Raw genomic sequence first — 144,179 nt, 5'->3', positions numbered from 1 at the left:
GGAGACCTCCTGGAGGTTGTGCGGACAAGCGCCTGGCCAAAGCAGGGGAAGATTCAGTGGTCATGGTCCATGTTGGAGCCAATGACATAGGAAGGGGTAGGTCCGGGGTTCTGCAGGACAAATTTATTGAGCTAGCAGGGAAGATTAGGAGCAGAACCTCCATGGTAGTCTTCATTGGAATTCTACCGGTAGCCACTCAGAACAAGTGACCATAGTGCAATTACATTGAAGTTTTTTGGCAAGTTAAGTTTGCATTCTCCAATGCTAGAGTTTTCAACTTTAGACGAGCTGACTTTATTAAGATGCGTAACTATACAAGGAATATAAACTGGGTACCTCTTCTAGATGGCAAAACTGTAAAAGAAATGTGGTGCATATTTAAAACGATTATTCTGGATGTACAGCATAAATTGATTCTGCAAGTGAGAAAATGGAAGTTGAAAAAGAAGCATCCACAGTGGATGAATAAGTTGTTATGAGACAGTTTGAAAAAAAAGGGAAATTATTTAGAATATACAAGTTGGACAGCTCAGAGAGTAATAAGATTGAATACAGTAATATGCGAGCTCAAGTTAAGAAAAAAATAAGGGAAGCAAAAAGGATTATTACACAGAACCAGATCTAGAATTGTGTTCTCTCTTGTAGGTTAACTGCCTGTATCAAAAAGCAGCCATTTACAACATCTAAAAAATTGTCCTCACATTTACCTTGACCTGACACAGCTTCCCAATTAATTGAAGGGTAATTGAAGTCCCCCATTACTATTGTCTCACCCTCCTGACCTGCTAGTTTAATATTATCACAGAGCATACTGTTAACACTGTTGTCTGAGGCTGGTGGCCTATAACATACTCCAACATACAGACCCTTTTCATTTTCCCCCAATATTTTAATCCATATGTCTTCACTAACACCAAGGGGCTCCATTCTTGGAATTTCTTGAATATTATCCTTCATGTAGAGAGCTACGCACCCTCCTCTTCTATTGGTTCTGTCTTTTCTTACCAGCTTGTATCCCTCCCCATCCCCTGCACCAAGCCACGTCTTTGTGATCCCAACAACATCATAATTACTATTACTCAAAACAGTTTCTAGTTCCAAAATTTTATTTTTATGCTTCTAGCATTTCAACAGAGGAATTTCAGGGTACTGCATGTGTATTTCCTGTCTTTCCTTTCCACTCCCAGCTGCTCAAAACCACCTCTATTACAGTGCTGCTCTGACTAATTTGCAATCATGGTTCCCTCACTACTAGAAAAACACTTGATGTGTTCTATTCCAGCAGTCTGTCTATCCCTACCCATCTCACTGTGTAACCTCCCTGCCCCCCCCAGACCCTAGTTTAAATAACTCTCTGCTACCTTAAGCATCAATGGCGGCTGGTGAGCTGGAAACAGGGGAGGCTGAAACATTACCTTTAAATCTATCATTACTTTCAACCTGTTCCCCTTTATCTTCCTTGATTAACAATAAAACAAATAATTCACAGAATAATTGACACCAATGCATAAATAGAGTAAATGATTATGCTTGTGAAACAGCGCAGATTGTCTGTAGTTTGTGTGCTTGCGAAAACTACAATGTGAGATTGTTTAATTAACAAGGATGGCATTTATCAAATTAAATTACATTAAATGCTCATGACACATCACAGATTTGTGAGGTGTTCTAAATGTTATTGTTCATTGCACTCAACCTAACCTAAAAGTTTATTCTCAGTAATTTAAATCGATCTAACTAAATTTAGCTCCGTTTTGTAATTTGAATTTTGTAACACAAGAAAACTATAATGTGAAACATTTAAGAGAAAGCTTTGGGATTACTTGCCACTTAATTGTTCAAGTTGCTATCCTTGTTAAATTAAACAACCTCATGCTGTAGCTTTCACAGTAGCGGACAAACGACAGACAATCTGCGCTGTTTCACAAGCATAATCATTTACTCTATTTATGCATTGGTGTCAATTATTCTGTGAATTATTTGTTTTATTGTTAATCAAGGAGGATAAAGGGGAACAGGTTGAAAGTAATGATAGATTTAAAGGTCATGTTTCAGTCTCCCCTGTTTCCAGCTCACCAGCCGCCACTGCTAAGCATGCACTGGCCCAGTGCAGCTGTACCCCTCCGGCTCAGGTGTAACCCATCCCGCTTGTACAGATCACCCCTGTTCCAAATGAGTCCCAGTGCCCCAAAAACCTGTACCCCTCTTTCCTACACCAGGTTTGTAGCCACGTGTTAAATCTCCATATAAAGGCTTGCATCCCTTTGCTTACACGTGGTACCAGTAGAATTCCAGAGAAGACTACCATGGAGGTTCTGCTCCTAATCTTCCCTGCTAGCTCAATAAATTTGTCCTGCAGATCCCCGGACCTACCCCTTCCTATGTCATTGGCTCCAACATGGACCATGACCACTGGATCTTCCCCTGCTTTGGCCAGGCACTTGTTGTTACTGCTGAGCCAGAATTAACAGCTAAAAAAAGTGCTAAAAGCACCGAGGTGGCTCAGAACAGTCAAGGGCAGAAATTAAACACAAGAAATGCCACTTAGTCTAGATACAATAAACTATGCCTACAGTTCAGCAAAAGCAAATGCGCTGACACAACCAGAATCAGGATATCCTAAAAGCGAACACAGAAGAACAGTACACACAAGCAACCTGGCTGGCTAGCTAAACTACCCAACTAGCTAGCTAAAGTATGCTACCTAGAGATTTAAAGATTTGCTCCTGAGAGGGTGAAAAACCATAAAAAAACCTCTCGTCGGCTAGAATATGTCCCGAATTAGCTTTGGTTGCTAACAAGGTAACTCATTGGCCAAAAAGTGGAAAATTCCCTCTCTGTCCCCTAATGGCAACAAAAGATTCAGCTTTAGGAGCCTTATTTACCTTTATTTTTACCCTTATTTAATAGCTAGGTTTATAGCCCCAATTTTTATTTTTATCCGGTTGGATGTAGGAGCAGACAAACCACTCCAGAAACACAGCAGAAACTCGTCAGGCAAGCACAGTCGAGCAGTGCAATCGAGTTCAGGCGCAGTTAGAGCTATATACTAATGAACAGCTACAGAAAAAGCTAGGGAATAAACTGTCAGCTAAACCATCATCATTTTATACGCATTTTATACACATCAGTATAAAATGTGTATAAAATGTATCCAAACAAATACAATGTATTACATTATATGCTTAAAAAGTTGCACTTTTTGTCATCCTGTTTGTCCTGGTATTAAATAAAGATTACAGAAATGCTCATGGATGTGAAGGTGTTTGTAATTTTTAAAAATTTTGCTCAACTCATTTGAAAGACAGGCCTTGGAAGTGTTAGTAAATGTCCCAAATACCAAAATGTGTTTTGTTCCGACAAAGAGGCAGATACGATGTTCGTAGAAAAAGACAGGAAGGTTTATTTGCACAGCCGGCCGTTGGAACATCAGCATGGAGCAGAAGTTCGTCAGATACAATGTATGGTTCACATTTATACAGTTTTCAGGAGGTACATTTACATGTGATGGCCAGGAAACCCCCTGGAAGGGAAGTCCATATATGGTCATAAGGAACCCCGCGTTCCATGGACTGGAAGTAGCGGTAACTGTGAATTGGCACTTTTTGGCTCCAGTCAGATGTAGCGGCATTGCTTTGTATTCTAATACACATCGCTTGTCTCCGGTGTTTGTATTGTAATATACATCGCTTGCCTCCGGATCAAACGCCATGCCGTTCCACAGAACCGTCTCCTAACAGTAGCCAAGAGAACAGTAGAGTTCTTTTCTCATTGAATTTGCCCTGTCATCAGGAATGGGGGTTGGCTACCTCAGCATTCTGCTCGTGTACAAATGACTGCAGTTTTGCAGCTTCCTCCCTCACCTCTCCTCTCATCTTCCCTGTGGTATTAATTACCTTGTTGAGCTTGCGGCAGTTAGTCATTGACAGCGGGCTGCAGCTCACCGACCCCCAAAAGCAGAAGGTCAGAATGCTCAGAGCAGATATGATGTAGGAGAGGTCTAGAATCGCCTTTGTCAGTGTTGAAAACATTGAATGACATGATCCTAAACCTTATGGCAGATCCCTCACACCTGTGAAGGGTCCTAAGTGATAGCAAGTGAAGGACAGATCTAACAAAGCAAGGACACTAGCTCAATTAGCACTACCTGGTTGGCAATCAAAACAATTCATTGCCAGCAATCCACTGATCATTTGTGGTGTAAGGAAATAAAAAGCATACGTCAATAAATGACTAGAGCAACCAATATAGGCACAAATTAGGATTTCCCTAATCATAAACAGTACCATAAGTAGCCAGCTGGCTTAAATGTATGCTGTCTATGTTCCCAATTCTATAAAACTAATCCTAAAACCCACTGAGAATTATTATATTACTATTACCTTCCCATCATGCAACAATAATAAATTGGTCCTTCAAATTTCAAGGTTTTAGAAAAGTCATCAGAAGACTCAGACTCACTGGCTTGATATGGTGGAAGATCCATGGGAAAAGGAAAACAAATTACCAGGCAATTTATGGCGCATGTGGAGTGATCATCTTCATCTGTCATCATGACCAAATGGACACTGCACGCTCTTCCTAGTCTGCAGGAAACTGTGTCTGTGTGCGTTAGTCAGTCACAGAGTGGCAGCTGTGTCCGTTTCAGTGTACAGCTCTTCAGTGAAATCTCACAGCATATTATTATAGTGATTGGCTGGAAACTTGCTGTACAAAATGATAATAATGCCTTCCATCTATACTGCGAGCACCTTTTGAAGGTTGATATATATTGTCTCAAATGGCATATTTCCACAAATCATATAGACATCAAACCGAGTAACCAAACAGCTACGGACGTTGTGTGAATTAGTGGCAGTCTGCATTTACAAACATAAATAAACTCCTAGCCACCAGGTGGCTCTACAGAAGTCTTCATACAAGGATTGAAGTGCCGACAAAACTAGTTACTTAAGAACCACTAAAATGACTATTTCTGGAAAAGAATTACTACTGCGCAGTAAGTGTCATATTTGTAGGTTCTTAAGTGACCTGTTTTTGTCAGCCTAAAAACAAAATAAATATCAGATGGCTTTTCAATTCCACATGACCTCACCCCTCCCCCACCCCTTCAGTTCCCATGGAAACTCACATATTTTTCTGCTTCCTCTTACAAAATAGTCTCTAAACTCTGAGAAATAATGCTTATGTGAAACTGGCAATTGTACTACCATGTGGTCTGGTTTCAGTTTATAGACAACAAAAGAAGAAGAAAGATTGCTATTGCTATTTACAGCAGATAGAGGATGTAAAGGGAAGATCAAGGCCCATAGCAACAGTAACTGTTTACCTTCAGGTGACACAATATTGAAGCTGAACTAATACTTATTTTTCCTGTGAATATTTTGGGAACCCAAAGACAGATCAGTGCAAGGTACTGTGCAATCTGAAGGCATCTGGGGAAGGTTACAGGCTCTGCAGTGGTACTGCAACATCCTTCAATTTGTGCCCTACTAGAAGAAGGACACTGGATAGACCAGAGTCAATTCCCTGCCCCACCAGTCACACTGGATAGACCAGAGTCAATAACCTTGCTCCACCAGTCACACTGAATAGGCCACAGTTGATTCCCTGCTCCACCAGTCACACTGGATAGGCCACAGTTGATTCCCTGCCCCATCAGTTACACTGGATAGGCCACAGTCAATGCCCTGCCCTGCCATCCACATTGGATAGTAATTCAACAAGGCTTATTCTTTTCATCACAAGTTATTTTCCCTCAATTTGCTTCATGCAGTGCAGTCATACAGTGCAACAGTTTTACATTTTACAAAAATACACAGAGATAACAAGACAATTTGAAGTATATCTCCCATTCCCTACTCAGTTTGAATGTGCCATATTTAAATCTTCATTTCTATAGAAAACAATATGCTTTATATACTGGCTCAAATAATACAATTTAAGAGCTAAATACACTGCTGATGTGAAATCCATCATAACAACACAGTGCCCCTGTCATATGACTTCTTACACATCAAAAACTATAGTAGTGAGCATGTCATCATAGACAACCTATAGCAGTACCCCTCTGCAAACTGCTAATAAAGCCTACATACTCAGTTAAATATGATAATATGATAATACAGTGACAAACACAGTTGTACATGTAATATAAATGGGAAGCTTGCAGCAGCTGAAAGCATGTATACTTCGAGCTAGCTAACCTTAACCCTATATATAATTTTTTTATAGCTATGTGAAATTTATGTATTTTTAAAACAAATCATCTATTTCTCCCCAATACAAATTATTTGTGTATAAAACAGAGTGAAATGAATGAATGTCTGCCTTCCTTCTCCCCCATCACAATTTAAAAATTGATTAGCTGGCCCGCTAATCTCTGAAACAATAAAATTAAAGTTATTGAACAAAATAAGATTATTCATTGATATTTAACATAGAATTCAAATTGAGCTCTGCCAAGCTTGATTAGCCAAGCTAAAAGTACATAGAATATATAGGTTTATTTAAGTGTACAAAAGGTATACTTCATTGTTGTCAGTGACCATTTTCTGCTACTTTTGAGAATAAAAAGTACTTTCTCCTTTATGATGCCAGATAGGGGCAGTAAAAGAAAATTTGTATAAGCTTCCTTCATGCAAAACAGTTTCAGTATTCTCCTTGAAAAGCACTCCATCAAAGCACTCAGTCTTTCCTTCAACTGACTTAACTGCCACACAAGGTCTAGGAATAGATGTTAGGACAAATGGTGACATGGCCATCTTCACCATAACCATCTCATTGACGGGCTGCTATCAGAAGCACATTAATTTAAGATGGAGAGGGAATTGGCTTATCTTGACTGGTCCTCAATAGCTTGTGAAAGCAGCAGAGCAATTTTGATCCTCCCCATGATTGATGGAGTTTATGTGCTTGTGCCAAGTTTATCCAATCCAAGGCAGTGAATGAAAATTCTTTAGGGTCTTGTGACACACACACATGCCCACTCACACACACCCGTGGACACACACACACACACACACACACGCACATGCATTCGTGTCATTCACTACCACAGCTGAGAACAATATTGGGGTTACCCTTGCTGACCAGTGAATCAATCTGCAGCAACAGCTCCTCCATCTCAGCCACTGACAGCATGCCTGTGGACTGCTTTTATTTTCCTCCTCTTACACTTGCTTGCACAACCATCAGTTCTATTGCATTAACTGCAATGAGTCATGTGGAAAGAGTCTGGTGAGGGAAATGATTCCTCACCAGACTCTTTCCACATGACTCATTGGCTAGGTGTCCTAATTGTGCCATATGAAACACAAAAAATGAAGAGTTCAATGGTAACAAAAGCAGCCCCCTTGTGTGGCCGCCTTCAGTGACAGAGCTACACAGCTATAGGCAACTTACATGATAACCAGTGACGGGAACAGTACATTTATATTGTCGGGCATTGATATGAAACAAGATTAAATTACAGTGTTACTTGACCCTGCACCTCAGACAACAGTTCAGTCCTATTTCATATTTTAAGGTGACATGTGACATCAGTCCTAACATTTAGAACCCCCCCCCCCCCCCCCCCCCCCCCCCCCCCCCCCCCCCCCCCCCCGCCAACGACACCACCCCCAGAAACAAACCAGACAGAATCAATTTAGAGAGGTCTGCTGGACAGAGCGCCTGTTCATTGTGTATCATTAACTGAGGTTGTCTTTCTGGATCAATTTTTGCAAATGTGGTTTCTTGTTCCTGTGGCAATTTGCCTTAGGGAACATCTGTATCTGTTGGAGGGGATGTACTGAGAGCATAACCTCCCAAGTCCAGAGGCAAAACCCCTGCCCCCATCTCTCACCAGCCCCCTCTTCAATGCCACAAGGCTCCCTTGTTTGTCTGCCTTGTTAAATATCCTGGGACTCAAGTGGATTTCCTGTTGTGATCTGTGTGTACAGCAATTAATTCACCTCGGTGATATGAGCACAAACACAAACACTTGTGGCTATCTGGCTGGGGCCCTCCCTAGAATTTATTTTTCTCATTCATCATTTCTAATCTATCAGAGAAATGCTCAGATCTCCAGCCCCACCAAAATATTTCCTCCTTCACCACAGAGAGAGGTAGTCAAACATCTTCAGTACACCCCCTCCAAAAAACAGTGAAGGTTGATTTTGTATGGGTAATTTGCCCAAGGGTGTAGCGGCCTCCACCAGGAGGGAATGTACTGAGAGCATAATCTCCCAGTCCTAAGGTAAAACTCCTGCCCCATTCCTCACACGCAACCGCTTCATCACTACAAAGTTCCCCTTGTTTGTCTGCCTGAATTACCTGTTGTGTTTTTCCCGCACAATCCCAATATAAAATTAAAAAAACAGCAAACAACAAAAGAAAAACTGCATATACCTGCATATACCTACCTATAATCTGTCAAAGCAACCCAGGTGGGAGGAGCAACAATGGTGACGTTCATATACTGCATCCTGTTTATTGCATCCAGACAGGAGGGCAGGTCTGTCCTCCAGACAACTCAAGGATCAATAATCTCTCAGATCTGTCAACACTTAAAAAGCAGGATTTCATTACTATTGACCAATGAATACATTTTGCCTGAAATTTGGTTTCAGTGACTGTGGTCTGGGAGGCCGCAGGCTGATGCTGATATGAACAGAGAGGCTCCAGTTTAAAGAGAGGGGATGGGGGTGGGTTGTTACCCTGCTTAAACAAACAGAAACCACATGTCATGTGACAACCATGAAAACTCTTATCTGCTGTTATAAGCAAGGGCATTTAGAGGCACATAGCTAAAACTCAAAGATTAAAAAATTGGACAGGACACAAACAACAATTGTAGGTCAACCGAGAATCTGAATATCATTATGCTCTCTAAGCACCATTGTGTTCCTACCAGAATTACATTTGAAATAGATTCTCAACGGTTTCCTTTTTTGCCTTTCAAATGGCTGCGGCTACTAAAAGCTACTCCACAGACCAGCTGTCTTTTGAATTAGTCCATGTGCCAATTCTGTCTACATTCTCTATGCTGCCTTATGTCCTATCATATATTCAGAATGACTGCTGGGCAGGAAAAAAGTAGAAAATTAAAGAAGAGATGGTAATAAAAGTGTCATGTTCATTAAACTTAAAAGCAAGAGCGCTGCGGCTCTTTTTCCTTTTAAAAAACTTTTCTTCAAAGGCAAATGCTTTGGACTCTCAGTCACAGAAAGATAAGATTGAAGCCGCTGTAAAAATCAGTAATGAGAAGGAGCACGTCTCAGAAAGCCATTAGAAAGAGCCTCTTATTAAAATGTGCTGTATTTTTATTTTTCATGTTTTTCTACTTTCATATTATGAAATAATCATATTATTATTATTTATATTCATATTTAATAGATTCCTTCCATCACCAACAACAAAATACAATTCAAGGAGCCCAAAAAACTAAAATCCAAGTGTGAAACAGATTAATCCTCTCTGTGATGTACATTGCTTAAGAAACATTCCAAGGCCTTGAACTCAGAATTGGTGAGCAGATTACATCAGTGGATGTTTTAGGGCTATCTGGTGGTGGCCCTGTCTTGAGTTTATTTTTCTTACATATCATTTCTAATCTATGACAGTAACCTTCAAATCTCTGCACATCCCAGGCCACTTCCTCCTTCACCACAGGGAGATGCAGTCAAACAACAGCAGGTTGATTTGTGTGGTCTAGTCTAATCGAGGAAAATCATTTGAAAAAACACAGGCTGCATTAAATTACACAAACTGACTGATGGGATCATGTAAATCCCTGTGTTCAATAACCCAGAGTGCCTCTCCCAAATATGACTCTTCACTGTGTCCTACTGCTGATCCTAATCGTTTGTTGCCAACCAATGAAACATTTCCGCTTGCCCAATCTGATTTTGAAAATAATGTTGACTGAATGTCCCTGGGCTGGCGTAAAGTCATGCTAGAGGTCACCTCATTTCCAAAGCCGGTGCCCTGCACAGTGGCCACACTTCTCTAAAGAGAGGGGGTTTCAAATGTGCATGCCACATATGCATGTTCCTTGGGATCCTATGGGATATGGCATGGCCATATCCATCCCATAGCTTAATAATGATGATGATAATAATAATAATAATAATAATAATAATAAATATATTGATATTTAAATATAAGTATAATAATAAATATAGCCATAAGCGGTGAGTACGGGGTCCAAGCAGATCAGCCGAAAATTGAATGGCTGATGGCTGCCATTGTTTCTGAGTAATCAACTTGTCCTTGAAGACTTTATCAGGACCCTTGACCAAGATGGAGTATACAAATTTCTAACTTTAATAGGGAATTGATTTAGGAGATATGGCCATTTCTTTCCTATAGTGCTGCCCATTCATGGACTTACACCAAACTTGATCACCTTAAGCCTATTGTTCTAAATGTGACAGGTAATGTAAATGTTAAATAGGTCAATTTTTTACTATTGTGAAATACATATATTATATGCAAGAACGTTTGCCATTAGAAGAAAGTGAAGTGAAGTGAAAATTGACCTGAGTCTAGGTGTCTGGGTCAATGAACTTTGATCTGGGTGTAGCCGTCTGGAATGTTGCAAAGTGTTGTTTTTGACTGGGGGAGTGGTGGAAAGTGAGTTTGCCATGTATTTTCTTACAGATTGCTATTTGACACATCGAAAACAATCATGCAAAGTTTCATGATGATAGGCCATAGTTAAGTCAGTTTAAGGGCTCCTGACATTTGTTTTGACATTTGACAGTGTCACCCACTCTTACACTCACACCTATGGGCAATACAGCATGTCCAATTGACATTACCTGAATGTGTTTGGACTGTTGTAGAGAACCAGAATACTCAGAGGAAACCCACATGAACAGAGATACAAGGTACAAACTGAACGCAGACGCACCCCGAACTTGACACCTCCATATTGTTAGGGAGTAGTGCTACCCATTTGCACCATCGTACTGCCCCCACCACATATATGTCAAGCTTAAACATAAGCAGTGCCATAAATTGCAGTGTGCCTTCTTCGGCTGCTGGAGGAGTACAACGCTGCTGGAGGAGTACAATTTTTAGATATTTGAAAAAATCCAAAATCATGGGAAAAATGACAGAGAACATACCATATTAGCTGAACATAATAACATGTCCCTGATTAGAAAAGGACCCCCCATTTTTCAACACCTTTTTTTGGTAAAAGACTTTTTGAAGATCAAATCTTAATTTTTAAAGAAAATAATTTCATTTGACATGAATTTAATAAAACGCACTTAATAAAACAAGGTATGCTGATCTTTTAAATGAAATTGTCACATTTAAATAAAAATAAAATGTAATCACATTTTCAAATAAATTTCAAAAATTATTGAAATAAAAATAAAAATAAACTAGTCTACTGGGGTTTCTAATACCACTCAACAATCTCAGATAAATGGCGCCATCTGCTGTTGTTAATGTATAATGACATCAAAAAGTCTAGTCACCCCATGCAAGACAACCCCACTTTTCAGTACTTGAAGAAAAAAACCCTGTCTTTCATTCAGGCCAATATGGAAAGTTCAACACTATTTAGTGTATTAGTTGTGGCAGTAGGTCAAAAGGTGCAGGAGATGTGCCTATTTTAAGTGCTACAAACTGATTGTATCTTAGCAGTCGTGCAATATGGACATTGAACTATGTGTTCATTTCCCAGTTAGGACCTGACATGTAATGATCTACAAAAATTGGTCGCAGTGTCTGATTTTCTTTGTGTGGTCTGTGCCTTGTAATGTCCATTGGAACAAAATGTCATTAACATCTAAGTACACGGAAACATGGGTGTTTAAACCTGTTTTTCAGTATAGCACCCCAAACTGGCCAAATTTCACTAAACTTGGTGTGTTCCACCCAGGCCTCATGGTAAGCATGTGTACCGAATTTTATGCCAATGAACAAAATCATTGCAGAGATATGGCCACTCTTCCTTTATGGTGCCTTCACGGGCAAATTTGTGGGTACACTGTGGCCATATTGTTCAACCTGGCAACTATCCTTTAACAACTCTTAAAGAAAATGGTCCAAAGATGTAATACACAAAACCACATTGTGCTAAGCTATAAGAGGAGGTGGTTAAATGTGTTTTTGACAAAATCAAAGATGGATACAACACAAGGTTTCATAAGTTCCCAGTTAGGATCCTTAACTTTGATGAAGCACAAGAAATTTAGTTGAAATATCTGCTTTCGTGCCAGAGTAATGGGGATTTAAATGTTTTCTAAGAACCTACCTATTCAGTTTCATGATGATAGGCCATAGTTAAGTCAGTTTAAGGGCTGCTGAAATTTGATTGGCTGATGGTGGCCATCTTGTTTGAGCTATCAGCTTGTCCTTATAGACTTTATTAGGACCTTCGACTAAAACACAGCATGCAAATTTTGAACTTGATCGGGGAAGTGCTTTAGGAGTTAGGACCATCTGTTTGCTATAACGCCACCTATGGACAGATTTAGACCAAATTTGGTAGGCTTGAGTCTTGAGTTATAGCTCATTATATCAAAAGAGGCCACACCCACAAACTTCATTGGCTTACTGCGGCCACATCTTTTAATGTAGCAACTTTCTTTATACAATATTAAAGATCTTCGTCTGAAGGTGCTGTGTACCAAATTTCGTGCAAATCGTTGATTGGGCAAGTGTCTTAGGAATTATGACCATTTGTTTGCTATAGCGCCACCTCTGGACGGATTTACACCAAATTTGGTAGGCTTGGGTTTAATGGCCTGGAGATGAGGGATTGTAAGTTTGGTGATGATTGGACATTGCATTCAGGAGTTATAGCTCATTATATCAATAGAGGCCACGCCCACAGATTTCATTGGCTAACTGTGGCCACATCTTTTAATATAGAAACTTTCTTTATACAATATGTAAAGAGCTTGGTCTGAAGATGCTGTGTACTAAATTTCATGCAAATCGGTTGCACTGTAGGAGGAGATAGATTTTAAAGGTTTTTCAAAATCTCGGAAAATCCAATATGGCACATAATTTTGGTCCAATTGTCTTTTTGTTCATCTGGATCCAGGGAATCAGGGTTATAGCCCAAAACGCGTTGTGGCTTCCCATAGCGCTACCATGTGGCCAATCGGGGTAATTTTTTTTACCTGAGTGGTGAATGACCATAGGAACCTATATACCAAGTTTGGTAGCTCTAGCATCTAAGTTTCTGCTGTGCAGCACTTTTAGGGCAGAAAAAAATAAAAATCAGAACAAACATAATAGGGTTCCAGCACTACATGCTTGGACCCCTAATAAACTTTATTTATATAGCACCTTTCATACAAGAAATGCAGCTCAAAGTGCTTCTCAATAAAGAAATTACATGCACCAAGTGCTTCACATGGAATGAACATAAAAACAGGGATAGAATGCCATAATTAATGTAAAATAAGATGCAAAATAAAAATAATAACAACAAGTTAAAAAAGAATAAGAATACATAGCATGTATAAAATCAAGTGAAATACAACATTTTAAAAGAATTACAGCAGTAATGATTTCATTACACCTGTTTCAATCATATAGCAGCAATATGGACTCCTCTTTCTGTGCAGACAGTTGGGCCCTAAAAAGGCCATGTAATGTTTGAAGGAATTATCCTAAGACACCTAAGTATTTATTGGGAACAGGCTTAATAGGATAATGGCTTACTGCTGCCTGTCTGTCTCACAGTGAAACAAAGTTTAGTCTTAAGAAGCTAATTTTAGCCGCTACTCATCTCTTTTCCAATTTAAACATTTTTTTTTTTGTATTTAGAGGGAAGAAAAACATGGCACTTGCTCGGTTTCATCACCCAGATTATACAGCATACTTTTTCTGCACACTGAACGCAATGAAAGCACCTAGAAATGCAACAGTTGTTTAAAGTTCGTATTCAAAGGTAAACTAAGAGAACATAGTGCCTAGACTGAATAAGTGTTTGTTCTTTTATTTGTTACATTACAATTCCAAGCCAAATAACTGCCTTGCACATTGTGTCTACATGTTTATTTACATTACATATACATTACTTGCATTTAGCAGGCGCTCTTATCCAGAGCAGCTTATGTCAGTTACAGTTTTTTTTTCTACAATTTTTTCCACTTATATAGCTGGATATTTACTGAGGCAAGTGTGGGTCAAGTACCTTGCCTGAGGGTACAGCAGCAGTGTCCCAGTGGGGAATCGAACTGACAACCTTTCAGTTACAAGTACTACTCCTTAACCACCATGCTACACTGCCACCCAGCAGTTGTTATGTTACCCTCAAGCATATTCTATTTACTATGTCCAGCTATTCAACTCTGTTTCAGACTGAAAATGTCTGTCTCCACTATTATTGAGACTAGAGGTTTTCTATTTTACAGTTCAATTATGAATATTCTATACAGGGGCAAAGTCGAAACAGAACATATAACCAGCACAGTATGGCAGATGGTGTCAGAATATCCTGTTTCAAGCCAGAACCTCCTAGTTTAATATCTGTTCATGATAAATATAATATCTGGCACCAAGGAGAACACACAGCGATAAATATTTTTCACCCAGCAACATAAAGATAATCAAGCCAGGCCCCTGCTCTCTTATGTAGAGGAACATTACCTGACAAAGGGGGGGATTTTAAGAGTTGTCAGCCGGGGCAAGAGATAAATTAAACAAGGGGGGATTACAGTAATACCTTGGAGTCTGCCATCAGGTCATTAGCAGCCTTATTTGGGTCCCAGTCATATTTAATTTATTTTATTGCTGTTTCATCACTCAAAAGTCTAAGCTGCTTTCCTCTGCACCTCCCCCTCGAGAACAGGAATGCATTACACATTTTACTATGTTCTTTGGCCCCAGCATGAGGATCTCTCTCTCTCCTCTCTCTGTTCTTGGATCCCTCCCACCCCCCTTCCTCTGCAGCAACCCACTGGTACTTCTGATGACTGCCTCACAAGGGGACTCTCTGCTTAAAGGATGTGTTATGATCACTTCCATGTTTGTTTGAGAGATTTTGCCCAGCCGGGCTCCAAAAACAGCCTTACCCATGGGCTGCTAATGATCAGACCAGTTTCAGACAGAAGAATGAAAAAAAATTTGACACATTGCAGCCTTGATTCCTTCATTTTGAGTTTTCCCTGCCATGCAAAGGCCATGCAGTGAACTCAATCTCTGGCGAATAATAAATCAAAAGTGTGTCTTCAGTGAATGTTTGCCTAATTGATGGTAACTAAGTCCTTTTGGGAATAGCTTTTTATGTGTGACATCATCTTCAATTTAATATTAGGTATTCAAGACAAAAAAGGAAGCCATTCATTTTTTAAATTGTAACCAATTACAATTGCAATGGCAAAAATACAGAAGGGACGTAATGTCTCAACCAACCATAGAAAATATATAAGCGTGTTAAATGCACTATCCGAAAATGTGAGCAACTCATAACTTAGCTGGGCAGCAGCGAGAAGTAACGATTTGGGTAGGGGTTTCTGATCCTGGGGGTTTGCAGGTTTGAACCCGTGAGCAAGCAGCTTTATTTCAATTCACGACTTATAAATAGGTTAAAGAGAAAATACAATGCGTTTGCCCCCTAGTGAGGATGTCTGTGAAGAAAAAAAGCACCCATCGTCAATTTCTCAGATGCAATATTCTTGCTGGATGACAGGGATGAATCTTGAAAATCAATGCAAAAAAAGAAAATCCAGCTTCAGTTTATTGCATCGAAATATAGTGCTGGGTCAGTGTCATTTCATCTCAGCCATAAAGGGCAGATCTCTGTTGGCCAATTAAAGGCTGGTACAGTAATTTGCTGTGGTCTCCAGTGTATGGATTTTTTGTTCCTTTCAAAGTGCAAGTTATCTTAGCATGAAGCAAACACGTGACGACTTCTCCATTAATTGCAGGTCCTAAATCAAGGGCTACCCCATAAAATAGGGGCTTTAAGGCTTTGCTATGGCAATAAATGTTAAAATGCTTTAAGAAACACACAAAAGGTCCCTCCTCTTGCCGTTGTTCTTAGGATCTGTTGAACCATGGTGTTCACTGCCATAGATGCTGATTTTAACATGAGATACTTTATAAAATTACCTGTTTCCAACAGGTAACTCCCTCCATCATCTGCCTGTCATGTAGAGGGTGATTTGAGAAGATCTTTCAAACAAATGAAACAAGTGGAAGGTACAGGCATGTAAGCCAGAAGAAAAAGAAAATGTCCAGACTTGCAGCGATCAGATTGGAGGGCACAGTGTGAAAATGCCAGTACTCTATAAATCAGGTGACCTGCCCTTTAAGTCAACCAGAAAGGCCAACTCAATCGCACCAAGATCTGTGGAGGTGTTGAAGCAGTGCTTTTGTGTTTTGCGTTATGCCTTCTCTGCTCTCTGCTAGTGTTGGTGTATCCCATGTGCTAAGGACCTCAGCATTTTTTCTACTGTTTTGTGAGACACAATATAATAAAGAGACTTCTGACATTCATTTAAAATTGCATGGAGAAAGAATACCCTTCTTAACTGCATCCCTTGCAGGCTTGATGTTTGAAATTATGACCTTTTGGCACACAGGCGTGGAGTGGAGTGGCACACAAGTCAGGTGGAGAAAAATAACACAGTCAGACTTTGATTACGAATTTAATTATGAGTTAAAAGTACTGCCAAATAATGTGTTAGTTCCTTGCTTAGGTCTCCTCTAAACTGCATTCTGCACTAATGCGCACTCTAGCACTCTGCGACTGAGTGTTCTGGAATCAATTTGCAATCAGCTGCTTGTTGAGTTCGTCTCGCAGCCGCCCCTCCCAAGGTAAGCAATTATGCCCAAATTACCAGCTCACCGTCGCCCCACGTAGCTGTAATTTTCAGATCCACGTCCAGCTTTTGATACTGCCTCTGGCAGTGTGCAATTCCTGGGTTTCAACTGGACGCTGTGAACTTAAATCAAAGTGTATGTAAGGAAATGCTTCACTGCTACCTTTGCATAGTTACTGCAGGATTAAAGGACATGACCAGGGGGTCCACATATAGCAGTTTCAGCCTCTTGCCAAATGGCAGCAGATATACTGACAATTCCTTCTGGGAAAATACATGTGGCTGAGGTGGGTTTGCTGCTTCCCCACAGACTGCAAGCGGCAGTTATAAAATCTGTTAGTATGCCAGATGCAAAACATGTCTGATGCCTCAGCACAATTCAATGTTTCAGCAAATGTAAGTTTATTATTGGCTGTGGTATTTTTGTGTACCCACAGCGGTACCCCTATTAGAGGAAGGTAGAAAATTACAAAGGCAATGTCATGTGCTGCCGGTGAGTCTCAGCGCAGAACATTAATGGAAGACGTGCGTTGCCCGTGTGTGCACCTCAGTGAAAAATAAACATTTTATCTTTGATACTTCGCTGTGGCTTTTTTCGGTCATAGACAACTCCTTGTTGGCTGCGCTATAGTATCTCCCTTTAACCTTTGTCTATATATTTCCCTAAAATAATGAGTTGTGGAAATGACATGGCAATCTCACGGTCACTTTTGCATGTTACATTCCAGGTACTGTACCTTGACAATTGCTCATTGGCTTCTAAAGGTCCAAACCACCATATACAGTGATACAGCCTTGCATTGTGTTACAAACATTTGGATTACACTTGTTCGTAGACACTGAGGTGCACAAACATAACGGTAAAACTGGAAGTGCTGGGGCACTCCTTTTCTTAGATCAAGCATCTGGGTTTTTGTCAACACTTCGCCAGGTAGATTATAAATTGTACATTTAATCAGAAAGGCAGTTCTTCTAAGACATTAGCAGTAATTTCTTGAAATAATGGGATCAAGGACAAATTGCATTAAGGAAATTCAGAGAATTCAGTCAGGATCATTTTAGATCATGACCTTCTTTATTGTCATAGGCTACAACAAAGCGTAGCCTTATGCTAGCCTTAAGCATAAGCCTTAAGCTTATGCTTATGTAGGCCTACTTAATCTTAGCATTACTGTAACATACAAACACTTTAAATTAGCATAAATTAAGTATAAATTAGTTCTCGAAACTCATCTCATAAAAAATCATGTTAACTAGGCTACTTAATCTTGTTTATATTTGGTTGTTGGGAATGTGTAGGCCTGCTTTCGATTGAACAACGGTTGAACTTTCGGTAGGCAAACGGCACATTTTCCAGTGAAAGTAACGCTGCAGCCGAGCGCCGGAGGAGGTTCAGTTAGAATATTATCGCCAGCCTGTATTCTGCAATCACACAAACACACCTGTTTGGGCTCCTTTCATGGGTAATTAAATCAATCAAGAAGACGTTTCATGTTCACACAATCTCTTGGCGGAACTAGAGGGCTTTTAACATAAATTAGCAAGCTATGTTTAGCCCCAACACAGACGTCTCCCCTTAGCCTAATGAGGACCTTGAAAGTCATAGCCTAACTGTAGGTAGGTCTGACAATAGTCTGAAGAAACCATAGTCTTACCATGACTAACTTAAGAACTGTAGAGTTGTATGGGAATGGTTGTACTCCTAAACTAATTATTGTTGTATTTATTTAAAGTCTTAGAGGTAGGCGTAGGCTACAATTACATTACATTAAATAACAGATTACATTAAATTTAGCCATTTAGCGGATGCTCTTATACAGACCAACCTACAAAAGTGCATTCATTGATGGATAGTTCCTGTAAATTTCTTTCAAATTAGTTTACATACATTTACATACCTATGTAATTGTATATGTCTCTGTTACATTTAGGCCAGAACATTTTATGGAAGTTGTGGGTCCCATGCAACAGACTGTTCTAAATCAAGGGTTATCCTGCCATTCTGCTAAACCATAGACTGCGGTTCATAGACAAAGTTGTACTGATTTTAAGATGAAAGACTTTTAAAAATTCGTTTCCCGCACAACTCCCAGCCAAGTGCTGTCTGATAATTTTTGTGGAGGACAACTTGATAGAGCATCTTTCAAACAAATTAAAATACAGAAGCTAAATAGATACGCTACCGAATCAAAAAACAAGATAAATTGGTGAGAGGAAAGATGGCGGAACGATGAAATCGGAGGGTGAAGTGCGGAAATGTCAATGGCTACTCTATAAATAAGGTTATCAGCTCTTTAAGACAGAACAGAGTTTAAGAATACCTGTATAAATGTGTAGTTATGCCTTTATATCTACATGTTTATTTGTGTCATACAATGAAAATAATCAGACAAAAAAATCTGCAACAGACCTCATTGAATGTGTGTATAGTGTAAACAGCTTCACCCAATGGTTTTTGTCTAGATTATTCACTTTTGAACAGTGGAATCTATCGACATTTTAGTGTTTTTTGGCTCAGCTGACATGGCTCGTAAGCTGTGTCTGGGAAAGGTGATATTAAAGATGGACCTATAAAAGATGGCTTGGCGGTCAGATACATCCAAAGCACCATTACGGTGAATTTGCTACAGTACACTGAAAGGCAACCCTTTTACACAAGTGCACTCCTCTATCCCGCTGCGCTTCGTAAAATAAACCTGATTCTATTTCAGGGGCTTTCCGAAGCCTAGCGCTTGGTCGGTCAGAGAACACCTCGGTGACTCATCGGTGTCATGTTTATTTTATGCCAGCGTGTTTTACAGACAGCTAGTGGTGTTCAAAACGATTCTTTTTAGTGATTTGGTTCAGTTCAATAAAATGATTTGAATCTTTGACTCACTGATTCGTTCATTTCCATATCCAGTTGGGCAGCATACGCGAATCTGTAAATGGTTTTATTGCATTTTAAAAATTATTGTTCCAAACATCATGTCCATTATTAGCCTGCTCTGCAGCAAAACAGTACGTGTGAAACCAAATGTCAATGAAATTGTTGTAATTGTAATTGTAATAATTAAATCGTAATATTCATTACGTGAAACTGCACCATGCTATTCAAACAATCATGCAGCCGCAAATAGAACCCCACATTTTAACGCGTGTAATAGCCTACGTACAAGTCATTTGCTAAAACTAAAAAAAAGCACTGAGGAAAAAAGAGCCACGCTTATGTCCGAAGCGAAAAACTTTGTTTTACAAGTTTTGAACTAACCGAGCCCAAACATTTTAATATAGGCTACTTGTAGGCCTAGTCAGTTATGTGTTTTTATTTGTTGTTAATGTAGACGTAGGATTCTACAAATGTGATGAATAGGCCTATGCATCACATTTCTGTTTTGTTTTGAAGCCTACTATGTTCATTTGTCAGTATTTATTAATAAGGACTTTATTCACGTTAAAAGGAAATGTGATGTCAACATTAAATAAATTGTAGTTTAGGTAAAATTGCAGTTGTGATAAACAAGAACTGCGATACATTGTGCGCACTTAAAATATGCTACTGTTAAAAATGTAAATATACAATAATATTCCAGGTAGACGAGCAAAATAATATTTAATAATATTTTTAATTCCTATAATAATGTCACGGAAGCGCTCTGATTCCTTTTGCATCGTCACAGTCAATGGCGGATGTAGCCCAAGCCTGCTATACTGAGAACTATCAATTCTGGCAACACGTAGTCACCAGATCTTCATAGTCAGTGACTATTTTAAGAGGAACGGAACCGGTGTACTGGGAACTTGCCAACATAGTCAGTGAATCTTTGGAGTCTGAAGGAACTGTTGTATTGAGAACTTGTTAACAGTTCATCTGGTCAGTAGGTGGAGTTTACAGTCTTCGTAGTCACCGGATCTTTCGCATTGTCCCACATCGTCAGCTGCGCCGAGATGGCCAGTGGGAGGTGCTTCAAGTGTTTTAGCATTTCAGCCATTGGCTAGTTGTCGTCATGATCGTACTGCTGATACAGTTTTGTGATAGGCTGATTCATGGACAGACCGCATAGCTAATATCCACTGGAGGGAGAGTTATAGCTGCTACACAAGCTAATAAGGGCGCATGTTTGCGAAGAGGAAGGAACGAATCTTTTAGACTAGTGATTCACTACACTCAGTTCACATTCAGATTTGTTCAAAAAGATTTGTTCGTTCACAAACGACACATCACTACAGACAGCGCTGCAAGCATTATTTAGGAAAGAAGGTAACATATTGTAAAGCTCAAAACGGAAACGCTGTCAGCCTCCATCTGTTAATTAGTTGACAGTTTTACACACTGCAAATGAAAAAAAGAAACCATTTTCTCTGGCTTATATTTAAATAAATGATTTAAAGTCATCCTGGTGCTCTTGATGTTGATGGATGCGTTAACGTTAGCGCCACGGCGGAAGTCAATCACTAACTTTTCCTTGCGATAAAAGTAATCATTGGACTCATCACCAGTCGTGTATTAAGCTTAAGTAAAACGCGTCTGTCGTTTTTGTCCATGTTACTTTTCAAAAGTAAAGGCACAACATGCCTGTCAAAGGGTCTTTAAACGGGACGCAAATAACGTCGCAGTGGTTTTGGATTTCCATTTTGTAACCGGAAGCGCTTACGAGGGAAGAGGGAGCATAGTCTGGCACCCTGACAAATCTCTACCAATATATTCCACAGCGACTCGGCTCCTGCGTTCTTTCCATGATGTTCTTCCTCACCAAGGGGATTCCGGTGCTGTCTGAAATCATCTGATGATTATGGATGTTGTTTTAGACAACGCCCTGTCAGGGATGTTAATAACGACTTAGCAAATCTCAACACTCGCGGCCTCAACAGTAGCAGAGACAGAACTTTCACTTCAGGTCAATTAATGGCTACACCTCTCAATGCATTGCTACATTGAACTGAATTCTTTAGCCTGCCCTGCAAGGCATGTCCAGTTGCATTTTCAGTCCCAACATACCCTGTAATTCTCTCCTATACTTTCTCCAAGCTTTAACATGCATAAATCAATTGATTTGTCTCTGTGTATTGTACATGACTTTTATGTAGACAAGCATACCTTCAATGCTGGTATAATTTCTCATTGCAGAGCATTCTACATTTAGGTGGTCCCTGAGTCATAACGGTTTGGGGACTGATGATCTGACCATGAGATTATGAGTTCAAATCCAAACTGTACTCTTGAGAAAGATTCTAGGACTGACTGACCTTGAATAACAATAATGCTGTATCAACTTTGGCAGGAAGTAATGTGTAGTTGCATCGGCTAAGCCAATAAACAGCATTAGTTATTCCCATTTTTACAAGCAATGCAGTATTGATGATCCAGGGACAGTATTCGGAGCAGAGCTCACACTGCCTGGCTGGGGAAGAAATACTGAAAACATTGGCGTGCTACAGATCCTACCCAACTTTCTTAACTGCACATTGTGCTTGAGGGGATCACTGCATATCAGACCAACACAACCACACGACAGTGCAGAGACTAAGCCCCACCCCCCTTCCCCAAACCTTGGCTCTGTAACTAGGCAACCAAGATGCAAAGTGCCTTCTGAACAGCCTGCATGTAAGGAGATCAATATCTCTGCACTGCCTAAAATGGACAGGCTCTGAGGCACCGACCTGCTTTGTGCTTCTGGAGGCTGGTGAGTGGCCCACATCTTTAATTGCATGTACACTCTGTTGTAGTGTACCGAGGATGGGGGGTGCGGGTAAGGGGGGGTTGGGAGTGGCAAGCGCTAACCGTCTTCTTACACCGACAGAAACGACCAGCCACATTCTGCATGTGGAGTAGGGGCCGTTTGTCCCTACAGGTCTTTACTGTGTTAATGAATATGTTAGCTTAAATAGCTAGCTGTCTGCTGATTTGCTTTCCAGGTGCAAACCAGCAGCTTCTCGGGAGATAACGCAGATTGGCATCGGACACACAATTGGACCCACAGGTGTGGCAGCTCTCTCATTTTATTCTCATTTTATGATTAAAAGGTCCTGTGGAGATGCAGGAGATACCAGATGAAGTTATGGCCCTACAGCAAGAGGGGTTCCCCACCCCTCGTGTGAATGAGGAGTACAGAGCTCTTGACTTGCAGTTGCCGGAGGATGATTCTGTTTGGTTCTGAACATTTAATTGCTTAATTGGATCAATTAACCAATCATGAATGTTGGTGGAATGAATGTAAGGTTCGCAGTATTTCTCAGTAAAACTATTTTGAAATTTTGACAATCTGCAGTGTTGAAGGGCTCCAGGAACCCACCCGTGCTTCACACCAGCCAGTGAAACCCTATTCCTGGTGGGTGGAGTATTGCAGTTCCAATGCCAATATCCAAAAAATTGCTGCTTGTGAATGTTTCTGTGAACACAAGACATGAGCATGGTCAACAATAGCATTTTATCATGTGTGAAACATACCAAAGAATAAAATGCTGTGCGTGCCAGGTAAAGGGGTAGGCAGGCTTCCTGGCAGAGTTGCAAATGATCCGATTTGCCATTTAGAATTATTGACTCGTTGGTTCCCAGAATAACAAGGATTTTGATGCATTCTGCAGAGTGCATTTTTATGAAGCAAATCTTCCTTGCAGTATTGCATGTTCAGTAATGTCTCTCTCCCTTAACACAAAGCATTGACAAAGGTGTGTTCATGTAAAAATATGCTGTGCACTATTTCTTTGTGTCATGTTACTGTATGTTCATATGACATCTCCTAAACTAAATTAAATTACTTTCTGAGGACAGTATGAGGTTACTAAACCAGTTGTGTATACTGGATATTGACCTTAGTATATAACACTATAACAGTATATAACAGCTACTACTGTTATATATACTTAAATCTTGTTATGGTCACAGTTTGAATCTTCACAGCAAATGGTCCATGTATGCTGAAAATGACTATTTTGTGTAGTTTTCTAGTATTCTCTTGCTTATTTTTTGGCCAACCTGATCATGAGCCCCAAATTCCCAAATCATTTTGCCTCTTTTGAATCTTTTTTATCCCAAAACCAAAGAGGCCTATTCTACAGACTGCGTACCTGAAAACAATCAAATTTGTTTTGATATTGGATAGTACTCTTTGTAATTGCACTACCTTAAAGCTTTGTGAAAAAAACACAATCTAAGGTCCAATTATCTTTAAAATTGCATTTGAGGTTCAAATAAAATGACATGCATAGTACAATTTCCAAAGCTATTTCGATGTCAGATTCAGCGTCAGACAGTTCAATTAGTTAAATTGGCTGAATTATTCAAATTACAAATTACTTGGGAGGGTGATGTGGAACAGCAGTTTGAAGACCTATGCTCCCCAGTGTGGACTGGATCAGGACTTTGTAGGTTGTGGGTTTGACTAAATGGTGACACCATTATTGTGCTCATGTTGTTCTTAGTAGGCCCAACCCTGGTCCAGCTGCGAGATCTAAACCCAGAAACCAGACAAACGGTTTGAATCCAGGGTGGGACACTAACATGTTGTGTTTAGGAATATTTTGTATGAATGGCTAATATGCTCATCCCTCTAGACACCAGTAGCCTTGAAGCAAGTGGTATTTACAGCAATTAGGCTAATGGGATCCAAAATGAAGCACTAGATTACAAGCGCTTTAGCATTAGCCAATCAAACTGGCACATTTTGCACGGACTACATTAGATTCCTTCCTTTCTGCACCACACCCCTGTGGATAAGCAAGTGCGGAAATGTTCATCTCGCTGCAGTCAGACAGCAGAGCAGCATGTCCCGCATTTTATTTTTACTCATTTTTTACCACAGCGAAAAATGGCTTTCATGTCATTCATGCTGAAGATTAACCTCCAACCCCCTTGCAAGGAAATGTTCCACACAGATCAAACGACTTTATCAAGTGGTGCATTAAATCAAGGGGCCGGCTTTGGAAAATTAAAAAAGCAGGTTGAGGGGAGGGGGGAAGCTTCAGCTTGTGAGAGGGACTTCTCCCAACAACGGAACCAGAGCAGCAGCCTGGGCGTTTCCAGGGAGAGATGAGCTGTGCACATTTGTCACAAGTGGAAAAATCCCCACTTACTGCTAGCCTAACCTACAGACCACTGCAACAGACCATTAAAACAGCCCTGTATTAGAAGGCACTGTAACATATACAATGTGTATGCATGCATGTGCTTTAGCACACACACTCACACATGACACAGAGGACGATGACCCCAAAGATATATGATATATACCTCGACATAAAGAAAGCACATTTAAATTTGATTTTAACTTAAATTTAAGGGCAAGCGCACTAACTGTGGATGGTTTCATTCTGACCTGTCCTACTCTGACAAGTCGGAGTAATGATCCAAAGGGCATCCGTGAAACAAGCTCTCTTTTCAGAAACAAAAGCACAATGCAGAAGCAAGATGAACACATCAGCATTTCTGAGGTTCGAACAGCGGAGTGTAATTGCAGGTGATCTTTTGAAGTGGTCACATTTCAGGCTTGTATTAACCACATACTTTCCTTACGAAATCACATGTGCTCTTTGCTTTCTGATATCACGCTAAAACAAAACTCTCTTGCTACTGTCCATACGAGTCAAGCACTGGCCTATGACAATTGAAACGCAAACAGGATCCATTAATCTGAAGGTATGTTCGATAAAGCAGTGGCACCTAGCATGGTTTGTGTTTGGCAAATCTCTGATTCTGAAAGAACAGAGAGGGGCAGTGAGATTTCCCAAAACAACAAAACAGCAAAATAAATGCAGGGCCATTTGAAAGCGCTTATTGAGTCTGCAATAAAAACCTGGGGCTGCAAATTGGCACTCTGCTAGTGATATATTCTGCTTGAGTCAGCAGTCATGATGTGAGGGGGGCTTTCAATTGTTTTTTACTCTGAATGAGTTGGCGAGAAGGGTGATCACTGCTTAAGAGGATGTGCGCAACTAAGCCTGATAATCATTACCTATAGGATCCAATCTGTGTAGGTGGGGGCCAGGTGAGTCGTGTGGCTTTATTTGGGCTTCAGTGGGTTGTAGGGTTTAAGGACTGGGGATCACAGCCCAAAAGTTGCAAGTTTGATACCAAGATGGGACACTTCTCTGAGAAAGGTGCATACCCTTCCTTACCTCAGTAAATAGCCATTGTGTAAATAGAAAATGCATACTCTCTAGTCAACAACTATAGGCCAGTCTCCCTACTCCCATACATCTCTAAAGCTATAGAACGTGCTGTGTCTAACCAAATCTCCCTCTTCCTCACCATTAACAACTTATTGGATCCTAACCAATTTGGTTTCAAAGCCAATCACTCCACTGAAACTGCCCTCATTGCTGTAACTAACACACTGCAAGCTGCAAAAGCTGCCTCACTCTTCTGTCCTTATCCTCCTAGATCTGTCAGCTGCCTTCGACACAGTCAACCACCAGATCCTCCTGTCTGAGCTGCTGGCCCTGGGAATCACTGGAATGGCCCTGGAATGGTTCTCCTCCTACGTCAGCAGCCGCTCCTACCAGATCTCCTGGCAGGGCTCCACCTGTCTCACAGATAACTTGGGCTGGAGGAACAAACATCAGCTCAAGCTGAACATTGATAAGACTGAGATAGTCCATGTCCCAGCATTCATGGCCCCTCTGAGGAACCTCTCAGTTTGCGTGGACAACGCAAAGGTAATGGCAACCACAGCTGCCAAAAACCTAGGGGTAACTTTATGCAGCAACTTATCCTTCAAAGAGCATATTGCAGCCACAACCAGGATCTGCGGATTCCTGCTATTCACCATAAGGAAGATCAGGCTTTATCTCTCCGAATATTCAGCCCAAGTGGTGATCCAGACCCTCATCTTGTCATGTCTGGACTACTGCAACTCACTGCTTGCCGGCCTCCCGGCATACGTCATTCGACCGCTGCAGCTCATCCAGAACGCAGCAGCCCGATTGACGTTCAGTCTCCCCAAGCAGGCCCATGTGACACCTCTCTTTGAGTCCCTCCACTGGCTACCAGTTGCAGCAAGGATCAAGTTCAAGACCTTGCTACTAATCTTTAAGGGACTTAACAGATCAGCCCCCCAATACATACAGGAGATGATAAAATCTTACAAGCCTGCAAGAGTGCTGTGCTCTGCTACCTCAGGTCGCCTCCATGTCCCGAAATACAAGGGCAGCATCTCTCAAACCCACCTCTTCCCAGTACTGGCTCCACACTGGTGGAATGAGCTTCCTGTCAAGATTCGGACAGCTGACTCCCTGGATGCCTTCAAGAAAAACCTTAAAACTCTGTTCAAGCTGTAGCCTACCTTCACCCCTATGTATGTGTCTTTCCATCCTACCGATTGTTATGTATTATGTTTGTTATGTATTATTGTTAAAAAAAAAAATTCCACACTAGCCTAGCACTTAACTTTGTATCTTACTGACCTCTTGCAATACCTTATGATGTCTACTCTTAGCATGGTTATGTACTTATTTGTAAGCCACTCTGGGTAGGAGTGTCTGCTAAATGATGTAATGTAATACAAATACAAGCTATGGGGCGGCAGTTCAGCATAGTGGTAGGGAGCAGGATTTGTAACTGAAAGTTTGCCAGTTTGATTCCCCGCTGGGACATTGTGTACCCTGCTGCTGTACCCTTGGGCAAGGTACTTAATCCAGAGTTGCCTCTAAATATTCAGCTGTTTGAATGGATAACATGTAAAATTGTAACCTATGCAAGTCGCTCTGGATAAGAGAGTCTGTTAAATGCCAGCAATGTAAATCAAGATGCCTTCAGTAGATCCTCTGGAAAAAAAAATCTATGTAAGTCACACAGTGTAAGGGTGTCTGATAAGAACAAATGTTCTTGTTCTGGTGTAATGTTTAATGAGTTAAAATGGCTCCAAGCTCAAGTGCTCGAATGATCCACCAGACCAGAGGGCCAGTGCAATGGATGGAATCTTTAATTTTGTTAGAAGGTGCATTGATTGGCCCTTGAAAAATCAATTGGAGGTAACATGGCAAGGGGGAGAAGATGGCCTCTTAGTTCTAGGCTGGGCTGCCCCTACAGCAGCTCAAAACCTTGTCAGTGTGCACAGGCCAGTGGGGGGAGCTCTGTGGCGTCCAGGCTGAGTCCAAAACCAATCCCCCTGTGTGGAGATGAGGACACTGTGCTGTATGACGCACCGGTTCACCAGGACGGTTGTTGAAAATCGTCCAAACAGCAGGTCGCCTCTGCCAGAGATGTTAATGAGCTCTTAGTTGACCTTCCTAGCTAAATGAAGGTTAAATGAATGAATCATTTTACTTTCAAAGCATTTATTTTTTTAATATTACCAGAAAAATCAGATAACACCTACTAATAGTGCACAAATTTTAATAACATTCAGAGGTTTTTGGGGAGAGTCAATACAACATGAACAGTGACCAAAAAAGGAGCATGCGGAGTGGTACACAGCTGTCCACTGCAGGGAGCCATGAACAGCAATTCGCTCAGTAAGTTTTGTTCAAGCAGACATCCAGCCACTCACGAGTTCATATGTCCTGTAAAAAATAAACCAAACGAAAACCCAAAGCTTTATTCGTACTTAAAAAGTAATGTTCACTGCCTCCATACAAGCAAAGCTGTGACATCTTGCCACATGTGGCTTTACAGCAGTGATGGCAGTCAGTAAGCATGTTTGTTTTGAAGAAACGGACAGTAACTCCTAATTCCCAAAGGCTGCAAGCTCAAACACCTTAACAATCCATTTTCCCAGAGGTCCAGCGTGCCCCTGGTGAGCAAGAAGAATAAACATTGGTGCTCTAAAACCAAAGGTCTGAGAATGGATCCTCCCATCTCTGGATTCTACACTCATATACATTTCCATGGTTATCCCCATTCAAAACAGACACTTACAGATGATACTGCTGAACAAGTTCACTCTTTAAAAAAAAAAAAGTAGAAGGGTTCATCATTGTAACAGTGTGTGGCCATAAACTAATTACTTGGAATAAGTTGAGTATACAATGAGAAATGAATTATTTATACAAAAGGGCACATATTCTTTCATCATTGAAAATAATACAAAAGATACAACCGTGTTTAATCTCTCTCCTGAATTTGAAAACAGCTCTCTGAGGGTGAGTTTTTTTTTCCATAGATATGTTCAACAAGAAACATATCCGCACATCTTTAAACCTTTACGGTCCTCTGCAAGACCTTGATCAAGTTTGGTTTCCAATCACAATTCCTCACTGTGAGTCACTACTCCCACTACAGCTACGGTTAAACTCAGGTCTGAGATTTTTATGGCTATAATATCGCAAGCTACCATCATACATTTATAATGAAAGAAAAGGAAAAAAAACAAAACAAATAAGATCAAGGAAATAAAATACAGTCAGCAGTTATTTTATTTGCCTCTTTAATATCATTCTTGATCTTTTGTGTGTCGGGTTTTTTTTTTTTTTTATTTTATTCCACCCATTTTCCATGTACAATAGCGAAAACTCCATCTAGGAATGGAAATAAAATGTGTTTTATTTAAAAAGTTTTTTTTTTTTTTTTTTTTTTTAAACATTTCAACATAAAGATACTATACTATTGAAAAATATAGTTTTGGTATGTTTACTACATAACGTGGAAAAAAGCATGGAACACTCCATAGATGTCCTTGCCACATTCTCGCTCGCTTAAACTACCGGACCCCTAGCTAAGGCTTATGATTGCTATTCCAAACTGGAGAATTTTCCCAAAGGACCCAACAGAGTGTAGGGAAGCTGCTCCTGGCTGATGCAGCTCTGGAAGGGCCATGGTGAGTGATGGGAGGAGTGGGGAAGTGGGGTGGGATAGAGGGGTTGGGTTGGGCTCTGACAGACAGGAAACACGAGCTACCCCCCCCCCCCAAGGAAGTTCTCTCATGTTTCTTGATCCAACCTTGGAGAAGCCAAAGTGGTGAGTCCAGGCTCAGAACCTCAGGTGGGATTTGTGTTTCACCATGTACCTGCATGTCGAAAATACAGGGGCAAATCAGTTCACTGAGACAGCAAGCAGGACATGAAAAACGCCAAAAAGCCCTCTTTTGGTTGACGAGGGACAACAGTTTACCCTAAGAATCAGAAAGCCCTCATCTGCTGTCTTGCCTTAAGAATACCAGGAGCATACAGAGATTTCACAGCATAGCACATCCAGCATGCATACTGATAAGGCCTAGACTGTGCAGTGTGGACACTGTATGGCTGTATTGAATCTGGTGATTTGCTCTTTACCAGTGGAAAAATACTACTGCTAGCACAATAGCTAAACATCCACACACGAACACACAGGGGTATAGAGAGAGAGAAGGAGAGGGAAAGCGAGAAAGAGATAAAGAAAAAGAGAATGAGGGAGGGAGACAGGGGGAGAGAGAGGGAGAGAAAGCAGGAAAGCTCTAAAACTGTGCAGTTTTTATGTCTTATCTGTGCCTGTGCGCTCATCTTCATAATTTGTGATTAGATTTGCAATCTAATTTGTGATTTCCAGTAACAGCCCAGGCTGTGGGCGTCCCTGTCCTCAGGCTCACCTGTCCAGCGTCTCCCAGAAGCGCAGGAAGACGGGCCGGTCCAGGTGACGCTTGTGGTGGCTCAGCTCCAGCACAGTGACGTCCCACTTCTGCACATTGGGGTCTGTCTTGGCCTCGTCATACTTCAGGTGGAAGGCTCGGACTGCGGGGAGGAGAAAGAGCGAAACACAAATCCAGGTCAAGCCCACGCCCAGACTGTCTGTAGAGGGCTGCTAGCCACGGAACAAAAGGCTTCCTGGCCCGCTGAACAGCGCAACTCATTCTGCATAATGAATTTCCCCAATGCATAATGTTTTCCACAAACAGCATTACGTACAGCTATCCTTTCTCTTTGCTTTACTAACATGTTTTGACCAACAACTGATATAACGTTGGTGTAATCAAAGACCTTTGAAGAAGTTCAAAAGGTCAGAATGGAAAACTACCTCTCATTACCAAAGAAAAAAAAAGAAAAAAATACCCAACAAAAGTAAAATTGCTCCAGTGTTGCATAAGCTTTTCTGCAAGACATCAGCATGCATGCATGTCACAGTTGCCAGTAGGGTGGCTTGGCTGACTATGACACTGACACAAAGAAAACAGGCTTCAATGTTCCCACATGCTTTGTCTGGAAAACCAATACTCTGAATTAGGGCTGTGCGATATGACCAAAATCTCATATCCCGATATAGGTCATTTCATATCCCGATAACAATACAGATCACGATACAGCACATTTTCTGTAAATTCAATGAATAAATAGTTTATATAAAATGACCACATGGAAAGGCCTATTTCTTACTACATTTTTAATTATATACTTGACAAATAAAAGGTACTTACTCATATTTGATTATTTTTCTCCTTTTATTTAGAACCTTTGTGCAAATTTTCAATTAACCCTTTTGCACATACGGTCACACCGGTGTGATTAGCCGTTTAGCGCGAATGCTAAAACCGGTGCAATTAAAACACTAGATAGGAAAAATTCTAGATAATTTTAGCTTTGAAGAAACAGTGATTCAATGTTAAAATATAGCAAATGCTACCTGAAAACTATGAGAAGCTTAATAACAGTAATGAAAACACAACGAACCATGTAATGTAACACGCGCGCTACATAGCATAAAAATAAGTGTGAAAGGGTTAAGCATGTAACAAAATATAAAATATTAATGTATAAAATATAAAAAGGTAAACAGAAAACACTTTTCAACTATAGTTCTGTGTCACGTTCACTCTCCTTCATGCTTGTTTGTGTTGCCTTCATGCAAAATTCCTGCCTGCATCCCTGCCGTGTGGAAGAACGCAAAGCGTCGTCCAAATGAGGAAAAATATTGCTGTAAAGTGTGTGATTTGCGACACTACGAAATAAACGATAGAGCGTAATATAAAACAATAGACGTTTTTCTATCATCACACAATAGATATTGTCATATCGCACAGCCCTACTCTGAATATGCTCTGGCCAAACTGCCCCTGTGTCTAAGTGCACTTTTCAAGCACATCAAACACACAGGAACATTTTTCGGTCAAATTAAATTCCTCATGAGAGTTTGTTTACTTTTGCAAGGAACACTCCAACGGATGACTGAGGTGATCAGTTCTGTCGAGCTGGACCTTACTAGACTCACTTTTTGCAAAAATGTCCACAGGTGATCCATCAGGCAATAACCACGGCCAGCCCTTGAACTGCCAGGCAGGACCCTGCACGAACACCGCCACTACGCGATCCCTGTGGAAAAAAACAGCACAAATTTTCCAGGACTCAGAAAACACTGCATTGCATGTTTTCATATCAGACACCCTTATCCAGAGTGACTTTGCATATGTAACATTTTTACATAATCTAATGATACAGCTGGGTCTTTGCTCAAGTAATTCAGGTTAAGTGCCTTGTGCAAAGGTACAACAGGGGTGCCCCACTTGAGAACTGAACCTACAACTTTTGGTTTATGAGCCCTGCTCCTCCACTTCTGCACCACACTTAAATATTGCCATTTAATCCTTTCACATGTAAGTTCTAAAATATTTTCAGCTAAATACAATTTAAACACAGCGGAGGGATGAAGACAAATCGGTTTGTCTTCTTGTGTTAGCAAGACAGGCCTCCTCTACAACATCTGTGTACCACCAATGCGTCGAGGCCCAGCTTTGATCCGATTGGGCACAGGCGACAAATGAGCACAAATGCCATTTCAGCAAGTGCGTGCAGACTGACCATCCGCGAAGATGGACATTAAAGAATGCAAACTGTGTGACAGGTCAGACACCTACAATGCATTACATATACACTGAGCAGAACACAAGATATGAAGGGATATGCTTTTCTCCCCCTCCACAAAAGGTGCAGAGGCACTACAGCCCCTGACAGAGTCTGCACTGCAACACACATCAAACATAAATGCCTCTTCCAAACCTCCAACACAGCATTACCTCTTAACAGCATTTTTTTTACATTACATCTACTGGAATGTATCTAATTACATACTTACAATTTTCAAATATACTACACATAAAACTACTGTACAAAAATTGTTTTATTCAGCTTGACTGTGCCTGGGTGTAGAGTTTTATCTCTGTAAATATTGTTTCAGTGCCAGCATTGTGTGAATCATGCATTCCCACAGATTCCAGCACACTGCTCCGTCGTCTCAAGGAGAGCCATGATTATAATGATGATAATTCTAAATGCATCCACTCTAACTCCTGTGTTTCTGAGGGTGCTGCATTGCTTTTTCCTCTGAACGCTATCAATGTTCTGATGCTGAGGTGCCACGCAACTGAGAAAATCGGCACTTTCACTTTAAAGTGTCATGAGAACAGTGTGAAACAACAGCAGAAGACAGCAGTTCCACCTGGGCATTTAAGCGTTTTCCCCTCCATTTTTCATGGGCGTACTTGGAAATACTACCCAAAGAACACTTTTTCTGGGCAGACACATGCAGGTGGGAGGTGTGAAAATGGAATGGGCAGTGAGCGGTGTTAAGCCCCAGAGGGCACATCTGCACCCCGTTAATACGTGAGCAGTGAGGGTGTTACGGCTTCTTTAATTATCATCAAGGGAAAAGCTCCATGTGCTTTTCAGCATGAGGACTCAGATACAAGGCTTTTTATTTATTTATGACCCCGCACACTCCTGCATTCTTATCACTTCTGTCCTCCAGACTAATGAATGAGCACAAATGTGGATAATATTATGTACTGCACAGAATTTTACTGATAAATTTAGTCAAAAAAAGTGAGATGGGGGAAAATAAAACATCGGGAATACAACAGCACAACATGAACACAAACATCTGGCCACTCACAAGGAGACATGCAAGTGCATTACAGTAGAACAATGGTAGTAAACGCAACCATCTCCAAACACACAAAGACATGGTCCCTCAGCGCAGGGGAGAGGGGCTGATGGGACAGGAGGTGGGGCCTGGTACGCAAAGGGATTGGTAAGGCAAGGAGCAGGGCTGGTAGGGTAATGGACGGGGCTAACCAGACGGAGGGGCTTGCATGCCAGTTTCACTTACCAATCCTGTGGGGCCAGCTTGAGGGGCTGGTCAATGACTCTGTAAGGCACCGTCACACTCAGCGTTGTCCCGCCTGGCTGGATCTGGTCCTTCCGCCTCTGGAGCAGGACCTCATTGTCCCTCTGGATCCCCTGTTTCTTCTTCTCCTCTGATGTCACAAACCTTTAAGGGGTGGAAGAGGGTTTCAGTGAGTGCCTTCGGAAATGGAGACAAAAGCCAACCCCCCAGACACCACCATGGCGATGACACCCAGGAGATACACATACAACACTTCATCAAAGGCTTCAATTCCATGCCGCATGTTAAAGAAGCCCTCTGTTCAGGAAAATCAACATCTGTCTCTCCTTAAGAGCGTAACTGGTGCACTCGGCACTCAGCATTATGCGTAGTGGCTAGGGGGCTGGTTTCCATCCCACTCTGTGCAGCCTGTCATGTGACTTTGTGAGACTGTCTGGGGGGGAAAAAATTGATTTCTCAAAGGCTCTGTCATGCAACACCTGCTGCACCAAACAATAAATGCCACACTGAAAGATGTAACATGAGCATATTTTCCCACCTGCTCAAGACCAGACCTGACCATTTGCGTAAAACTTGAACACCTTGGTGGTGCCCTGTTGTGCACCTCCTTAATGGCATGAACATTAGGAACAACAGTGGTACAGTATCACTGTAATGGAAAGTCAGGAAGTGCTTTCACACACTGCTGAAAAAGGGGGTATGTCGTGGTGGCCAATGCCCTTGATGTTGCCATCAGAGGCACCGGCTCCAGAGCCAGAGCTGGGCCACAGGTAAACGAGAAGCAGATATGCAAATGAATGACAAAGAACATCATTTGGTTGTTAAACAAATAAGCAAACCGTCCTATGTGAATGGAGTCATGGACATAAACTGTGGTGACAGATAGAAAGGCAAATGTCAGGAACGGCTGAGTGACACTGCTAACCGCCACTGGCTATGAGCAGTGATGCTGAGACTCCCCTGCACCAGTAGCTGCCAATATGGCTAAGACGTATGAGCATGCCCCTGAAAATTTTATACTTTTACAAAACGGCAGGTTGGATTCTCTTACACATAAAATCGATCCCGGGGCCCATGAACCAAATCAGGTATTCACCTCTTCACCACCTTGTGAACGGACATGCCTCTTAGTAACTACAGGCACAGGTTGCGCTACATATGGAAAAATATGTCCAAAAATGAAGATTCATTTCATTTTAAAATACAAGAATCCACAGAATAACATGGTGAACACATTTCCTGCTTAAATAAAACGTGTGCTTACGTGTGCTGTGTACTAAAACACATCTAAACTGACAGTAGTGTCATAACCTCAACTTTGTAAACCAGCAATCACAATAAGGACAGAGAAATTTAATACAACTGTTTTGGGATACACTGGAGCCATTTATTTTGGTATACTATTTTTTTGCATTGAAATTTTCAGTGTTTTTTCAATAGCCCAACATCAACGCCCCCCTTGGAGATAACGAAGCTCTGGATCATTGCATCAGAAATTAAGCTCTTTGTGTCTGTTGCATTCTGGGAGACACTGCAGATGTCATTTTAACTAAACTGGCTAGGATAAGGCTGTGAGTGGCTGCATGCTGTGCCATGCAGGTGAACAGCCAACTTATTTTCATAGTGAAAATGCATCTTTATTGAATTTAGCCCAGAAGAATTAGGCTTAGGGATCCAAGTCCCTACTTAGCAAGTCCCCTCTACTGCTGACAAAACAAACAAGAAGTGAACGTCTCTCCCACCTACCGATATGAAGGGATTCAGGAAGTCCTGCCCCCCTTCCCACCCCTATCCCCCAAGCGTGTTGACACTGGGGTACTGCAGTTTATTTTCAAAGCTGGAAAAATCTCCACCCTTCAATTCTGCAGATAAGAAACATCATAAACTTCCCATGATGACCACCTCCTCTGAAAACAAGCCCCACCCTCCCTGGTCTGTGACACACAGCTCTGATGGAGCAACAGTCAGACCGGTCGGCCTCCCCACGACAGGAGTGTTACCGACGCTATTTGGTCACGTGCTGGCCACAGAGGCACCTGCCATTGGAGCACATGGGGAGAGTGAATGGCTCAAGTGGATTTGTTACAATACAGTTAACTAGAGCGCAGTGACATGTTTTGTAGGCTCACTGTTTGTCCCGGATGGACAACAAACATGTTGTATGAACTCCACAAACACTTCCTGGAGTTCACAGTAAATGGGAGCATTCTCGCTAAAACTTGGGAAAATAGCTCGCAGTCACAGCTTGTGGAAAAGCCACAGAACCAATCAGTGTGCCCTGCAGGGCAACAGAACAGATTTCACAGAAGCAGCACGATAAACCGCCCTGTCCTGGTTAGCCACGTCTGTTTCTAATCAAAATGCAGATGCAACAACTGAGTATTTTGAAACAATATTTGTTGATGTACGGTTCAACAAAACTGAAAATATATTGAAACCTCTATTTGTGTTGCTCATTACAGTGAACTTTCGTAACCTTCTGGACTTTGTAAAGTCGTAAAGGACATCATCATCATTGCAACAATTGCTCTCTTTTCCAGGGCCGACGCCCTCATAAACAGCCAAGGAAGATGCAACAACTCATTTGCAAGTCTCCCCCCCTTTTTTAATGACTGCCTATTTTGGAAGGATGTTTAGAACAAACAGTAAGTGCCATTCCTCTGAGATGCGAAGATTGGCTGCCAGCACAGGAGGTGTCGCTTTCCACACCTGCGCTTGACGTTCCTTTTTACTGCTGTCAGTTAACCTGTTAGAAATGGCTGGCGGAGCGGTCGCTTCAACGGGGGCCCAGGAGGGCAAAAATGTGGGGAGCAGGGGTTGGACAGGCACCCACGCCACTTCCTGGAGCACCACTTAGAAAAACGTACTTCAGAAAATGTGTTCCTTCCACCCTCTAATTTATTAATACAGCATACCGTGTGTACTAACTTCAAAGCCCATTCCCTTTCAAGCCCCCCCACTAATTATAAAAGCTCGCTGTCAGCTCACAGGAAAGCTAAGGACTCCTCATCAGAAAGAGTCTCTGAAGGCTGCTGCTTTTTTTTTGCATGCCAGTTAGATACAAATTAGGCCTCCTGTTGCCACGCTAACTGCTCAAGCTTCTGTGGAAAGCGGACCCTGCAAAAGGTATCAGGAATAAAAAAGCATCCTATATTCTACCAGACACAGGATGCCCCCCCACCCCCATCAAAAATAAATAAATCACATAACAGGAAAGACCAAGAGCCATAAAACTCGGCAGCAAAGGCAGCAAAGTCATACCTTTATTTACCCAGCTGGATCTTTACTGAAGAAATTATGGGTTATGTACCTTGCTCAAGAGTGCAACATCAGTGCCCCAGTGGGGAATCAAACCAGCAACCTTTTGATTATGAGCCTTGTTCCTCACCACTACGCCACACTGTTGCCCACATAAATGTATTGTTATTTTAACTGCAGATTTACATTAGATTACATGACTGTCATTTAGCTCATGGTTTGATCCAGGAAAGCTTACATAGGTTACAATTTTATCCATCTATACTGCTGGATATTTATTGAGACAATTGCGGGACAAGTATCATGCCCGAAGGTACAACAACAGTGCCCCAGCAGAGAATCAAACCAACAACCTTTTGGTTATGAGGCCAGCTTCTTCCTACTATGCCACACTGCTGCCTGTTTATGAAAGTCCACACTGAGGGAGGGCGGGGTGTGCTCCCAAGAACTGGTCGCTTAAACAGCGAAACAGAGTGGGTTAAAAATCACTCAGCCTGCTTCCTGAGTAATGCTCAAAAATTGCCACATCTCTGGCTGTCAAATGCAGCAGTCCCTTTGATCTCCCCACTTTGACCAGCACGGATCCTTTTGCCTATCCAGCCATAGGACCTCCCATTCTTAAAACCTCAAAATACCTTTTCCTCTGCCTTTTCCTACCTTTTCTTCTTCCTAATGTAAATCTCTTTCTTAACACGGGATCAAATTTCACACTCAAACGTATCCAATCAGTTTTAACCAAATATAATTTCTGTTCTGCGCTCATTGTCTGCACACTGTGTGCAATTAAAATAAAATAGCTCCATACCAAAATAATTGAACAGTAAATGGAGGAAATTACAAAAAAAAAAATAGTCATCTACTTTCAATGGGAAGGAAACATTTATTTATCTCCTCTGAACAAGACTCAGCCACAGCTCAATATCATAAATGCTATGCCTTTAAAAACAGGTCCCTTTCCACTTGGAAAAAAATATTACAGTAAAATAACAATTCATCATTCATTCATTCGATATTCATCTGAATTATGAATGATACCACTTAGTGTTGCATTTTGTGTGACATGTCCAAGCACCGTGTTTCTGTGTAATTGCGCTAAAGTGGTGCCTTTTATACACCACAGCTGTACCTCCAAAGGCATGTTGAAATATTTTCCAGGATTCCACTCAACTGCCTCTTACTTGGGGTGAGTGAATAACTTTTAGTTTTTCTCAGTTTTTTCCGTTTTGATTCTGTCTGGTAAACCTCTGCACAACGCTTTGTGACAACATTGCATGTAAAATGTGCTATAATAAATAAATATTGTTGTTCCAATATTTGATTCAAAAAGGTTGCACTGAATTTAAAGACATGCAAATTATACGCATTAGAACTATTTATGATAATTGGTGTCTGGAAACAGTCTTCCTCCTGCTGGTATTCTGTCAACCTCTGTGTGTGATCTTTTCACAATGAACTAACAGCCAATATAGAACTGGTCAACTGGAAGTCCCAGGATAGAAAATAAACCATAAAACATAAAAAAGGAATGCAATCAGAAGCGTACAAAACAGTGGTGCTATTCAGAAACCTGAATCTACAATATGGATGCACACAACCCAAACACAACCCGAGCAAGGAGGCTGCACCCAAAAGCTGGATTTAGCTTAACTCCCAAACCTGGATCAACTTTTCACCCACAGACAAACTCTTCCATCATTGCCTGGTTATGAAAACACTCAAGAGATTTGTGGCTGTGTTTTGAGCAGCCAGTTAACGTTTAGTTTTCCAAGTAACACTGACAAACAAAAACTAGCCAACACAGCTGCTAAAAAACACTGTGTTCTGGTTTTCTAAAATATACAGAGCTGCTTATTTTTAGAAAACCATCCTGTCTGTTTAAAAATCTGTTTACATTCCGTTTTAGGTCAATACTCTGTTTGTGTAGTGTCTTGACATACAGAGCCTTGAGAAATTGAATTGGTTTTTTGATATGTTTTAAAAAATTATATACTGAGTCAAAGTCCCCAGGGGGTTCCCAAGACATACTGAAAAACAGATGGTAAAATGGCCAGTTAAATTTTGCAGGCTAACGTGAGGAAACTTCCAACTGGCACAACATTCACAAGGGACCTCTCAAACCCAGGTGGGTTAAAAAACAAAAAAGCCAATACATAATTTGGAGACCTTGGGAGAACTCTGTGCAAATGGCACTTTTGAGAGAACCATCGTTATGGTTTGGGGTGATCAAATTAGAGAAAAACGGGTTTGCACACGTTTGCCAAACCACATTGGCACAGCTGGGATGAGTCACAGTCACAGGGCAAGGAGTTGAGACTCATACAATCTGTACCTTAAAAAATATTATTCATACCGAATTATTGATTACACAAACACAAAAATAATAATTTATATAAACATACATTATCCCTTTTCTTCTACTGAAAGAAAATAAAACAGAGAATGTGGAGCATAACATAGATGGTGTTGGGTGGGGTGGGGGTTTTGTCTCAACAGTGCAGGAACATCACGAGTGTTCACAGTGCAACGAACCTAATTTTTCCAAACTGGCCTTCGGGGCCTTTTTAATATCTGCAGCCACTCCCGCCCGCGCTTCATCTGCACGGTGAGCACGGCGCTGCCTCACTGTGATTTATGGCTCCAATAAAACATTACGATGGCAATTACTCCTCTGACGGGTATGTGTCTCCGTTGCGCACACAACAGCTGTAATCTACCATTAAGGGCACGGCCATCTTACATAAACACACCAATACAGTAGTAATAGAGTAGTTCTGTGATGCAGCAAGTGCCGCGCGCAGCTCTTTCAATGTAATGCTCAAAAATGCACCATCAAAACATTGTAAATCTGCACTGTGTGCTTTTTTGTGACAGTACCTGAGCTATACAGTACACCTGCACAGTATATTAATGAAAATGCTTGTGATAATACTTGAGCTATTCAGTATACCCACAATATATTAATTTAATAAATGGTGAGACCACGATCACATACAGATTTAGCAACAAAGCACTATAGATCATTGCAAACGGAGCAAAACAGAAACAATTAAACTGCCTGGATCCCCCACCTTTGTGCTGTAACTAGTATTAGTTCAGATCTGTCTGTGTCGAGCTGTGCAACAGTTCACTCAATCTACAGTGAAACTGAAGGCTCCCACGTTAACGTTTAAAACCATGTTTAATTGTCCTTTCAGCCCTTCTTAGAAAGAGGACATCTGCTGTGCATTGGACAAGGTGGGTTTGTCCAAATTTAATTTCGCCTCAAGTGCAGCAGTTAAAAGCATGCTTACTGAGACATGCAGTAGGACTGTTGAACAGCATCTGGATGTATGGTTATGCCGTATTGGCTGTCTAACTGGTAGCCTTCTTATGGACAGAAGAACAATGCACATTTTTTGGCAACAATAAATTGCATTTGAAATCTCATAACAAACCCCAAGATCCATTTTCCTACCTTTACGTCTCTGTGGACTGGACAGCCTGTCTGTGCATGCTGGGATGTGGAGGCAGAGAGGAGTGATGCTGCAGTGCTTAAAGGGGTCAATGTCTGTTTCAACTAAAATCCCAGGGAATGATAACAGCCCAGTTAAATGGCTAAACACGTCTAGAACAGCCAACTGAAACATGCTTGCACCCCATCCCGAACAACCATGGAAGAGTGGTAAGGTATCCACCCTGTATTTCTACACATACAGGAATTCTGTAACTGCATATTGGAATAAAAGTGTTCAACCTTTATACTGGTTCATTGGTCACATATACAGCTACATGTAAGTATGGTAGTTGTAGCTTGTTTGTACAGGGGAATGAGACCTGAATGAGGCAATGCTTACATATGCGTACCACATCCAAGCATAGCCAGATTCTGGGTCAAACGTTTGAAATAATTGTCTTCTTTTGCTCCCAGGAGCCTTAAAATTAGTTTTGATAACTGCCTGAGTGTATTCCACAACACCACAGCAACATCTGTTTAAAGGGGATATTCAAGGAGCCCCTCTAAAGTAATAAAAATGGTCCACTGAGGGAGACAGCTACCATGTTGATTAGGTGACGTGATAATGAATCCAGACTGTGCTAATCGTGGGGATAATTAAACATTTACTGTACAAAACATGTCTGTAGACGGACTCCCTGAAAGCAAATATAACTGGGAAGGAAAAAATGTGATGGGCCAAAGCATTTGGGAAACATACATAAGAAAATAGATCTATTAGGAGCATTAACTTCTGAGGCTGCTGCTGTTGCTGGAGCTAATGTGTGCTGAAATTATGTATCCACGCTTCTCTGAAAGACCATGTCTCATTTCCCTGGCACATGGCTGGACAGAAAGAGGAGAAATGACCCGTTTCTGGAGGGTGACTCACATGGTGCATCAGTGGAGCACTCTGCCACCCAAAAAAGGGGCGACTACACAACTGGGGGCACAATGCCACCACCGTGAGGAAAACGAGGTAAATGTGGGATTTTTTTTGGGTGGGGGCAGCATTCAGCTAGAAGTCAAAGGCATTCAGCTAACATAAAATGAAGAAAAAAAAATGAAACAAAAAACAATAACAAGATGGCCTTATTTTCCACATTTACATAAGCTTCTGGAATTCTGGATCTGTCCACTAATATTCTCTACATATTAACATGACAGTAACACCGTTTTGTGAGACAGGTCCACACCATGTGCATTCTCTAGCCGGACCACCACTTAACACAGACCTTCAGCACAAATAAGGCACGGCGGCCATACAGCGTTTCTCTTCTATTGGTATTTTGTCCATATGAATATCACTGGTAGCCCAAAATAAATACACACACACACACACAAAAATATTTTTACACTATCAATACACAGAGATACCCAGAGAGATGGTAAAAACATCTGTTGAACCATCACAGCCTCTTTACCATTAATGTCCATTTCATCAGAAATAAATAACTGTAACACAGGTACACAGACTCACACACAAATTCTATACACTCAAAAAGCACATTTTATACAGCAGCATGATGGAAAGCCCTTCCTAAATGCCTTAATTCTGGACTCCCCCGTCAGTGTTTTTTTCATATTTATGTAGATCATATACTGTGAAAGTGGGCAGGGGGTCAATGGAGCCAGCAGGGGGCGCTGGCTGTTTCAGCACGATGTTCTGTTGTGTAGAGCGCACACAGTTTTTTCTAATGATACAATTATTTACCAGCAGCCAATCGCTCTTCAGCTGCAGCAAGAGGGGAAAGAGACTCATGTGCCTGACAAATACTTGTGGCTGAGTAAAAAAGCACTGTGGTATGACCTGTGGAGTGAGGTCCCACTACGGCTTGTTCATTTGAATTGGAAAAAAAAAATAAACATAATAATTATGAAATTATCTGTGGCTGAGGCACTCAAACTCTATATAACAAACATGCACACACGCACACGTGCACACATACGCGCACGCACACGCGCACAAACATTCACGCGTGCACTCACGTGTGCACACAGCCAGGGAGGAATACCTGAATGCACACATTAAAAAGAAATAACTCTCATCAGGGAGTGTGTGGAATTATGTGTCATAGGATTTATCTCAGTTTCTGAAGAGGGAAAACTAATGTGTCAATGACCCATCCATGAAGCAGGAGGAGATTGCATTATCTGGGTCAGACATTTCAACTGCACACTGTCAAATAGCGTTTTAACTGCGTGCAGTCATATGGCATTTCAAAATGGACCAAACCGGACTGGCATGGAAACGCTTCAACGGGGTTAATGATAAACAACAATGTACACAGACACTGGAAAAAACAATTACATAATTCAAGCATTTTTTCCAGTGTTTCATAACATGTTCCAATTTTCCAATTTGGGGGGCAGGTTTTACATAAAGTACTCTGTGATGGTACACAGTAGGGATGGTAAGATTCACCGATAGAAAGTGAAGATACTGTATGTCACACCGTGTTGCATGTTGGGACGGGGGCGCCATCTTGTGAGGAACGCGCTCTGTTTACTTGTGCCTGCTACAGTGGTTACCTGCATACCTTTTGTTTTGTTTGGCTAAAAAGTTGTTTAAAACATTCAAATCTGATGGAGAAGGGAAGAGATGGAGAAGGGGAAAGAGAAAGAAAAGGGACCCTACCGGGAGATATTAAATCGCAATACCAAGCAATGGTATTTATCGTTATTAGTTTGTCCAAATAACATAGATCCATATACCTTGGTAGCCCAAGACTGGATTACGTACCCCGATGCACTACCTCCACTCACATACCCGGATATTGTAAATTATCTCGTTTTTGGACTGAGTGCATATACTTTGGTTGAGTTTATAAGTTATAAATACCTAGAAGCTCATGAACAGTTTTGCAGTGGCTGGGTGCAAGATCTGCTAATTCACAAGCCGGCAAACTGCGAGAGCACAGTCATACTCGCAAACGTAAAGTGGCACTCCTCTTTTTGGCCCAATTATTAAACCAAACAAAATACAAAACTATGAAAACATTCAGCAATGTGATTGTTTTATTGAGTCATAGGCAGTTTGTTTGATCAGTCGCATTATTAATAAAAAAGATTTGCTATAATCTCGGACCTCCTTCTTACTGCAGCTACCCATGCCATCCAACATCTTGTTGTCACCTCCTCAACCTGCTTCCCTTCGTGTTTTTTCCACGTAGGAAAGGCGAAAAAAACTTATTCCATTGTCCAGTTTCTCTGTGAACGATGGTGTGACCTATTATGGCAGTTCTTGATGCAGCAGCATTGACCTACCAGGGCAAAGTTTTTCAGAATCATGACAGAAAATCAAAACAAAGCCTCCAAATCACAAACAGAAAGGGAGCGGGATCCTCACAAGAAGGCGCATAAACAAAATTCAACACGGCATGACGTCAACTTCGCATTCTCTATTAGCATCGGTGCACCAGCATAAAAGTTCACGATGCGATTGTCCCAATTAAAAAAGTGTGCAAGTGTGCACAATTTGGGATGAACTCGGGATGCATTGTTTCTAACATTTTAGCATCGGTAAAATCCGATTTATTTACATATAGTTATTAGTAGAGGCCCTATGCCTTTATTATTTGGAAGTGTGACCAATAATTTGTGACCAATAATTTTATATTTAGATTGATTCCTCCTCTCTAAACTGTTTCTCAAGCGTGCCCTCTCATCTCCACTGCTGTCAGTGGCCAATTCTCGTCAAGTCTCTTGGCCAAGTCTCACGCGAGTTGGAGACGTGTCCGGGTGAGTCACAGATTATCATGGAGGAGGAAGAGCTGCACGTTCCACCGAATTGCTACAAATCAAATGTTTGGCGACACTTCGGATTTTTCAAGAGAGACGGACAATTTTACAAGACGCATGTAATTGGCAAAATATGCCGTGCCGCTATAAAGTACACAGGCTGCACTGTCTGCTTAAGAAGAACCAAAGAAAATCACCATATCTGTACCATATTGAATTGCATTGCATCATATTCTTTTGCTTTGCATCGTATTGCGTTGGATCGCATTGTGTTGAATCAAATCATGCAGAATCGCACTGCATCGCAATAGGGGTGAATCATTTCGTATTGCATTAGTAGTTTCTTCATATGTATCTTTAACGTATTGGATCGTTGGCAATGCAATGAGATGTGTATCGCATCAGTCTCAGTGATGGAGATGCACATCCCTAGTACACAAACACCCGGGAACTGACAAAACAAACAAGTGTCTCTCAGCAAGCTATTTCACTGGTGGGTGTGACACACAAGCAGCTCCACTGTCTCTCTACAGACAGCGATGTAACGTGAATAAAGACAGTAGCTTCTGTGAGACAGTAGCTTCTTTCATGTCTACTTTTAGCACACTTAGAAACATACCATCACTTTACATCTCTGCCCACACAAACATATCATTCACCTTTGACATGTCCAGATACTTACTTCAAGTCTTGCAACAGATCTTTTGCATTTAGCATGGTGATTAATGAAGTTGTGGCGGCGGGAATGATGACAATAGGGGTTCGGGATCCTTTGAAGAGAGAGAGAGACAGAGGGGGAGGGGAAATGAATGTATTCCTTTGTATTTTTGCATTCAGTTCCAGTGCTAATGCTGAATTCAACCCCATGTCCTGAACTACAAGGCTTTAAAAATTGATTAATGTATTCTCTTTGAAGACCTGTCTAAGCAGGGCCATTTGTGCCCAGATCTACTTTTAGAAGACAAGCCTCTCCTTCCAGCTTGGATAGCAAACGAATACAAAGGCTGTGCAGTTTACATGCTGGTCTCAGCCATGTGGCTTATTGGCACTGCTAAATCAATGCGCTTGGTCAGTTTATACAAGCTTGACAGCCTGCATTAGAGGCTTCAAATGCAGCCATACTGGCCAAATATCAAATGTACTCCTTTCAGTCCATCGTCATCTGAGAGCGTTTTATAACCACTGCAGCCCACTTAAAGAAAAAAATGGCTTGTTGACCGCATATATTAGTATTACAAATCCAAATCTCATAGAAGCATCATGGGCTAGCAGAAGGGGGGGGTGTATGAGTAACCAGAATGTGCCATCAGGCATGCTCTTTAAAAAGGATTACATGTTAACCTAGAAAGTGGGCCAGGTTCTATGGTTGTGACTGTCTCTTTGCAACGAAATGAAATGATCCTCAAATTTTGGAGAAAACAGAGGTTGCTGAATCACGCAAGACTTTTAAAGCTACACCTGCCCATTCGTTTGGCTCCAACTTCTGTCAGTTACTGTTCTGGGAACTTTATGAGAACTTTAGGTAAGCAGCCTCCTTTATCAGAAGTCATTTTGTGTGAAAAATTATTTTATTTTGGCCAAATTGGCTATAAAGTCCACAGCACTCACATTATTTGTGTACATATTTGATCGGCACAGAACAGTGCTAAGCCTGTAAGCTTGCGGTTCCTGCTCTCCCACAACAGGCAACTAAAAGCTATTCTCTGTAGTGTAGACCCTGACATAGACATTATAATGAGGGAGGCGTTAAGTTGAGGCCATTCGGTAATTAACGCTCACACCATGGAGCCAAAGGCACCCATGTGACCCTGGCACTGGCAAGAATCCATACCAGCGCTTCTGCCTGATCACTCTTGACACTGGACCCTTTTCCTCCCTGCTGTGTATTACAGCTGAGTGCAGAGCGATGAAAGTGTGTGTGTGTGTGTGTGTGTGTGTGTGTGTGTGTGGGGGAGATTACAGCTCACCATTTTGCTGCCTTCTCAGAGAATGTGTGTTAAGAAGCAATAAAAATTACACCAGTACTCACAATTTACCAAAACATATAAAAAAGAAGGCAAAAAAAGCACAATTGCTCCACCATACACACCCTTCTTCTGGTTTGGAGGTGGTCTGGCTTGAGAGACTGCAAGAGAGAGAGAGAGAGAAGAGAGAAATGAGAGAGAAAAAAGAAACACTTCAAATGGAGACAATCAGCAGACAGCGTGAAACAATCACTCATCTTAAGGGCTGTTTTTTTTTTCACCCTGGCTGAAGAGAATCGATTCCCATGCATTTGTCGTACATAACACAGCACGCTGGGCTCCCGAACAAAAGGCGCTGAGATGCACGCGGGTAATGTGCCGTAAGAGGTGCATGGATTCACATATCAGAGGGGCGAGCTTTACAACCCATGCTTTGTGCGTCAGAACAGATATGCCGCCATGCCCAAGCCCACCGACACCACTAATGCCTTCACAACGGTGACGAGATACTCTGGCTTTGTGAGGCAATCTTTTCTCTCCATCTGGGGCTTTTTTTATGAGTTTTTCTGTGCATGTCAGCAAGCAGGAGGCTCGTCTCCTCCATCTGCCAACCAGAGACTTATGTAAGCACTCGCCCGATTAATATTGATGCGCCGAGAAGGGGGGATGATACACTAAACCGAGTGTTGGTGTCAAAAAACCTAAAATACTCTGTCTCTGTATTTATAAAACATGACAATCGAAAACTCAACACAAGGAAAAAAGGAAAAAAAAACAGAAATATTTGAAAAACTTTGCAGCCTTTAATTTATTTTTTCCCTGCCAGCTTACGGTTAACTAGGAAACTGAAATTTATAGATTCACTCCATGGAAATAGCGTGCTTTAATAATGAGGCCCGGAGATTGGGAGCTTCCAGAAAGTGGAGGGTCAATCTGCATGCGAGCTGCACTGGCCCAAGCTTAAATTTCCAGGTTCCTTAAACCGTGAACGCTTTTGTGAGGGGTTCCGTCATGGCCATTCATCTAATGGTTTGTGTAATGGCGGTGCTTGACCTGACTTGCGAGGTGCATTTCACCGCTGTTGTCATGGGGAATATTACGGTACCACTGTGGTCTGAGAACGATCAGGTGAAGACAGCTGTACTGAAATGATTGCGGTGAACGTGAGCAATAGTGTGGCGTTGAGTGGCGGCAGTGTAGCATTGTGAGTCTTGCTCCTTAACCACTAACAAAAGGTTGCCGGTTTGATTCCCCATGGGGGCACTGATGCTGTACCCTTGGGCAAGGTACTTAACCCACAACTGCCTCAGTAAATATTCAGCTGTATAAATGGATAACATTGTAAAAACCTGTAATTGATATAAGTCTCTCTGGATAAGAGTGTCTGCTAAATGCCAATGATGTAATAATATAATGTGTGAGAGCAGCCAGATGACGATAGCGTACTAAAATGATTGTACTGAGCGTGAGCAGTAGTGTGGCGTTGAGTGTGGTGTTGCAGCTATGGAGCAAAGCCTGTAACACAAGCACTACTCTTTTGATTCGCAGCAACCTGCTATTGTACCCTCGAGTGAGGAACTTAACTCTGACCACTTCAGTAAGATATCCAGCTGCACATACGTGTACAAATGGGTTTGTTCTGCACATCAGGCATAGGCCAGCTGTGTTACTGCCTTTGTGGGAGTCACTGGATAAGGCGGGGAGCACTAAAAACAAGAGTGGGTGGTGCTGAAACGCTCCAGTTGAGTAAAACTGTACCCAACAATGGGAAGTGGACAGACGCTGGAGGCTGGCCCCTCTCCCCATCTCCCCAGGGTGGAGATAACGGTCTTCTGGGGGCCAGATGATATGTGTGGATATGAACGCTGGCTTCAGGACAGAAAATACGCACCAGATAACCACCCTTCCCCATCCCTGCCCATAGGCAGTTCGAGCATTCCCAAATAGCACGTTGTAGTGGTCCAGTGACTCGTACCTTGCTGAGCCAACCTCCACTCACGGCTCGTGTATTTAAATCTAGCCACCTAGTGCGCATTTGCAATTCTGTGCTGCAGCATGTCCCTGATATGACAGAGCTTAAGTGGAAAAGAACTTGCATCACATATCCTGCGCTCATAGAATGCGACAGAATGGAATAGAGCACATGGAATAGGTCCCAGAGTTTTAGGAAAATCTGGTGGTGTAATAAGAGCTGTGCTACATCTGCCACACTGCCTCTCTACCAACATGCAACATGACTGCATCGTTGACACGGCCATGGAATCGGGACTGGGCACTAATCTCCACTCATAACACAGGTTGGAACACCATGAGGAAGGACGAAAAAGAACTTTTTAAGTTGTGACTCAATAAGCTGTGACTCATGTGACTCGGTTGTGTTCTAAACAGGTTTGATGTGGTAAACTCACATCAATGCACACAAGTCCTCAAACTGTTGAGGCAAATACTGTATCTATATCACCTTATATTACTATGTATACAATACTTACATTAACACAATACCAGGACTGTACTGTACCTCATGTGCTGACCTACCTACATGCTAAAATATTTTTAATAAATAAACACAAAATCTAAAGGGCCTGCAGTGGTGCAGCATTTCCAAAAGAACGTAAGCCCTTTGTCGTGGCCTTGACAGATGTGCTCTTCCCAACGCCGCCCCCTCAAAAAAAAAAAAATACCAAAACTGAAAACCGGGATCTGGGCTGTTTCAGCATGGGCTGTCCAGGCAAATTAAATGGAAAGCTCTTGCTCTCTCACAGCTGAGCTCAGGGTTGGTCCCGACAGCTGTGCGGCTGATGACAGCCAGGTTAAAGCTGAAAAGTACAGGCATTCCAAAAAAGGGGCAGGGGACAGTGGAATGGAATACACAGCTGTCTGCGCCATGCAATGGCAAGGATCCAGTGTGCGCAGAGCCTGCCCGGTGGTGTTGAATCCCCCCCCCTTTTAATTTATACATCCTGTTGATCTCTTATCTTGTGCCCTCTGAACAGTGAAAGCATCCTGCAGATAGCACGGTGAGCTGTCCCCTGGATGAGAGAGTGATTGGGCCCAGCTTCATAGCACTCAGGAGCACAGTTGTGCAATTCATACCCCACCACAAAGGTGGCAATTCAGAGGTCGTCCTCTGCAGGGAGCCAGCTTCAGACTTCGACTTGGGTTCCATTGTCCAGATAACAGAGAGGGGGGTGGGGGGGGGGGGGGGGTAATGGCTGGCATTTACAGAGGCTGACAATGTGTAGTATTGTATGGTACTGCACTGCCAGACGTGCTGACATTTAATTCCGCCTGCTCCCCTCCCCCCCCCCCCACCCAACCCAACCCCTGACCAAACACTGGACCAAGTGGTGACCGCTCATTTCCAGCTGGAGGAGAAAGCGACACGATGACAAAGAACACCCTCATGCTGTGGGCAGAAATAAACTTGGCTCCAAGGTGTGGATTGATAGCCCCTTCAGTTATTTGTTAGCTTAGCGGACACCCTGATCCACAGTGTCATCAATGGTTTACATTTTGCAGCTTATGCATTTACTAGAGTGGTCCAGGGTCAGGTCCTCTGTGAATGGGAGAGCAGCAGTGCCCCGCTTGGGAATTGACCTGGCGGCCACTATAACACAGTGCTGTTTATGATCAGTGGAACTGTCAAACTAGCATTGTTAGCATCAAGTGTTACACTGTGAACAAGAAAAAGGTTGATGCCACATTGAGGTTCTTGGATTGTGTGACTGAGTCGTTTTATGGACTCTCTAATCCAGAGCCACAAGAGACACAAAGCTTGATAGCTGGAAATTGATGGCAGTAGTATATGGCTGTGCACCTTATAACAGCACTAACTGAGGCAATGTTTCCCACAATGGCTCTATATTACAAGTATGACACTCATGATTCAGTATCTAAATGGCTACACAGAAATAAGTGCACTCTTTGTAAGCCAGTCAGGATAAGAGCATCTGTCAAATGAATAAATGTATACGTAATGTGAATACACAGCTTGTATATTCGGACAATTAAAGTTGGGGTATCAACAGTGCTTATATGCATTTGTGGTTGTTTACAGCTGGGAAGTGTTTATGCATGTGTACAATCAATAAGTGACAACATCTAATGTGTGGAGGTGTGGTAGGCCTATGTGCCTCCCCCTCCCCTGCATTGGGAGGAGAGAGGGGCTGTGGGGGTGCCCCCTAACCTGGTCTCGGCACGGGTTGCATGGCTGGCGTCTGTGCTTTTCTGGCAGATGCTCCTTCCTGAAAGAGACACAGACAGAGAGAGACAGAGAGAGCAACAGCACCAGTTAGTAGCAAAACACAAGACTAGGAAACATAAACACAAAATGGTAGCAGTGCCAGCATACAAAGGTGTAAAGGAGTGTGCCCGAGCGGAGAGGTGGTCAAGACTGAAAGAGGGACAACTGCAGACAAAAGTTTCCAATTTGAAAACTTTTTATTTTACTTTAGACTACCGGCAGGGTTATAAACATGCAAACACTAAAGACAAACAAACAAAACACTTACTGAGACAATGCCCATATTCTAACTAGGCCCTATTACAAAGGTCCCATGGCATGACCTCTCACTTCAGAGGCATCTCCTCGTCTGAGCTACACAGCCATCATATAAAACCCCGGTCTCATCCATTGCACAGACATAAATCAATTAACCACTACACACAATATTTAATTGATCTAAGCACCTAGGCAAAACACCTTCCTTACAGACAATCAGGTGTTTATTTTATCAATGCCCTTAGACACTTCTTTAATGATTAAAATAAATTTGCACGGAGCACCCCTGCACCAATGCACGCTTCCTTATCGGAGCGCGAAAAGAGCGCAGAAGAAGCTTCCCCGTCCTGCAACCCACTTTGCTCGCTCACACCCAGAAGAAAACAGGAGTACAGGAACCACCAGTAAGTAGATACATACATTTAGAAACAGCATAAATAACAGCCAACTAGCAAGTGTTCTGATGTTAAATGTGCGCACTAAAAGAACTCTTACATAGCCGCTTTAAATAAATTGCGATTCTAAATTAATGTACCGTGTATTGCGCCTTTCCTTGATTCTGTTACTTACATTACAACTTTTAATTGTTATCACAGACTCTAGCTAAACCCCAGACCTACCAGCAAACACATTAACGTCATACAAACCAACAGTAAAGCATTATTTGCGGTTTCATCATGTCATTGTTCATGCGGAGGCGGAAAAGCCGCCGATCCCAGTGACGGACGCGCTGAGCTCCGTCACAAAAGGTAACAACCAACCAGATCTTCTATTGAATCAGGATGACACTTCACCCTCCATTTTAGGTACCCAGCTTCAATAGTGCTCCAAACAAATATAAAGAGTGAAAACATATGCTATGTGTATGTGCTATATGCGCGTAAACTGGGAAGGGCGTTCTCACCCTGTACAACATGGCTGTCATACTGTACATACGCCCATTAAGGTATTTATGCAGACAATTCACATGAAAGGAAAAGGGGGGAGGGACGGCAGCAATCATTGATTAGTGTTTGCAGCCTGATGAAGCACATGTAGCCACAACCCATAATTAGCAACGCCGTGGCAGGCAGGGACCGTCTCGTATGGTGCTGAACAGGTTCTGGGAGACTGCCTCTGTCAAAGGTAAGGCCATGCTGCTGGAACCTCCATTTGAAAAACAAAGAAATTAAATTGTGTCATTGTCAAAAAGGATGGGGCTATACAATGTCAAGTACTCTTAAGTGTCATTTAGCTTTTCCGCCACACGGTCACCCAAATTCTGTGTCATGGGCTCGCACATGTGCAATGGGATCACTGGTCATATCCTCTCAGACAGAGCTGTCCAATACCACTAGGGCTGACCCCGACCAAAGATTTTCCTAGTCGACTAGTAGTCATTAGTTCAAGCCATTAGTTGACTAGTCGTCGCACTTTACGAAATTAATTTAATTATTTAAATATATATTTTTTGGGACATCAGAAAATGGTTTGAGTTCCAGGGCTGAGAAAGAATGTTATAAGTAACGTTTTGTTAACTTATTTCAACACAGTATAACATAATAGCCACAACTCATGAACTTGTAACACCAACACAATGACTTATAAAACAAATGATAAATAAACAGTTAACCATGCAGTAAGTGAAGTAATTTAGCTTCCCCAGTCCCCACGAACACTTAGATAAGCCTAATAGTGCATATGACAATATATTTATTTAGCTGCATATAGCCTTAACTTTGCAATTTGTTAATGTTAATTAGGCCATTAATTATTTAGCCTAATGGAATAACCCTTTCGCGCCTACGTTCACACCAGTGTGATTAGCTGTTTAGCGCATATGCTAAAACCGGTGCCATTAGAACACTAGATTGGAAAAAAATCTAGCTAATTTTAGCTTTGAAAAAACAGTGATTTAACGTTAAAAATATAGCAAATACTAACTGTAAACTATGAGAAGCTTAATAACGCTAAATAAAAAATAACGAACAATGGTAACAGCGCGCTACATTGAATAAAAATAAGTTATGTATGACGGGGATAATTACATTAGGCTACTTAGGGGAGAGCTGGGATGAAAATAACACTTTTCAGATAAATGTTATTTTAAAAGATAACGTTACAAACAGAAACTAATTTTCATTGTGATCAACAACTCACGTGTGTGTTCTATCAATACCAAGGTGCTATTTTGTACAAATGTGGAATGACCTCGGTATAATAATAAGTATAGTTGTTATTGTAGAGAGCCGAAAGAAACAACTGTTACAATCGTCCCGACAATGACTCCTGACAGTTAAACCTGACTTGCTTCTAAACTGAGAAACTCTGATATGGCAAAGTTCAGAATGTGTACAAGTACTAATTAATCTGTCAAATGATCATGACTATGACACAGGAAACAATAGACTTGTCATTAAAAAAAAAAAAAAATACCGCTTGAGTGAATTTACTTTCCGTGATCGAAAACAGCTGCTCGGGTATAACTCCGTGAAAGTATGATGTATCCATGCAATTTTTCAGGGTTCTGGTAAGTGTTGTATGCTGTACATGCTGACGCAGTCAGGCATATCAGACTTGTATGAGCTCGGAGAAAATTGCCGTGTTACTTTTGTCCCGTGTTAATTTTGTACCGGCTCTCCCGTACATGTTTCAGATGATAAGTCATGTTTGAGGTCGACGAATGATAGGCAAATCTTTGCATGTCACATTCTTGGGGTCGTCCTTGACACGCTGGAAATGATCCCACACTTTGGATGATTTCCTGACCAACATAGTCTAATAACTTTTTAACGACAAGGCGCAGCTCCCAAATGGAGTTTGAGGGTTTTTTCTGCGACTAACTAATGAAAACTTCGTCGACTAAGACTCTTCTCATCAACTAATGTTTGGTCGACTATTAGGGGGCAGCCCTAAATACCACCCAACCACCATCCCCCCAATCCAAACCCCACCACCCTACTCCAACAGGGCCTATTGAGTTGGGATGGGTATTGAGAACGGGAACTTAATTGGTACCGGTTCCTGACTGGTCAGTACCAAAATATTGATAAGCTCCTGGACAAGCGGTGCTGCTATCGGTATTTATGTGACGTTAATTCATTCTAACATAGCTGGCATTTTCAAATGGTTGGTGCTAGATTGGATCAGCAGGAGGGATGGGAGGGAAGCTCTGCTCTGTGTGATGAAAGCATTTGCATGCTTCTGATTGGCTAACCTTAACCATTTTAAATGCCGAGCGTCATTCTGTGCTCTCAAGTCATGGCTGACAGGGCAAAACATTCAAAAGTGTGGGTTCACTTTAAAAATTTTAACTAAATTTCATGAAAATGCAGCTAACTGCAATATATGTAAAAAAAATAGTCACGTGTAAAGGGGGAAACCCAGCAACCTCATGAAACACTTACAAATACAACATTCTATAAATCTGAAGCAATGCAGCGTGTTTGACTGCTTTAGCAAAGCGGCTGCTGCACCTACGTCCTCAGTGCAGCCTCCCGGCTCCGATGCTCATGGGATTTGCCAAACCAAAAATGCGACTGTCTTGACCTTGTCAAGTCAAGGCAACACTTGTTATTGTTATAAAAACAAGTCTGTAGTCATTAACTCAGGACACAGATAGCACTGGTTTTAAGCACTCCTAATTTATATTCCTAAATAATCCCCTAGACAACGTCACTCAAGCAGCAGCCACAGCTGCGTCAGTGGATAGCAGAAGTCAGACACCCAAGTCCAACCCATTCTCCATCACTAGACAAGAGAAAATGACACAGGAAAAAACAGCAGAATGTCACAGGGCTGTCGCCAAGTTTATTGTGAAAGATTTCAAGCCCTTCACTACAGTGGAGTCCAGTTGGTTTAGGTATGCTCAGTAGCCAACAGCTACCATAGCATAAATCTCTAACTGCTAGGTAGCCTAAGTCTGATCTTAGTGTGAGCTGCCCTGACAACCAGAGATAACTAATTTTGTATTGCTTATGGTTGTTAATATTTTCAACTGTAGGGAGATGACCAAAGCCCTTGTTTAAGTTTAGCTTCTGGTAGTGAAGCAGCATTAAGGCACATCACCACCAGACATGTGTTGACCAGACATTTGTAGCAATTGTTCCTCCCTCATTATACACACAGGAAACTCAGGTAACATTTTACTTGTTATTTCTGCAAAAAAAGTAATAATAAAATAACTGTTGAATCTTTTCATGTCATGTCTTTATTTTTTGCACCAAATTATGGAGAGCAGTATCAATCAGAGTATCGATAAGTATCGGTATTGATAAGCAGTATCAGTATCGATATCAGTATCAATAAAATCCTAACGATACCCATCCCTACTATTGAGTGTCTGCCCCCCAGGGAGACTCCTCTTCCCCCTGACCCTGTCGTCCATCACAGGTGATAGCCCAAATGTCAACAAGCCAGAGCCTCGGTGCACCCTCCTTTGCCACGTGTGCAAGGCTGTGGTTTCAACTGCCCAATTGGACAGGCAAATATGAACAAACGCCCATCTGGTGCCATTAACAAGGGTTTTCTCAAGGGCTGGGATCAACATGGAGATTAAGCTGTCTCCTCTCGTATTTCGAGCCAAGAGTTACACAGTTCAGAGTGGGTGCAAAAACCGCCACCATAAAATGAAACTCTGATCCTGGGCTCCCAAAAAAGCCAGGATGCAGTGAATATCTCCGGTTCTGCATGAATGGTTGGGTTTGAAGTCATTGTTAGGGTTGGGGGGACTTACTCGGAGCTGCTGTGGCGGGACACCTTTAATGACCCACTGAGAATAACAGCGCTGTGTGTCGATAGCTAGCACCTCTGCCACTTTCCGTGGTGTGCTCTGAAAACAGTGCCTGCAATCATTCGCTCTTCCTCTGTGGCAGCAGTGCTCCGGAGCACAGAATACATCCAAGCTCCATGAAAGGCTCGCACACACACAAAAGTGAGTCTACCGGAAAGACATACATTAAAGACTATTCCACATAAATGCAGTAAGCTGCAAACGCCTGACAGGACATCTTAAAACACCCAGAATGACAAGGGCTACTTTTTTTCTGTTGTTGTCTGTGATGGTGCTTCAACGGGGCTTCGTTTAAGCGTTGCCAAAAGCATTGAACACTAAATGGTATTGGATAAAACTGTCAGAAGCTACCCCTTTCATCATTTTTGGCTGTTTTTTTACAACACTTCTCCAATAACTTGCCAATTCTCAATGACAGAAGTTATTCAAGCCTGGAGGTAGATTCAGAGAACAATGCCAGCACAGAACCTCTGGGTGTTTGTGTTTCACACTCTTAAGAGTATCCAGCCATGAGTTTTCTGGCCAAAAAAAATGGTCTGTTTCACTAGTAGGCCCTGGCAAAGACAGTGAATCCATCAACTTGACAGAATTTCTAAAAAAACCACTTTGCAAAACAAAACTCAGAACTTAATGGGATGTACTGATTGCTGTTACAAAAAATATGCCATTATCAGTGTGTAATAATAGTTATTGTAAAACTTATGAAGTAACTATTTTCTACAGCTATTTTCTTCTTCCAGTCAGGCTTACAAATGCAAATATAATAACTGAAACTGAACGGAAACTGAACAGGCTGCAACGGAGCCCCTCACACAGGCTGTGATGGAGCCCCTCACACAGGCCTTCAGTGGAGCTCCTCACACAGGCCTCAGTGGAGCTCCTAACACAGGCCGTGATGGAGCCCCTCGGGGTCTTTGTAAACAGGGACTATAGGTGCCTGCTGCTGCTTCTTCAAACCAACAGGCTCAGTAATGACAAAAACACCCAGATGAGGACAGCCAGTCAGTCATTAAATAACACAGAAGCTTTGTGTCATAAGAGAGAGAGTGTGTGTGTGTGTGTGTGTGCGTGTGTGTGTGTGTTTGAGTGACAGTGTAAGAGTATGTGCGATTACAAGTGATAGTGGGGATATGGCTTGGCACCTGTGCATGAGAGCTGAATTGACAGCGTATGTGCATGTGCATGTCGATGCATTCGCCAAACACTCCAGCTACAACGAAATTAGAACAGCCAAGCTTAATTAGAGCCCTACAACACTGAGGCTGGCTCAAACCCGACACCTGAGCTCTCTCTCTTACTCTACAGTAGTATGACTGCTTCACAAGAAACGCACTTTCCTCGGCCTGCCAGCTGAAGTAATGGTCTCCAAAGGACTTCAGTCAAAGAGAAGGGCTGATATTAATTATTCAGCCTCCTGCATTCCTACAATACCACCCTCTGGTACTTACAATGTAGTCGTGCAGTGAGCGCCGCAGGAGACTGCATCGGCAAGGCCTGCCCTGGCTCCCTCCCACACTCCTGCAGCTTGCCTGTATTTACACCGCACTCAACTTAAACATGCACACACAGCTGGGATGTGCTGGCTGCTTTTTTTGGTTGTCCCCACTCGGGAAAATTCAAAACGGCCACGGGTTTTCTCTACAAAGAGCAGAACAGTATGTTTTTTCCCTAAAATATTTGGGTTACTCATGTTCCATTCCTGCCATATGATGAAATAAACAAAGCACATGATGCTACTGGTTTGAGGGGCATGCAGAAGCTTTACCTGGTGGAGAAGAGGTGTACAAGTAGAGACAAGGAAAGACGGGAGAGAGAAAGGCAGAGAAACACAGAGAGAGAGAGAGAGAGAGAGAGAGAGAGAGAGAGACTCGCCACCACTTGCCTGCTCTAGGGGATTATCAGTAAGATTTGGGCACATCCTTCCTAAAGCCAAAGCACACTTTTCAAAGAAAGGAAAAGAAAAAAATACAAAAAACAAAACAAGACACCCTCGCCAGCCCCATCTCGCGTCAACCATAACCATTTGCACTGAGAACAGACAGTGGAAGAGCACCGTGAGAGGAGGAGGAGGAGAGAGAAGAAAAGATAAATAAATTTGCGTTGCTCCAGCTGACAGCCTGGATGCCTTCCAGCAGCCGTAAAGCAGAAGATGAGTGGTAATGAGAACAGGCGCGTGCTGCGGGGGGTGGGGAAGCCCCTCCCCCACGGAGTGCACACACACAGCTAAATCCTTTATTCTGGGCCGGGGGGGGGGGGGGGGGGGGACGCAAGTAGGGAGGGGAGGAGAGGGGTGGGGTCACGTGGGAGGGCCCCCATTAAAAGCGGTGACGCTGGGGAGCTCTGTCGCTGTTGTCAGACCCCGACGCTCAAGCGTCTACCTTCCCCCTGTGAGCGGTCACAGCAGCAGCAGCGGGTTTCGGTGGAGCAGAGCACACTCTTCCCGGGGCTGGCCCTCAGAGAGAGAAAGAGGGAGAGAGAGAGAGAGAGGAGAAAAGCAAAGGAAAAGAGAGAGAGTAAGAGAGACACGCAGAGAGAGAGGGAGAGACAGACGACGGCTCCTGTCCTGCCTAGCAACATGCGGCTGATGCGCGAGAGCTGCGCTGCCTTTCCACCGCTCAGCACTGCCTCCCCGAGCTGCCGATAGTCCCAGGCAGCGGGATCCTGCTAGGGCCAGCCGGAGAGGGGCGAGCCACAGGGTGGGGGTGAGCGGAGCCAATGGAATCTGGGCAAGAGGAAGGAGGCAGCTGCTCTGGCATTTGACAGCGATGCTGGAACCACAGTGAGCACAAGGTGCTGGGTGGGGAAAAAGCCAGGAAAGGAAAAAAAAAAAAAGATTGTTACGCCAAGAGAATCCAGCCGTGGCCAGTGGAGAAGAGGGGAATATAAGCACACGGAGTGGGGAAATTTGACCAGAGGAGTAAACGGGAACAGAACCCCCGATTTGAGGGGAAGGAGCACAGATGACAGTTGCTGTCTGAAACTGGACCGAACGGATTGGGAAATTAAAGTGGCCCGGAGGATGTGTGCCTGATTGGAGGGGGTTGGGGGTAGTGGTGGCGGTGGAGGGAGGGAGAGGGAGAGGGAGAGCTAGAGGGAGAAATACAGAAAGATAGACAGGAGCAAGGCAACGCTATTCCTGGTGTCAGCAGCGGGCGCAATGGCTCGTCAAGCACGTCAACGGATGGCACATGCCTGCGTCCATGCGGAGGGGCTGCTGTGGGGAGAGGTATGTCTCATGCACCCGTTCTCTCACCCTTCCATTCCTTTTTTGGCTGCTTTCTGCAGCGACAAAAGGCCCATTGTCTTCTCCTCCCCCTGGAAGCTTTAAAAAGTGCACCATGTAACGAGGGGAAGGGGCAGTGAATTGTGCTCATCAGATTCAGATTGCCAGCATCTCCCATTTTCACCCCAATCCCTTTCACCCCCCACCCCATCCGATACCTTGTAGTACCCAACCGCTCATCTCAGGATTTAGAATGCACAGAATAAAAGATCAGACAAAGCAAACAAATCAAAAACCACAATTCCATTTTACTGTCCATGACCAGTCTTCCAGACAATGTTTTTAAACACTAAGCCCAATGGGATCACAGCAGTAGACTACACTTCTACCTTAAAGCGACTAACTGCACCTCATTTTTTTGTACTAGTGAGCTCTGTTCACTTCTCTTTTGGGAAGGGGGAGGGGGAGGGGGCTGTGTTCACCTGAGTGCTGAAACCGAGACTGTGATGAGCCGTGAGACCTAGAGAGAACCTCAAAACCCATGCTTTAAAGTCAGAGAGCAGCGGAGCAGTGTAGCATGTGTATGCACCTGCATCCTGTGTTTCTCCAAGCTGAAAAGTTTTGCTTTCCCTGACGCAGCAGTGTCAGAACTCCCTCCCCAAAGTGTGACCACCCCACCCTAGAGGGTAACTAGAGGAGCCTCTAGTTACATTTACATTTATTCAATTGGCAGACACTTTTATCCAAAGTGATTTACAAGTTCAGTGCGGAGGTCGTGCTGAATTGGATGTTTTCTTTCAAAAAAAAAAAAAAAAAACAACGCAGGGCTGTAGTCAGTCTCTTAACACAGGAGTCAAGGGCATGTCTGGCACATGATTGCAGCCATTCAACTCTCCAGTGATCTTGTGAAATCCATACTTAAAAACAGTTGCAACAGTACACCGACTAATCTAGAGCAACAATGGTATGCAAGAAAGTTAACCTTTCTTCAACCTGGCAATTAACTCCTCCTGCTTGCTTGTTATAATAATTAGAGCATGGCCTGTAACAGCAATACTGTGTTAGGGAGATGCTAGGACACAGGCGGATGTGAGGGGACACCATCCGCGCTGGGGCTCCAAGTGGCCAGACCCTGCCTGCTGCTCAGCAGCTCACATCATATCACACACACTTCACAGTGTACATGGACAAAGCTTCCAAAACTGTGACATAGCTCTCATAATGCTGAACCTGAGGTTGACACACGAACCCCCCAAACAGTCGAAAACACCATGAGGGCGCCAAACCGGGAATTCTAGCCATAATGACCTTTGCAATCTTTTGCTCGTTAAGTTTACCACAATGGCTCCCACTGCCAGAATTGATGTCTCGGTATGCTTCAGACCCCCTTTCGATTGGAGCACCATGGCTGGAGTATGGTGAGAACGCCCCCCCCCGCCCCCCCAGCCAATCGGATTCTGTTTTATGTACTCTTTAGCAACATGCACTTATGGAACCCAGCCACATGCAGTCCAAAGACAGGCTTCTGATTAGCTTACTAATAACACCTCACAGTCTGTTTGTGGTCCCTTTCTGTGTTTATGGACATCAAGCAGGGAGGGTGACTGGACACTGTTCCACTGACAAGCCTGTCACTAATGACCTCCCAGAATAAAGCCCAAAGAGCTATTCACACCCCCGCACCCCATGCCCCCCTGCTTAAATTTGCAAACTGGCAGTCCAGGGGGTGAGACACTCCTATGTTAGGTGGAGGGGAAAAAAACCCTTTAAAAATTGTCTTCATTCAAGGCTGAGGCCAAAGCTGTCATGCTTCAAGCCTAAGCCTAAACTTCAAAGCCCCAGGAGACTACTTTTCTCTCCCCAGGGGCTCAACATGGCAGCGTGGATGCTGTCCATCGGAAAGGTTAGGCTGCCACAGTGCCTAAGAGTCACATCCCTCCCTGGCCCAAGAAACAAGGATCCCAATACAAGCAGACAGCTGAAATGCTAGGGCAAATTGTAATAAAGAAAGGGGAAAAAATCAGTTTAGAGTGTCTTTCACCAATGAAATATTCCAATATCCTTGTGAAAAGGCAGTCATGAACAGACAGGGGGGCCCTGGGTAGGCCCCCCCAACTATCTACAGAAGGGTGATGCTGAAGGTGAGTGACAAGTTGAGTCGTTATCGCTTGCCGCTGTCTGCGGTATCTATCTCAGTGCTTGATGTATGTTGACAATCCGTTCTGACAGAGTGTCCCCCTGCTGCAGGAGCCTGGGGGGTGGGGAGATGACAGCAGTAGGTTGTGGTGCAGTAGTATACTGTGTAACTGGAGAACTTCTCTAGCTCTGATGTGGTCTCAAGAGCCTTATTAGTTAAGACCTATATTGGGGGCAGGATCCCATTTTAACCATCTGCCCTAAACTTTTGTTTGTTTTTTTGTGTGCTCAAAGAAATGTGCAATCCCATGACCATAAAAACAAATAAACGAATGATCCCAAAACAAAGAGAGTTGAGGCCCAGGTCACACAGGAAATCACGCTATTGTTTCTGTATTGTTCTCAATTCCTCATTTCTGTTTTTTTCCCCAGACGCCACAGAAAGATTCCTGAAGACTGTCAACCTTTTTTCTGGACTCACCGAAGTGCGAAAGCTGGATATGCAGGAAACTCGGCTCCAACTGGATCCCGTGGGAAAATGCACTACCTCCCTTGTTGCTGGGCCCCGGACCCCAGACGCGTTGAGCTGCCATCTCCGATAAAGGCTGGGCCTGCTGGCACTGCGCGTTCCACGTGATTGGACGTGACTGTCCGAGGCCCTTAACACACGCCCATCATGCAGTGGAGACGGCGGCACTGCTGCCTGATCAAGATGCCCTACAGCGCCAAGCGCTCGCTCTTCCGCTCGCATGCCCTCGGCCTCCTCTCCCTGGCCTCTCTTGCTGGCCTCTTCCTGTTTGTCTGTCGCCAGGACTGGCTGCCAGGCCGGAAGGACAGCCCTGTGGCATACGCTGCGCGGGGGCTCCGCCCTCCGAGGGGTGAGACCAACCAGAGCTCACCGAGAGGTGCCTGGAGGGAGCCCCTCCCTCTGGCACCTAAGCCAGGGGCCAACCTGAGCTCGGACCAGGCCGAGCCGTCCTTGCAAGGGGCAGTGGGCCTGGAAAACTCTCTGAGTGCCAACGCCACCCTGTATGGCGGGAAGAGGGCTGTGGGAGGCCTGCCGGCGGCGAAGCCCTACCGCTATGTCATCAATGAGCCTGACAAGTGCCGCAGTGCCGACCCCTTCTTGGTGCTGCTGATCGCGGCCGAGCCCAGTCAGGCAGAGGCGCGGGACGCCATCCGGCAGACATGGGGGAACCACAGCCTGGTTCCCGGGCTGGGCCTAGTGCGCATCTTCCTGCTGGGTCTGGGGAGGCCCGGGAACGCCCGCCTGCAGTGGTCCATCGAGGAGGAGAGTCGGCAGCATCATGACATCATCCAGCAGGAATACCTGGACACCTACTACAATCTGACCATCAAGACGCTCATGGGCATGAACTGGGTGGCCACGCACTGCCCGCATGCCGCCTACGTCATGAAGACGGATAGCGACATGTTCGTCAACACCGAGTACCTCATCCAGAAACTGCTGAAACCAGGGCTGCCGCCCCGCCAGAACTACTTCACAGGCTACCTGATGAGGGGCTACGCGCCCAACAGGAACAAGGACAGCAAGTGGTACATGTCACCCGAGCTGTACCCGAGTGAGCGCTACCCGGTCTTCTGCTCGGGGACAGGCTACGTGTTCTCGGCCGACCTCGCTGGCAAGATCTATGCGGCGTCTCTCAGCATCCGCCGTCTGCACCTGGAGGATGTCTATGTGGGCATCTGCCTGGCCAAGCTGCGCATTGACCCTGTGCCCCCACCCAATGAGTTTGTCTTCAACCACTGGCGTGTCTCCTACTCCAGCTGCAAGTACAGCCACCTGATCACCTCTCACCAGTTTCAGCCCGGGGAGCTGCTCAAGTACTGGCACCACCTGCAGAGCAATAAGCACAACGCCTGCGTCAATGCCGCCAAGGAGAAGGCCGGCCGCTACAGGCAGAGGAAGCTGCACTGGGGGCAGGATGGCCTGCAGTTAACTGGCGACACTAATGCACCGAGGTCACAGTGAGACTGGTGGGTGTCATGGGGCGGAGCCAGCGCAGGGGCTTTGGTAACCTGTACAGACTTCATTGAAATTATTTTTTCAATCTAAGAGAGATGTTATGTATTGTAAACTTGTAAACAAATGTGAGGAAGTTATTTAAAAAGGGCAAGTAAAAAAATAAATATAAAAACAAAATATGTTCATGTGCAATATTGAGCATGCACAAAAAAAAAAAAACATGTTACGCTGCCAATTAAAAGTATACAAAACAAAGAAATGGTCGACTTGTTGGGTCGTGCATTGTACTATTTTTGAACTGTCGTGCAGTTATGTATGATGAGAACCACTGAGGGATGTCCAGCAAAAAAGACAAGAAAAATGCTTTTTTTTTTTTTTTTGCAATAGACATGCTGAATCCTGTGAAGCAGGATCAGCTTACTGATCTTCAGGTCTCTTTGTTCTGCAAGAGTTAGAAATTGATGGAATACTACCTCAAAATCATGGCCATGTACCCAACTAGGGTTCAAGCTTTTGAGTTTCTACTCAAATGGTATCAAAATTTACTTTTTTTAAAGGTGGCCAGGGAACGGAGTACTATAATGTTATGTGACATGGTATAGCAACATACTGGCTGATCTAGGAAACAGAACATTACCACATATGACAGGCAGAACATGAGGCAGCCTTACTCATCCCAATGTTCCCAGTGAGCTCCATTCTCTGATTGCACACACATACTAAGTGTATGGAAACGTTTTTTCTTGGTGGGGGGGTGGGGGGCAGTGGATTGAATACTACAATGTTATGAAACATGTTTTAGCTTTGAACACCAGTAATTAGTCACATTACTTGCCATAATTACAAAATCATAATTTTAGAATACTCAACTAAAAATTAACCTGATTGTTCGACCAGTTAGGACATGAATGTATGTTAAACAATTCCCATAAGCAGAAATAATAACAGCACTAAGAATAATGGCATACTGTTACATGCAGTAAACCAAATGGACATACAATATTGCAGTGTGTGCAGGACAAAGACAAAGTCAATCTGATACACCTCCATCTCTAAATTTACCAGTGAAACCCAATGTTGCAATCATTTCCCAACTCAAAACTGTACAGTTCTTTCTCCAAGTAGCTGATGTTTACCGTTCTGTCAGGTCAGTGAAAATGGTTTAGTGCTGTGACCGCTGTCGAACAGCGTGGTACGGTCAAACAGGACATTGACCGCCAAGCAATGTTAATGCCTTATGAAAAAACATGCTTCACAAATGTTTGCATTGTCACACAAAGTAAACTGAGCTTCCTCACTCCATCCATTTTTGACACTTGCAGGCTTTGTCAGTAGTTCAGTTCAGCAATTACAGCAAGCAGCCCAGGATGACAACTGCTCAGCGAATCAGCATAAACTCCCAATGAATGTTCCTGCAGTGTGAATCATTTATCAGATGAGCAAACAATGAGCTCCACTTTCAAACTGACACAGCTATCCTACAATCTACTTACTAAAAACTAATAAGACAAGCAGATGAAATCTGCAAATACAGGAGTCAAGTGTTAAATCTGTTCCAGTTGCTGTTATTTCTTATGTGGGAACACTGACAACAAAAATCAGTTCCTCTCCACAAGGAATTTTTTTTTTACACCAACTGCAATTGCCGCTGAGAACATAGATTAATATTAGCTAAATGTTGCACCTCAGTGATGTGATGCAAAAAAGCTGAGAAAGTATTTACACAATGAGAATAAATAAAGACCAACATTTAACATGAATACCACAAGCTGAGATGTGTGGACATTAAGAAAGGGGGATACCACTGAAACAGTGGTAAACAGTCATAAACAGTGAGTACTAAAGGGATATATACCTGTATAACCTGTAATAAAAGGATGAACGTTTTCTGTTTTGATTAACTTGGTTGATGTAATCCTTTGTTCCTGCCTTTGAACCATGTTTATTTTAATTCCTTTTAAAATTATCTACAATGTGGTTAATTCTATGCCTGGAATTGAATCAAGCATTCTACAACCAAAGTGCATGACTGGTCTCTATAGCCGTTTTCACATATGAACTCCAGACAAAGTGCGGAGAATCAGGTCCGGAAATTGGCCAGAATTGCCCTTTCACACATGTAGCACACAACAGGAGATTGTCCGTGACAGACATGTTCTCACCTACAGGAAATACTCCGATTTGGTTTAGGTGAGGGGCGGCGCCTGGGTAGAGCGTGCAGGAGGCAGGACATGACGCAAAAACTACGCTGCAGTGGCTGCAAATCGCAGTGGCTGTATTCGAAACCTCCTACTGCATACGGTGTACTGCGTATTACACAAGTATATACTGTATACTGCATGCTGTTTTTCAGTGTAGTACCCAGTATGCGACCATTAATAATTACATATGTAGTATGTTACATTGTCGCTTGAAATCATTGCGAGTTTAGAAACGTCCATTTCCTTGTGGTATTTTCCAGTTAGACGCCACTTGCATTCTCATGAGTGAAAAGTGTTGACGAGTTCACGAAAAGCATTTGCAAGTTGAAGTGTTTTCTTTTCAATATCTTGCCTTTCGGTGGTACGGGCACATAATATGGCACGGAGGAGGAGAAGGCGAACATAGCTAGTGTACTTTTGGGTAGCCTATAAAAAAAATCATATAATAATTATACATTTATTATAACAGGAAGGTAAGTTTTTGTTGTTCGCTACGTAATGTTAGGTCACCAGTTCACCTCTCTCACTATATCTATCACTATTACTTAGCTACAGCTTAGCTAGCTACTATCCAGGTAATAAACTACTAATCAACATTATTGATTACCATAAGAGCCAAGTTTTGGCAGTACAACTTTAGCTAACTATCTCTTTAACGATCATTGGACTCAAAACAGCATGTATTTGGACGCAATGCCAACAAAACAGTGGAAAGCAATATACAGGCACGCAGAAAAGACTATGAGGCAGATGTTTGTATTCTTCTGGTTTCGCGCCAGTCGCATGACAGAAATGTCATCAACACGCCCACTCCCTCGCAGTGGATTCTCCGGAACGTTGCCTGCTCTATTCACACATGGGCTCACTCCGACATGAGCCGGACATTGTACTAGGGAGCTGGCAGAACGAAGTCCATCACATGTCTGGTCCGACTGATTCGGACATTTGCGTTCTCACATACAGCTCTTCCGGCTAAGGGCCGGATACGTTCCGACGTCCAGTGCATCTGTGAAAGGGGCTTCAGTCTCTCCTGAGACAAACCATGCACAAACTCAATGATCTTAAAGTCAAGTGGATGGTTTGAATAATGCTGTGCATCTGCTCTGAGCTCATGTAGATGGTGTAATGAACAGAAAACTATGCATGTCCTGTGCATTTCCTCTACGTACACCTAGAGCAAGTAATGCAGCTTCACATTAGAGGATTATATTGGATTTTTATTGGTTTCTACTGAATTCTGTCCTGTCCTGTTTTTGGTAGGGTTCCCCTTTCAAACAGCCAACAGCAAAAACATAATCTGTGTGAGATGTTTACTTTCCTTGGGAAATGACATTTGTTTACCTTACTTACCTATCTTACTTTACATGAGTACCTTACTTACATGAGAGTCCCTAGGACCTCTTACACTGTTGAAAATTTAAATCAGAGTGCTAGGAAAAGGAGGCTTAATTCTGTGCAAGACATAAATGTACATAATTTTAACATATTAAGCATGGATTTTAGCCACACTGATAGTGCCACTTGAGCTGGCAAAACACACATACAAAAAGGGACACCATATCACACTGCTGCAGTTTTATGAGGTTTACATGCTATAGGAGACACTGAGTGAAACACCATATGCAACAAGGCATACTGCCTAGCCAACTGCTGATTCTTACACCCTTATCAGAGTGATGTCACATTATGAAGATATTTGCAGCATTCAAAGGCTGAAAGACAGAATCTAAACTGGCTGTAAGCACAACAAAATGTATCTGCTATCTTACACTAGCTTGGACATGCCTTGTAATCTGCACTGGATGATGTTACAACGAAGCATGAAAGGAAGAAGCAGGAAAAACAAGAAGGCTACTGGACACCTAAAAAAGTTACCATACACAGTATAACAACACTACAGAAAATGTGCTTTAAACTATTCACTGTTACATAACAGCACTCCACAAAAACACTCTTTAAACTGTTAACTGTTACACAAGGTAACAATAATACTCAATAACAATAATTACACAGTGAATCAATACCAAAAAATTCTTCCATTTAAACATCTTTCTGTGAGTCATGGAATGACAGGTTTTTTACACTTGGATTTCCTCTGTTCCATCTGGAGTGGGAAAGGGAGCAGCACGGCAGCTTCAGGCTTGCTAATGCGGAGCAGGCCTGCAGAGCAGGGGGTTGAGACCAGAGAAGATCAGCACCAGGGCCACAGCAAATGACTGCTGCAATGAGGTGGAGAGGGACTCCTTTATGTGTTCCTGCAAAACCTGTGCCGTGGCAGGAACAGCGTCAAATGTCTAAGACAAACACCTCCACCTTTCAAACGAACTACCTTTCCGTGTATAAAAAACGGTCAGAGAGCAGCGCCTCCTTGTCTCTGAAGTCTCTCTTGGTGGCTTACGGATTGAGATTGGTAGAGTACACTGGGAGGGGCAGCTTGCTGCCAATAGCTGGGGTCCAGTGTTGGAATTTGCATGCACGTATCTATGCGCATTCAGGCTTGGAAGGGATCACCCCTTCAGCAGTTTCACTGAAAGAGCTGGGTGGCAGGTACGAAGGGTAAGAGCAAAGATAAATAAGGTTGGAAATGCTTGCTTTTGGAAGGAATATACCTGCACGCCTCCAACCCCGTCACTCCAACACCCCACTGGGCACAGCCACAGGCTAAACATCTGTGAGGGAATGCCATTAACCCGACAATGAATTGACATCCACACACTCAGTCCAACACTCTTCATCTGTCTGATGGAAATATATTTATTCTGACCTCATCTTCTGATGCATGGTCACATCTCAAACTAAGTCCCCCCCCACAGTGGCAGCAGGATGGACTTCACTGCAGAGGCTGCAAGACATCGACCAAGTGAGTGATCGTGGTTTGCTTACCCCTTTCGCATGTAACTTGTTTTATGCTATGTAGTGCGCATGTTAGGTTACATGGCTCGTTATGTTTTCATTAGCGTTATAAAGCTTCTCATAGTTTTCACCGCTGCATTTACTATACTTTTTAACGTTATATCACTGTTTCCTCAAAGATAACATTAGCTAGAATTTTTTCAATCTAGTGTTCTAATCACACCGGTGTGATCGTACGTGTGAAAGGGTTAAACCATAAAACCAGGTGCACTTCTGCTGCGCCTCATCACCAGAGCTGTGACTCAGCTGCATGTGAACACTATACTATACTGAAAATATATGCTATACTGAAAATCTTTATGATGGTCTTCACTATGGCCCCCATTACCAATGCCTCTTTGAGCAGAGGAGACTGCATGCACCACCCCAAACAAAAATCAGGATAGAAGCCTGTTCAACGGGTCCCCTTTCTGGCCGCCTTTACTCAATCTTTTCAAATGTCAATGAAAACTGTGTGTCCTTAGCACAACTACTAGTACACTACGCAACCAGGACAAACGTAATACAAGTCAGTTCATGCAATAGGGAAGTGGCCAGTCTGACTCCTACTTTTTCAGCACTGTGACAGGCAATTATGGCTTTTTCCCAGCTTGGTAGTTCCTCTTGAGTTATAAAAACATATGAATGCTTTGTGAATTGCAATTTGTTATTCTTAGTGCAAAAGGTGTGATACTCAGCTTGCTGTAAGCAGTGTTCTAAATTGGTAAATATTTACATTTCATTATAGCATATGTACTGTTTTTTGTGTAAAAGAACCACTGGAGTAAAGTTTGGAAGTGTGACCTCTTTCACAGTAGACAACTTAAGAATGTTAAAATGACTAGTACATCTTGATTATGAGTGTTGCAGCAGGGTGGTTGTTCTTCCTGTGAAAGTAGCCTCAGAGTCTTTCTATGCCAAGCGCATTGTGGAAAGGTATGAGATGTGACCAAAAACCCACAACAAAAACAAAGCATCATTTTCACCCTTCAAGTGCTGGCACACCTATGAGAAGACAATGAAACACATGAAACTCAAAGTAAGAAACTGAAATACTTCTGTTTCTTAAGTTAACGTGACTGTGGTCAAGGATTTGAGATGTCCCCCCCCCCGACTCAATATGCCTCAAGTTAAACTTGAGTTTCTTAAAGATTTGCTTCATGGCCTGGGTTTAATTAGTGCAACTGATGTGGTGGTCCGGCTGTAGTATTTGACTCTCACGGTGAGGTGTGGATCCAGATAAACCAAAAAAAGCAGCTAAATAATGGTGGCGGCTTTTTGCGTCCCTAATGAGATGAGCGACCTGCTGCGCTTCTGATGAAACCTGCGGCCTTGGGCAGAGGCAGAACAGATGGAGGACACACCGCACTCTCCCTGCAAAATAACCCTCCCAACCTTGCGGGTTGTCCAGGCAGTGCATCATCTTTCAACAACTGGGAAAAAAATAACGAAAAACAAGTAAAATCAAATGTGATGCTTGAAGAAAAAGAAGTAATGATGATGACATTCAATCCGCAGAGACATTCCAAGGTGGGTGAGAGCCAGACATTCATCCAAAAATAGTGCAAAGGAATCTCCCGTACCCTTTCCCACGGCAGAAGCCATTGGCAAGCGCTGGCTGCTGGCTGCTAGCTGCTGGCAGCAGCCAGGGCACCCGAAGGGGAGAGGGCTGGGGGAGTGGAGCGCTCCAACTCAGCCCAATACTCAGAGGAAAGGCATGAGGGCCTGCTGTGATATTTACCACTGTTACCGCAGGGAGATGGACAAGCAATATTGAAGCAGTCTGGACTTCTCTCTCACATGCTGGGGTAGGACACACAAAAGTTGAAATGAGCAGAGATGCTTGGGGCAGTACACACTGTAGTGCAGAGGAGCAATGATTCTGGAGACTGAACTACAGACACTTGAGAAGATAACCAGACACACTGGTAGAAGAGCACACACTAGCGTAGATGACCAGATTATGTAGCACAGGGCTGGCTCTGTTCCCTGGATGCTGGCAGATGCGGAGGTAGTTATGAACTGAAATGAATGTGCCGGTGTCTTACGGAGTGATTAATGGTGCAAAAGGGCTGGCTTATGAGAGCAGTGGACCCACAGAGGGCAATTAATCAAACTAAGCCCTGGAAGGAAGCTGCCAGAAACAGACCTGTGGGGGGAGGGGGAGGGGTTAATGGACACTGTCACTGGATACAGTAATCAATCACACCCCAATATTTACTTTCTGTGATCAATCAGACCCCAAAACTTATTTCCTGCAATTGATCAGACCCCAATATTTCCAGTTATCCACCAGAGCCTGATATGTTGCATTCTAACAATCGATCAGAGGCCAATATTTGTTTCCAGCGATCAATCAGAGGCTGATGATTACGTACAGTGCATTGTACGTAGTACGATAATACCATGGGGCTGTTCTGTTCCTGGCTAAATGAGGACAGGAGGCAGTGATTTATACTCCAGGGAAAAAACCTTCAGTATCAGCTCGATTGGAATATAATTTACTGTTGTGTTCACAACGGGAAAACTAAGTAACCTAACAAAAGAAATTATTATGTTATTGAAAAAGATATTAAGGCCACAGTTAAACAGTGACTACAGCCCAGTGCACATTTTTGCAGTTAACCAGTTCAATATACTAATGATTCAACTAGCTCCCATGCAGTTATCCACCAGCTACAAGAGTTTTTATAAAACGAATGTATGACACCAACTCCATATCTTGAAATTTGCAGGAGCTGATAGAGAGTAACCTGAAATACAGAAGGACAAAAAACATCCTCTTTCTGTTCTTTCTGTTCCTTTTTCTGTAATAAACAGTTAAAAAAATTCAAGCCACAAACTTTGACCCTCTAGCAGCCATTAGAAATGTGTAGGGAAAAACACAGTGAATGCTTATCATTAGTAACTGAAGTGCTCTACGACGTCTGATTTGGGACACTTCCGTATGACAGGAAGTCTGCTAGGGTAAAGGCTCTGCAGCAATGATTTCCTCAATCCGTAAATGACACAACTCAGTACCTGACACATGACACTTACACTGTTGCTTGCTCCTGCAGTGTGATACTGATATACTTGCATTTTTGTCATTTAGCAGATGCTCTTATCCAGAGAAGTTTACAAAGTGCATCTAATAAAGTGGCGTAAGTACAGACATGATGCTGCTGACCACATTCAAACATGCATCAGCCCCCCACTGTGAAGAGCTAACACATGCATACAGACTTTCATAGATACATAACGATAATGCAAGATACAACATACCTAACTGAAAAAATACAACATAATCTAATCAAACTTTAATACAGAGTAAAACTACACTCAAGATATGGGAAGCTTCATGATTAAGGGGGGGGGGGGTGCTGACATGTAGCCTGAAGGGGTGGGTATTCAGGCTGCAATGGAAGATGGCAATAAAATATTATTTGTGATTAATGATATTATTATTATCAATGAATAATGTAACCTGATGAAATCATGCAATTCACCAGAGTATAACATTATTGTACAAGCTGGCTACCTGGTCATAGTAAAACAATTATCCATGGCTAAGATAAATTATTGATTCTGATTGGTTGAGATGGTGTGTATTAAGTAGCTACAGTTCTCACTGTGTTGTTTTTTTGTTTTGTATATAAGGACATAACTAGCAAAAATGTGTTAAGTATTACTACTAGTTTAAAAAGACATCAAGTGAAAAGTATTAAACTAAATGTGTCATTGTATGAACTTCTTTTATTCTGCAATATAAGAGAACTTGCAGATTAACTGTCATAAACAGATACAGCAATGTTGCTCAGTGAAAGTGTAATAACTTATATGTTAACCTGCAAGCACAGCCAAGTTAGCTACTCTACAACCTTCTTGGTTTTGGATGTAGTTAGTAAGTTAAGACACTTGAAGTGTGTTACTTAATGATAAGTCTCACCAGTAGTGCTGTCGTGATAAGCGCAATATTGCAATACCGCGGTCCTGACAAGCCAACCGCAGGGGATGGCAAGCAACCACACATGCGCACTTAAAAGATTTAGCCTAAACAATTTACTTTATTTATTTTCGTTTGACAATTTATATCTAGCCTAGGCTATAGGCTAGGCTTAGAGCGTACTCACACTGGGCCCGGTTGCCTTGTACCGTGCCCGAGCACGATTGCCCCCCCCCCCCCACTCCCCCGCTGGCCTGCGCTCACATTGCGCTTAACGTTCCGAGCCCGACCACGCTTATGTCATCAAGATGCAACTTTTTGTGTTGAAGAAAAGCGCTCTCGCACAGCGCAATGGAGTTCATGATTGTACTTACTTTCTGGCTTATTTGGAGTAACCTCTCATTTGGCTTATAGATTTATCGATTATACAATGCAGCGATTTTCATTTAATTGTGCTGTACGTATAGGAAGATTTTTTTATGGAGGCAGCTGACGTTTCAGTCATTATCCTAAGGGACAGACCAATATTTTGTGTCAGACTACAGTAGCCTAATCACAATCACAGAGTTGTTTTTAGGTATAGATCTACAGAACAAACCAATCGAATTTTGGAGGTCGCCAGGTTGTTATATTTAAAGACGTCAGCTGGCTAATCAAATGATGGTTTAAAGGAATTATTATGACTGGGCGTGTAACTAACAGATATCCAGCTAACTGTTGCTATAGCGGATATATGCGGATTAAATGGGGCAGTTGCATTATTGATGTCTTGTTCCGCCAAGTTCCGTGCTCGGGCACGGTTAGCGATCAGACTGATGCGTACCGTGCCCGAGTACAACTGAACCGTGCCCGAGCCCACCTCTTCAAGCAGGCCTGGGCACGGTACGTAGCGATCACACTAGTCAAACGAACCGGACTTTGGGGGTCAAATGTGCTCGGGCACGGTACAGATTGCCTAGTGTGAGTACACCCTTAATCCTTTTTTTCCCATAAAGGAGAAGAGGGGTGTAGCCCACCTTGCGTTCTTATTGCGCCTCATTGCCCTTCTGTGTTCTGCATTTAACAATAAACAAGTTTTGCAAAACTTCCACTAATAGCTGAGTCTCCAATAAATGCTGGCCTCTTATGATTGCCAGTATGCATGACCCTTTCAGTGAAATAAACGCCTGCCTCAGATAAACACAGTGAAAAATTGTATTTATTTTATGTGATTATAAAATGAATGATCAGTAGGTTAAAATGCTTACAGTAGTCCTATTTATTTTTTGTGGCTAAAAAACAAAATAACACAAACAAAAAATTTTGTACGTTAGGCTAAATGAGGTTGTTTAAGTGAATTCAATTTCCCTTATGCGTGTTCACCTGTTCACAAACTAGATTAAACATAAATGAACAAACCAAGCTGTCTTTCAGATCATGGTAGCCTAAATTCACAGTGATACTGCTATTCTTACAGACTGTGCTCTCCCATCATAGGTTGCAATGACAATGTTTAACTTACTTTATTAGTGATTCCTGTGTGAGTTGCTACCAAGGAGCGCTGTATAATGTTTGTTAAGTAGGCTACTTGGGGAAAAAAAAAAAACATGGTGAATTTTCCTGGTCAGTTCAGCTACCAATAACTTGCAGAAGCCTGAGGGCTTTAGGTGAAATAAACGCAGGTCCCCTATTATCGCCGAGTCTCCAATAAACGCTGGTAAAGTTAAGTAATTAAAGCAAATAAATGCCTCAGCATTTACTGGAAGTTTTACAGTATTTAATTTGTTTTAAAACTGTCATCTTTGTCATTTAAAAAGCAACAATATACCTAATAATAGACTAACAATAAAGCTTATTTATATAGCATGAAAATCAGGATAAATGAAGTAATTTGCAAAAAAAAAAAAAAAAAAAAGCGGTAATACCACATATCGCGGTGTTGAGCCACCCTAAATCACCGCAGGGGAAATTCCTTCACTGCGACAGCCCTACTCACCAGCCTTATTACTATCCCCTGTATTAGCTAAAGGCCCTGTTAAAATTGGGTGTATATGTCAAAGCGGACCTGCACAAAGTAAAATGCAAGGTTTTTTGCATGTCTCCATTCCCATAGCGAGCAGTTCTACCTCAGGGCCACATAACACTATCCAACTTGTTTATTTTCCCACAGAGCCATCCTTGTTCATCCCTCTTGCTCGCATGTAAGCACACACACAAACACACACACACACACACACACCACAACTCTACCCCTTCTGTGAGAATGACTGACACTAACATTAACACTGTTATCCTGAGGTGGCAGTGTGGCTCATTTTTATGTGAAATTTTTGGAATTTCCATGGGACATGAGTGCGAGTTAATCTTTCGCCAAGGCAACATCTTCAAAATCCAATCAGTACGCAATTACACCTGCAAAGTCCATTCCGACCAGCAAGTAACTGAAGTCATGCCAACTGCCAGTTCCCTGCCAAAAAGCGACAGCTCTAGAGAGTGCCAGACTTACCGTCACAGACTTCAGGGTCATGCCGTGGTAAGTTCCCATGGTGTCAATCTTGAACCCCTCAGTTTCTAAAATTAAAAAAAAAAATACAAAACGATCCATTCAGTGACATTTTTACAAGTTACAAATTACAACACAACAAAACAACATGAAAGGTAATGTTATGTCCAAATCATCACATCAGAGGGTCAGCTGAGCCAACCACTGAAAAGCAGCCTGTGAATAACCTGGGTACAACGCATTGCATGATCTGTCATGTATGTTTTTAACTGTACTCTGTTCCTGAGAAATACACTAAACTAAACTTGAGAGTTGATATGGAAACTGTGTGTGCTGGACAATACTTCCAGCACTCAAGGTCACATCTTATTAGTTCTTATAGTTTATTGTTATTTGAAACATTCAATCAATTAAACAAAGCTGGTCAAGGCTACAGCTGACAGGACAGTACAAGAGATGAAAGCTTCAGATACCACAAATCACTTGCTATTTGCAGGTTATTATTTTTAAAATAAATAAAATAAAAAAGGCAAAAGGGGTTCCAGAAAATTAGCTATTTGGAAAATACTCATGGAAAGCTGAAATATTTGCCAACCACAAACAGCTGAAAAGTTTTATGGTTAAGGCTTGCCTGGAGATGGAGTAAGGAAATGCACTTGTATAAAATGAGAGACATCCATCAAAAATCAATTAGGTTGTGCTGGAATGCTTTGTGAACATACTGGTGGCATAGGAGCACTTTGCTGGATGGAACTTGTGCTGGCATAAACACTGGATGCAATGCATTTCCTGTTTATCAATGCATCACGACTCAAGCTGTCTGGCAGTTTCACAGCTGCCTCAGGCCAGCAGGCTGCCTTCAGTCAAGATGCCAAGGGAGCCAGGTAACCTTGCAGAAACCCTGCGACTCTTAGAGCGGCCTCGACTCTCACATCCACAGACCTTATACCTCAGAACACCTGTAAGGGCTTCAAGACCAATTTGCAGCTATCCCAAATCACATATTGAATCCTTTGGCTGCAAAGGAAGGACACAATGTACCAGAAAAGAACTTCAGTTCACTCTTGGAAATGCATGTCAGGTCAATTTTTTTAAACACAGGGATCCAATTATATGTTTTTAATTGTGGACAGTCAGCTTCCATGGACTCGTAAGGCATAGACCTGGGGCTACTCTGCATTTAAGTGGAACATGCATTTAACAAGACTAAGTGAATTAAAGACAGTTTGCAAAGCTCTATATCTATGTGTAGTTTATCATAGTCTTTCAGATACCCTACTGATGTATTAATTGGAAAAAACAACCGTATATACAGTCAAATGAACAAAATAATGTCTTAAAGATTGTTATGAGCAAGAGGAAGGAAGAGTATCTGTTATTCATTATCCGACATTCAGCATTATTCATAGCCCCTGCTATTCAGACTTTTTAGAGCACTGAATGAGTCAGAGTCCGAGAGGTAGAAAAGAGGGAGGGGCATTTTCACAGAGCTCACAGACTTCAGCTTTAGGGCCGCCAGTTACTGGACTGTAATTTATCTTTTCAAGAAAAAAAGATGCACATTTTTTCAGCTAGCCATTACATTTTCGCTTCCAGTTTATCTAGCAAAAGCAAAGCATGCCAGCAGACACATGTTAATACTGACAGTTGATTTTAGTCACACCCACTGACACCAAAAAAGTCAAGTCAGGTCATTTCTCCCTCTTACCAACAGTAAACAAACAAACATACCAGCTGTAATATAGATCAAACCTAGAGAGAATTAAAAGGCTGTATGGTGACTAAGCACCAACTTTGGGACATACTGATATTGTATTACTGCACTATGAGGAGACAAACAAAAGAATGCTTTTAGAAAACATACAGAGCAGAGCCCAAACCATGGTAAATGACTAGATATATACTCACCATCAAACCTATGTTTCTAATACCTTATCTGACAAAGCTAACAAAAAATAGAAGGTGAACTTGTAGGCGAAAATGAACCCCATAGAGAACATTAAGTTGAATGCAGTAGGCACATCCTTCTTGCCCACTCGGAGACTTACTAATGTATGGAATGGTTTACCAGGATTTACAGTGGAAGTAAATAACCTTACAGTGCTCCAGACCAATAAGGATTTACATCATTTGATTGGCCAGACACAGACAAAAAAAATAAGTTTCATTCTGCTACCTGTATCAACGCAATCAATGAATGCCGTAGTGCCATGATTTGGCAGTTATTGGCACATGTCTACCTTTATAATGGGACCACATAGTTACAAAACAAACCTATTCAGTGTATGTGCCACTGGCTGACAGGAGCTTTAGAGATTTCACTCTCTGATGTGAATTTAATATGTCAGGTATGCAGGAAAAGGAATGAAGACACTCCCGACTGTAACAGAACTGAGGACGGGAGAAACTTGATGGCGGGGAGGAGTCAGAAGTTTGAGGAAACTTGTCCGCTTTATTGCAGATCAGCACATATCACATGCTCACAGCACAGGAACTAATTTATTCCCAGAGCCAGACAGAGCCATCCCAGCATCTGCGAGACATACAACCACACTTGACTTCACAGAATAATTTCTCCATGGTCAGGGTAGCTGCACATTCCTGCGTGCGTGCAGGGCATCGAAAAGAGCCGCCCGTTAAACATAGGGTCCATTTTGACCTCAAGGGTGGGGTAAATCCCCCCCCCCCCACCTAAGCTCAACAAAATTTCAGAGCATGCCACAGTTAATGCCCTTTGTGCACTGGCTGTAAAGCAACCAAAAAACAAAATCTGCAATCTACATCATGTGATCAGATCCACATACTGTGCATTTTCAATGCCTGCCACATGTCTGGCCCCAAAATACCAATGGTGAAGCTGGGGTAGCAACCCTATCAGTTTGGTTGCGTCAACACAGCTCGGAATACCAACATTTGCTAATACCAATTTGTTAACTATACCAGTACCAATACCAATGAAGGTATTGAAAATAAAGAACAAGTTTAAAATCGTGACACATTTTCTGGTTTGTTATTTACAACTCTTAAATCCAACGATAATGACAACAGCAAGTATTTTTATTACATTTCATTTACTTAACAGACATTCTTAGCTGCAACATACAATGAATTTACACAGGTGACAAACACAAGTTGCGAATCGTTAGACTGAATACTGGAGTAACCTTGTGCTTCTTCATCAGACATTTCCACGTGTTGGAGGCATCCTGTTATCCTCTATTAACTGACAAATTCGATGATTCAGATCATCCACAGTGCCACCACCTCCAATGAACTGGTTTTCCTTTCTCTTTGTGTACAATAGGCTTCTCACTGGTGTTTCTTCTCCATTTTCAATTGTGATATCACCCCAGGACAAACACTGATCTGTATGTACTACAGAGTGTATCGCTGTGTCCTATGTATTGCCGCTTCTTTTGTGATAGACAGGTTTATGATAAGTCAATGAAGCAGTACTCACCCTCTTTCCCTTTGAACCTCTCCTGATCATATCTGTTGTATGCAGCTGGCACGGGCTGTTTATTCCTTATGGATGGGTCCTTTGGAGAAAGAAAAACAAGTGGGTCAATTGAATAATATTCACAAAAGGTTAACAAACTGCAGAAACTGAAATCCCAATAGATACAGCTCTGCTCACTTTGACGTTTACAATGAAATAGACAGTGAGCAGCCTGTACTGATAGATAAGGTGAACAAATGATTTCCTTTAGTCCATCTATGAAAATAACAGCATACTGCTATTTCAAGTTCACTCTGGTGGCTATTAGTTTTTAAGTAAATTTTCAAGTGTGCTTTTTGAATGCATTTTAAATGACTTAGGAATTGCAGACAGCACGTCAGCTTTTGAAGGGTAGTAAAACATAAATATTTAATGGCCATGGACAAAGCATATTAGCCTCTACTTTCTGAAAAGTTGAAATGACCTCTGTTACTAAGTTGTTACTGTGTTACTGACACTGTGATGTGTGTCGTATGTACGCACCACCTGAGCTGTGTTCTGTGCTGGCCTCTGCTCTGGTGCTCTGCCCTCCTCCCTTGCCTTCACCGACTGCAGGATGGCAAAGATGTTCTTGGAGAAGTTCTGCAATCACACATAAAATGATTCATGAGCCCATCATCGTTTGACCCACTGGACACTGGAGAAAAGGAGAGCCAGAGTGCTTTGCTGGGGTGTGCAATATCGGGCTTCAGAGGTGATGTAAACTCCCCATTTCTAGCAGCAGCTCTGCTGGGACGAATAATCAAGTTAAGCCTATTCCCTAATAAATCGCTGACATTATTTATTATAATTAACCCAGTTGTCATCCAGTAATAAATAAATTGGACCACTTCAGCTGTACCGCTGAGCTAGAGAGCAAACCAGGCAAGGAAAATGACTTCCTCTGTGGAGAGGAGGGCTTTGGGTGATTTGGGAGAAGCACTTCATTTAAAATAAAGCATTGGTAGATAAACAATGCAACATTAAAAAAAAAAAAAAAAACTCATAGAAAATCAGTACACCATTCTGATATTAGGGATGCAAACTGTCTGTTCACGATAACGGAACTCAGTGTTTTCAAAAATAATCACTTCTAGTGATCCAATCAGTCTTTTCCAATCAGTCCAATCCATTTAATCAGCTGGACATTTAGTCATGTAATTTCCGTTAATAACCTTGCCCAAAGGTACAACAGCAGTGCCCCACTGAGGAATTGAACCAGTAACCCTTGGGTTATGAGCTGTTCCTTACCATTATAGCACACTGTTCCTCACTGCTACACAACATTCCTCACTGTTCTTTCCCACTACAGCATACTGCATACTGGTCCTTACCTCTACACAACATTGTTCTGTACCACTACAGCATACTGTATATTGCTCCTTGCCGCTACGCAGTATTGCTCTATGTCACTACAGCATACTGTTCATTACTGCTACAGCATATTATTCCTTAGCACAAAATCATACTGCTCCTTACTGCTACACCACACTGTTTCTTTGTACTACTCCACACTGGCCCTTACTGTTGCTCAACACTCAAACAACTGTCACTATAGGTGTGACGAATAATGCTTTACCACCTAATGTTTAAGGAGGATGTCTAATTTGCACATCATCTAATGAGACCCCTGTGTTGGTTTTTGGAACTGAACAGGCTGTGGCATGGTCCGCAGAGCCACTTATCCTGAATGAGTACGATACTCCAGGGAGTGCCCCACGAGGCAGTGACTCGGTAATGAGGAGAAGGTGCTACTTCCCCTCTCAACCACAGAAACTTCAGCAGCTAGCCTGAACCTCATCAGCAGCCGATCTGTGCCAGCTCCCTACTGCCAGAGACAGCAGGGTGGAACACATCAGCCAATTACATTTTCTCAAATACATCTCTATACCTATACATCTACACCTCTAAACCATTCTCTCTCACTCTCACTTAGGTGTATTTCCTCTCTCAATATATAAACACAAACATACAAAGACAAATGTTTTTCAGTGTTACATAAACACTAGAAGCTAAACATCAAATAAAAGTGCTTTGACATGGTAACTAAATGAGTCAGTGAGTGTGTTGTTTTCAATGAGCTGTTCCATGTGAAATCTCCCAGTTGTCCTGACTGCACTGAAACGTTGCATAAAGAAGTCCTCTATTGAGCAAGGCTGTTTGGCAAGATTTCACACGAGTGGCAAATAGGGGTGGACGGTATAAGCGGTATAAAAAGTACACTGGTATGAATTTGCCCTACGGTATGGATTTTGATTTTTATACCGTGCTGACCGGTAGAGCCCTCACAGATCTAGATGTAACTTCATCGAAAAGACGTGATACACATCTTGATGCATTGCCAACGATCTGATACATTAAAGATACATATGAAGCAACTACTAATGCGATACGATATGATTCACCCCTATTGCGATGCAATACGATTTGACACGATTTGATTCAACACAATGCGATCAAACGCGATACGATGCGAAGTAAAGAACACGATGCAATGCAATTCAATATGGTACAGATAGTTTGATTTTATTTCTTTGGTTCTTCTTAAGCAGACAGTGCTGCCCGTGTACTTATTTTGCAAATTACAAGCGTCTAGTCAAATTGTCCGTCTCTCTTGAAAAATCTGAAGTGCCGCCAAACATTTGATATGTAGCAATTCGGTGGAACGTGTAGCTCTTCCTCCTCCATGATAATCTGTGACTCGTCCGGACACGCCTCCAACTCGCGTGAGACTTGGCCAAGAGACTTGACGAGAATTGGCCACTGACAGCAGTGGAGATGAGAGGGCACGCTTGAGAAACAGTTTAGAGAGGAGGAATCAATCTAAATAGAAAATTATTGGTCACAAATTATTGGTCACACTTCTAAATAATAAGGGCATAGGGCCTCTACTAATAACTATATATAAATACATCGGATTTTACCAATGCTAAGATGTTAGAAACGATGCATCCCGAGTTCATCACAAATTGTATCCGGAGCACACTTTTTTAATCGGGGCAATCGCATCGTGAACTTTTATGCCGGTGCACCGATGCGAATTGGTGAATCTTACCATCCCTACTACATACACAAATCTTTGCTGACCTGACAATGATTAATCTTTTCTGAAGCACTAAAATACTGTTATCCGGGACACCGTGAGCCCAGCGGCTGTATAGCCTATGGGACACCGTGAGTTTGCTACTGTTAGACGCGCTCCCATTCTCTCTCTCGCACGCGCACGCGCGCACGCACACACACACACACACACACACACACACACACACACACACACACACAGACAGACAAAAAGCAGCAGCCTAACCTCACAAAATGTAGCCCACATACAACGACGTGACAAAACCCTTCAAAACCCCTATGTCCCACTATAATGGCCACCCATTAAAAGTCTATCTGCATGTTATTTTCTTTTAATAATAATGTGTTATTCTCTTTCCATTAGTCTTGAATTATGCTATTCATTGTGTGTGCTATCAGTTGATTATACTGTATGAAGACAGGTCAAGTGCTAGGGATGAGGGGAAATTAGTGTGCGCATGCAGGTGAACACGGCGTTCAGGCTCATCTAATTGCAAACTGTCATGATTCTTAGCTGCTGGAATAAACTTTCCTTGTGGATTATTCTCGGTCGGAAGATGTGGGTGGCTTTCCTCTCGTTTGTTGGAGTGGTGAGATTGCTCCTTTCTGAACCGCGGCTTCTCGCTCCTTTTTCGTCACAAACTTTGCCTTTGATTGCAATCTTGATTAACTTTATTCGTATTTGAACTATTTCGATTGCTTGCTGGACATTAAGACTCATAATTTGGGGGTTTTGGGGTATTTTGTCACGTTTATAAATGTATATTTTGGTGTTAATCTAACGTTGTCTTGTGTGTAGACTAAAGGTGAATGTGTGCGCGTCCGCCGTGACCTGATTAATTTATTATCCTACTTGTCCGATTTTTTCGATAATTACCGACATCCAAGTAGATTGTATGCCTATAGAAATCAGCTACCTACCACTGGTAGTGCGAAGTCCTGTAACACCCCCCTCCCCTCGACTTTTTCCCCCCCTTCGGACCTACAATGATCTCATACACGGCCTCTCTGGAATCCAATTGACGATAACTTTAATCCCTGAGTCAGTTTTTATTTTCACTTTGTGTAGCTTGATGTTATTATATTTCATGAAAAAGTGCTTATCACAGATGGAAGTTACTTGAGAAAAGGTTTTGTACTTTTTTCTATTTATTATTGCAGTTTTGCACAATAAATGTTCTTAAAATCCCTCTGTAGTGCACATATGTGAAATATGTCCTAGTAATACAGTTAAGAGTACAGTAATAGCTGCCATACCAGTGCTTTACCCCTTCAGAAGCATTTATATTGAAATTTTAAGAAAAACAAATATACCGTGATATATACCGTTACCATCCATGCTTCAAATTATACCGTGATATAAATTTTAGGCCATACTGCCCAGCCCTAGTGGCAAAACATCTGTTGAGCTGAGACTGATTGAAGTAAGGGTAGTTATGATTTTTTGTACCTACCCAGGCTACCTAAAGCACATCAAGTTTTGATCCAAACATGCCACACACACACACACACAATCACAGTGTTATATTCAAACTCATTTCATATTACAAATATATATTTAGAGCACATTGGCAATGTATGTACATGAATTTATTCACTTTATAGAACATGAATACTGACATTTAAATCCTATAATATAACTTCTGATTTCACTCACTTTGTATTATCTTTGTATGTATCACAAACGTATCATTATTTCCTAAATTTATTTTCAGTGTGCAATTTTTGAGGCTTTCTGAAATATGATCCATTCTGTGAAGGGCCATCAGAGAAGGTCCAGTAGCTAATCACGTGTTCTGTAGTTTTAATAACAAACAGACGAATGAAGCAACAGTCTAAACAAAAGAGCCCATTCAGTAAATGTTCTCTAAAGAACCTGAACTCATTTTTTGTCAATCTATTGCACAACATGTCTCAGGCTACTCAGTGTTTTCTGCTAGGCTGTGAGTGAAGCCTTGTTTATGTGGAATCGAATGGAAAATGGTGACTTGATAAAGGATGTATCTAACTAAGCTGTGTTTCACATGATCAGGACAGAGATGTGGCGAGTACCTGCTGATTTGACATGGAACGACAGGGTGTTTTTGGTTTTTGGTAAATGATATTTACATAAATACAATGACAGCTGAAAACTTGTAATCCAACATTTACTCATATTTATTTATTTTTTTTACTTGAGTCCATTTTCCAGTACAACCACAGCTCACTGATTACAACCACAACGCTGGTTACAACCATGCTCTCGCATTTTGCAACAAATTTACCTTCAATTTCTTCTGACAACTCACACAGTGCAATGCTGCCACCTGCAGGACAAAGCAAGTATTATTCTAAATCAGAAAAATGAAACTCCCCTAAGAATCATTTGCCCTCAACTGACTTGCAGAAGCTGACAGTAGACATGCCCTTTGAACCAAATTTTTACTTCAACATAACTATCTAAAACCCAGTCGTGTGCCACACAAGCTTGCATCGTGAACAACCTCAACACACAAGTTATAAACCAAGTACAGCAAATCGGGCTTATACGATCACTGAGGAAGCCAGCAAACCTTACCAGCTCAGAGAAATTAGGGGACAAGGGGGTTCATTGGCCATGTAGACACAACTCACCATAATATTCACACATTTTCAGTACATTTCAGAAAAAAAAATTCGACACCTCTGCTCGCTGCCTGCTACCTCTGCTCGCTGCTGTTTCCTGCTATGCACTTCCTGAACGCCAGACGCCGACCGGCTAGGACTCAGCCAGGACCCAAACAGAGTGTTTGCGAAAAGTTACAACTAAACAGGAAATTACAAAGCGAACTACAACACTTATCTAAAGAGGGAAACTAAAGACGTAAGTAACCTCTGGGGCCAGAGCATCCGACATAGAAGCTCATCTGAAAATGCTGGCTAGAGGTAAAGGTAAAAGTAAATTCTCGAAAATTATTATTCATGTTAGCGCTAATGATGTCCGTATGAGACAATCAGATATAACCAAGTTAACGATAAAATCGGTGTGTAAACTCGCAAAACATATGTCGGACTCAGTAACTTTCTCTGGTCCCATCCCTATGCGGCGCGGTGACGAGATCTACAGCAGATTATCGTCACTAAATCGCTGGCTGTCTGAGTAGTGTCCCTCTAATAACGTAGGCTTCATAGACAATTGGCACACCTTTTGGGGGAGGCCTGGTCTTTTAAAAAGAGATGGCATCCACCCGTTGAGGGAGGGCGCAGCTCTTATCTCAAAATTTGGCTAATAGTCTAAATATCTCAAAACCTTGACTCATCAGGGCAAAGGCCAGGCAGCAGACTTTCTGTCTTAAACAGACTTCTGCTTCTTCCCTTGAACCACCACTTAAATTTAGTACCATAGAGACAGTGTCTGTCCCCCAATCTTTGGTCCCATACTGTTTAAAGAAATCTATTCGGGGCATTTGCCCTGAGAACTTGATAAAAATTAAATCTGGTGAATCTGAAATTAATACCTGCAAACAAATGGTCCTTAGGATTGGGATATTAAATATAAGGTCTTTAACACCCAAAGCAACGTTAATAAATAAATTGATTACCGACCATAAATTCGACATCCTATGTCTGACCGAAACTTGGCTTAAACCAAATGAATTTATTGCTTTAAATGAATCAACGCCTCCCAGTTACAGTAACTACCAGGTACCTCGCTCAACTGGGAGAGGTGGTGGTGTTGCTGCTGTATATAACTCTAATCTTTGTGCCACTTTTAAATCTGGCCATAACTTTAATTCATTTGAATTGTTAGTACTTAGCTTTGCACATCCTGACAAGACTGCATCTCAGGTGTTTCCCCTAGTAATTGTTTACAGGCCACCTGGCCCTTATACTGTTTTTTATCTGAATTTGCAGACTTTCGTTCCAGCCTGGTTGTCAACACAGAAAAGGTTGTGGTAGTGGACGATTTCAACATTCATATGGACAATGTACAGGATCCCTTCAGAACAGCATTTTTGTCCATTATTGACTCCATTGGATTCTCTCAGTTTGTGGACAAACCCACACATTGCTGCAACCACATGCTGGATCTGGCCCTCACTTATGGCACTGAAATTAACAATGTAGTAACTTGCCTCACAATCCCGTACTGTCCGACCATTACCTGGTGACTTACAACCTTCCTTTTGCTTGTTACATTAACTCAGAGTCCATATTTTTCCTCAGGCGCACCATCTCTTCTGCTATGACCAAAGCCTTTATTTATGAGCTCCCTGCTTCATACAGTCTGAACAACGAAGAATATTTAAACTTATGCTCGAACCCTAGTTCGGCTAAAATAAATCAACTCACCGAAAATATTGAGTCCACACTGCGTAACACTCTACTCCCTGGTATAATGACCAGACCTGTGCTATGAAACAAACTGCACGGAAACATGAAAGGAAATGGTGCTCCACCAAATTACAGGTCTTTCTCCTGGCCCGGAAAGAAAGTCTTCTACGCTACAAGCATGCGCTCACAGCTGCCAGACCAGCGTATTTTTCTACCCTAATAGAGAAAAACAAGGACAATCCCAGGTATTTGTTCAGCTCCATCTCCAGACTAGTGAAGTGCCCTACGTCAGCCAACCCCTGCGTCCCAGCAATTCATAGTAGTGATGACTACATGAACTTTTTTGACAGCAAAATCATAAAGATATGTGACACAATTCAAAAAATCTCCTCTAATTCTCCTTCCAGCCTGGCCTGTCCAAACTCAGATAACGTAGAGATGTCCAATAGGCCAGCCACAAGCCTTGATTCTTTCACACCCATTGAATTTAGCGACTTCTTCTCCCTAATTAAATCATCTAAAAATGCTACCTGCCTACTAGACCCCATTCCAACAAGATTCCAACTAGACTCTTAAACCAGCTGCTACCTGAAATTGGCACTCCGTTATTAAATCTTATCAATGCCTCCCTTACGCTCGGACATGTACCTCAGTCTTTCAAGCTAGCAGTCATCAAGCCCATTTTGAAGAAGCCCACTCTAGACCCGAATGACCTGTCGAACTACAGGCCCATCTCAAATCTCCCATTTCTTTTGAAAATCTTAGAAAAAGTTGTAACAAAGCAACTTTGCTCCTTCTTAAAGTCCAATAATATTCTGGAAGTCTTTCAGTCTGGATTTATACAGCATCACAGCACGGAAACTGCTCTCCTAAAAGTAATCACCTGCCTACTTCTCTCCTCTGACAATGGCTGTATCTCCCTACTTGTGCTCCTAGACCTAAGTGCAGCCTTCGATACTATTGACCATCTTATTCTATTAGACCGACTTGAGAACCTTATTGGCATAAGTGGAATGGCCCTATCATGGTTCAGGTCTTATCTTTCAGAGCGACATCACTTTGTCTTCATCAACAATAAGTCCTCCAAACTCTCCAGAGTAAGACATGGAATACCACAAGGATCCGTGCCTGGACCTTTGCTCTTTTCGTTATACATGGTCCCTCTTGGAAATATCATTCGTAAACATGGCATTAATTTCCACTGCTATGCAGATGACACCCAATTATACATATCGGCCAAACCTGATGTCTCCCTGGAAATATCAAACATATCAACCGAACAGTCCTGCTACCTCGCTGCCCTGCCCATCAAGCCAAGTGCGTGCCAAGAACCGGGCATTACAGGATATATTTCATAATTACTATGTCGTTAATACTCAAAAGAAGGTGATGAAACAAAGATCCAAAGTCAGTGACAAAGGACAGACTTTTGAGGGAAAGCTGCAGCACCATGCCACTGCTAAACCCCCCCGCTCTGCAGCTCTGAACGTGCAGAGCGTCAGCACATTTTACACCATTAAAGAGCAATACTCAATGTTCAGGCCTTCTCAGGAACCAAAGATGATAAGGCTGAAGGCTGCCAGACAAGAGTTTCACATGAATCCTATGAACAAAACTAAGACTGACAGGGAATTTCGGGCCGAAAAACCTCAGATATGAAGACAAATGGAACCTGTACACAAAACCCTGAACCCTACAGCGATAGACCTGGAGAACCTTGAAATAGTTCTTGAAATAGCTCTGATTTGTCAAACAAACTACCCCTGACAAATCTTATAGCTATTTGAATCTAAGCTAAAGGAACTTCAGCGCTACCGGTAACTCCAAACACCGGCTCACAAACGGCGGTTCTGAATGGAACGTTCATAAAGCGAGTGCACCCCAGATGTGCTGCCTGTGTGTGAATGGCTCTGAGGCCCTGGCTGGTTTAGTATTCTCCCCCTTACCTCCTTCAAAAGTGCAGGAATGACCTCCGCCAGCTGTGCAGGCAGCTCGCTTTCTGAAAAGGGGCTCATTAACACTCCACTGCTGGCACACGGTTTTGGCCACATCTTGTTTCGCCACACCAGTAACACCTGCTAAGAACACAGCCAGGCGTCCTCTCCCCTGAGGGCCAAGGAAACCTCTGCTAGATGACTGCCTTCTTGGGGCAGAGAGGTAGCAAATGGGGCAGTGAATCCATCACGCTCACCTGGGGTCACTCAGGAACCATGGGCGCCTCATCCCCCATGATGATCTTCCCTCTTTTCCCCACTTCTCAAATGTTCATCAGCGTACACCAATGGCTGAAGCAACACTTTGCAAACCTTTCGCTGACAACCAATGCCTCACCCCCTATTTTCTAGGGGTGCGACGGATCACAAAACTCATGGTTTGGATTGTATCACGCTTTTTGAGTCAAGGATCATTTTTCGAAATAGCAAAAAAAGGGACACAAATATAACTTTGCTACATTTTACACTTGATCTCTGGGCTTAACTGCCAGCTAGCTAGCTAACGTTAGTTTCAAATAATTTGAAAAGATGAAGCTGGGTGCTAGTTCTTTCATTAAGCTAGTGACAGCTAGATAGGTAGCGGTATTATCTAGCTAGTAGGTTAATGTCAGGTGCAACTAGCTAGTCACTTAGGGGGGGTCTGTTACACCACTATTATTTTACACTCAAAATATTATGCTCCTGCCCACTTCTCCTACAAATATTAAATAAATACTGTTGACATCTCCAGAGGAAAGGTTATTTAGAGGATATATGTCATGTCATGCTCAGGAAACACAGACCACCTTAAAATTCCTGCAGAGTGCCAAATAAGAGTATTGTGCCATCTCAAAATCATATTTATGTTGACCCCAGCGTGAGGACCTGAAGGAGTGAATAAAATCCAGTAGTGTAGCAGCTATAAATCAGAGGTGTCTGACTGGCTTCCTGGAGGAGCCCAGCGTGCAGAACTTTTGTTCCAAAGAGTTCCCTCCAGTAGTCACTCCAATTAACTTACTTAGGCATAAACATACAGAATCACACATCTCTCGTAACAATGGTATAAAATATGTTAAAGTGGTTAGTAAACACTGGGGATGATTAGGGAATTAAGTTGGAGAAGAGACGATCATACGCTCAGCCCTCAGGGAACACAGCATGACACCCCTGTTAACAAACGAACGGTAAGGACAGCTCTGATTCGGGTCACGTTGCTGAAAATTACAGGACCAGGTACAGAGGAGAGCTAAACAGGGCAAACAAAAACTGCAAAGTGAAACAAGCCCAATGGTAGGCTTGCAGATCAGTGTTTTTGAATGAAGTCTCCGCTTTTAATTTTGTAGCTGGCATGATATAATCAGGGATAGAACATTCTGTCCCCAGCATCCTCTCATCTTTGAGGCAAGAAGCTTGTCTTCGGTGCTACTTTTCTTTCTTTTCTCCAGTTTTCACTGGACAATGGGAAGGTGCAGACAGCTGCGCAGTTCTGATTGGACAATGTTATGGTGTGGATGGCTGTGCAGTTCTGATTGAACAATGTGGTGGTATGGACGACTGTACAGTTCTGATCAGATAATATGATGGTGTGGATGGCTGTAGGCTCTTAAGGGATGGGGCTGATTGCGGGCAGCTCCGCTCTTTCAATTTTACACCCGGGCAGAAGCGGGTGTAAAATGCTGGTTCGCTTGGTCAGGGTGGTAAGAAGCCTTTGTTTTATTCATCTTCTCAGTCCAACTACTAGGCCATTCCCACCATCTGTGCGCTTCACACGGCATGAAACTGGGGAGTTAAGCCCTTTCCTATGCACTGCCACTGCACACTGGGCCAGTTATGTCTGGTGAGGGAGTGTAACCCCTTCCCTTTTAAATCCTTACATGGCTGTGATAACGCAGCAGGGCTTGGCCTCACACGTTTGAGAATGCTGGTGTCATGCTGCTTGACCGCGTCTGTCCAGGGGTTAAAAAAAAAAAAATAATTAAAAACCCGTCTTGCTCATCCAGTGGGTGCCATGCCCGCAGAAACCATGCCAAAACCTCCAGTGTGGCGGAAACCATAGGCACTGGCTGGGAGGGGTGGGGGGGGCAGGACCTGCTGGCTGGTGCAGCCTGGTCAAGCCTATCGAGGCTGGAATGAATTTATCTGTGACAGGGCTAATAATGACTGATTATGCGCTCCAACAACAATGTCCACTTAGCAGAATCGCGTTGCTCGCTAATCAAGCAGGGAGGGCGAGCAAACCTCGGATCAATAGCAATTACAACCATGATCCAGCTCTCCCCCACCACACTGAATGCAGTAAAATCTCAGCAGAACTGCTAAGCAGCTTGCAAGACAATGGGCACCCATTACACCCTCTTACACCTCTCAAAAGCTGAGAACGATAGCATTTAGCATTGACAGCAATAATGACAGTGATAGCATTTTTTTAAACAGCCTCTGAATTTGACAGATGAGTGTTTCCATGTGAAATCTACATGAAATTGGCATGACCCTTTCCGATTGTACTGAAACCTGCAATACATCTCTCCCTTCCTTGCACAGCATTTTTCAACAATTTCATTACCTGCCACATTATGGGACAAAAGACTTGGTTCCCTGCTCCAGGCCGATGACATACTTCACTACAGTCGAGGACAGCCAAGTGCTTGACCCCAAGAGACTGACTTAATGTTGATTAAACACAGAACGGCCCAGTTCAAACATGATTTCTTAACTTTCTTAACATGCTTGCTTTCTTAACCTGCTCCTCTTGTGATTTTTACACAACGCTCACCATCGAGCCCACCACACAGGGACGATCCCGTTTGTCCAGGGCTAATTACTCAGGGCGCCTGCCACAGGATCTGAGAGTACAGACCCACAATGACTGAAAACACAGTCTGTTTTTACACATAGAAAATCCCTTCTAGGGCCCCCAAGGAAGAGACACCTCACCCTGACCATCCCTTCCAGTGCTTAGAGACTGAGGGAAAGTTCTGAACAAGTTGTTTTCACGCTGGTTTCTGCTTTCCTCTTCCAGATTTGGATGCCAACCAATCTAGTTTTAAACCCGGCCACTCCACTGAGATGGCCCTCCTGTCCGTTGTTGACATCCTGCAGCTGGCAAGAGCTGCCTACGGCACTCATTCTACTAGACCTATCTGCCGCCTTTGACACAGTAAATCACCAGATCCTTCTGTCCACTTTCACTGATCAGAACATCACCAGCACTACACTCTGCTGGTTTGAGTCCTACCTCACAGGTGCCCCTTTTCCACCAAGGTGGTTCGAGGGCTAGTTCGGAGCCGGTGCCTAATCTCAAACCAGTTCTTCGCATTTTGACAGCCAAAGAACCGGCTGCCGGCCAGGAAAACTGGTTCGAGAGCAGCACCTACACTTTGCTTATCTAGAACAAAGAACCACTACGTCAGGGTCTGGGGGCAGGATTATTGTGACCAATAAGAACAACAAAAACTTTGTGACCGCCATTTAAAAAAAAAATCAGAGCTAGTGTTGTAGCGTCTAGTCTGCCTAAAAAGAAAAAGAAGAACCAGTTTTATTTTTCAAATGTTTCACCTTGATGCCAGCCAGCTATGTATTCCTTAGCTGTTTAGCGAGCTACTAATTGCTCACATCAATGTTACGAACGTAACATTGATGGCTAGCTAGCAGTTGGTCAGCTAACATTAGAAGCATTAGAAGCATAGTTACTAATTTCTCACATCAATGTTACGTTCGATGTTCGTATCATTGATGTGAGAAATTAGTAGCTATGCTTGCTTGGGTAATGTTAGCTGACCAAGAACTAGCTAGCCAGCTACCGTAACCTTGGTAACAGTAGCTAACGTTAGCATGTTACTCACCTACCAATGTCACTTAACATTTGGCTTTACAAAAGGCTAACATTGTATAAAGTGTAGTGGACAAGTTTGTTTTTTAAAGCACTGTTCTCTTGTTCTTGTTGTTGTTTGTTCCCACTAGCTTGCAGTGGCGGCTGCAAGCTAGCGAAACACTATGCTTGCGAAACAGCGCAGATTGTCTGAAATTAGTGTGCTATTCCGAAAACTACAGCATGAGATTGTTTAATTAACAAGGATGGCAATTTGACTAATTAAGTGGCAAGTAATCCCAAAGCTTTCTCTTAAATGTGTCACATTATAGCTTTCTTGTGTTACAAAATTCAAATTACAGAATGGAGCTAAATTTAGTTAAATCGATTTAAATGACTGAGAATAAACTTTTAGGTTAGGTTGAGTGCAATGAACAATAACATTTAGAACACAGACCTCACAAAAGCTGTGATGTGTCATGAGCATTTAACTTATTTTAAATCAATAACTGCCATCCTTGTTAATTAAACAATCTCACATTGTAGCTTTCTCAAACACACAAACTATAGACAATCTGCGCTGTTTCGCGAGCACAATCATTTACTCTACTTACGTGATTGGTGTTGATTATTCTGTGAATTATTTGTTTTATTGTTAATCAAGGAGGATAAAGGGGAACAGTTTGAAACAGGTTGAAAGTAATGATAGATTTAAAGGTAGTGTTTGGGCTTCCCCTGTTTCCAGCTCACCTGCCGCCACTGTTCGTATCTATTCAATGTTGATATCAATAGCACTATGCTGCTTCCGTGTGGTAGATAGAAACACATGGCTACAAAGATAAAGAGTGAATACATATGCTATGCGTTTTTCAAAGCTAATAGGTAAGTATCATATAGATACGAGTGAAATTTTTCTGCCCCAGAAGCATTTCATTGAACTTTGGAGGTGTGCTCCTGAATCAGGTATGACTAAAGTGAAAACAATACAGGAAGAAACCTAACGCCGCATACCGGGGATAGAGATGAAACAGTATGAAAATTTTATATCACGATTATGGTGACCAAAATTATTGTGGTTATCAGTATTATCGCGGTATTGTTAAAATGTGCTGAAAATGTTCAAAAAGTACTGATACACAAACTGAAATCATTTCACCAAGTTTTATATTGAAAACCACAAATAAAACTAGCAGCACTATGCACTTTTTGTTTGCATAAATATTAAAATAATAACATAACCAATACAAACATATGTAAACATATGAAAACTATATCAAATGTGCATTAACATTAAAGGTGGCACCATGTGGCCATGAAAGGTAACTGCACTTTGTCCATATTGCAGATAAGGAAACAGTATTTAAATGTGAGTTTTTCAAAGCACGGTAATGCTTTAATGATAACTGAAATTTGAAACGGTAATACTAACCTTTGCGGTTTACTGTGCAACCGGTAACCGTTTCATCCTGTCACAGTATTTAAAGTGAGTTTTTCCAAAGTGTGGTAATCAACCGCGGTTTTAATGATAATTAAAATTTGAACCGGTAGTACTAACCCTCGGGAATTTTACCGCGGTTTACCGTGAAACCAGTAACCGTTTCATCCCTAACCAGGGATAGCTGTTACTGCGCTAAAAATAGCTATACGATATACCGGTATGGCTAGACAACCCAGCCCTACCTGACAGGTGTGCAAATGACCCTATTGTGTCTTGCTTCAATTAGCTTCCATTTTGTTCTGCATCCCTGAGTCTGCCTCTCTCCTGTACAAAGAAAATGATCACTGGGGAATTGCCGTACAGCTAAAACCTCAAATGTTATTCTTCAATATGCTATCCTCCCACAATTCAATTACTCGCTGGTCAGGACTAACATAACTTTTAAAATACTCAAGAGCTGAGCCACTACAAGGATTTCTGAAATACTGTGCTGACCCAAGAGTGCCCTGAATCAGCTAATACACTTACTGCTCTAATCACATGATCAAAATGTGAGCAACAAGAATAAAGAAAGGCTATCATGGAAGAAAGTACCCAAAACCAAGGATATGACATCACACCTCCAGCCTACATCACCATCACAACACACCTCTGAACTCCATCACCATTACCACCTCCCAAATATGGCACACATTGGACAACAGTCTAATATAGTGTTTGAGGGACCCACATGTAAAATAGTATATATATTTCTGCTTCCACTCAAAAAGTTTTTTTTAACGGAGTGTTACTGCCTGCATGTGAAAAGGTACTACCACATGCAAAGCAAGCTCCCAAAGGATTCAGCTTACAGCACGGCACCTTTTTAGAAATTGCTGACACAAGGATGTAGATTTGCTAATTACAATGCATAGGGGAAACACTGTGACCATAACAACAGTAACTATTTACCTTAACACCATATTGAAGGCAGATTACTTTTTCATGGTTCGATGGTGCAGATACAAAGCACTAATGCCACCATCATGGTCTCACCCCTGGTCTACATCACCAATGACATCACACATCTAGCCTAGCCTAACATGCCTTCCTCTCTGATGGGTGATTTTTGCTGAGTCTTTTTAAATACAATACACAAAACGCTTCATTGCTGTCAATGTTATCCGTCAGCACTGACGCTACCATAGTTAAACAGCCTTTTACTGTCTGCGTGATTGCCCACCTTAGCAATGTCAGCTGGCCTGGTGATATCTTCCCTTTGTAGGCTACTGAATGATCAAATGTAAATTAAGCCACGAGTTGCTGACAAACTACTGCCTGTCATAGACCAGAGTGGACAAACAACGCGCCAATCTCAGCTGTCGCAAACACGCTGCTGCAAGTCAGTGCGCTGGATGTGAACATATCCCCTGGAGACCACACCCACCTTTCCACTGCTTTGTAGAATGGTGGTCCTCGTTCGCCACACTCGCTCCCGGCTCACAATGTCCCTGGTGACGTCCACCTCGGCATCGACAAAGCTCCTCTGCTTCAGGGTGATGTCATCGTCCAGGTCTGTTTTAATCGTTGACCGCTTCTTAGCCATGATCTTGGCTTTGATGGCGGCGATCTTCTCGACAGACATGGCCTCAGACAGGGACCTAAAATCGGAGCAAGATTTACAACTTATTTGGCTGATTTTCATGACTTATTTCACTTCATCTCACCATTTCACTCAAGATATAAAACATAAAACAGCTTAAAATGCTAACACAAAATGCACTGACTGTGTTTAAACAGGCTGAAATATCTGTGTTCAAGTGTCAAGTTAACGCTTGATCCATGGAAATTTTTGAAACAATGAAAAGCACCCCCTTGTGGCTGAACAGGAGAATAAACCTGGGCACGGATAGCCCACCTATAAAAGTACAGCTGTACAGGTAAGGATGAAACTTCCCCAGAGAGGTTAAACTGAAACTGGACTGGAAACATGAAGAAAGGGGGCAAAACTAACAATTGTTTTTTTTACCAGCAAGACTGTCCTCTTCAACAGCACTTTATGTCAAACCCACAAAACTGTAAACTGTCCCCCTCACTCCGATGACACCACAGGGTGTAAAAACTGTTCAATTACCCTGCTGGCCAATGAATAGACAATTTGCTTTTGTGCGAGGTAGCTACGCCGATAGTGTCTTTTATCAGCATGAGTCCAAAGGTGGAGGTGGGGGGGGGATGAAAAAATACAAAGTAGCTGTTTAGCAGTTTCATTGTTTAGGCAGTTTTACTGTTAACAGTGATGATGTTTTGATTTGCTATTTTAGTCGTCAGACAGTACCCTGCAAACAAAGCACACTATTTGATTTTACAGTGGGACACATCACAAACAGCTTGTGCAGCAGAGGTCCAATGTTTCAGCCACACCATTCTACTCTACACTACATACTGCACCCTCCATGTTTACTCTTACACCTCATTAAACCATAGTGAAAATCACGATTTAACAGAAATAATGTCCTGGCTGATTTTTCCCTTTTTTAAGCCTCACCTTAACCTTAATAGCACTATTACAAAAGATTTACTTTGGCAAACAAGTATTGCGCTTACATCATATTTTATTTACAAATAATGTGTTTTATCCCAGAAGTGTAAATTTTACATTACATTGTCGTTTAACACAAACTCTTACCTAGAGTGACACAATTTACAATTTTTACATTTTATCCATTTATAAAGCTGGATATTTACTGAGACAATTCTGGGTAAAATGCATTTCTCAAGGGTACAGCAGCAGTGCTCCAGTAGGGAATGACCTCTCAGTTACAAGCACTGCTCTGTACTACTATGCCACACTGTCACCCTATATGCTTCTTATCGTTATTGTATTAGGCAGATGATGTAATCCAGTACTGTGGTCTGTCCTACCTGATCTGATCAGTTTGCACGATGCCCTCCTTGTGCCCCTCCAGGCGAGCGGCCAGACGCTCCTTGTCCAGTCGTACCCTCTCTTCATCCTGGGGGGAGAGGCATGTCAGTGGCATGCTCAGTGCATCTTGGAAGAACACAAAGCTCAAGTGCATTAAACCGTAAGGCAGGCAGGCTTCACAATTTCCTGCATATTGTCTTTCAAATTACAGGAGGTCGAAATCTTTACCCTGTCGGGTAGGGGCGTTTGATAAGGATACACCTAGGTCAATCTTGAATCTTAGGGGATCTGAGGGGCATGATTGTATGAAAAGACAGAAGCACACATCCCTAGAGAGTCTGATTCATCAGAAAACAGAACCAGAGTAATTTCTTCAAAGGACTTTTTTTTTCTTCAAAAACACAGATCATTACTCTCTGATTGAAAACCTTCCACTGGATGGGTAAAGTGCTTCTTTTGCTTAGACTACATGTGCAAAACCATTTCACTTTTGCAAATTCTGGAATATTTTAGTGGCATACAACCACTGGCATGGGAAAAGACTGAAGGTAAACTGCATGTTATCTACTTTAAACAGTTTACTTGCAGAAAATGTTAACTGTATTGAACACTTTCTTGAAACACTGACATCACATTGTCAGAGATCCCACTGAAACTGGTGCTAAAGGATGCTGGGAGCTTTATCGTGGTAAACACATTTAAAAGCGGTGCTTTAAAAGGGTCCTGCAATGGATGTTATTCTGAAGCTTGTGTATCTGGCACTGACCCCATGTAACAATGTGCCATTCATGGCACTGTGTGAAGAGTCACTAGAAACATGCTCTGGGACAGTCATTGTCAAGGCCTGAAATGGACACATGTGCGAAATGTAAGCTGCACGAGTCACCCTGGGCGGTGCCATCCAATCAGCAACGAAAACAACAAGGTCATGTGAACAGGAGCATGGAGACACAAGGTTCCTTACCTCTACTCTTGGCTTTTTGGCTTCTGATGAGACTTCATCCGCTGCCCTCTTGACTGTCACCAAGAGAGAAAAGTAAGGACCAATCACTAATGAGAAGAACAAACTAGGTCCAGAGTCTACCAAATGGTGTTACACGTATGCAAAACAGTTCTCATTTCTATTCTACAAAAGTCTGGGAAAAGTCCAAAAACCTCAACAACATGCAATTCTATTTGATTGACTATGGCTTTCCACATGCACAGTCCTTAATGTAGCATTATATACACTCACTACAGTACCTTAGGTGCCTCAAGTCAGGTCTCCTCAGGGTGAGTACTGAATACAGCTGTTAATACTGCTTAGGACCTTTAACCAGGCCTGGTCACACACGTGTGCAGGTAGCCAACATGTTTAAAATGTGCACGGTTGAACAACGTGCAACTGTAGCAAAGGGTGAGAGCAGTCACCCCACCCGGCCTCGAACCCAGGTCTACAGGGTACCAAACATGCGACTTTGACCGTGACGCCAAAGAGGCTCATTGGTATGGCAGTCAGAGCACATACTTAAACGTAGCGACGGCACTCCGTCACAGCAACCATGTGATGTAAAAGGAATGCTTCGCGTATGGTCAAGAATGGTTTCAATTTACATCCAAGAAGTGGCAACAGCAATGAGGTTAAAATACATTTTCTGTCTAAATGCAAACTACAATAATGTGCTTGTACTCAGAGTAGCTCCAGTTGTGGAACTTAAGTGTTTAATATGTGGCTAAGATGTGCATCTTGCAATCTCACCACCCTTTTCATGTCGGTTTTCTGAAGGGGCCAATGTGATATTACTATTAATGCATGAAGTTAATGGAAAAGCACAGACATGTGCAGGTGTGTACCAACACAGAATGATACCAAAAGCTGTACTGGACCCAAAGTGTTTACACATGTTCAATGCTGAGGGCTTTGACACTAGTGTGTTTGCCTTTCATGTCACAGTGGCACTATGCATGAAACTCAAATCACTGAGAATTCCAATCAGAACTTTTAAAATAGTATGGAGTCAAGCTGTGTAAACCTGCCTTGAATTCACATAAATCCCTCTTCACCTTTCTGGTTTCATCTCTTTTCGTCTCTTTCCAAAACAAAGTTCAAAATTCACTGCTGCATTTTATTTTAGTCTTTCATCAAAGAACAATAAAACCTCCTGCTTTGCGAAGTTGCGATGTGATGAGAAAACTACTAATGAATTTTCCAATGTGCATACTTTAAAAAATGTAGCACAAAATACCGAACACATACCTTGTGTTGGCCTTTGTAATCCTATCTCTATAGGAGCACTTCTGTCAATACTTGCTGATGTAGCTGTGGAAAAAAGTACAGAGACCTGTGATTTTGGAAAGTGTGCATTTAATTAAAAATATTTTTTCTGCATTCACATCAACATTAATTAACCTGACGATCGAGCATCAGAAACGAGTTCAGTTTGCTCATACTTACAACTTTCTCCATTGAGATATGAGAGCAAGTCCTTTCGGTCAGGTCTTCTCACTACCGGAATGTTCTCTGTCTAGTAGAACACAAAACGTTCACCGGTTTGCAAGGGTAATGAATTTATGGAAATATGAGAGGTAAAAAAAAAACTCAAAAGATTTCAATAGCTGTTAAATTGTTGGACAGGGTGTACATAAAGCACACGTTTGTTACTGAATGCAGCAACGGGCAACTAAATTGATTTTGAAGAACCCAAATGACAAATCTGATTTCCGTGTTATCGAGAAAAGCTTAAAATAGACAAAACCTTTGCTATGTCACCGATTCAGGCAGACTCCACTTACTGCAGCTCTTCGCACATACGACGGGTGAGGAAGGTGGACATTGTTGAGCAGGAAGAGGATAGAATCCAAAGTGTAATATTCCTTGGGTTGACCCTCTTTGCCAGTTCTGCAATATTCAAGTAATATATTCCAGAATTAACTGCAAGAATGTTTCTTTACTCCGTCCACAACACGATTTCACCTCGCACGGTACAAGAGAACAAAATACGCTGCTTCGACGGTGTATACCGACAGGCGAGGAACAGACAGCCACACAAGACGTGAATGGGTCAGGGGTGAAGAGAAGTCAATACAACGCTAGCTCGCAAGCTAACACAATACAGTGCGTTGTCTGAGTTACAGCTGGCAACTTACACGTCGTACACCAGCTACAAATAATGTAAGCAGCTACTCGAAATATCAGTTCTATGTTACTAGCTATCAGTGTTGGATCATGTGTTGTTGTCTGCTTAGCTAGTTGTAGCCACTTAGCTTGTGCGATCGCGGGTGTATTGTCTCATAAAACCACGCAGAGTAAACTACAAGCATGAACAAACACCTACTTCAGCTTGCTACAGTGCCTTCTTTGGCCAACCAGCTAGTCCTGTGATAACTGCGTCTGTGCAATCACAACAGCTAGCTGGCTATCTAGCGTTAACTTGACAGGCAAGGGAGGTAGCTAGCTTTTCAGAAACCAGCGATCTAGTTATAACATCACAAGGTTTTATTTAGATACAACGAGAACCATACAACGAACCTAGCTAAACAATGAAGTAAAGCCACAAACAGTTAGCTACATTGTTAGATTCTTGGTCTTGTGATTAAGAAATAGTTAGCTTGCCAGCCGCTGCCTACAGTGTGAGCCAGTTAGCTCGATCGCTCCATGCTGAACGCAGGGAAAAGTTTTTCTCCAGGATCTAATGTCTAATAATAGCTAGGTAGCGGCCACGGATGGCATTGACATACCCCCAAATGACATAGTTTGTTTTGACATTTTTCGGCCAGGAGAACTCTCCGAAGATAACTTCGTCTCCCTTGGCGACGATTTCTTTTTTCTGGATGTTGTACTGACGAAGAACACTCAACACGTCCGCCATCTTCAGAAGCCTTCGCAGAATGAGATCGCCAGGCCCCAAAGTGCTTTCCGGCTTACAGCGCTCGCACGGTGCGCCTGATCGCAAACCACGCTGCTAGACCTTACAGTACGCTACATCAGAGGCGGCATATGGCTGTGTCTTTGCTGTAATGCCGGCACGACCATTAAACAAAGACCTATAAAATTCCGCACCGTGTTAATCCGTTCGCAAACGCCCACTCTTTAGTGTAATAGAGGTACAGGCAGTCTAAAAACCCAGTGTTTGGGATCTGCTAGTTATTGTGTCAGACATAGATATGGAACTCCTAGATCGGTGCTACAACGGAGTGCAACATAAGAACGGACGAGACCTAGACGGCCGTATTAAACGAGAAGAGTCTTCTAAGTGCACGTTAAAAGCTGCCTGGGTATTATTTGGTTCTACATGTGCATCCGCACAGGATAGCATTATGAAAAGCCTTTTTAAAATGCACCCTAGGCTGTCTAGTGTTGCCGACAGGAATGCAGTTTCAGTCACGAGGAGGGAATAGTAGGCTACAAACTTTGAAGGGCAAATATGTTAGGTGTGTCCATCCCATTTCAAAAGCTGTGTCCATTACATTGTGTCAAGAGACTGCTTAGGTGCTGACAAGTTCGGTGCTCGATTGTGTCATGTACAAATTAACAAAGTCCAGCAAAATAACCTACGCCAACATTGTTTTTTGAAGCATCAATGGAAAGTTCAATCAGAAAATGCTGGATACCAGTTTTCATTGTAATGTCCAGTACTAAGAAATGTAAGGCTGAGAAAATGCCAACCTACATTGCCACCCAGGGCTGCAAAATAAATGGTTGTCTGTCAATCAGTTGGACATCTCATAAATAAACTGGCACCTTCAAGTGCCAAACAGACCCAAGGTGCATGCATGGATAATAACAACTGTAAAAATGTCACATGGAAATGAAATTGATCTTTTTTACATGCACATTAAAGCTTATGCCAACTGAAATGTCAGGGTTTTATTATGTATTGGGGTTGTTTTGCACTTGTGGGTCTGGAGACTTTGTTTATATAAACAGAGTTAGAAAGAGTTATAAACTCCAACTCACACAAGGACATTTTGGCCAAAATGACTGCAAACAGAAATGCCAGCATGATGATGATTCAAATTATTCATTCAAATGAACTTAGAACAAAATAAATATTCCCAATTAATCATCAATATCTTCAGCTCTCAGTCCAATTGAATATTTGTGGTTCAAAATAAAAAAAAAAAAAAAGCAGTTCAAAGACAAAAGCACTAGACCATAAGGATCTAGAGCAATTCTGCTACTGGAGTGGTCAAAATTCTTATTCAAAATTGCCGGTCATGCCGGTGTTAGTGTGATCCATGGCAGCGGAGGATTTATGAAGTAGTAATTACAGGGATTGGAATCAATGTTATCCTCAGTGTCAACTCTTAACAGTATAGTTGTTTTTAAGCAGAAAAAAGATCTACATTTTATATTTGTCTTTCACATAAAGTTTTTGTTCTCATTTAGACAGGGGTATGAATAAATAGATAGGGTACTGTATATGCACTGTAATCGTATGTATTTTAATCGCACAATGTCACTAGCAGGTGGTTTTGTGCTGGGTCTGACTGGTCTTTTACAAGAACAACTGTACAGCATTACTCTTGTGCTGTTGAGTGCATAAGTCTACTTTAACCTTATTGTAAAATAGGAAATATACAAAATACGTAATCACAGCACATTTTAGGTGGATGTCATTATGATGGGTGTAGATGGGCAAAACTTCAGCACCAAAGTAATGAATCTAAATTAATTTAGTTTATATAAACATAGATGATTTTTTCCTGTTTATATTTTTGTTAGCAGCTAAAATAGTTTTAAAACCTTTTTATATCATAAGTGAAAGTTTATTGTAAAATGGCCACATCTGAATTTTAAGGTGTGGCTGGGTCTTTACTGATGGCAAGCTCAGGCAACTCAGATGCCCATTAACAGGGAAGACCGCTCCTGAGACAGAATAGTGCACCCTAATGCTTGCCTGCTGAAACTATGAGCTCCACCAGTAGACTCAAATTACTATTAACTCTATCACCATCTACAATCATCTATGCTCTCTGCAAAAAAACAAGTTCCTTTTAAATAAAATTTTATGCTTATGTTGTGAACTCTTCGGTCATCAGTAACACTTTTGTATAAAACATAAAAATTTGGAGTGGCTTTTTTATTTTAGTGTACAAAGCTTATTTTCATTTTGCCTCTCAAGTTCACAATGGACAACTAAATGATTAAATGTACCCATCAAGGACCAACCAGACTGAGTGTGACAGAAGCAACACTAAGATGATCCAATCAGAAGATACTTTATGGAAACCCTGCAAGATCACACTATAAGGGGCAGGGGCGACGGCGGCGGGGGGTGGCAAACTTGGGAGCTACAGTATGTGTTCTTAGTACCTTAAATGTATTGTTCAACACTTACAGTACATGAGATTGATGTACCCGAGATTTCACAGACGTTGACCAAACCCATAAGCAGTGTTACAAAGACAAAAATGACCTGAACAGAGCAGACTGAACATTCCACAATTACCAGGGAAAAGAAAAACTTTTTAATGAATCTATTAGAAAGGTTGTTGATGTCTAATATGAAAAATATAATACATACTCTTTCAACTGTGACAGCATGTTGGGTTTAGCTTGAACTGAAAACTTCCTCTATAGTCTCTCAGTGATGAGGGCATACAGTACTCCTCACAGTGATGGCCAGTGGTGAACATTGGTTCTGGAGTTGCACAAAAAGTTGAGAGCCCCTTCATTCAAGCAACTGATGTAAGCCTCAAACAGGTGACTAGACCTACCATCTAATGCTTTAATACAACTGAACAACTAAGCTCAGAGAGACAACAACAATGTGGCCCTTTAAAATATAAAGTGGATCTCAAGTTGCTGGTTGAGAATCCAAAAAAGGCTACAACATCAATGCTTCAGTTGTATAGTGATGACACATTTGGCTTTTCAACCTCTTCTTCAAATCCTACAAAGAAAACACCACCTCAGATGGCCTTAGGGCGAGTGTGTGGAGTAGCAAGTGAGTTGCAGGTTCAGATTCACAGACACCCTGCAGCTTATTGCCTGACAAACAAACAGGCCAGCATACTTCTGGAAGAAATCTGACTCAAACACTCATCTGCACATAAAGACCTACAGCCAAAAACTTGTTTTCTTGTCCTTCAAAAAAACAAGTTTGTAGAGGAAGCTGAAACCAAAGTTACATTGTGACATGCATATTATATATATTGCATATTGCATATATAGTGCATATTTTCTAGTCAGGGGGTCAATTTAATGGAATCAAAATGGCAAACCAAAAAAGAGGAAACGATAAAAAGGTTGTGCAATTTATGACCAAAGGGAATAATATTACTTTTGAATTGCCAAATGGAAGTTCTCATTCAACCTCTTCATATCCTGCTCAATCTGTTGTCCTGACTCAACAGACCCCTTAGTGTGAAGCAATACTATTTTTCCTGTTTATTTAACTCATAATTTTGAAGAAGTATAAAGGATTTCAGTTTAAAACACAAATCTAGAGAGATACATAAACATTACAAAGGTACATTCAGTTGTATCCATTACATCTAAACAGTAGTGAAATACTACAGGTACATTAGTTTAAATTAGTTTTGCATAACTAACATTCTTACGTTTCCATTTTAGTGTTTTTTTGAATTCCTCAACAATAATACAGTGTTCCTTATGTCCTAGCAGCCTTAATCTTACCAGACAGTGAAAGAGGTTGACTGGACCATTACAAAGCACAATACAATGATGGAAAATGCCACTGGTAACATATACCAAACATGACATATCTGGGAATGAAAGAAGGTGAAAAGAACAATGGAACTGCAAAAGGAATTTGAAACTGCTCGGAAACAGAGTGATCCCACTGTTCTTGCAACTAAATGTTTTCCGACTGTGCGATTCACCATAGAAAAAAAAAAAAATTACAACATGACTCTCATTGACTGAGCATTTAATACCAGCCATCAGCCTCCTCCACTTTGATAATTGAGTTTTTCCCCCTTGAGCTGTTTGAGCCAAGGGAATGACAGTTAGGAAGGGAAGAAATAATACATAAAAAGCAAAAAACAGGAAGTAAGACCTGACTGTAGACACATATATCCATGATATTATATATCATGGATATCAACATCATATTGTGTTGCAAAAAAACCTACAAAAGTATTGTGTAGTTTACATTCTCTGGCACACAAAAACCTTCATCTATCAAGTGTTAGTTATTAGCAGCACGCATGTAATGTTTTAGCTAAAGGATTCATCTGTTACAGTAAAATCCACCCAGCCCTTCTCTTAGCCATTGCTCAGCTTTTTGAAAAGGAAATCCCTCCTGCATCTCCTGCATCATGAACCCTACACGAAAAATTACATTACAATGTAACTTGATACTCAGACGCTTCCCCTCCCTCCTAGACCCCACCCCCAGTCCATAACATTAACATTGTTCATTTAAATACACAGATCTGTCCAGCCTGCTGGACACAAAATGGTTTAAATCATTTTTTTCTTTTTCCTTCAGTTACTCAGTTAGGCAACTGATATATGCACCATTTAGAATTTAATGTTTACTTTCTTTTTTTTTTGCAAAAGGTTAGTGTTTTTCTTTTTGGGGCACAGTGCTTTACAAAATTCAGTCCACCTCACAGTTCTGTTAAATGTCTGTTTGTTCCCCCCCTCCCCTGGTGCCACTTTCAGATCAGATCCCGAGCAAAGTTGCCGATGACGTCCAAAGCCCCAGAGTCGAAGCCGCAGATCTCCAGCATGCCCCTGTCATCTGGGTCCGCCACGCCCAGGCAGTTTGCAGCCAGCCCGCATACTATCAACTTGGAGTGCACACCCATTTTCTGAAACAAACAAATACATATGCAATAAGGCAGGGCTAGATAGAAAGCCCTGCCTTACAAGGGTTTCTTCCTTTTTTTTAGTTGAAGAAACAAACCCATGTATGGTGGCAACAAATACACCACACAGCTGACAGGGAAAAAACACAAGACATAAGTAACAGATATGTGTTCTACGTTGGGAAAAAAAGTAGCAAAGTACACTGCCAGATCTCGCTGGTATCTCACTAAAGGACATTCTTAATCACTCACCCACACATACAGTAAATCAGTCTCCAATACACGTGAATGGTGCCAGTCAACATGGCTCACAAGATACACAGAAATTTACTTAAGTGGAAAATTTACCAGAAAACTAATCTAATACACAGGGATTGCATACATAATGTGGATGCAAAACCACGCCAAATGTTCTAGTAAAATCAATGTTTGTTTAATAGCCAACTTAACCTAAAACAAAGATCACATGTAGTCAATATCTTTTTTGGCCTTAAAACTGATCAATTGGATAGGTATATATACTGAAAAATATGATATTGCAGCTATTTTTAAAAACAAAGGTTGCAGTTATTTCTGAAATCTACTGATGCTGTGACTTCATGGCTGTCAAGTGCACTGCATGCCTTGGCAGAGCTGAAAGTTTCAAAATCCTTTGAGCAGCCAGCGATTCTCATCAACCTCGTAACTTTGTCCTCTCTGAGGGGAGTGCCAATTGCCATCATTATTCTGTTTTAGAGAGAAAAGTGAGCACATTTGATATGACAATGATGTAAGCAATCCCTGTCAGTTTTGACCAGTCGGGGGAAAATTTGGCTGAATTCCCCACTGAAAGTCTCACCAATAGTGCAGTACTTCAATTCACCATACCTACAGAATATAACATATTTATAAAAATATTTTTGGGGAGACATCCATTTTGATATTTTGACAGCCTGCAGTGGTGTAACTTTGCCAGCATGGTCATTAGTGGTCATTTGCAAATTTTCATTTTCAATGCAATTCAATGTTTTATCATGGAATATTTTTTGTTTTTTATTAATTTTGTCAGCCATTACAGCTGATAAGGTTTTTATTTGTCAAACAAATGGAATTTTTACTAGCCAAAAGCCGGTATACTGGTGAAACCCTAGTATATATGAGTACTCAAGTGTATTGCTAATGCTCAATGTAAGAACTTTGGAAATAAAGTTGCTTCAGGGTTATTTGCTTGTCAAACAGATGACCATGCTGCGACTCAAGTTAACCATCCCATGACCAGAGTTTCAAGCTCAAGAGTAAAGTCAGTTGTGCAAAATCAGAGTTACGTAGTGACTTCCAGAATGTAACCCTTATTCAACTCAAAGACTGCTTGTAATACCAGATCTAAACATACACAAAGTCATGTAGGAAAAAGCTACAGGACATGTGCAAAGTGTTTCACTCATACATACATGTCTGTGCATCCTCAGGGCCTCTGCTGGGTGGACCTTCCCAAACCAGGTGTCATTGTTGGTGAAGACAATGAAGATGTCAGCTGCCCTCTCATTCTCTGTGGCCCACAGGACAGGTAGGGCACAGTCAGTGTTCAGGGCAGGAAGCTGAGACAGAGAGAGAAAGAGAGATCCAAGCATGAATCGCACTGTGTGGTGAACACAAATTGACCGAGCGAGTTTGGTTGCCGTTTGGCGGTTATATCTTCTTTTAGAGATGCTGCAGGCTTCCTGCAATGTCGTCCCTACGTTGTCTGAACATTCTCACCTTGACCAATTCCTCTGTTACTTTTGACAGAGACATGTCTGTGGTGATCGCACAGGGAGATACTGCTCCTTCAGAAAAGACGAGGACCTGGGAATCCACTTCTGTTCGCGTGACAACCTTCAGCCAAAATATGTTCAAAACAAATTAAACACACATGGACCCAGCACTATAAAACTATTTCCATCTCCACAGTCATTGAAATACCAACAAAATTATGGTTCTCTGCAAGCTACTGCCAATCCCAGCAAATTTTGACAGCAGAAATGACAAATGGTTCATACAAGTGTGAAGTCAGGCAAAAATTTAAACACTAATGCAAGAATAGTTTTTTTCTAGTTACTTTACATGGTCAGGAAAAAATCAAGAGGAAGCAAACTGTCACTAGGTGTCTGTCAGAATACAGGGTACTGATATTGCCCACAACAGAGGTTGCAGGTTTCAATCGTGTGCTTCAAATGCTGTGACCAAAGCTTTAGAACAGGCAACAATCTCAGCTGAAAGTTGATATCTTTATCAGCTTAAAGCTTTCTTTGCATAAAATGTGCTGTGCTGTCCTCTGTCTCAAAGGACTACAGACCTATAAACTAGGCATACACTATTTGCATGAATAAAACTGAAAATTTTAAGATGGACTTAAATGTCTAAGGACTCTGATCTTTTGATGTGTGGGAGACAAAATATGTCCAACAAATAAACGCAGCTAAAAATAACAGTGGAAGAACAATAGCAGCAGGCAGCTTAGCTGTCAGGAAATGGAGCCTGCAACTTTTACATTACAATGAAAATTCCTAAGTGGGGCACTGGTATAGTACACTTGAGTACAGATATTCCCTAAACTGCTTCAGTGAACAACTAGGTGCATAAATTGGTAAGGTATAAAACATACTTAGCATGTCTTAAGGTACCTGCTAAGCAAGTTCATAATGTATTGAAAGAATTCTTTGTCAATCTGCAAATACTTCAGCCACTAACTGCTCCTTATTTGGGCAGGCACTGCCTTACCATGGTCACAGCTGCAGCTGTGGTGGCAGCACTGATGGAACTCCCCAACACTGTCGTGTTCGTGGGAGCGCTGACATCTACCCCCACAACAAACCTCTTCCCGGTGGACTCGACATTCTGAGAGGGAGTGCAGGAGGTGGGGGCAGGGGGAGATTGACTAAGTATTTCAACACAACAAATAATCATATACACATCCTTAAAGGGGCAAGCAGGACTAAAATTTAAACTGTTAACAAACAAAGAAACAAGACAAGGTGTTCAACACAGCAATAAATCACATGCACATCCTTACACACACACTTAAATTATTGGTAAGTGCAGAACTGAAATGTCAACTGCTAACAAAGAAACCACAGGCTGTGCACTACTCCCTCCAAAGAACAACAGTAAATTATCTATACATGGACATGAAATGGACAAACAGTTCCAAGCATCAGAGTAGAGTGTAAACTGTTTCATAGCTGATGTTAAGTGTCCACTAGCATTAGCATGTCATTTTGACACAAGGGGTGCATTAGGACATATCCTAATGCAATGTCCAGTTTGTATTGAACATCACACCTATGACCTCACAAGGGACCAGAGAAAATTTTTTTTAAAAGGGCAGAAAACTAAATGTTTTATACCATGACTATCAAATGGTGCATTTCCACCAAGCAGTATGGTACAGTTCGGTTCGTTACGTAACGGTTTGGTACGGTAAACCCTAGTATGGCTTGTGTCTCCACTGCCAACCGTACGTTACTTAATAGGCAGGGCGTATGCTGGATGGCGATTGCTGCGTCAACTAGGTAAGTTGCGTGACATCATAAAAGCGCGCGAAGAACGCAAGACACTTTTGTGTTTGTATTAGGCTGTCAACATTAACGCATTAACGCTTTTTCGCAATTAATCTGGAAACTTTAATGCGTTAATGTTTTAATGCAAATTAATCATATTATCAAGTTTGACCGCAACTTCCTTCCTTAATTCCAGCGCGGATATCTACCTGGCTGAATTACTGAAAGGCGTGGCAAACGCAGATGTGCTGAACGGCAAATTTCATTTTAACCCTTTCGCATGTAACTTATTTGTTATGGTATGTAGCGCGTGTGTTACCTTATATGGTTCGTTATGTTTTCATTTGCGTTATTAAGTTTCTTATAGATTTCAGTTAGCATTTGCTATATTTTTAGAGTTAAATAGCTTTTTCCTCAAAGCCAAAATTAGCTAGAATTTCTCCAATCTAGTGTTCTAATTGCACCAGTTTTAGCATATGCGCTAAACGGCTAATCACACCGGTGTGACCGTACGCGTGAAAGGGTTAAAATGCCTTTGTAAAGTAAATATCCGTGCTGGAATTACGGAAGGGAGTTGCGGTCAAACTTGATCATATGATTAATTTGCGTTAAAACGCATTAATGTTTCCAGATTAATCGTGAACAAGCGTTAACGCGTTAACGTTGACAGCCCTAGTTTGTATTCACGTTGTTGCACGGAAGTGACGACTCTCTGACAACCAATCGATGGATGGCAGTAGGTGTAGCTCCATCCTTTACAAACCGTACCACCGTGCTTGGTACCCCAACAGAAGGGAACCAAAAACCAGCACGGTACAGTACGGTACGCAATTATTCATGTTTTCATCATCAAAAGTTGCGAACCGTACCAAAATAAGCGTACTGTACCGTGCTGGTTTTTGGTTCCCTTCTGTTGGGGTACCAAGCACGGTGGTACGGTTTGTAAAGGATGGAGCTACACCTACTGCCATCCATCGATTGGTTGTCAGAGAGTCGTCACTTCCGTGCAACAACGTGAATACAAACTAGGACCAACCCTTAGTGTTCTTTTTTGGTGAAAACTAAAATATGCTGATAACAGTAATAGGCTCGTCAGCAACAGGAACTGTTCTTACCATAAAACATTTGTAAAAGGCTTTGTCCAGTGCTTGGACAATGTCGTCATCTGGCTCCCATTTCAGCTTCCCTCGATTTCCATGGCCTCTCTTGTAAGTTTGCAAAGTCACCAAGATATGGAAGGGGTGAAGTTTAGCCTGGGGTCAGAAACAATCCAAACAGTGTAGTTATATTTCCACTGAACTGTGGAGATGTGTGGACAGCCTGACAGCCACCCTAAGCAGATGAACCCTATCAGTACCTTTTTCAGGGCCGACTCGTTTTGGAGCCTCTCGCAAACGGCTGCAACATCTGCACTTCCTGGCTGGAGGACCTTGTTGGCAGTCATCTTACCCAGGTTTCTCAGCAATCCTGTGATTGGCATTTCCTTCAGCAGGGCTTTCCACACCTAAAAAAACACAACCAGAGCTAACCCGGTTTGGTTAATCATGTCTCCATAGTCTTCACTGAAGTATACACCTCATACAGATCTCTGAGCAAGATACTGGGGAGGAACATATTGTGCCAGGTGAGGCAGCTTGTAGACAAGAGTCTGAACTGGGAACTGAAGCAAAGTGACCACACCTCTAGCATGCTTGGCCTTGCATCAAACAGAAAACATCCAGTTAAAAAGAGCTCACTGGCACGATCGCTACAATGTCCAAAATAAATGACATTACAGCAGTGTGCTGCTACAAACCTCTTTGGACTTCAGGTGGTTGGTCAGTAACTGCTCTCGCTCCAGCCTGTGCTCCTCTATCAAATGGATGATTTCCAGCTCATCCTCAGAGTGCTTGACCTTCTCCACTGCTTCCAGATACTGGAGGACTTTGGTGATTTCATCCAAATTCTCTTTGCCGCCATACGCTGCCTGCACCTCCTTCCATCCTTTTGTTATATACTTAATGATCACTGTAATACCTGAAATCAAATCTGTTAGTTATCTAATCAAATCTTGATGTGCTTACTTAGATAATCTTTTAACACTTACATACCAAGTCCCAAGAAAAGAATCACAGTTTCCCTTCAATTTAGAATTACTTTTGTTTAAGGAGATGCTTAATCAAAAACAGAAGCTATATTTTGAAATTATTTAAGCTTTATGAGTTAAACTGTATGTTTGCAGAACTGACTGGAAAAAATATGTTCCCTTTAAAACTACTAGTCCCTAGTTCCCACTAAAACTACTAATCTTAGAAAGTCCATCTGGAAAAACAAAATGACAAGACAAATGCAAACAGACGAACCTCACATTTAACTCTGCAAGCATAAACTTCCGAAATTCCATTGTCCAGGGAAAGGTTCAAATTTATAAGCCAACAGCATGGGTATTTGCACACCTTCATGCACACACTGCATCTTCATGGACACTGATTTGGAGCAGGTGCTGTCGAGACTACTGCTTTCACTACCAGTGAACCATTAAGACATGAAAGCCAGTTTATCTGTACAGTGCCTGCTCTGAAGGAATGCTCATGAACCAGCAGACAAAATACTGGAAGCACAACCTGCTGATCGAACGCAAACGGCTTCACACTTGGCATTATAAAATGTGAACAGACAGTATTGGTAATCACCTTCATTTGCAGGCTTCATGTGAGACAGCCTCAGCAGGTCCTGGTGTGACCAGCCGATCCTCTGTTTGTATTTGGTGACTGCCAACGCAAGACTCATGGCGTCTTTTTCATTGTACCAGTCTGCTACAGCCTTCCGCAAGGCCCGCCCCCACATGCCGCACCTCATCACCTCCTTCAGGTCCTTCTTGAACTGGACAAAGGTGAAGAGGTGCGTGGGAGCATGGCACACCTCCTTCACGGCCTTGAAGGCCGCCTGCTTGGTCTTGACATCCGAGTGCTGTGAGCAGACTGCGAGGGCAAAAATGGCGGGGTTCACCCTCGCCGCTCGGCCCTCCTGGCTGAACTTCTTTATCTCCTGAACCACTTCACAGCCCCTGCCCTCCTCTAATAGCCGGATCAGCACCTGTGCATTCTCCACGCTGAGGTGCTGCTCCTTGACACTATACATGCCCGCTTCTGACCCAAAGCACAAAAAACGCTGCAATCGAGTCATGTCAGTCACTTCCCAGCCACTTCCACCTGAAGAGTTCGGCACCTGCACGTCGGCATTTGAAGGACTTGCCTGTGTGACTGGGCATCCAATAGACTCCATTTCTCAGATTCCTTCAAACAGAAAAACAAATGGAAAGTAAAAAACTGAAATGCATTCAAGAAGCCATCTCTGTGTTAGTACGAGAATGTGCCAGCTCTAGTTTTAGTCTTATCTTTTCTGAGACAAATGCTACCTAACCCACCACTGACTGAGTTTAGTTATAAAACTAGCCACAATACTAGATAGTTCTAGCTATGCAATGTGATCACTGAACTTGGCATCGAAGGCATGGTGGAAACTTCAGCCGATATTAATCTGCAATCAGTAACAAACTGTGATGCCTTGTGTAGTTAGCAGAGATAAGCATGTGCCAGCAAGCAGCAGCTGAGACAGACCACCAATTATATACATTTACAAATATTACCAAAGCCACTCCACTAATGGCAGTCAGCATTCAATATAAATAATTAACACGTTGCCCTTCAAAAATGAGCTAGCTATACAGTTTTCCCTCGCAAACCACATCTAACTATATTTATGAATTTAACAAATTGGCACTCAGAAATTTACTGTCAAGCTTTCTATCTACATAGGGGTGTGGGGAACAATGGATCTCCTTGTATGGCCTGTGGATTTATGGTACAATGGGTGTGCCACCATGATTCTGCATCTCTGCAGGTTCCTCAAACAGGATGAATTATGTTTGATGATGAATCAATTTGTGTATAAGAGAAAAGTAACTTGCTAACTAACTTAGCTGTGCTGCTAGCTAGCTGCTATAGATGAAGTAGGAGGTGTGCAACCTAGCAACAAGACTTGTTAGGATGACAATATTTATGCATTATCCAAAATGGAGTTCCCAGTAAACACATTTAAATTTACTAACGTAATTTTGGTTGCATTTTTAAGTAGTCAGGTAGCGATGTTGTTAGGCCTAACAGTTGCCCTAAATGTCAGCAGACTAATTTCTTTGGTGCAATGAAGACACTTAAATTTATAAATTAAGTTCAGAGAGCATCCTGCCTTTCTTGTTATATGAGATTTAAGAATACGATGACTATTTTAAACTGGCATGTGGACGGCTTTTAAAAAATAATTTATACACCTTGCATCACGGGTTATGTTCGCAGTCTTGCAGTTGTGCCAACAACCGCAATGAAACATATCCTCTTGTGTGTTAATGTTACTGATTTGAACTTTAACTGCATTTGTCAGGTCAGACCTAGTTACAAGATCATTCACTGTTTTAACAGTAGCTATACACATTTGACCCTCCGACAAAAGAATGTACTGGCTGAAGTACCAAACTAGTCTAGGGCCCTGTTCACACCTGGCATTAACATGCGTCTTGGGTGATCCGACCACAACAGTGCCAAGTACAGGTATGAATGTATCCAAGACGCATTGAGGACGCGTTTAGATCCGATCGCTCAGACCACATTCGGAGATGGTCTGGGCTGCATATGGCCACATTCTTTTAGCAGTGTGATCGCAAATGTGTCCTGGGCCACACTGAACGACCGCCTACTCAACTGACGTCCTCTGCGTAAGCGGAAGTATGTACTCATTTGCGCGCCAATGGCGTTCACACCGGTGTGGTTAGCTGTTTAGCACGTATGCTAAAACCGGTGCGTTTAGAACAGGAGATTGGAAAAATTAATTTTAGCTTTGAGGAAACAGCAATTTAACGTTAAAAAATATAGCAAATGCCAACTGAAAACTATGAGAAGCTTAATAACGCTAATGAAAACATAACGAACCATGTGACGTAGCCTAACACACGTTACATAGCATGAAAAATAAGTCAAATGCGAAAGGGTTTTAAAGTGCGACAACAGGCAACAACTAGACTTCGCAAGCTACCTCAAATGCTTCCAAGCCCCAAAGGTGTAATGCAATATATTACATGGAAAATGGTATTATGAATTACACGTGAAGTACTGTAGTTCTACAAATAAATGTTAGTAGACTATTGTGGAAGTCAAGATTTACGATATCATGAATATCAAGGGGACATTCTAAAACGCTTGACGTGGCTTAACGTTCCAAAACTGTGATCAACGATCACATTTCTCTCTCATCTGTCAACAAAATATAACGTTAGCATTTTAAATAAATATTTCCGGACTAATGGTCTGTCACCATGTCAGTAAATTTAAACTACTGCTTGCACTCTGAGTATATAGAGGTGTGTGTGTGTGTTTGTGTTAGTACATTTTGTGTGCAGCCTCTGCTGTTTTCTTACAGTCATTGACCTATACCTGATAACTGAAATCTCATAATTTTCCTTTCACAGTATCAGCCAGAGGAGGGTGTCGACCAGGAGAGGCAGGAGCAAAGGTAGCAAACACATGCACAGCCAACCATATCAGAAGCTTTTCAGAGGCACAGAAAATACCATGCCACCATTCTTTTTTGTAATGTTAATAGTTGTTTCTTTTTATTATTATATATAGGCCTATTTCTTAGTTTCATATTTTTTTCATGTCTTGGCTGGGTACTGCAATTGAAATGCTGTACCATCATAAAAAGTTGATTGTTTGTAACTAAGCACAGTATTGTTTGTTTTAAATACTTTAAGGCTACATGCCACTGATGTTTTTTGTAATGTTCAAATGTTTTTAATTAAGGAGTGTATGTTGAAGTACATGGGATTTATTGTTTTGTTTTTGACCGTGGTTTCGAGTTCAGTATGGAGAATCGTGGAATTTCACTGGTATTGGTATCGACTACTAAATTTCTGGTATGGTGACATGCCTAATCTAGCGTTTCTGCTTTTTCCAACGATAAACAGAATTTAACAAAAGATCAGCTGCAGCTGAGTGTGGGGTATTTAATTTCAGTGATGAACGTAATCTATCTTGCTAGTCAACTAGGTTTTCATTTAGAGATACAACACACACTATTTCATAGTGACAGTCATATCAAGATTCGTTCAAACAGACCTTTAAATAATGTGTAAATTTACATTTGCAAACGGAAATATGTACGTGTTTATTTGCGTATAGAGCGGGGAAGTGAGATCCGATCACAAGTGGTCACTCGAGACTCATGTGGAGACGCATTTTTATGCCAGGTGTGAACAGACGTACTTAGAGCTGTCCACTAGCGATCAGCTCACCCAAGACGCATGTTAATGCCAGGTGTGAACAGGGCCTAGGACTAGCAAACTAGTCTGGGACTAGGCTCTTCATAACCTGACATGCTTTGATCAAGTGTAGTCAGCGTTAGCTGATTAATGAGGTATCCTTACTCCGTCAGCAGAGACGCCTTCCAAATGACTCCAGGACAGTTCTACAGTGTCTCCCCCACCCCCTTCCAGCCCGCCCAAGGAAGTTTTCGCATGGCGTCATACGGTGACTTCAGTAAGGAGGGTAGCTTGTGTCGGTCGAAAGGCTAAATAGTTTAGACTATCAAGCTAACAAAGTAGCAACATAACCACATTTCTGATACAATGTGCTTAGGTAGCTAGCGATTTGCACTGGCAGATTAAATGAAGTTAGAGAGCTAGCGTGCCAGAAAATTGAAAAGCATCCTCCATCCCTCTTTGCATTTAAATATCTGGCTAGTCAAAAGACGGCTAGATATGTCAGCATTTCCGGCCCAATGAAGGAGACAAGCCAGTCAAGCCTACCATCTCCGATGTCACTTTCCTATGTACTAGCTAGCCACTAATTTCTTCGCCAGTCAGCTTTTTATCTAACGTTACTGTAGCCTGCGCTTTACATGTAGCTGACATGACTAGCTGCATTCTATACCCCACTAGGTTTGCTGCATACATACCTTGTCCAATAACTGAAAATTCTAGCTATTTTAGCCTGCTATGAAACCAGGGTAGTTAACTAAGTAAGACTGTGTGTTTGCTGTGTTTATAAGAGAAATTAAGAATTAGCTTCTATTCATGTTGTGTCAAAGCTTACAAGCGAACTAGATTCTATACAACAGCTAGCATACCGGTGAGTAACTCGGTGACTGCAGGATGCTGTAGTTACTCTGAGAGGTATTTGGCTACATAGCGATCACTGCATTTATTGCTGTCGGATCCGGGGCTTGACTCGATGCGAGACAAGGAGCCAGCTAGCCAGCTCCAGATTATGCTGATTACACTGAGTTAGCGAGCTCGATACTGATTAGCTACAGCTTAGCAATGCATTGATGATGCTGGCAAAAATCGAACATCCGATAGCTGGCTAGCTAATATCTGCGGCGGCTATCACCAAAATGCTGCTACTTTACCTTGATCTTATCTCCAAAACGTACCGGAATCCGTTTGCGTTGTCCTTTTCTAAGAATACAGCGATCTCTAGCAGTCTATATTCAGCTATTTTCACAGAATGCAAGGGCCTCCCCGGAGTCGCCTAAACCGTGACAACAAGTGGCCGCGGTGGCTGCTGGGAGAGGAGAGCGCAGCTGTTGTTCTCCGAATGCATGCGCTGCTCGAGTACCACCCCGGCTCGTGCACATTCCTGCGCTGGAAGACACTAGTTATACCATTATTCTCAGCACACGGAAGTATGACCGTATATCTGTGCATGGTCAGTGCGCTAAACCGAGTGTAGTTTCGACTTCTTTACAATCGTATTTATATTTAAACAACGTAATCTGTGTTAATGTCAAATTACAACATTAAAAAATAAGATGCAGTAGAAGAATTATACATTATCCCAATTACGGTGTCTTTAATAATTATTATGATTAGTTGTAGGAGTAGTTGTATGTAACAGTCGTAACAATGATGTACAATAATGAAAACAATAAAAATAAAAATAGGTTCAGCCTGAATGTCATCAACCTCTCAGTGTTAAGACAACAGGCAGGATATTGTGTGTCAACACACACAAGCATACATGAACTACGGCAGCCCCGTCCAATGATCAAAACAAGATTCTCGGGAAGCGGGAAGACCCGCTCGCTAAAATAGAAGAAAAAGCTGTAGCCCAATCCACAGTGTTAAGGCACTGGAGGGCCGAATCGATGAATGTGAATTTGCAGCTAACAGGCACTCGGATTTCATCGTCTCCGTGGAGCAACAGGTGTCCAAGCTAATGAAAGGCAGTGGCAGTGTTGAAGGAACGAAACAAAGACCTGGAGGCGAGATCACGACGCTGCAACATCCCCATCATAGGGGGTAAAAGAGGGTCGAGATATTGGAAAAATCACCACGCTGTTTGTAGCTGACGTGCTTCGAGATGCCCTGATGCTTGAGAAAACCCCTCTGCTCGATCGGGCTCACCGCCCGCTACGCAGCAATCCTACAGCGGATAACCAGCCACCCAGGGCCATTGTGGTTAAATGCCATTTAAAATATAATGAAGAAAGCTGCACAGTTGAGAACAGTGACAATGGCCGATGGAGAGAGAATTGGTATTCACCCTGACTTCACCCTTGCAGTAAGTAAACAACGAGCGGCCTTCAATGAGATCAGTTGTTTGCTGCGTGGATGCGAGGGGGTCCGGTTTGGCTTGAGGTAACCGGCAGAGCCAAGGATTACTACATCGGATGGAAGAGTCCCGCTTCAAAGATCCACAGCAGGCGAAGGACTTCATACTCAAGCTCACCAAAAATCACCAGCAAAAGGGCTTGGAGTCAACCACCAAACCTCTCAGGGTGACCTGACCATCTCGGTGCTGAATGATGGCAGCTGGGACTGCGGACATTGCGTTAGCTGACCACAGCGATGAATGAGAAAGTAGATGTTAAAGTTGTTGTGTGAACCTTTTGAAAATCATTAAAAACAATTCAATAATAATGAGTGTGCAGGGCAGCAACAAAAATAATGTATGCCAGCAATATTAGTAAATGTATGGGCAGGCATGAGTTTGAATATTCTCTGGTATGATACCTCATTGTAAGAACAACATTTTGCTAGAATGAAGATTAGCAGCCTTCTGCTTCCTTGCGATTTTGCATTTTTTTCGTACTTGGTGCTTGTCAAATAACGAGAGCCGTTGCGCTCCAGTTATCACGTTTATTACATAACTGAGCGGAACAGGAGGTGTTGGTATTTTTACATGTGTACACATGTGTACAAGTCTCTCTCCCACTTCCTTTTCCAGCTCTCCGCCTGTCAACCCCGGATACACAAAACAGCTGTACGATACTTAAAGATGCACACTCCAACATACATCCTTGACAGTGCCGATCGCAAACAGGCTAGCTAACTAAGTAGGTCATCAAAAAGTGACTGTTATTTCGTTACAGACAGTGTGGGGGAAAGAACGATTACCTTTAAGCAGGGTATTTCTCCTATGGTAAGTGCAGGCTACATTATTACTTTACATTATTAGCATTTTGCTGACGCTCTTATCCAGAGCATCTTACATCACGTACAGTTTGTATTTATTTTTCCAACGTTACCCATTTATACAGCTGGATATTTTACTGAGGCAATTGTGGGTAAACTACGTTGCCCAAGGGTACAGCAGCAGTGCCCCAGCGGGGAATCGAACCAGCAATCTTTCGGTTACGAGTCCTGCTTCTTTAACCACCAAGCTACACTACCACCCATTGTAAGAATCCAGCTATATAAATTGTTGGTTAATGAATGATGCATAATTGTAGTCAAGCCATCAAGTAAACCATATCATAATGCAACCACTGCACCAGTGAAGAAGCAATAGGTGGGAAGCGCCAAACATCGGAAAGGCGGTCTAGTGCACTTGGTCGCCGGTTTGGGCCGACAGCATGCGCCAGGGTTCTACACAATTAGCCTTCGTGTTAAGACAGCGGATGAAGCAGAAACAAACACGAAGGGTAGGAAGGGTGCAGCAAAATGTAAACGGACGAAAGTAAACAGGAAGGCGGTCAGCTCACATTTTTCACGAAAAATATACGTGAAAAGGTCTTGCATGTGTAGATGTGGGCCATTGTCTCTGTGCATTTTAGCTCATGTAACCTACCCAGGAGCGATTAGAGGGGGTGCTACGTTTAGAAAAGGCCTACCCCGTAGCGTTACCCTTGAAAACGAGGCTTCGAAGCTTGTGTCAAAAACATGAAGCACGCCCCCCCGTGTCGGGGCTTGTATTGTTTTGGCGAAAGACGCCACAAGTGACGTTCGAAGCCTCGTTTAACCGCTGCTTCAAGAAAAGTTCAAGTTAAGCGCAACGTTTCGACTATTTCTCTCGAATGCATGGGTTGTTGTCAGTGTTTGAGGTAGTTGGAGATTATGAGATGCATTATTATGGTGTTATTTCGTGTTGTAACGAATCATTTTGCAACATGTTTTCCACTGTCCACTTTAAAGAACCTTAAATATCAGAATGGCTTACACTACCCAGATAAACACTGATCAGATGATTTATATTGTGGATAGTAAATAAATATTTGAAAAAATATGTGCTTAGTCCCTTTTATTCTCTGAAGTCTTGTCACTGAATCATTGAATGAAGAATGTGCTTTATTTTATGAAAGCCTGCGCACGTCGTTTGACCACAACTTTTGAATCATTGCAATGAAAAGCAAATACATTATTTTGTGTTTATTTTTCATACAAAGTAAGATGTAATGTCAGCCCTATGTTGGAGACAATGCAGAAATTCGCTGTATTTTCAAAACCGGATTACACTACAACGCTTAGTCGCACAGAGAAACTAGTATCATCGGAAAGGGTAAGGTCTGCTGCTTATTTTCGATAGGGACTTCGTGACTTATTCAACCGAGAAGCAGGAGTATGGAAATGAAATTATCATAAGTAAAGATATTGCTTTGCAGAAGTTCGATCTGTCTTCATAACGGTATGTACAAATATGCAACTAGCATCATTACAAAGCTCCGGTTCCGCTCTTTCTTGTGATATGTGTTCCATACATGCAATGACGAGTTCATGGGTAATTCAAACAAGAGTAATGGGTGTGGAGATGGACGCAGAGCTGTATGCAGATTTTAACTATAATTAAATTTACAAAATAAATACTTTTAAATACTTAAAATGAACTATTTCTTTATTTGACATAACATTCATGTGTAGGCCTATGCATGTTAATGCATCAGGCCTTTGCTAACCCATAGGCTAGCGCACATCTCGGCGCTGTCACCGTGCCGAGAATTTTTCTCGTGTCGTATTTCCATTGACCAGCAGGGGTCTTTAGAGTGCATTCGAAGACTCGAGAAATGAACCACTTTTCGACACATCTGGCTGGAAAGCTTCAAGGCTTCATGAAGCTTCATCTCGACATCACTACCCCTTAGCATTCCCAGAAATGTTTTGGTATAAAATGGAACATTCACTTATGTTAAAATTACAATATAAAATATGACACTAAATTTATTAAAGCTTTTGTTTAAGCGATAAAATATTTTTCATTTACAAAATTTATCATGAACCCATGTCGTTGACCTTTGCTTGTGTGATTACATTCGCTGCTTGCTGCGTACATTGCGATTGTAATTGTCAGCTTACTGGCTGCTTAGTTATTTTAGGTTAACTCATTTGTTTTTGTTTTGCGAGAAGTTAGCTAGTGCCGTAATACTACACGTGAGGAAAACGTGTAATATTTCACTAACAAAAAGTCGGCAGGCATGCTCGAACCAACCTTGCTGTGTTGGCGATTTTCTTTCAGAACAAAAAAAAAACTGCATACTTTCAGTGTGATTGACCACTTTGCTGCGAGCCACAGTAACAGGCGGATCATTCTCTTATGAATGGTGAGTACAAGAATTCTTGTTCGTTTCACCGCCATCGGCTGCATCACAGACGGAGACGAGTCTGCCTACAGAGCAGAGGTTAGAGCCCTGACATCGTGGTGTCGGGGCAACAACCTCCTGCTCGATTGCTCTAGCCTGGATGAGTTAGTGCTGTGTTTGTGGAGTGGTGTCTGAGCTCCTACATTCTATTCAATAATCGGATATTTTCGAATTTTCCTGTTTTTTCCTCCGTCGAAGCGTTGACAAACGTAGCTAATTCGGCACATACTCTGGCTGACGAGAGGTTTTTGTGGTTTTTCACCCTCTCAGGAGCAAATCTTTAAATAGCATACTTTGGCTAGCAGGCAGGTAGTTTAGCTAGCAAGCAAGTTTGCTTGTTTATTTTGTTTTTACCGTTCCTCAGAGTTTGCTTTTAAGATGTCCTGATTCTGGTTGTTTGCGCGGCTGCTTTTGCGGAACTGTAAGCATAGTTTTATTGTATCTAGGCTGAGTGGCATTTCTTGTGTTTAATTTCTGCCTTTGGCTGTTCCGAGCCACCTCGGTGCTTTAGCACTTTTTAGCAGGTAATTTTGTCTCGGCAGTAAATCTTTATTTAGGGAAAGCGCGCTGAGGGGTGAAAATGTGGCCAAAACTGCAAGAGTTGCCGGATGATCGGATTTCTGGAGGGAGACCTCCAGGATGAGTTCATCTGACCTGCGTGAAGTTGGCACCCCAAGTAAAAAAGCCGAGATGGTATTACTGTTCGTTTGTGCCGTAAAAAATTTCGTTTGTGCTGCTATGGGTTTTTAGATATAAACATTGTATTTTTGTGCGATGACGTCACCCAGCACCCCAAGCGTCTCCGAATTGCTCCAAAATGGTCTCGTTCGTTTGTGCGCCCTATAAGAGCAGAACCTCCACAGTAGTCTTCCCTGGAATTCTACCGGTGCAAAGGGGAAGCAAGCCTTTATATGGAGGTTTAACAAGTGGCTACACGTCTTATTAAGATGCATAACTATACAAGGAATATAAACTGGGTACCTCTTCTAGATGGCAAAACTGTGAATGATTATTCTGGATGTACAGCGTAAATTCATTCCACAAGTGAGAAAAGGGAAGCTGAAAAAGAAGCATCCACAGTGGATGAATAAGTCGCTACAGGACAGTTTGAAACAAAAAAGGAAATTATTTAGAATATTCAAGTTGGACAGCTCAGAGAGTAATGAGATTGAATACAGTAATATGCAAGCTCAAGTTAAGAAAAAAATAAAGGAAGCTAAAAGGTGTTTGTTTTGAAAGACAGATTGCACTAGATGCAAAGAGCAACCCTAAGGATGGAGTTATGGTTTATGATAACAAAGCTATTGCTGATACCCTAAATAGTTACTTTGTGGAGAGTTTCACTAGTGAAGTGTTTTCACATATGCCTTCAGGTACATGCAGTTCTCAGAGTCTTATGGAGGAAATTCATTTAAATGATGCATAAGTACTAGATAAACTCCAAAAACTTAAAGCAAATAAGGCAGCAGGCCCCGATGGAATATATCCAAGTGTTCTCAGGGAACTAGCGGACGTGGTTTACAAGCCTCTGACAGTTATTTTTAAACAATCTCTCAAAAAGACGGGATGACTGGAACCATGGCAGTGTAGTACCTATCTACAAGAAAGGAGACCGGACTGATCCAGGAAATTATAGGCCTGTCAGCTTAACTTGTATCACATGTAAATTACTGGAATCCAACATTAGGGACAATTTGGAATTATTCCTTGAACAAAATGGTATCTTAAATTCAATTCATTTCCATTCAGTTCAATTCATTTTTATTTGTATAGCGCTTTTTACAATGCAAGCTGTCACAAAGCAGCTTTACATTGTTCCCAGGCCTGAGACCCCCTGAGAGCAAGCCTAAGGCAACAGTGGCAAGGAAAAACTCCCTATCAGGAGGAAACCTTGAGCAGAGCCGGGCTCAGAGGGGGAGCCCATCTGCTTCTGGCCGGCACTGTGCAGATAGCGTTAAAGACAAGTTATACAATGTACTTTGACATTTAAGATCGATAGACAATATTAATTCACAGTAGAGCGATTATAAGAATGTCTCCTAGGATGTCTGGTTCTTGGAACGCAGTTGGCTTTGATGGACAGGTCAGCAAGGTAGCAGGACTGGAAAACGGGATGAGATGCTTGGGCTACAGCTCCTGACAGGAGCCCGGAGCAGGGATAGGAAGCAAACAGAAAACAGTGGTTAGTGGATGATAAGAATGGCAGGGATGTAGAACAGAGAGGCAGGAGAGGAGGGGCAGTGAAAAAGGTGCCAGTGTGCAACAAGCAAAAAACCCTGGCAGGCATTATGGCAGCAAGGGACCGGCATAGTCATGAGGGCGACCCTAAGACAGTCAACACCAGATCACGACACAGAGTCCATGAAAGCAATGACCTCTTAGTCCACCAGAGACTTTATGATCCACGCCAGCACCAGGCCATGTCCCTCAGCTGAAGGATTTACTATATAGATATGCTTTGAGCCTAGACTTAAAGGTGGAGAGAGAGTCTGTTCCCCGAATCTCGGTGGGTAAGCTGTTCCACAGGAGAGGGGCTTGATAGGAAAAGGCTCTACCGCCTATAGTGGTTGCCCACTCTTGGAATGATGAGAAGCCCGGCATTTTGGCAGCGAAGGGCTCTCTGCGGAAGATATTGGTGAAGAAGGTCCCTAAGATAGGGAGGGGCAAGCCCATTCAAAGCCTTAAATGTGAAGAGTATTTAAAAGAGTATTTTAAAAACGATCCGGTATTTAGTAGGTAGCCAATGGAGAGAAGCCAGAACTGGGGTAATGTGCTCAAAGCGTTTAGTTTTAGTTAAGATTCGAGCAGCTGCATTTTGCACCAGCAGAAGGGGTTTTAATGAGACGTTTGCACATCCTGACAAGAGGGCATTACAGTAGTCTAATCTGGATGTTACAAAGGCGTGGGTTAATTTTTCAGTGTCATTAATTGATATGATTTTCCTGATTTTGGCTATATTTCTCAGATGGAAGAAGGCAGTCCTAGAGGTGTTAGTTATGTGAGTTTCAAAAGAGAGCTCAGGATCAATAACAACACCAAGGTCTTTGATGGCTGCACTCGGGGCAAGGGAGACACCATCAAGGTCCAGTGTAAAATGAGTGAGTTTGCTCCTGATTGAATTTTGGCTAATGACCAATATTTCGGTTTTGTTTGGGTTAAGGAGGAGAAAAGAAAACCAATTCTTTACATCTGTTAGGCAGGCCTCCATGTTTGATATATTCAGAGGGACAACGGGTTTGACTGATATGTATAACTGAGTGTCATCCATGTAACAGTGGAAATTAATGTCATGTTTACGGATGATATCGCCAAGAGGCAACATGTATAATGAGATGAGCAGAGGCCCAAGCACAGATCCTTGAGGTATACCATATCTTACTCTGGAACGAGCGGAGGATTCGTTGTTAATGGAGACAAACTGATATCATTGTGATAGATAAGACCTAAACCAAGATAGGGCCTGTCCACTTATGCCAACCAGGTTTTCGACGTGGTCGAGGAGGATACGATGATCGATGGTATCAAAGGCTGCACTTAGGTCTAGTAGCACAAGAAGAGAGATACAGCTATTGTCACAGGAGAGTAGAAGGTCGTTGAGCACTTTCAGGAGAGCGGTTTCCGTACTGTGGTGAGGTCTAAACCCGGACTGAAAAACTTCCAAAATGTTGTTTGACAGGTCATTGGGATCAAGATAAGGCTTTTTCAGAATAGGCTTGATAACTGCTACTTTGAAGGGCTGAGGTACGTGTCCAGATGTAAGGGAGACGTTGATAAGATTTAATAGCGGTGTGCCAATTGCAGGCAGTAGCTGTTTTAGGAAGCCAGCTGGTATGGGGTCAAGTTGGCTGGTAGAGTTATTAGATGAATTGATAAAAGAAGAAGAGTCGCTAAATTCAGTGGGTATAAAAGAGTCAAAGTGTGAGGCGGGCCTAATAGACATACCTACATAATCTGGAACAGGACTGGCCAGGCAGGAGGCAGAAGTCGATGAGAATTTTCGTATTGTGCCTCTTATCTTTAAGATTTTACTATCAAAGAAGTTCATGAAGTCATTGCTACTATAAATTGCTGGTATGGTAGGGTTAACTCATGCAGGACTCTTGGTTAATCTGGCGATAGTGCTAAACAGGTACCTAGGATTGTCCTTATTTCTCTCAATAAGGGTAGAGAAATATTTGGATCTGGTAGCTGTGAGGGCTTGCTTGTAGGTTAGGAGACTTTCCTTCCAGCCAGGAGAAAAACCTGTAATTTGGTGGAGCGCTATTTTCTTTCGAGCTTTCGCGTAGCTTGTTTGAGAGCACGAGTATGGTCGTTATACCAAGGTGCTAGCTTCTTGTCTGTGATTTTCTTCCTTTTGAGGGGAGCAACGGCATCCAGAGTTTTACGCAAAGTAGAGTCAGTACTGTCTGTGAGTAGGTTAATTTTAGTTGAGCTAGGGTCTGAACATAAACTAGAGGAGATTTCATTGTGCTGGTAGTATGATGTAGGGAGCTCGTCGATAAAGGCATTGGCTGTAAGAGAGCAAAACGTGCGCCTAGAAGAAGATCTAGGCTGCGAGTATGTGAAGCACGTTAGTGGTAAATTGAAAGAGATGAGATAGTGGTCGGATAATACAGGATTGTGTGGCATAATTTCTACCTGGTTAATATCTGCTCCATATTTGAGGACCAAATCTAGAGTATGGTTGCGGTAATGTGTGGGTTTATCCACAGCTTGATAGAGTCCAATGGGTTCGATGATGGACAAAAATGCTGTTCTGAACGGGTCATGTTCATTATCCATATGCACATTAAAGTCGCCTACTATCACAGCCTTTTCTGTATTAACAACCAGGTCAGATAAAAAGTTGGCAAATTCCGATAAGAAAACACTGTAAGGGCCAGGTGGCCTGTAAACTACTACAAGGGTAAATAGCTGAAATGCAGTCTTGTCAGGATGTGCAAAGCTAAGTACTAAAAGTTCAAACAAATGGAAGTTGTAGCCAGGTTTAAAGGTGGCACAGAGTTTGGAGCTGTGTACAGCAGCAACGCCGCCACCTCTACCAGTAGGTCGAGGGACCCGGTGATTACAGTAACTGGGAGGAGTTGATTCATTAAGAGCAACAAAGTCATTAGGTTTAAGCCAAGTTTCAGTCAGGCATAAGATATCAAATTGGTGATCAGTAATCAATTCGTTTATTAATATAGCTTTAGGTTGTAACGATCTGATATTTATTAACCCAATCTTAAGGGCCATTTGTCTACAGGTACTACTTTCAGATTTGTCAAACTTAATTTTTATCAAATTATCAGCACAAATGCCCCTACTGGATGTTTTTAAGAAGTTTGGGACCGAGGGTCGTGGAACAGACACTGTCTCTATGGGATTGACTTAAAGTGGTGGTTCCAGGGAAAAAGCAGACGGAAGGACAGAAGTCTGCTGCCTGGCCTTGGCCCTGATAAGTCAAGGTTTAGAGGAATTCAGACTATGATTCATGTTTCTAGAGATGATAGCTGCACCCTCCCTCGAGGGGTGGATGCCATCTCGTTTGAAAAGACCAGATCTCCCGCAAAATTTGTGCCAATTATCTATAAAACCCACGTTGTTAGGGGGGCACCACTCAGACAACCAACGATTAAGTGACGTTAATCTGCTATAGATCTCATCGCAGTGCCACATGGGGATGGGGCCAGAGAAAATGACTGATTCCGACATTTGTTCAGCAATCCTGCACACCGATTTAATAGTTAACTTTGTTACTTCCGATCGTCTCATGCGGACATCGTTAGCGCCGATGTGAATAACAATTTTAGAGTATTTAGCTTTACTTTTACCTTTAGCTTTAGCCAGCACTTTCAAATTGGCTTCTATGTCCGAAGCTCTGGCTCCAGGAATGCAATTGACTATGGTCGTTGGTGTCTCTACGTTCACGTTTATAAGAATAGAATCGCAAATAATCAGGGCTCTTTTAATAGGCTTCTCAGCAGGTGTGTTACTGAGGGGGGAGAACCTGTTGGAAACGTGAACCGAGGGTTGGTGGTGCACCGGGGGCTTGCGCTTGCGTCTATTTTCCCGAACCATAACCCACTCGCCTTGCTGCGAAGGCTCTACCGGGGTTGAACTAGGGGAAAGGCTAATTGACACATCCGGTACTGAAAAAGATTCAATAAACTTTTCACTTGCTTTAATCTCGTATAAAGTGCGGATGCGTGCTTGTAATTCTGCTATCCTTCTCCGTCAGCCTAGCGTTTAGCTTGCATTTAACACAAGTAAAGTTGGTAGTAATGGCGGAGAACTAAACATGTTGCACACAGAGCAGGGAAGACAGCGAGAGGGAGGATAGCTAAGCATGGGAGAGACAGAGCTGTGAGAAGCCATTGTACGTAACTAGTTGGCTACTACGTATGTAGTCTTTGTGAGGGTGTTGGAATCAGCAAGTACTCCGGGTTTGGGTCCTGGCTGGGTCCTAGCCGATCAGCGTCTTGCGTCTGGCGTTCGGGAGGCGAGCAACAGGAAGTGCGGAGCAGGAAACAGGTGAGGAGCAGCAGGTAGCGAGCGAGAGCGAGAGGATAGCCAGCATGGTTTTTGCATGCTTAACAAACCTCCTGGACTTTTTTTTGCAGATGAAAAAACTAAAAAACTAGGGGGTCTAGTCAACAGTATGGAATCAACTAAGGTAATACAGGAAGACCTAACAGCATCCAAAAGTGGGCAGATACCTGGCAGATGACATTCAATTTAGATAAATGTAAAGTCTTGCATGTGGGGAAATAAGAACCGTAGACAAGACCACTTCATGGGGGGAAAAAAAACTAGAATGTGCTCAATTTGAAAAAGACTTGGGAGTAATAGTTGACCCAAGCTTAACAGGATCTAGGAAGTGTGCTGTAGCATCAAAAAGGCCAACAGGGTGCTGGGATATATAGCCAAAAGTATTGATTATAAATCTAAGGAGGTTATATTGAAATTGTACAATGCTCTAGTCAGACCTCACTTGGAATACTGTGCGCAGTTTTGGGCACCCCACTATAAAGCCCCTTTCACACATACACTGGACGCCGGAACGTATCTGGCCCTTAGCCGGAGGAGCTGTATGTGAGAACGTAAATGTCCGAATCAGTCGGACCGGACATGTGACGGACTTCGTTCTGCCAGCTCCCTAGTACAAAGTCCGGCTCATGTCAGAGTGAGCCCATGTGTGAATAGAGCAGGCAACGTTCCACCGGAGAATCCACCGCGAGCGAGTGGGCGTGTTGATGACGTTTCTATTATGTGACTGGCACCGGAAGAATACAAACGTCTGCCTCGTACTCTTTTCCGCGTGCCTGCACATTGCTTTCTACTGTTTCGTTGACATTGCGGATATGTCCAAATACATGCTATTTTGAGTCTAATGATCATTAAAGAGATAGCTATCTCTAAAGATAGTTAGCTATAGCTATACTGCTAAAACTTGTCTCTTACGATGATTAATAACATTGGTTAGTAGTTTATTATCTGGTTAGTAGCTAGCTAAGCTTTAGCTAAGTAATAGTGATGGGTATAGTGAAATGGTGACCTAACATTACGTAGCGAACAACAAAAACTTACCTGTTATAATAAATGTATAATTAATAATAAATTATGTGTACCAGTAGCACCATTTGGATGGCTATGTGTGATTTTTTATAGGCTACCCAAAAGTACAATAGCTATGTTCGCCCTCTCCTCCTCTGTGCCACATTATGTGCCCGTACCACCGAAAGGTAAGACAATGAAAAGAAAAAAAGTGAAAATACTTCAACTCGCGAATGCTTTTCGTGAACTCGTCAATACTTTTCACTCGTGAGAATGCAAGTGGCGTCTAACTGGCAAATACCACGAGGAAATCTGGACATTTCTAAACTCGCAATGATTTCAAGTGACAATGTAACTGCAAATGTAATTATTAATGGTTGCATAATGGGTAGTACACTGAAAAATAACATGCAGTATACAGTATATATTTGTGTAGTACATAGTATGCAGTAGGCGGTTTCGAATACAGCCACTGCGATTTCTGCAGCGTAGTTTTTACATCATGTCCTGCCTCCTGCATGCTCTACCCAGGCGCCGCCCCTCCCCTAAACCAAACCGGAGTATTTCCTGTAGGTGAGAATGATATTGAAAAGATATTTAGGTTCTTGAAGAAGTTCAAAGAAGGGCAACTAAATTACTTCCTGGCATGAAGTATAAAAGCTACGAGGAAAGACTCAAGTCACTTAACCTATTTAGACTTTTACTGCTTGGTGGAAACACACCATTAGTGAGAGGAGACTTAGGGGTGATTTAATAGAGGTTTTTAAATTTATAAAAGGACTCAATAAAGTGAATTACAATACATTTTTAGGGTGGGTTCAGTCTGTAGAACAAGGGCACATAAATGGAAACTAGTTAAGAGTAAGTTCCACACTGATATAAGGAAGTGTTATTTTACACAAAAAGTTATCAATACATGGAATAGGTTGCCAGGTCATGCAGTTGAGGCAGAGAACACGCTGTGTTCAAGTCCAGACTTGATGCAGTATTGGATATTCTCTAATTGTAATGGTGAGCTTAGTTGGGCCGAATGGCCTGTTCTCACCATAATATGTTCTTACGTTCTTATATTCTTATGTTCAATGTCAGCAAGACCAAGGAGCTGATCGTGGACTACAGGAGGCTGCATGGAGGGGGGCACACCCCCATCCACATTGAGGGAACAGCAGTGGAGAGAGTCAGCTGCTTCAGATTCCTGGGGATTAACATCAGTGAGGATCTGAGCTGGTCACACCACACAGGTGTGGTCATGAAGGCAGCGAGGCAGCGGCTCTTCTTCCTCCGACGGCTGAGGAGGTTCGGCATGGACTCCAAGATACTCACCAACTTCTACAGGTGTACCATCGAGAGTATCCTGACTGGCAGCATCACAACCTGGTACGGCAGCTGCACCGCCCTTGACCGCAAAGCTCTGCAGAGGGTGGTCAGATCGGCACAGCGCATCACCAGGACTGAGCTGCCAGCCATCCAGGACCTCAACAGCCAGCGCTGCAGGAGGAAGGCACAGTGGATCCTCTCTGACCCCAGCCATCCCAGCCACACACTTTTCATGCTCCTGCCATCAAAATTTTGATTTAAATTTTATTTAGCAGCATGGTGGCTCAGTGGTTATCACTGTTGTCTCACAGCAAGAAGGTCCTGGGTTTGAATCCCGGCCATCCCAGGTCCTTTCTGTGTGGAGTTTGCATGTTCTCCGTGTGTTTGCATGGGTTTCCACTGGGCGCTCTGGTTTCCTCCCACCATCAAAAAACGAAATGCACGTTGGGGTTAATACTCCTGTCAGTGCCCTTGACCAAGGCACTGACAAAAGAACTGGAGTTGGTCCCCGGGTGCCGCACTGTGGCTGCCCATTGCTTCGGATGGGTCAAATGCAGAAGACAAATTTTCCTACGGGGATCAATAAAGTGTACCATTACCACCATTTAATTTAATTCAGTTGTCGGAGGTTTCCAAGTTTCAGTTGAAAGAAAATACTCCTTGAACCATTTCGCTTCCCGTACAAGCAGTTGTGCTTCTCACTTACGTTAGTTCTGTGAATACGTATGGTAACCTGGCAAATATGTAAGAGTTATGGCATGGTGGCGTAAAGGGAAACGGAATTCGGAGGGGAACAGAATCGGGTGCTTCACCGGTACAATGTGTATTGTGTATTGTTGTCAATAGGATGTTTTCTGTAGTGAGTATTCTATGATTTGGTATGGGAGCTAATAATACACCTTTGTGGTGCTCGTCAGTGTCTGAAACCCAAAAGAGCACAGTGCCGTAACACTGATCTGTCTGTGAGCCCACAAAATATAAAAATCAGATTGGCTTAAAAATGGTATCACACCAAGGTAAATGGTTACTATATCTATGGTCATAGTGTCTCCCGTAGGCATTGGAATTGTCAGCTTTTCTTTCTTTTTGGTCAAGAAAAATGTGACACATACCGTATTTATTCTTTTTTAGTCAGTAGAAATACTTGCAAAAATAGGTGTGGCACAGGGCCAAGTTGCATGAAAGAATATAGGAAACCTGAGTTGGGGTGCATTGAAGTAGTTTTTGTCCAGTTTGTGTGAGGTAATGTGCTCCAAATGGTTTTGTGTAACTTGTCTTCATTTTGATGCCAGTCATTTTAATGAGAGGTCAATTTTTGCACATTTTCATATAGGCTTAGAGAGAAAAGGTTCTTAGTATAGTAAATTCCCATTTTATACGCTGAAAGCATTTTTATTGATTAAATACACAAAAGTGTAAGATTTTAAAAATGTAGTTTAATTTATTTATCATCTAATACATTTTTATTTTTCATTTCCAACTGGATATAGTGTATTAAACAATCTGGCCAGGAGGGGACACTGTTGATCAACCAAAAATATTGACGGCACCCTGACTTCGAACTGAGGGGCATTTTTATTCTGTGTTCAGATCATCTCTGACTGAAATAGGGTTCAGTCAGAAATGTATTCATTTTGGCAGAACCTCTTTTCATATACACAGCTGCTCAGAAATGATGTTGTTTTAAAATGTAGATAGACTGCTGATATAATTCACAATATGACCCTCTGAGTCCTTTAAACTGAAATGAATTAATTGAAAGAGCAGGTAATTCTCTTGTGTCACATTTTTACCAGGCTACAGAACAGTGAGAAGGGCACCAAAAAGAAGACTGAAGGATGGTACATACATGATGTGATGTGTGTTGCTGTGTTTGTGGTGTGAAATCTAACTTGAACTGTCATTCTTTGGAGTACTTCTATTTTAAGGCATTCTTTCTGCTTTGTTGTCACCATTTAGCAAGTTATATTTAGAATTTCAAATTATGTGAATGTATTTTGACATATATATACATATATATAGTACCAGTCAAAAGTCTGGACACACTTTAGATAATGTTTTAGATTAAGATAATGGGAAGCATGCATTCAAAGACGTGTCATTTGACAAATATAAATAGTGAAGTCGATGCCTATGCATGAATTTCTTTCTAAAACAATTTATTTTTAAAATAATATTTTGGGTACTTTGAAGAATCTAAAATATGATGTAGTTTTGATTTGTTTTTGTTGTTTTTTGTTTTTGTTTGCATAATTCCATTTTTTGTATTCTTTTTTTGTATTATTTTGTAGTTTTGACATTTATTATTCTAAAATGTATAAAATTGTAAAAATAAAGAATAAAAGTTATGTTCAAACTTCTGACTGCTACTGTATATAGTTCAGATAATGTGATATGATACTTGTTAGCAATTAATAAGTGATTAATTAATTAAGTTTCTAATATATTGTTATAGGTGAGAAATAAATATGAGGATATACATAATAAATATCTATGCATATATGTATAGATAGGGAGGGGGAGAAAGATTTCTCAGAATATACTGTATGCTCCACTCTATCCTGTATACTCCAGCCGATCATGTTCTTACAAGCCATTTTCCATATACCCCTGTATAGCCTTAGTGCTAAGTGAATATTTCCATAGAGTTATTGGTTAATGGTGCTGGTAGCAGCAATGAGTGCTGTCTGATGAAGATGTGTTCTGCATATTGACTCATCTCAGGGTGTGGTGGCCTGAGAAACACTCCGGCACTCCCATGGCCTGAGTCCGAGAGCCGTCTTCCTGCCACGGAACAGAGAGTTTGTGTTCCAACCAAACAGCTCTCGCTGTGTTTCTGATGGCACAGAGCTCTCCCTCAGGCATAATGAATGCCTCATAGGAAGGTAAAGGAGACTGCCATGGCACACAGAGGGAGGGCGATCCGCAAGCTTGACCTCTGCTCACGCTACTGTCAGCTGAGTGCAGCTGAGACGGCCGTGGTCTCCCCACTCTATCGCCAGGCAATAGCAAAGCGCTGATGCAAGATGGTGCGAACGAGCAAGTGCGGCAGCTGATGGACCAGATGTAGGCCCAGATAATCTGCACCAGCCATGAGGTGCTGGGCACAATCTCTCCCATCTCTCTTTCAGGGCAAATGGCTGATTAGAGCATCAGCTCCTGGTATCTATGATATCTCTGGTATCTCTGAGTGTGCTCTCCAACTGTGCAATCCATGCTCCACCATGGTTCCACCACATCGTTATCCTTTCCCCCTCATGGAGATCTGTGTATCGCTGTTGAGAGTTATGAAAAGGCAGCACTTTCTTCACAGAGCTGGAGAACTTCCAATAACATGGGTCTCAGCCAGAGGCCCGAAAAGATGGAGAATAACTGCAACATTCGCAGTGGTCCTTAACAGAGAAGTGTTTCATGCATGTCTAATGTCTAACATGCTTAGGTGGAGAGGCCTGTACATGGATGTTTGTGCATAAAGGAAACTCAAACTTCATTTATGAGTCATGGTTTGGCAAACATTTGTATGAAAGTTCAGAAAGTGCTGATCAGTTCATGTAGAAGGTGATAACTATCAGCGTTGTGCAAGTTCACACTTCACAAGAGCTAGCTCAAAGTTCAGTTCACACAGATTAAAATGAACAAGTTCACGTTCATTGTTACCAATTTTGAATTTTGAACAAGTCCCAGTTCATTTCTTCCATTTTTTAACTGAGCTACTCCAGGGACTATTTTATGTATACGTCTATATGCGCAGTGATTGTTACGCGGGATATGGGCAGTTGGTTGCAATCTGATGAGTTGCACTAATAAAAATGTCTCAAATATGGAATAACGCCATCCCTGTTTATTCATCAAGCAGTAACTTTAACACATCCAAGGATTCCGAATCTCGCGCAAAACTGAACAAGCTCAAGTTCATGTTCTTTAGTTGCAAATGGATACGTTCAAGTTTACTGTTCACTGAAAAAATAAGCACGTTCAATGAACGCACTCTTTTAACATTTTAACAATAACATAACAATTTATGTACAACGCTGATAACTATGATCCGATTCCACCTGTTGGATCTGTATCCTTGATACAGAAACAGCTAAACATTCCTATTTGATACATGCTCATGTAAATAAAGTTGTTACATTTTCATATAAGTTAAGAATCTAAATGGAAAACAGTACATGTAATTCTCCAAACCCCTGCCTGTCTGTGCCACTTCTGATAGGCTGAGTTTTTGCCATCTCACTCCAGCATCAGATAAATGTAAGGAAAACATGATTCAATCTAATCAGATGTCAGACGCATCAAAGACAAATGCCAAAGTCATCCCTGCTTTCACATGCAGCTTTCTCTTATAGCAGAGAGATGTGACAATCATCTGCATGACGGTTGTTTACATTCCATGAGCACACCACCACAGTTGCAAAAATCGTTACAAGTGACACTTGACAACAAAGGGTATTCTCACAAATGTGTTCTCAAGTTAATGGGTGGATGTTGAGTAATGATTGTAAGGCTGTGATTATGTATTTGTCTTCAGGTGTTTGAAGATTATAAGAAGGGTCAGGATGAAAGCAGTAGATTTGAATAGTGTTCCCTGGCTGTGTCTGTACATTCATGAACCTGGGCCTGGCTGCAGCTGTGGCAGTCCTGATTTGATGAGGTTTAGATGTGAAGGTGCTGTTTGGGTAAACTCTAACCCTTTCCTTCAAGTTTCAGCAATGTACTGTGTTTTTTATCATTTGTTAATTAGTAGATCAGATGTGCTATGGAAGAATAACACAACTTTAGAGACTGGGGTTATGAAATCTGCAGAAAATCTGGCAACCCCCGTGCTTTGACTGGATATTTGTTTGAGAAGGTGAACTAATATTTGCAGACATATTGACTCACCACCGTGTCAGGGATTACAAATGGTTCTTTTGTGTTTGGTTTTCCTCTGCAAAGTAAACAGGCCTTCAGGATCGAATTGATATGTATCATATGCATGTCTCTAATTAGATAATCCCCTCCTCAGATGAGAGCACTGCTTAAAAAACAAAGTACACAGACATAGCTGGCTTTGTGACCTTCCACGAGGACTGCTTAATGGGTCTTCCTTTGGTAGCATGCAAAGCTGATAATTTTGAGGCATTTTTGCCCTCAAAAACATTTTTCAGTTGTGTTGGTTTTCCTCTTTCCACAGCATCTTATCAATGGATTTGTCAGGGTTCCGCCCCCCTAGCTGTGGTGTTTTTGTTTTTCCCTGTCCATGTGCTTTTTGTTTTTCCTTGTGTTCCAGCCCCGCCCCGCTCCCCGCCTGGTCCCCACCCATCTGATTGCCCCATTACCTTCACCTGCCTGCCTGCTCACCTGCATCCCATCTCCTCATCAGCCCAGCCCTATTTCTACCCTGCTTGTTCCTGTCTTGTTTGCCAGTTTGTCTCAGTGTTGTCATACCTGTTTCCTTCCCGCCGGGGTTTTTTTTTTTTTTTTTTTTTTTGGGGGGGGGATGTCTGATTTCTCTGTGTTTGACTCTGCCTGCCCTTCATCTTTGTTTTCTGCCTGCCGATTTGTCCCGTTGCCTGATCGTTTGCCTGCCCGGTTCCTGACCCTGCCTGCTTCTGTTACCGACCCTGCTTTTGTCCATGGACTGCCTTCCGGTTTTCGACCCTGCCTGCTTTTGTTTCACAACTTGCCTGCCGTCATAAATAAACCCGCCTGGAACCTGAAGCTCTCTTGGTCTGCGACTGAGTCCTTGCCTGAGCCCTTACAGGATTACGAGCTGCCTGTCAAATTTATTGTGGTCATTAGACTTAAAAGGCAAAAGAAGACATTGTATGAGGAAATACTGATACTTGATTTTGCCATTGTTTAACATCCAATTTGAAATGGGGTAAATCAGTGAGTCAAGTTTGTGTCGTTCACGAATATGTTACTATTAAAGCAATTGCAGATCCTGGTAAAAAAATGTATTGTGTCATGGAGAGATCATAAGCTAAAGAATGAAAATATTTATTGACTTGAATTTACTCAAATTGAATTTTTTAAACATACTTCACTTTCAGCCCCTCTGTAAGTTGACATAACCTATTGTAAAACACACAGTATATAATATAGGGTGTGTCACCAATACAGGTGCATTCAGGATGGTACTGGTTATTATAGCACTATATTGCATGTGTAGATGTGCTTGGTCTTTTTCTTTCTGTGCTGCTGTTCACACGACCTTGCACTTTTGTACCAGTGCTTTGTAAGTCACTCTGGAAAAGACCATCTGCCAAGCATCTCATGCAACTGTAACACACTTTTAAGGTCTCTGTAAAAAGACCCTGAGTATTTGAAAACTGTTTTGTAAACGCTTGCTGTGTCCAACCGATCACTGCTCCTGGGTTTGTTTTTCAGAGGAGTGTTTTTGGTATCTAGATAACATTGTGAGGAAATTTCTCATTGTCATAAGATGTCGTAAAACCTGGCACACATAAAGGAAAATAAGCATCATGTCATGCCAGTCAGGTGCATCAAGTGGATAAGAAGGATGTTCCACCCTGTTGAAAAATTACACAGCCCAATCATGAAATACGTTAGCTGTAACCGGCCTCACAAGTTACCAAGTGATTGTAGATGTGTGTGATATGCCAGCACATAGAACACGACTCCGGTTGAATAATGGTCAGTGATCTCACAGTCAAACAATCAAAGTGTCATATATCCGTGCCATCTCTTGTTGAAGGATGACCTCATCTGAAGAACCAAATTATATGATAATGAGGTGACATTCAATCTGTGTTTCTTTTTCCTCTTCAATGCGACTGCACCCATACCACATCCATTAAGAAACAAAATGTTTCTGTGAGCCAGCCACCTCTCTCATGAGGCATTGAATGCAATGCTGTGTGTCAAACCAGTGGTGAAATCTGTGAAAAAATGGAACCTGGAAATCTGGGAATAAAAGAAAAAAATGTCCTGGGAATGAAAATGGAAAGGTGCGGCTCTTGCAGTTGCCAAAATCCCATGGTGTTGTGTTTCAGACCCATTTCAAATGAATTCTAGACATTTGAGATTGTGTTAGCATATATCTGTGGTTTTTATTTTCTGGCATTCAGCAGATAAATTAAACTTTGTGGCATAAGAGGAATCAAGGAAATTATTTTATGTAGAGGTGGGTGATATGGACCAAAAATCATATCTCAGTATATTTAGGCTGAATGACGATACACGATATAAACTATATGAACAGAAGTATTTGGCCACACCTGTTAATTATTGAATTCAGGTGTTTCAATCAGACCCGTTGCCACAGGTGTATAAAATCAAGCACCTAGCTATGCCATCTCCATTTGCAAACATTTGTGATACAAAATGGGTCGTTCTGAAGAGCTCAGTGACTTCAAGCGTGGTACCATGTGAGGATGCCACCTTTGCAATAAGTTCGTGAAATTTCATCACTGCTGGATATTCCACAGTCAACTGTAAGTGATATTATTAGAAAGTGGAAGCGTTTAGGAACAACAATAACTCAGCCACGAAGCGGAAGACCACGTAAAATCACAGAGCGGGGTCAACCACTGCTAAGGAGCATGGTGCGTAAAAGTCGCCACTGGCATTAATGTCAGCACAAAAACTGTGGCGGGAGCTTCATGGAATGGGTTTCCATGGCCGGCTGCATGCTGAAAGGGGTTTCCCTCCCTGTTTGAAAATATATAGCTGCAAAATCTGTAAATGAAAAATTACATAAAACAAATAGCCTATATTAAATAAAAAATATCTCTGGGAAAGACAAGGAAATACATGAAGAAATGTAAAAAGACGAGGAAATGCATGAAGAAATGTAAAAAGACATGCTTGAAGAAATGTAAAAAGAGGAGAATTGCCTAAGGAAATGTAAAAAGACAAGGAAATTCCTGAAGAAATGTAAAAAGAAATGCATGAAGAAATATATATTCTTTTTTGAGTCATTTATTTATTTCTTTAATTTTGATTTTGGCAGCTTTTGTCCTCCATATGATTGAAGTACAGTCTGAGGCATTGATACTAATGGGTACTCCTGACATTTTCAGCTTCTGCACTCCTAATGTCTGATAAACATTATAAGTAATGAGGAAACAACCTTTTGGTTTCTCGTTATAACAAAATAATTAACTCATTATCACGAGAAAACGAGCTAAATTAACCTGTTATCACGAGAAAACGAGCCTTGTTATCTCAAGATAATGAGATGAATTAACCCGTTATTGTACAAATTATCACCTGCAAGCCTTTAAAGGAATCTCAAGTATTATGGATGCCATGGACCTTGTAGATATATGGAGACTCAGAAATCCAGATCTTCCCAGATATACTTGGAGGAGATGGGATCAAGCTAGTCGTATTGACTACTTCCTAATTTCATTCTCTCTGGTACCAAAAGTTAAAAAGGCATTAATTGAAGACAAAATGAAATCCGATCACCAGCTCATAGCGCTCCACCTAGTACTTACCGATTTCCCTAAAGGCCGAGGATACTGGAAATTTAATCAGAATCTTTTAATGGACAATACCTTTTCAGCCAAAACAAAAGTTATTACAGATTTTTTAAAAATAATATAGGTTCAGCAGATCCTCTCATTGTGTGGGATACATTTAAATGTGCCTTTAAATGTAAAGCTTTCAAATAAACAAAAAAGAATCCTGTGAAGGCCTAATTACAGAAGATTAGCTCAGACAGGCAATAAAGTCATTTCAACCTGGGAAAACACCTGGCCTTGACAGCATCCCAATTGAGGTGTATCAGACTTTTTATGATCAAGTTAAAAAACCATTACTTACATGTTTTAATTATTATTCATACGATAAGGGTGTACTGTCTGAGACCCAACAAGTTGGTTTAATTTCTTTATTACTAAAACAAGACACCAGCGGCCAAAATAAAGACCCAGTCTACCTAAAAACTGGAGACCTCTTACACTTCAGTGTTGCAATGCTAAAATATTAGCAATGTATATAAATGTATAGCCCATCCCATTAAAAGTGTCTTGTCAGATATTGTCCACTACGACCAGTCTGGGTTTTTACAAGGTCAACATATTGGGGTCAATATTAAGCAGTTGCTGGAAATTATAGAGAATTACGAAATATCAAAAAAGTCTGGTTTAATTTTTATAGCGGACTTTGAAAAGGCCTTTGATAAAGTTCGTCTAGATTTTATTTATAAATGCTTAGATTATTTCACCTTTGGCAAATCTCTAATAAAATGGGTGAAAGTTATGTATAGCAACCTCACATGTAAAATTATAAATAATGGTCATATTTCATGTAATATTTCATTATCAAGAGGGGTAAAACAAGGTTGTCATTTATCGCCATATCTGTTTATAATGGCAATTGAAATACTTGCATTAAAGATAAGATCAAATAATAAAATCATAGGTGTAGAATTCCAGGGTCTACATACAAAGGTTTCAATGTATGCTGATGATACCAGTTTCCTGTTGTCCCCCCAGACCTGGATTACTTCTCCAATTTGTCAGGTCTGAAGCCAAATTATGACAAATGTACAATACTTAGGATTGGGTCTCTGAAAAATACAGCATTCACCTTACCATGTAATTTATCCATAAAATGGAAGGATGTATCCGTTGATATACTTGGTATTCACATTCCTGAAAATACGAGTAATCTCTCAGAAGTTAATTTCAATAACAAACTCATTAAAATAGACAAAATTCTGCAGCCATGGGGAGGGAAATATTTGACAATTTATGGCAAGATCACCTTGATTAATTCCTTAGTCGTATCTCAATTTCCGTATTTGTTTATGACATTACCTACACCAAGTGAATCATTCTTCAAACTATATGAGCAAAAAATCTTCAAATTTATATGGAATGGTAAACCGGATAAAGTTAAAGTTTTCACACCTTAATGATGATATTCTTTGCAACATATCCCCCTTTCTGAGAGAAGCCATACAAAGCTGGCTGCAATTCCAATTCCACCCTCCAGAAAACACAGAACAAATCTTATAACAAATCATATGGCTTAATTCCAATATCCTGATAGGGAGAAAGTTTATCTTTTGGAAAAACTTGTTTGATACTGGCATTATTTTTATAAATGATATAGTAAATAAGGAAGGTAAACTAATGTCCTATGAAGAGTTCACCAATATTTATGGTAAGGTTTGCCCTTTACAAAAATGAAAAAGAAGCATTGGTAAAGGAAGTGGCCAGGAGCTAGTCTGCCAACCACATATGAAAAATTTTAATTGGACTAAAAAGACAAGCATAAATAGAATATTAAATCAGTTTGTGGCACTGTTCTGGACAGGGGTTCAGCGGTGGTTGTCCCCATACTGTAGTCAGTTTTCACTAGACTTGCCCACCATGCTGTTGGGTGATCTAAGAAATGGCACCTAAATAATAGTTAACATTATAATACTTTTGGGGAAAAGATTTATTTTTAAGTCAAAATCTGTGGAGGCTTTGAGGACAGAAAGATTCAGACTCTTTATAAAACATCACAGCACAATTGAGGGTTACATGGCACAGGAAAACAGTAGGCTAATTGTATGTAAGGACAGATGGAAGGCACTGAGAGTGACAGTAGGCTGGGAATAAAGAATAACATAGACATATGTAGATATGTGTGAATATTGATATGTGATTTGGATAAATGTACTTACTGTAAAATATATATATATATATAATAGAAAAAAATGTGTAAATGGAAAAGGCATCATGAGTGGATCACATAGATAACCAAATATGTCAAGTAGCAAAGAAGTGAACAGCTACAGGAAATATGGATGAGTTGTCCCTGTATGGGGGGTTGGATAATGATGGTCTGTGAAGTGAAGGGGAGGGGACTAGGGCATAATGAAAGAAGGAAATCAAAAAAGTAATGACTAATGTATTTCTTTTGTCCTTAAAATGTATGTTTTGTTTTGTAAATATATAATAATAATAATAATAATAATAATAATAATAATAAAAAGGATAAAGGAAAAGAAAAATAACGGGGAGGGGGGCAGGTAGGATGGGGGGTGGGGGTGGGGGGTGGTAACTAAAGAAGAGGTTGGAATACTGACCATTGATTTTGGGTGGAGGATAGGTAGAGAACATTCACTTGCTAGTGGTGAGACAAAAGACTATTGATAAATATTGTATCTATTTTATTTTTTTCTGTTTTCTTTATTTTATTCTATTCTGTTATTATCCTTTTTTCTCTTTTTTGTGTCTTCACCTTCATCTACTTGCTGTAATTCAGTAATATTATTGATCCTGTTGCCTTTCTTCTTGAGCTTAATAAAGAGGTCCTCCAAAGAGGGGGGGTGGTGGTGGGCAAGGAAAAAAAAACGTATTCACGAGAAAATGAGCTTTGTTATCTCAAGATAACAAGTTAATTATTTTGTTATCTCGAGAAAACCAGCTTAAATAATTGCAAGCACGGCCGTTCTCGGCTTCTGTAGATAAGGTCATTTAGACTATCAGAACATTGTATAGTTTGTTTGTTACATTGTATTGTATAGTTATATCCATAGTTATGTCCAAAATAGACTAGAAGCAATTTATCTGATGTGCAGAAAAAATAGACCAGAATCTGAGAAACTGCTTTATAAAGTGAAAGGTGGAAAAGCTGTTGGAATGAGTGCACAGAGGTCACAGAGATGTCTATTTTAAAGGCCTACGAGGAGCACAGTATAATCTAATGAATAGAATAACTGTAATATAACAGAGCAAATATTACAAAGAATGCAGATGAAATACAGATAAAAACAAAGAACAACTTGGGTTGAGTTGTTGGAGTGACTGCACAGATGTCACAGATAAAAACTTTATAATGACTATGATAAATACAGGTACAAAGTTAGGATCTACATTTGACCTTTGATGACCTTTTCTACAGATGAAGATACAGGGGATAACACAAGTGTGATTTTAAGAGAACAAAAGATTAGGCTGTGTTCCTCAGTCACTAAAACACATACTAACTTATAGTTAAAGTGCAAGTGTCTGTCAAACTCTGAACAATGTTACCAGTTGCAAGCACCTGGAAACTTAACTTAAGAGAATGTGTGTATGTGGAGCTGCAAAGCTTGTAGAACACAACCAGATACTGACAGGAAGGTCATCCCACACAGCTCAGCTCAAACTACCAAACTGTCCATTTCTTTGAGAGATCCAATGTCTCAGGTCAACAGATATGTTCCAAAATCCTGAGAGCAATTGTTTCATAAAATAAACAGCCAGAAAAACAACTTTTACATTTTAACACAAATTCCAGTATTAAAATGCAAGCATGTCACAAGTTGGCAGGGAACACCTTTTATCTTATGAATCATGTCATGCATCGTGTCAGCTATTTATCTAGTATTCATTAAGTACAATAATAATCATACAACTCACCAGGAACCAAGGAAAGCCATATGTCATACCACACTCTATTTTATGATTTGCCCCGAGCCAGTGGTGAACTATACTATGCTATTTGGCTACTGATATTCACTGTAGTTATGTTGAAAACTGAGAATGTTGTGATGTGATGGACCATTTTTGGTATATCTTAAAGCAGGGGTGAGGATGGGAAAAGCAGGTCACATTATTTTAGATCATTTCTGCCATCTGATACAATTGCTGATATGATGTGATCCGATACCATTTTGTTCAATTTGGGTATTACTGCCTGTCATCCTGCTAGTTGTTCCTTTTTCACAAGTTGTACATAACTTCATGCTCTTGAAGTAAAAAAATAATTTACTGTAATTATTGCATATTAAACATTATAAGTTATTTTTGTTGCTGTGGGTAAAGTCACCTATAATTTTGGACATTCTCCAACAAAAACAACATTGAAACTTTTCAGAACCAGTAATTAATTTATATGAACACATCTTATGCCTTAACTGTAGTGTCACAGAGCAAATGAGATATTTCATTTGAGAATGATATGGGCCCTGAGGTAAAGTGAATCTTCGTCAGGGGGATAGCCTGCATGTTAATGCACTTTTTTTCATATTATAAACTGGAAGACATGGCCCTGGATCCTTCAGTGTATTCTGTACATGGGTAAATGTGTTCAGTCATTTCCTGCTACAACATGATATAATTCTTTGACAGAAACAATGGCAACATACATGCACCGCAACACAAGATTGTTTGACAGCAAGTTTTAATTTAAAAAAGCACAAACAATTGAGCATCACCTTTGAAATATTAAGTTAAATAATTTAATAGAATTCCTTTGCAGTCCAGCTGCTCTTTTAAAAGTAGTTTGTATGCTGCAGGAACATCAAAATGTAACTGTGCAATCCACAGCACAAGTTTCACATTAGGCATTGGTCATTTGTATCTGTATCTGTGTTGTGCATGCACATATGTAAACAGAACATACTGTATACCCATTCGCTGATGTTGTGTTTGCGTAGTCAGACAAATACATGAATGCCAATGCTGTTGGTCTCCGTTCAGAAATAACAATATAAATAATAGAATTATAAATGTAAACCTGGAAAAAAGTACAAGCATAAGAGAGTGAAAGCAGTTTTTACAAGTTCCAGTTAGGCTTGGCCTAAAATTTCAAAGTGAGTTAGGACACCGACCAACCAGTGTCTCTCTATAAGGTTCATTTATGGAGGTTTCTCTCACTCTAGGAGACCAGCATGACTGTACAAAACTCTCTGACCAGGTGTATGTTGTTTTCTTGTGAGCAGATGTGAGCACAATGTTCTCTTCCTATTGCTGTTCTATGGAACATTTTAGAGATTTGCATGGTGACTAATGCTTTTTTTTGGTGAAGACAGTGGGAGTTTTTGTGCTATAAGTGCTGTCTCTTTTAATGCATCAGATTATGGACATGCCCAGCCCATGCTCTTACACAGCTCCTGCTCATGCTTGTTTCCCAGTTTTCACAGCTGAAGTGATTCATTCACTGACCTGGCTCATTCTCAAACAGCACTACTGAGCCTGTTGGAATTAAACCTGTGACCTTTGGGTTCTGAGCCTAGACCCTTAACCGCTACACCGTACTAACCCCCCCTCTATAAGAACGGGTAAAGAAGGCTAATTCCTGTTGGTGGATAACAATCCCAACCAACATCAATCTTTTCCAAAAGAGAAAGAAAAACAAAGCAAAATGTATCACTGGTTAATACTGTGTTTTGCTAAGTTTTTTGAGAGTATTGCACTTGCCGTGAATGCACTCAACCAGAAGGGCATTTAATGTGGCTGAGGGGGAGGGGGATAGGGGCTGAGGGCCCCTGCAGCACTCTGTCCATAACTTTGAGCCTTCACAGACATTCTCAGTCTTTGCTCATTCAGGACCTCAGCATCTCTTATCCTGTGTGCTGAAGGGCTCAGCCCCACTAAGCATGTCTGCAACAGCCTTGAGCTCGGGTTCAAGCCCTCATTCATATCCCCTTCCCCATGGCCACAGTGCACAGCTCCTTGTACAGCTCCGATTGGATGAAGCGAGGGTACGAGCTGTTCTCCATCAGGATGAAGATCTTCTTCTGGGCAGTGGCAAAACACAAGGCTGTTGGCTGCTGGAGGCTCCGGGCAACCGCGTCTTTTGTCTGATAGTCAGGTTGATCTAAAAAAAGTAAAAAAGACACAAAACTGTGAGCTGGTAGACATGAATTGTGTAACAGTCGACCAGTAGTACCATATGAAATGGTTAAATGTGTGTAGGTGGTTTTTGCTGTAAAGTCTATGGCCATTTCTTATTACCATTTGTAATTTTGGGCCAGATTCCTCTACCCAGCAAGTACTGTACGCATAGATAATGTGTTATAAGTTAACAATGGGTTAATGTGCAGCTTCTTCAACCATGTTGACCAGTGGACAAAACTTTGAACTATGTGCTAATGAGGCTTAAAGAAACAGATTCAAATGGTTATCGTGTGTTCCGAAGTTCAGCAAATTCACCTCCTTTGGTGACTCGCTTATGATGAATTCTTCATAGATTTTCTCAGTGCTCATTGTGAGCTTCACTGGAGACGTGGAAGTCCTCACATTCAAGCCAAAACTCAAAGTTCTCCTCGCAGAACTTGGACTTGAGGAAGTCCCGGAATGTGGTAAGTCCATCTGTGAGGGATGGAGAGAGGAGAGTTTGCATAAATCTGAAGAGCAGCAGCAATCACCACGAATAGAATCACACCATTCCCATCTTACAGTCCGAGTTCAGCTCAACACAAAATCTGTACTTATGTGATCACTACTTACAGTGGTTGCACAGGACCTTTTCAAAGGACAGTGTCCACTGTTTAACCTCATCTGCAGTTGGCCTGGCATGGGAGAGAAACCCGTAAGCACATGGCTATTATTTGTCAAAGCCAGTAGAAACATGTCTAGCTCATTTGATGAGAAGTCAGTGAGTAATATTCAGGTAACAGTGATTTTATGTGATACAGAAGTGAAACATGACTTTAATGTGCATTTTGTCCATTTAATGTCAAAGAAATTGTACCGAAACTGAATACCTGTAAGATCTCCTTGAAGATGATGGCTTTGCTGAGGATTAATTCTTCACCCGGTAGCTGAGTCTGGATCTCCAGCTCAGGTGTCTGCATGAGGGACAGTGCTGCAGGTTAATGCACCCCATTAACCGTGTATGTACTATCAGTAGGACAACACACTATGATATAACAGCCAGTGGAACTTCATGAGCCATATTCAAATCACTCACTCGATTCTCTGCTTCTCTGAGGGAAACGCTGAGACGTTCTCGCAGTTTAAGAACCCTGTGTCCATTTCTATTCTCATGGGAGTTAACTGCAGTCAAAGAGCAAATGTACACACCTGACTGCACTCCTGCTCACACTAATCCAAGCACTGTTTGTTCTGTGACTACTCCTATGAGCTCTGGAGCTGGGACCATCCTGCCTTTACCTGACCTGGAATGT

General features: G+C 41.9%; 3 protein-coding genes and 1 pseudogene across 5 annotated transcripts; 1 reads left to right on the top strand and 3 right to left on the bottom strand.

Moving 5' to 3' along the window:
* Positions 1 to 28,092: 28,092 nt before the first annotated feature.
* cdc73 (cell division cycle 73, Paf1/RNA polymerase II complex component, homolog (S. cerevisiae)) lies at positions 28,093 to 99,455 on the bottom strand. Of its 2 annotated transcripts, none has more exons than XM_036553831.1 (17): positions 99,030 to 99,455; positions 98,085 to 98,190; positions 97,747 to 97,816; positions 97,549 to 97,611; positions 96,277 to 96,329; positions 95,312 to 95,400; positions 93,837 to 94,050; positions 78,325 to 78,420; positions 77,800 to 77,878; positions 74,343 to 74,407; positions 50,408 to 50,465; positions 46,347 to 46,382; positions 44,940 to 45,027; positions 33,769 to 33,930; positions 31,876 to 31,976; positions 30,263 to 30,404; positions 28,093 to 29,704 (listed from the first exon to the last, which is right to left on the bottom strand). In XM_036553831.1, the coding sequence occupies exons 1-17, from the start codon at positions 99,158 to 99,160 to the stop codon at positions 29,668 to 29,670; spliced, it is 1,590 nt and encodes a 529-aa protein (XP_036409724.1). In that variant the 5' UTR covers positions 99,161 to 99,455; the 3' UTR covers positions 28,093 to 29,667. The 2 variants fall into 2 exon arrangements, with proteins under 2 accessions (XP_036409724.1, XP_036409723.1); XM_036553830.1 differs by having other exon boundaries at positions 78,322 to 78,420; positions 99,030 to 99,453.
* On the top strand, positions 57,851 to 62,983 carry LOC118795379 (beta-1,3-galactosyltransferase 2). Its single transcript, XM_036553832.1, has 2 exons — positions 57,851 to 58,719; positions 61,285 to 62,983. The coding sequence occupies exon 2, from the start codon at positions 61,529 to 61,531 to the stop codon at positions 62,843 to 62,845; it is 1,317 nt and encodes a 438-aa protein (XP_036409725.1). The 5' UTR covers positions 57,851 to 58,719; positions 61,285 to 61,528; the 3' UTR covers positions 62,846 to 62,983.
* Positions 99,456 to 103,031: 3,576 nt separating the features above from the next.
* ro60 (Ro60, Y RNA binding protein) lies at positions 103,032 to 115,161 on the bottom strand. 2 transcript variants are annotated; one of them, XM_036554373.1, is made up of 9 exons: positions 115,031 to 115,161; positions 110,263 to 110,865; positions 109,386 to 109,606; positions 108,948 to 109,094; positions 108,706 to 108,843; positions 106,812 to 106,928; positions 105,810 to 105,926; positions 105,503 to 105,649; positions 103,032 to 104,075 (listed from the first exon to the last, which is right to left on the bottom strand). In XM_036554373.1, exons 2-9 carry the CDS (start codon positions 110,852 to 110,854, stop codon positions 103,923 to 103,925), a joined length of 1,632 nt encoding a protein of 543 aa, XP_036410266.1. In that variant the 5' UTR covers positions 110,855 to 110,865; positions 115,031 to 115,161; the 3' UTR covers positions 103,032 to 103,922. The 2 variants fall into 2 exon arrangements, with proteins under 2 accessions (XP_036410266.1, XP_036410267.1); XM_036554374.1 differs by having other exon boundaries at positions 115,055 to 115,161.
* A 27,524-nt stretch (positions 115,162 to 142,685) lies between these two features.
* LOC118796031 lies at positions 142,686 to 144,027 on the bottom strand (annotated as a pseudogene).
* Positions 144,028 to 144,179: the final 152 nt, after the last annotated feature.

The sequence above is a fragment of the Megalops cyprinoides genome, chromosome 20 (genome assembly GCF_013368585.1).
Source record: "Megalops cyprinoides isolate fMegCyp1 chromosome 20, fMegCyp1.pri, whole genome shotgun sequence".
Classification (NCBI taxonomy): Eukaryota; Metazoa; Chordata; class Actinopteri; order Elopiformes; family Megalopidae; genus Megalops; species Megalops cyprinoides.
The sequence above is the reverse complement of the archived record's forward strand: the minus strand, read 5'-3'. Positions and strand labels throughout refer to the sequence as shown.

What these genes read in the sequence shown, in the direction of transcription:
- LOC118795379 (XM_036553832.1), top strand. Translation starts at nt 61,529, where the DNA reads ATGCAGTGGAGACGGCGGCACTGCTGCCTGATCAAGATGCCCTACAGC.
- cdc73 (XM_036553830.1), bottom strand. Translation starts at nt 99,160, where the DNA reads ATGGCGGACGTGTTGAGTGTTCTTCGTCAGTACAACATCCAGAAAAAA. An exon ending in GTGCAAACTGATCAGATCAG is followed by an intron (nt 94,051 to 95,311) that starts GTAGGACAGACC and finishes CTCCGATTTTAG; the next exon opens with GTCCCTGTCTGAGGCCATGT. An exon ending in TTCTACAAAGCAGTGGAAAG is followed by an intron (nt 78,421 to 93,836) that starts GTGGGTGTGGTC and finishes GTGTGATTGCAG; the next exon opens with AACTTCTCCAAGAACATCTT.
- ro60 (XM_036554373.1), bottom strand. Translation starts at nt 110,854, where the DNA reads ATGGAGTCTATTGGATGCCCAGTCACACAGGCAAGTCCTTCAAATGCC. An exon ending in CATGAAGCCTGCAAATGAAG is followed by an intron (nt 109,607 to 110,262) that starts GTGATTACCAAT and finishes ATTTGATTTCAG; the next exon opens with GTATTACAGTGATCATTAAG. An exon ending in ACCACCTGAAGTCCAAAGAG is followed by an intron (nt 109,095 to 109,385) that starts GTTTGTAGCAGC and finishes GTGTTTTTTTAG; the next exon opens with GTGTGGAAAGCCCTGCTGAA.